This window comes from Natrix helvetica, assembly GCF_964273705.1.
Source record: "Natrix helvetica genome assembly, chromosome: 1".
Lineage (NCBI taxonomy): Eukaryota > Metazoa > Chordata > Lepidosauria > Squamata > Natricidae > Natrix > Natrix helvetica.
The window spans coordinates 10,346,398-10,490,576 of NC_138548.1; the positions used below are offsets into that span (position 1 = coordinate 10,346,398).

At 45.9% G+C, this 144,179-nt stretch overlaps 3 protein-coding genes across 5 annotated transcripts in view; 1 reads left to right on the forward strand and 2 right to left on the reverse strand.

Annotated features, from left to right (window-relative positions):
- Positions 1–4,023: 4,023 nt before the first annotated feature.
- Positions 4,024–69,057, reverse strand: SHC2 (SHC adaptor protein 2; the record flags this gene model as incomplete). Its single annotated transcript, XM_081938134.1, has 11 exons — positions 68,442–69,057; positions 45,842–45,912; positions 43,837–43,897; positions 42,505–42,624; positions 41,305–41,358; positions 32,016–32,067; positions 23,146–23,272; positions 21,622–21,799; positions 16,672–16,738; positions 11,320–11,475; positions 4,024–4,412 (listed from the first exon to the last, which is right to left on the reverse strand). The coding sequence occupies exons 1-11, from the start codon at positions 68,955–68,957 to the stop codon at positions 4,024–4,026; spliced, it is 1,791 nt and encodes a 596-aa protein (XP_081794260.1). The 5' UTR covers positions 68,958–69,057.
- Positions 69,058–81,865: 12,808 nt separating this feature from the next.
- On the reverse strand, positions 81,866–91,999 carry CIMAP1D (CIMAP1 family member D; the record flags this gene model as incomplete). The annotated part of the gene is made up of 5 exons (XM_081938263.1): positions 81,866–82,356; positions 83,387–83,494; positions 85,338–85,448; positions 86,838–86,975; positions 91,924–91,999. The coding sequence occupies 5 exons, from the start codon at positions 91,997–91,999 to the stop codon at positions 81,866–81,868; spliced, it is 924 nt and encodes a 307-aa protein (XP_081794389.1).
- Positions 92,000–126,189: 34,190 nt separating this feature from the next.
- Positions 126,190–144,179, forward strand: part of MADCAM1 (mucosal vascular addressin cell adhesion molecule 1) — a 20,527-nt gene continuing 2,537 nt past the window's right edge. Inside the window, exons 1-5 of one of the 3 annotated variants that reach the window (XM_081938508.1) lie at positions 126,190–126,350; positions 130,659–130,934; positions 132,425–132,751; positions 135,972–136,277; positions 137,179–137,559. In XM_081938508.1, the coding sequence (XP_081794634.1) occupies positions 126,299–126,350; positions 130,659–130,934; positions 132,425–132,751; positions 135,972–136,277; positions 137,179–137,559 (1,342 nt within the window). In that variant the 5' untranslated portion in view covers positions 126,190–126,298. The remainder of the gene's footprint in view (positions 126,351–130,658; positions 130,935–132,424; positions 132,752–135,971; positions 136,278–137,178; positions 137,560–144,179) is intronic. The other 2 variants (XM_081938509.1, XM_081938510.1) reach the window with 2 other exon arrangements.

The following is a 144,179-nucleotide window of genomic DNA, read 5'->3' on the forward strand; positions in this document are numbered from 1 at the left end:
TGTAAGTTTAGCAGGTTTTGAAATAGTTTCTAAAGTTAAATATTTAGGAATACAAATTTCAGAATCAAACACAAAACTTTTCTCAAATAACTATGAAGTGTTGTGGCAAAAGATACAGAAAGATCTTGAAGCGTGGAAAAAGTTACAATTGTCTTTGCTTGGAAGGATCTCAGCAATTAAAATGAACATTCTACCTAGATTTATCTTTCTATTCCAGATGATTCCGGTGCTCAAGTCAGATAAAACCTTGTTAAATTGGCAAACAACATTAAATAAATTTGTTTGGAAGGAGAAAAAACCGAGAGTAAAGATGAAGATTATGCAAGATACACGTGAAAGAGGTGGCCTCAGACTCCCAAACCTTCGATTGTATTATGAAGCTGCGGTATTAACGCATGTAGCAGATTGGTTTGGGAAAACAAAAATGGAATTGCTCAATATAGAAGGCCATGATCTTGTTCTGGGATGGCATGCATATCTTTTTTATGAAGACAGGGTGGATAAAGTGTTCAACAACCATGTTCTCCGTAGTGCCTTGATGAGAATATGGAAGAAGCACCGGCCCAATTGGGATTATAAAATACCGCTTTGGTTGGATCTTGCAGACACCATGGGGATTATGAATATTAAGTCACTCGGGGGTTGTTTATATAAAGATGTGCTTATTGCTGATGGGGGCGAATGGAAGTTAAAAACTTTGGAACAGCTGTTGGAAGAAGGAATTACTTTAAATTGGTTACATTACATACAGCTTCAGAAGAGATGGGAAGAAGATCGCAGGGTCGGCTTTATGGATAAAGAAGTGGAACTGATTAAGCAGATAAAAGAGACTGGTCCAAAACAAGTTAAAAGAATATATAATGTACTGTTAGAAAGAGACTCAGAAAGTGAATTGGTTAAGGATTGTATGATTAAATGGGCTCAGAATTTTGGGGAAGTGGTTATGTTGGAAACGTGGGAAAAAATATGGGTTCAGAATGTTAAATTTACACAGTCACAGAATTTAAGGGAGAATTTTTATAAAATGTTTTACAGATGGTATTTAGATCCTAAAAAATTATCATGCATGTACCCAAATGTTCAACCAAAATGTTGGAGATGCGGGTGTCTAGATGCTACCTTTTTTCATGTATGGTGGACTTGCAACAAGGTTAAAGCTTTTTGGATAAAAATATGGTGGGTTATGCAGAATGTATTTAAGAAAAGAATACAATTCACTCCACAAATGTTTTTATTGGGTATAGTTAAGGATTTTACCAAAGGGGAAACAAAATTGGCCTTGTATATGGTTACAGCAGCTAGGTTGTTGATTGCGCAACATTGGAAAAAAGATTTTTTGCCAACAATTGATCAATGGATTCAGAAGGTGGCGGGGTTCGCTGAAAGGGCAAAAATTTCAGCTTTCTTAAAAGCTCAGAAACAGGAGGATTACACACAGGAATGGGCAAAATGGATTGATTATATACAGAATAAATACCAGACTAGGAGTTATTATCTAGCCTTTAGGTAAGAATGTTTAGACCGATAGATGATCAGAGTAAATAGTATATGGGATGTTTGGAATTATTAGAGTGGTATACAGCGGAAGTCAGGGGGGTGGGTTTGTGCGGGAGGTGGGGGAGGGTTAGGGTGGAGGGTGGGGCAATATATATGTATGAATAAATTAGAAGATGGGACTAATGAAACATTGTTAGGCTAGGAGAAATTTATATTAAGAGTTATAGATGTTAAATTAGCTTAGAAAATGATCAATGTGTTATTATTAATTTAAGACTAATCTCTATAGTTTTTGTTGGGAGGAGAGGGGTTATGAGTAATCTATTTTAAGATGGGGGGTGGGGAGGGGGTAAAGTGTTTGGTATAATATTTGAATGTGAATTTTTGCGGGGGGGTATAGCATTTGTATGAGATTTATATTGTATGGAGGGGGGGGGGTGAAAAGGGGGAAAATTTGTTTGTACAAAACTCTTTTAATAAAAAAAAAACAATTGGATCATTAACTAGACAAGTGCAGTGATTCATTTAATAACCAGGCCATTAACTGAATAACTGCAGTGGTTCATTTAACAACCCTGTCATTAACTGAACAACTGCAGTGATTCATTTAACAACCAGGCCATTAACTGAATAACTGCAATGGTTCATTTAACAACCAGGCCATTAACTGAATAACTGCAATGGTTCATTTAACAACCAGGCCATTAACTGAACAACTGCAGTGATTCACTTAACAACCGTGTCATTAACTGAACAACTGCAGTGATTCACTTAACAACCAGGCCATTAACTGAATAACTGTGGTTCATTTAACAACCATGTCATTAACTGAACAACTGCAGTGATTCACTTAACAACCCTGTCATTAACTGAACAACTGCAGTGATTCACTTAACAACCGTGCCATTAACTGAACAACTGCATTGATACATTTAACAACCGTGGCAAGGAAGGTCATAAAACGAGGCAAAATGGATTTAACAAATCTCTTGCTTAGCGATAGAAATGCTGGGCTCGATTGTGGTCGTAAGTTGAGGACGGCCTGTACTGACGGGGGAAAAAATCTAAAATGGGCAATCTGTTTCCCTCAAACGTACGTAATATCCAGGGCCAAAATGAGTAAAAAGGACCCAGTCTTGGAGAGGCTCATTATAAGCCCTGGGTGATGAATCATGCAGAGAGATACAGGACAACCTCTCTCCATCTATTCATGGTGTCCTTTCAGCTTTTGCCATGCTTCCCAATTATTTTCACACGTTTCTTTCCTCTTTCTCACAGCCCCACTTCCTGTTTGAGGAGTCAGTGCTGGGGGTGGGTTGGTGCCAGAATCAGATCTTATCTCCCCAGGCTTGCTCACAGGCGGCACTCCAGCAACAAGGAGGGAACTCATTACACTTGGCATTAAACTAAGAGCAACATATGAACCGGCCCATCAACCAAGGCTACTATAATCATCCTCCCCACCCCCCACCCCCCGGTTATTCTTCACAAATGTTGCCAGCTCATTCATCACTTCATCTCTCGCAATTGGAGGGAGGGAGGATGGATGGATGGAAGGAAGGAAGGAAGGAAGGAAGGAAGGAAGGAAGGAAGGAAGGAAGGAGAAGAGACAGAAAGCGATGAAGAGAAGAAAAGGAAGAAGGGAAGGGGGAACAGAAATTAAAAGGGAAGGGAAAGGGAATAAAGGGGAGGGGAGGATTGAAAAAGGAAAGGACAGGACAGGAAAGGATAAAAAGGAAGAGAAGGAAAGGAAGGACAGGAAAGGAAAAGGAAAAGGGATGGAAAGGAAAGGAGAAAGGGGAGGGGAGGAGAAAGGGAAGGGAAGGGAAAGAAAGGATAAAAAGGAAGGGGAGGGAAGGAAGGACACGAAAGGAAAAGGAAAAAAGAAAGGAAAAGGAAAGGAAAAGAAAGGATAAAAAGAAGAGAAGGAAAGATAGGAAAGAAAAGGAAAAGGAAAAGGAAAAGGAAAAAAGGAAAAGGAAAAAGAAAAGGAATGGAAAAGGGATGGAAAGGAAAGGAGAAAGGGGAGGGGACGAGGAAGGGAAGGGAAGGGAAAGAAAGGATAAAAAGGAAGGGAAGGAAGGACAGTAAAGGAAAAAGAAAAGGAAAAAGGAAAGGAAAGGAAAAGAAAGAATAAAAAAGAAGGGAAGGAAGGAAGGACAGGAAAGAAAAGGAAAAGGAAAAAGGGGTGGAAAAAGGAATGGAAAGGAGAAAGGGGAGGGGAGGAGAAAGGGAAGGGAAGGGAAAGAAAGGAAGGGGAGTAAATAGAGAAGGAAGGGAAAAGGGAAAAAAAAGGATTAGGGTCTCCTTTTTCCTGCTGGTGGATGCTTCTAGTGCTGCACCCCAGACTTTTTTCGGGGGAATCAACTGACCAGCTGACAGCCTTGAGGGCCATTCATCATCTGACTGAGGTCCCCATCCACCCTTATTGTTGTGGCTTCCCAACCTTCAAGGGAGGCTGGGGCAGGTGAGGCTTCTTTGCAAAGCCCAGGACATCTAGACAGCCTCGCTGCCTCCTTTCCTTTTCTACAGCAAACAGAAGAATCTCCAGGCTGCCCATCTCGGCACCAGCCTCTCTAAATCCTGCTTTGGCTCCCGAGCCCTTACCACTCCTTCAGGATCGACCAGGAGCAAATGTTTCGGCTGCCCGTTGTGCATCCCCGTCAGAACGTATTGCCCGGGGTTAGTGATGCTGTCCCGGACTAAGAAGTCGCCGTCCGTGTGCAGCAATTTCTCCGCATCCCGTCGGCTCATCTTGCCATGGTACCACAGTTCCTGCTTCAGCTGGTCTTCGGTGGGCGCAATGGGAGCCTTGCGACTGGGCGGGCTGGGCCACTGGTCCTCCATTTGGAGCCCGCTCTGCCCCCCGCAAGCTGACATGGACTCGTGGTGCTTCAGAGCGTCTTCGAAAGGCCCTGGGATGGGGAGCGGAGAGGAAACGTCAGCATCCCTACTTCCCTATGCCTAGTTTTTATGTTTTATAGGCGAGAAACTGGGAAGCTGGGAGTTGTAGCCTTGCCTTGGGTCAATTGCTTTCTCTCAGCCCTGGGAAGGAGGCAATGGCAAACCAGTTCTGAAAAATCTTGCCCAGAAAACTTCAGACAGTTTGAATATGGAAGGTTGGTTGGTTGGCAGAGGGAGAGGGAGAGAGAATAGAGATATTAGATAGATGATAGATGATAGATAGATAGATAGATAGATAGATAGATAGATAGATAGATAGATAGATAGATGATAGATGATAGATAGATAGATAGATAGATAGATAGATAGATAGATGATAGATAGATAGATAGATAGATAGATAGATAGATAGATAGATAGATAGATAGATGATAGACAGACAGACAGACAGACAGACGATGATAGATAGATAGATAGATAGATAGATAGATAGATAGATAGATAGATAGATAGATGAGAGAGAGAGAGAGAGAGAGAGAGAGACAGACAGACAGACAGACAGACAGACAGACAGACAGACAGACAGACAGACGAACAGATTTGGAAAGGACCTCAGAGACCTTCTAGTCCAACCCCTTGCTCAAGCAGGAGACAACTTCTGGAGGCAAGTTGTTCCACTGATTAATTGTTCTAACTGTCAAGAAATTTCCCCTTAGTTCCAGGTTTCTTCTCTCTTTGATTCGTTTCCATCTGTTGATCCTTGTCCTGCCCTCAGGTGCTTTGGAGGATAGGTTGACCCCCTATTCATTGTGGCAGCCCCTCAAATATTGGAACACCATCATGTCACCTCTAGTCCTTCTTTTCACTAGACTAGACATACCCAATTCCTGCAACTGTTTTTCATAAGTTTAACCCTCAGCCTCCTTATCATTTTTTTTGCTCTTCTCTACACTCTTTCTGTTGTCTCAGCACATTTTTAATATTGTGTTATGATAGCTATCTAGCTATCTAGATGGATGGACGGACGGGCAGATAGATAAATAGATGGTTGGTTGGATGGTTAGATGAAAGAGATGGATGGCTGGATGGCTGGATGGCTGGATGGCTGGATAGATAGATAGATAGATAGATAGATAGATAGATAGATAGATAGATAGATAGATAGATAGATAGATAGATAGATAGATAGATAGATAGATAGATAGATAGATAGATGATAGATAGAAGATAGATAGATAGATAGATAGATAGATAGATAGATAGATAGATAGATAGATAGATAGATGATAGATAGATAGAGATATGGGTGGGTGGGTGGGTGGATGGATGGATGGATGGGTGGGTGGGTGGGTAGGTAGGTAGGTAGGTAGGTAGGTAGGTAGGTAGAGATGGGTGGGTGGGTGGGTGGATGGATGGATAGATAGGTAGGTAGATAGATATGGATGGATGGACAGATGGATGGAGGATGAAGAGAGAGAGATATCAAAGAGATGGATGGGATGGATGGGTGGATGAATAGATAGATGGATGGATGGGAGATAGATAGATAGATAGATAGATAGATAGATAGATAGATAGATAGATAGATAGATAGATGATAGATAGATCTTTTTAAAAAATCATTAAAGAAATTTTAAGAGAATTCCAACAATACAAATGTTGAAAACAATAAAGAAAAGCAACAAGAAAGGGGGAGAAAAGGATCAAAGAAAGAGAGATAAGAAAAAGGAAGAAAAGTTATAAACAAGCAGCTTCTGCTCTTCTTAACAGCAATTACTAATACAATTTATATTTTACCTTCTCTAGGGTTACATCATAATTTTCTTCTTTCCATATTCTACCCTTTCTAATCATCAAACCCTTAAATCACATTTTTTTTCTTTTTTCAGTAAAAAGCCCATCAGGGGTTTCCATTCAGGCCATATGCTTATTCAGTTTTGAGAGCTTCAGTTGTGCGTTGAAATGACGAGGATTGAAAGTGTGGATGGAACACATTTTCATCTGTACATCTCCCAGAGCACTTTAGTTATTGATAAATGTGCCAATTATCTCACTTGGCTGCAGAATAAACAAATAAAACTGGTAACCAACAGGGGGGGAAGAAAAGGAAAAATTCAGAGATCAAACCAAGACCATAGCAGAAAATTGTGGCAAAACAATAGGAAATAAAAAGGAGCAATTATTTTTAATTGCTGCGAGCCATCCAGAGCAACTAAGATGATTAAGGGGCTGGAGACGAATACGTTTGAAGAACAGTGGCAGGAACTGGGTGCAGCTGGTCAAGGGAAAAGAAGGACTAGGGGTGACATGATAGCAATGTTCCAATATTTGAGGCGCTGCCACAAAGAAGAGGAGGTGGGGGGTCAGCTGATTTTTCAAAGCACCAAAAGGCAAGAGAAGAAACAATGGATGGAAACCTGGAATGAAGAAGAAACTTCCTAACAGTGAGAACAATTAACCATTGGAAGAACTTGCCTTCAGACGTTGTGGGTGCTTCACCACTGGAGGTTTTAAAGAAGAAACTGGACAGTCACTTACAATACAATACAATACAATACAATACAATACAATAGTAGAGTTGGAAGGGACCTTGGAGGTCTTCTAGTCCAACCCCCTGCCTAGGCAGGAAACCCTATACCGTTTCAGACAAATAGATATCCAACATCTTCTTAAAGACTTCCAGTGTCTGAAAGGATATAGGGCCTCCTGCTTGAGCAGGGGGATGGATTCTAGAACAGGGCTGACCAACTTTTTGGATCTCAGAGACCACTAAATTCATAATTTTAAATCCCACGGACCACTAATATGATCTCCCTAATGACCGGCTGGGTGGGCATGGCTAGGTGGTCATGGGACTGGGTGGGTGTCACCAACTTAATGTCACTCACGTTGGGGGGCACCTCACCATCTTCTACTCACCCCTCCCCTCCCAGTCACTCCTCGCCTGCTGGCCCAGGCTCCTTAGGATCCCAACAAGAAGCAGTTGCTGGAGCTAAGCAGCCCCCATGAGAAAGAGTTGGCAAAACAGCTCAGTTCAAATTGGATCTGGCCGAGAAGGAGGCTCAGCAGAAGGACCTCACTGAGGACTACGAGCATAAGCTTTCCAAGCAGAGGGAAGACCTGTGGGAGTGCAAGGCCAAGTACCGGCGCCTGGAGGCTCAGCGGGCTGAGATGGTCAGCCAGTTCCAGGCCATGATGCAGTCCCACTGGAACGAGGCCCTCCAGCTCTTTGCCACCAGCGGTGCTTCCCTCCAGCCTTCGCCCAAAGCCCCCCACCAGGAGGTTGAAGCAGACCCCAAGTCTGAATTCCTGTCCCACTCCGACCTACACAAAAAGACCCCAAAGGGGGAGACACTCTGCAGCAACACAAGCATTCATTGCACATATCCTGCCCAGGGGCCGTAGTTTGAGGACCCCTGATTTAGTGCAATATAAAAAATGCAAATAATTTTTCTGCAGACCACCAAAATTTTCTCATGGCCCACCAGTTAGTGACCGCTCCTCTAGAACACCTCCAAGGTCCCTTCCAGCTCTATTCTGATTGATTGAGAAATTGAACAAGCCTGTCTGAACAGGAATCCAGTATGAATGCTTTTCTCTGTCCTGTTAGCTCTGTCCATGGTCCTGAATCCACATTGGCAGGCTTGGCTCCTGATCACAATTATGCATTCCCATCCATCTTTACCTGAACCTACTTGGGAGGCTAATTCAAATCCTCTGCCTTTCTTCCCAACAAACAGACCTGGAGATCTGGTAGTAACAACACACGATCTTGATTCTATCCTTCTGTTAATGCAGTCCTAGGCTTTTTTTTTTTTTTTTTTGGCAGCTGCAGCACACTGCTCGATCATATTTAAGAGGCTGTCCACCAGATCTCGACTCCGAGATCTCTGTGTCTCTTTGTTGGAGAGAAAGACAGAGGATTTTAATTGGATTGGCAAATGAGTTCAGGTAAAGATGGTGGGACGCGGTGGCTCAGTGGCTAAGATGCTGAGCCTGTCGATCAGAAAGGTCGGCAGTTCAGCGGTTTGAATCCCTAGCGCCACGTAACAGAGTGAGCTCCCGTTACTTGTCCCAGCTTCTGCCAACCTAGCACTTCGAAAGCATGTAAAAATTCAAGTAGAATAATAGGGACCACTTTTGGTGGGAAGGTAACAGCGTTCCGTGATCCTTCGGCATTTAGTCATGCTGGCCACATGACCATGGAGACGTCTTCGGACAGTGCTGGCTCTTCAGCTTTGAAACAGAGATGAGCACCGCCCCCTAGAGTCAGGAACAACTAGCACATATGTGCGGGGAGGGGGAAAACCTTTACCTTTACCTTAAAGATGGTTGGGAATGCATACTTGTGATCAGAAGCGAAGCCTGCCAATGTGGATTCAGGACCATGGACAGAGCTAATAGAATTAGAGTTAGTGACATTTTATAAGCCCTCGATAAGACCACACTTGGAATAACTGCATCCACTTTGGGTCACCACAATATATAAAAAAAGATGTGGAGACTCTAGAAAGAGTGCAGAGAAGAGCAACAAAGATGATCAGGGGACACTGGAGGCTAAAACATATGACGAACGGTTGCAGGAACTGGGTATGTATAGTTTAATGAAAAGAAGGACTAGGGGAGAGACACGATAGCAGTCTTCCAATATCTCAGGGGTTGCCACAAAGAAGAGGGAGTCAAGCTATTCTCCAAGGCACCTGAGGGTAGAACAAGAAGCAATGGGTGGAAACTAATCAAGGAGAGAAGCAACTTAGAACTGAGGAAAAGCAATCTAGAACTAAAGAAAAATTTCCTGACAGTGAGAACAATTAATCAGTGGAAAGATTTGGCTCCAGAAGTTATGGATGCTTCAACACAGGAGCTTTTTAAGAAGAGATCGGACAGCCATTTGTCTGAAACGGTGTATGATCTCCTGCTTGAGCAAGAGGTTGGACTAGACCTCCAAAGGGCCTTCCAACTCCGCTATTCAGTTAAGAAATTCTGCACAATAGGGAAATATATTGAAGTATTTTCAACTACTCGATATGGTTCTTCAAGCTGTAAACTTGGGAAGAGGTTGAGCCAGAATGTGTCAGCCTTGGCTACTTTAAAACAGTGGTCCACGAGAAGATTTTGGTGGTCTGCAGAAAAGTTATTTGCATTTTTATATTGCATTAAATCAGGGACCCTCAAGCTACAGCCCCTGGGCCAGATACGTGCAATGAATGCTTGTGTTGCTGCAGAGAGTCTCCCCCTTCGGTGTCTTTTTGTGTGGGTCAGATGGGGGCAGAAATTCCGACTTGGGGTCTGCTTCAGCCTCCTGGTGGGGGGCTTTGGGTGAAGGCTGGAGGGAAGCACTGCTGGTGGCAAAGAGCCAGAGGGCCTCGTTCCAGTGGGACTGCATCATGGCCTGGAACTGGCTGACCATCTCAGCACGCTGAGTCTCCAGACTCTGGCACCTGGCCTTGCACTCCTGCAGGTCCAACAACTGCTTCCTATTGTAGCCCTAAGGAGCCCAGGTGGGGAGGAAAGGAGTGGCTGGAGGGGCGAGTAGAGGCTGGCAAGGCGCCCCTCAACAAGAGTGACATTGAATTGGCCACACCCTCCCAGTCACATGACTACCTTGCCACACCCACCCAGCCGGTCATTAGGCAGATCGTATTAGTGGTCCGCGGGATTTGAAATTATGAATTTAATGGTCCCTGAGGTCCAAAAGGTTGGGGACCCCTGCTTTAAAATGTCTGGAGTTCAACTCCCAGAATTGGCTGGAGAATTCTGGGAGCTTAAGTCGTGACATCTTAAAGTGGTTGAAAACACTGAGTTGGACATGGGGTTTGAGTATAGAGTCCAACTGTTTCTAATTGCCTCACCCAGTCCGGGTTCCATTCTTCCTTGGAATTGGATCAGGAATTTTGCCCAGTAAAATGAATTTTCCTCCTGCCCTCATCACTCTTACCCAACCTATCCTAATTTCATGATTATTTTCCCCATGCTCCCCTTCAAGCAACGGGAGCCTCATTTTGAAGTACAAGGTATTAACAGCATTATTATTCTGTGTTCCAGAAGGGAGCTGCATTCTCTTGGCATTGGCACTGACAGCATTGGCAAATGTAATTTTAATTAGATTCTTATCCTGCCTTTATTACTTTATAAGTAACTCAAGGTGGCAAATATACCTAATATTCCTTCTTCCTGTTTTCCCGACAACAACAACCCTGGGAAGCGGATTCAGCTGGGAGAGAGGGCCTGGCTCAAAGTCACTCAGCCAACTTCCATGCCTAAAGTGGGACTACACCTCACCATTTACTGGTGATTGGCCAAAATCGTTCAGCTGGTTTTCATGCCTAAGGCGGGACTAGAACTCACAGTCTCCTGGTGATTGGTTCAAATCCTACAGCTGGCTTTCATGCCTAAGGCGGGACTAGAACTCACAGTCTCCTGGTGATTGGTTCAAATCCTACAGCTGGCTTTCATTCCTAAGGCGGGACTAGAACTCACAGTCTGCTGGTGATTGGTTCAAATCCTACAGCTGGCTTTCATGCCTAAGGCGGGACTAGAACTCACAGTCTCCTGGTGATTGGTTCAAATCCTACAGCTGGCTTTCATTCCTAAGGCGGGACTAGAACTCACAGTCTGCTGTTGATTGGTTCAAATCCTACAGCTGGCTTTCATGCCTAAGGCAGGACTAGAACTCACAGTCTCCTGGTGATTGGCCAACTCACCCAGCTGGCTTTCATGCCTAAAGCAGGACTAGAACTCACAGTCTCCTGGTGATTGGCCCAACTCACCCAGCCGGCTTTCATGCCTAAGGCGGGACTAGAACTCACAGTCTCTTGATTTCTAGTTCAGCACCTTCACTGCTAGGCCAAACTGGCTCTAGAACCAGTCCCAGCCGAAATCCTTCCCCAGTTTTCCCCATAAGACTCCTTCTCTTACGCATATCGAAAAGGTCTTTGGGAGGGCTTTCATCAGGTTTCCCAACGTTGGCCTCCCAGCTGTTGAAGTTTTCGGTGTTGACATACATGTGCTGTTCGTAATCTTGAGAGCCCAAAGGGTTGCTGTCTGCCTGAACGTAGCCGTCACAGCACTGACCTGAAAGACAGAACAGCATTGTTATATCTAGAACTAAGGAGAAATTTCTTGACAGTGACAACAATGAATCAGTGGAACAGAAGTTGCCTCCAGAAGTTGTGAATGCCCCAACACGGGAAGTCTTTAAGAAGATGTTAGATAACCATTTGTCTGAAATGGTGTAGGGTTTCCTGCCTAGGCAGGGGGGTGGACTAGAAGACCTCCAAGGTCCCTTCCAACTCTGCTACTCTACTCTACTCTATTATAGAGATGTGGAGACTCTAGAAAGAGTGCAGAGAAGAGCAACAAAGATGATTAGGGGACTGGAGACTAAAACATATGAAGAATGGTTGCAGGAACTGGGTATGTCTAGCTTAAGAGAAAGAAGGACTAGGGGAGACATGATAGCAGTCTTCCAATATCTCAGGGGTTGCCACAAAGAAGAGGGAGTCAAACTATTCTCCAAGGCACCTGAGGGTAGAACAAGAAGCAATGGGTGGAAACTAATCAAGGAGAGAAGCAACTTAGAACTGAGGAGAAATTTTCTGACAGTTAGAACCAGTGGAACAGCTTGCCTCCAGAAGTTGTCCCAACACTGGAAGTCTTTAAGAAGAGGCCACACAACCATTTGTCTGAAATGGTATAGGGATGTGATGGTGAACCTATGGCATGGCACAGGTGCCACGCAGAGCCCCCTCTGTGGGCACATGAGCCGTTGCCCAGCTCAGTTCTATTGCGCATGCATCCGGCCAGTAGCTGATTTTGGGGCATCTGCTATGCATGAGTGGGGAGTGGGGTGAATGTGGGATATGTGTGTGCATGCATGGAGGGTGGGGGTTATGTGCACATGCACGGTGGGGGGGGGGATCCATTTTTTGCTCCCAGGAGGCTGCAGGGAGGCCCAAAATGGGTCGCGGGGTGGGGTAGGGCGCTTGCACATTCCAATTCTGGGTGCAGTCACACACAGGCGCTTTTGGCACACGACAACAAAAAGGTTAGCCATCCCTTGTATAAGGTTTCCTGCCTAAGCAGGGGTTGGACTAGAAGATCTCCAAGGTCCCTTCCAACTCTGTGTTTCTGCTATATCCATCATTTGAGTTCCATTCCGTTTCCCTCATTTACACCCTTCAATTCTGTCCCATTTCCAAAATCAGCCTGCACCTTCCAACGCTTGGGAAAGAAAGAAAAAAATCAGTCCAGTCTTTACATTTGCTACACATGTTGTAGCTTTAGCGTATACGGGTAGTCCTCGACTTACAACAGTTCATTTAGTGACCGTTCAAAGTTACGACAGCACTGGGAGAATACCGACATGGCCGTTTTTTACGCTTGTAACCTTTGTAGCATCCCCATGGTCACATGGTCAAAATTTGGCCACTGATTCATATTTATGACGGTTGCAGTGTCCCAGGGTCACGCGATCCCCTTTTTCCCACCTTCTGACAAGCAAAGTTAGGGCCGGAAGCCAAATTCACTTAACAACGGGGTTACTCGCTTATCAACTGCAGTGATTCAGTTAACAACTGTGGCAAGAAAAGTCGTAAAATGGGGCAAAGCCTACTTAATAATAATTATTTTTTTCTTAAGATAAATTTTGGGCTCCATTGTGGTCGTATGTCCAAGACTACCTGTACATATTTGTGGAAGTTCTTCTCAAATATAATTCTGTTTCCTATCTTTTTTTTTCAAATAATGTATTTTTGAACAGAGGGTGGGAGCATCATAACACCCCCCCCCAAAAAAAAAGTGCCAAATAGGGAAAGTTTCAGTCCTTATCTTGATTTGAGAATTTATTCTGAATTAATTAAGTGTGTAGGAACTAAATTGCATCTCCCTTTTCCTTATTTCCATCTGTTTCAGAAGTTTGGGCTCTACAGACGACTTTTCTATCCAAAGCAACACTACTTGAGAGGAAGCCAGCTTGCAGCAGCTGGCGAAAATACGAAACCAAAACTTAAATATATATATATCTCCGCACATCCATTGCTGCATCCGAAGCTCAGAATATAATTGGCAGTTTTTTAAAAGCCAAAACTATACCACGAATAGGCAACTAAGTGGGAGGGAGGTAAGGAATCAAGAAAAAACTCAACAGTTGGAGAAGTAAACAACGAAAAATGCAGAGGAGGAGACTTAAGCATCTTGAAAAGAATCTGGGTAAACTCGCAAGATTTGTTTTTCTCGCCATGTACACAGGGGTGGGATTGAAAAATTTTAGCAACCGTTTCTCTGCCCGGTTGGTGGGTGGGGTGGGTGTATGGCCTACTTGCCTTTTGCACCATGGCGTGTGTGTGCGTGTGTGTTTCACCCTCCCCAGGCTTCAGAGGCTTTCCTTGAGCCTCCGGGACAGCGAAAACTGCTTCCCCCTGGTCTCCGGAGGCCAGAAACAGGACCCGTTTCCAGATTTCTGGAACTTCTGGGAGGCCTGTTTTTCGCCCTCCCAGAGCCTCCACACAGGCCTCCACTTACCTGGCATCCAAAACGGACCACATGGAAACTCCTGGGAGCAGTGGGGTGGGAGTGGCTAGCCAGTCCTTCCAACTACTGGTTCAGCGAACCAGATGCAAAATTGGCATCTAGTTCGTCCGAACCGGCTGAATCCCACCCCTGCATGTACCACGTTTCCCTGAAAATAAGACAGGGCTTTATTTTCTTTTGACCCTGAAATAAGCGCTCGGCCTTATTTTCGGGGAGGTCTTATTCTTTTTGACGTGTAGGAGATGGCGAGCGTGGTCATCTCATGGCTGCTGCTGTGTTGCAATATTTTCAGGGAGGGCTTATTTTAGAGGGAGGGCTTATTTGAGCACATGTGCTCAAATAAGCCTGAATGGGCTTGTTATCCGGGGAGATTTTACTTTCGGGGAAACAGGGTACATGTACACATCCAAATTAGACTGTATGTCAGCGTTCCAAATAACATCCAGAATTAAATCAGAGTCCAAGGCAGAGCTTTCCTCAAAGTTCCCATTTACTAAGAGAGACATTTGACACTGTATTGTTTCTGGACATCATATAATATATGTGGATACATGCATAATTATTTGTTTGTTTGTTTGTTTGTTTATTCTGTCATGGTTGCATAGTGTATATTGGAGGTGGTGACCCTTTGAGAGTTGTATGCAATGAAATTTCATTTTAATATATGCCAGTTAGTTTACATACAAAGTGAAAATAAAGTTATTCTATCTATCTGCAGCTGAGAAATTCCAAAGGTGTTTTTTTTTCCAAAAGGCATCTGACTTTCTTGTTTTTTTTTTGCTTGAAGACATTTAGCTTCTCATCCAAGAAGCGTCTTCAGTTCTGACTGAATGGGTGGAAAGTAGAAGGATTTATATTCCTTGCAGTCATCTGGTCATTTGCATTCTTGTAGAGTGGTTGAGGCCACTTGAAGGTTTATCTGTGCCCTCAGGGAACTGCGAAAGGAGAGACCTCAGAGAGAGTACTAACGGCCAGATGACTGCAAGGAATATAAGTCCTTCCATTCTCCAGCATTCATTAAGAACTGAGGAAGCTTCTTGGATGAGAAGCAAAATGTCTACAAGGGGGGAAAAAGAAAGTCCAGTTGCCTTTGAAAAAGGACCTTTGGGACAACCACGACACCTGGATGACTGAGAATCCCCACATACATCCAGGTGAGAAAGGAGTAGTAAAGTAAAGGACCAGGCTGATGGAAAACCAAAGAGAAACATATATCGCAGCTTTTCCCAAACTGCTCTTGGCTTTGGGCTGCAACATGCAACATATTGAGATGGGTGACTGTAGAAACTAAATCTATATATGTAAAAGCGTGTGTGTGTGTGTGTGTTTTTCAACATAACACTGGAACACGAGCAATTTTAACAAAACTTAGTACACAGATGACTTACTCTCTGAAAAAAATACTATGGGGATAAGACACCACTAACTCTCCTCAGGGTATGTGTTCTGTTAAGATACAGCCTCTTGTGCCTTAAAATGGCTTCTACTGCACTGCCGTACAATGGCTTCTACTGTGCAGCACAGTGGAGTTGCCCTGGTAACGGCTTCACAGTACTCCACAAGGGGGCTCCCTCCAGTAAGGGGGAAAACCAACATTAGAAATTACATTTGGTCCAGACATTTTCCCCCTATAAATAAATATCCGGACAACGCCAGGTTATCGGCTAGTAAATAAATAAATCTGGAGTTTTCCACAGCCAGTTGTGGCATTAGAGAAGGGAAGAAGAATTGTTAGGGAAGAAGAATTGTTAGGGAAGAAGAATTGTTGAGAATTAAGATTAATCCCTTTCAAATACAGCTTGGTTTTGGCTGATTTTATAGAGGCGTATCCCAAACTTGGCCATTTTAAGATGTGTGGACTTCAACACCCAGAATACCCCAGCCAGACTCTGGGAGTTGAAACTCACACATCTTAAAATGGCTACAGTTGAAAAAACACTGCTCTAGAGACTCCCTTCCTAGATAAGCGCCTTAAAAACAAACAAACCCTGATTTATTTTTTTAAAGATCTTTGCCTAATTCACATTGTGCTAGATATCTCCTAGTACAGTGATGGCAAACCTTTTAGGCACAGAGTGCCCAAAGTGGAAGATGCACAGGTACTAGAAACCCGACAACCAGCTAGCTGGCATCTGTGCACGCCACAGAAAACCAACGACCAGCTGGGGCAACTGTGCGCGTGCCCACAGAGAGGGCTCTGCATGCCACGTGCCAGAGGTTCACCATCACTGTCCCAGTATCACCAAATGCAGACCCAAGTGCAGCCGAGTGGCGGGAGTGAGCTCCCATCATTCACTCCAGTTCCCTGGAATGGAACAGTGGTGGGTTCCAGTTCCCGTCGCAACTGGTACACTGCGCACGGGGCCAGGCATCCGAGTCGGGCACCTGCGCTGTGCACGCATGCGCATGCCACTGCCCTGCGACACCCAGCTGCTCGGCGCTGGTCACGCAGGCGACGCATGGGCAATTGGCCGGTCGCATTATAAACAGCTATGGAATGCGGGCGGGCGGACCAAGCAAGCCACCGAGTATTGATATGGTAGCCACTGCTCCTGACTACTACCGGTATGCCCATACCTGGCCGTACCGGCTGAAACCCTCCACTGTGACAGAGACATAAAAGGAGCCCCCCTAGGTGTCCCTCGAGGAATAGTGATGTCCCAGGCTAATCCTTTCAACCCAGAAGTGGCTTAAACAGTGCCTCTAACATGAACGAGATAGGATAAATATAGTAATTACCAGAAAGATCAGCATCCCAGTTCAGGTTTGAGTGACTGCTGGGCTCCCTTCTGGCTGAAGCCCCGACCTGTGGATTGGAAAGAAATGGAATCATATTGGCTCACAGGAGCAAAGGTGAGAAGTTGCTTTTTCATGCGACAAAGGTGCTTTTTTTTTTTCAAGAGGCGGCTGGGCTTTCTGGTTTTTCTTTGAAGACGTTTCGCTTCTCATCCAAGAAGCTTCTTTGGATCTGACTTGAATGGTGGACCCTGAGATCTTGGAAGACTGCTATCATGTCTCCCCTAGTCCTTCTTTTCATTAAACATTAGACATACCCAGTTCCTGCAACCGTTCTTCATATGTTTTAGTTTCTGTGATTAAGAAACAAAGGAGCTGCTTCTTCTTTTCGTTCTGGTTTTTCTCAGTCTCCGGTATGTCATTTACATCAAACTTTCCTGCACTCTCTATTTCTCAACAAGTCTATCTTTCTCTCCAGATATAATTAACATCTGTTTGCATTCACCAACGCAGCTGGGTTAAGCCTCTACTTGGCATTCAAGCTACGCTATTGGCATTTATCTTTTGGAATTGGTTTGGCGACTGTATTACTCATGTTTCTTTAATGCTCTGCACGTCCTCAGGAGCCCATCCCCTAGCAGAGGCTCCTGCCGAGTTCGGATTTCCACCGAAAAGGATCTTATCACAAGGGCAAAGAATTGGTTTGCCTACAGTTTTAACCCTTACTGTCCTTAGGTGAATCTAGGGCAGAAATCGGTTCATAATCCAGAAGAAAACTGTTCTTGGCCAGCCTCTCCCAATTTGGGTTTACCCTGTAGGGCTGAACTATAACATCCATCACTTCCCTGTTGCCTGGGGATGATGAAAGGTGTAGTTCCCCCTACAAGAATGGCATTCTTTCAAGCCAAGGTTTTCTAATTGGCAATTCCGTGCTGAAGGTTAATCTCCTATCCAGAGGAGGTATTCAGCTGGTTCTGACCGGTTTGGGCAAACCAGTAGCGGAAATTTTAACTGGTCAGAGAACTGGCAAATATCACCTCTGACTGGCCCCGCCCCTTCCAGGAGTCTCCATGCGTCCCTTTTTGGTTGCCAGGTAAGTGCAGGGAGACTTGCTAGGCTGAAAATGGGAGGCTGGGAGCACCCCGTTTTGGCTCCCAGGACAAAAAGGAGAGGAAGGAAGGACCACAAACCCTGGCACTAGAGGCAGCTTCAGAGGATGCATTGAAACAGCACAGCAATCCAGGGCTGGAAAGGACCTCAGAGGTCATCTAGTCCAATCCCCTGCTCCAGTAGGGGACCTTATATACAATAATACAATAATACAATAGCAGAATTGGAAGGGACCTTGGAGGTCTTCTAGTCCAACTCTCTGCCTAGGCAGGAAACCCTATACCGTTCCAGACAAATGGCTATCCAACATCTTCTTAAAGACTTCCAGTGTTGGGGCATTCACAACTTCTGGAGGCAACTTCTGTTCCACTGATTAATTGTTCTAACTGTCAGGAAGTTTCTCCTCAGTTCTAAGTTGCTTCTCTCCTTGATTAGTTTCCACCCATTGCTTCTTGTTCTGTCCTCAGGTGCCTTGGAGAATAGCTTGACTCCCTCTTCTTTGTGGCAACCCCTGAGATACTGGAACAATGCTATCATGTCTCCCCTAGTCCTTCTTTCTCTTAAGCTAGACATACCCAGTTCCTGCAACCGTTCTTCATATGTTTTAGTCATCTTGGTTATTTTGATGCCTCTAACACAGAGGAGAAATTCACAGAAATCCCCAGGCATTGCCAACCTCTCTGCCCCCCTAGTAAAAAAAAAAAACCTAGAGCAAAAAATTCATACAGTATTAAAAAGAAGAATAAAATGGGCAGGCTGCTGTGTATTCTTTAATGGACTGCTAAATTGGCAAAATGGACTGCTGAATTGGCCACGCCCACCCAGTCACATGACAACCTGGCCATGCCCACCAAGCCATGCCCACAGAACCAGTAGTAGAAAAATTTGAATTCCACCACTGCCCCTTTCGTGATAGTTTTATTTTTAAATTAGTCTATTGTCGAAGGATATTTTTTTCTGCGGAAGGAAAAGATTGACCGCATTTTTCAAAGTATAAGACGCACCTCCCCCCCCCAACACAGCATGGAAATGTTATGCATCTTATACACCGAATACAGCCATTTTTGGCCTCCCTGCCCCCGCATCCCATTTTTGTGAAAAATGGAGATGTTTTTGCCTTTCCCCAGCCCCCAACAGCACTCTGCAATCTTCAGCAGGGCTGGGGAAAGACAAAATTGCCCCCATTTTTGCAAAAAATGACACTTTTTTTTCTTACTTACCTCTTTGAAATCTTGGTGCGTCTTATAGTCTGAAAAATATGGTAAATGAAAAAGCACACACATCTAATGTTTGATTAATTGTCTGTGGGGAACACCTTTGGATTGCAGTAAAGGAGGTTTTAAAACAACCAATTCCCTCAATTACAGGTACTCCTTGACTTGCAACCATGCGTTTAGTGACCGAAGTTACAACGGGGACTGTAAAAAGGGACATGACCATTTTTCACACTTATGACTGTCGCAGCATGTGATTGAAATTCAAGCTCTGGGAAATTGGCTCATATTTTTGACGATGGCATGTCCCGGGATCATATTTAAACAATTTTCATTTGTTTTTTAAACAAGGACAAAGAAACATAAAAATTAAAATTAAAAAAAACCCATCTTCCATTACAAATTGTAGAAAGTGTGTCAGTTGGTTACAGTATTTCCATGCATCTCTTCCATAGTCACCACCTGCTTTTCATATCAAATCGCATATTTTAAATTCACCTATATTCATGTATATCACAATTATTATATCTCAACCTTAATTTGACTATAATTGTTTTTACGTCCTTTTGTATATAATATTCAAAAGCTAGAATAGAATTATATGATAACATGCCATTAAATCATCCTAAAATCATCCAATCACAATACATCTTTATAACATATTCTAAATAAAGCTTTTAAACCTCCTCTCATAATCTCCATATATTGTTCATATAAAATTTCATATTATCAAAGTAATATATCTATATGTATTGTTATCATTATTAATCATTATTTAACTATAGCTATTGTCGCTTCATTTTATACATACTACTAATAAATAAATTTAGCTTAATTTTTATTATACATTTTCATTGCATCAAACTGTATCCCTCCAGCAAGAGTACGGTATTATATCTCTTGGCATTTGTAGCATTAATGTTCTAGTTACTTTCTTAATAAATCTTGTATAAACCTCCCTTGGCAACATGCTGTTCCTTTCGTATCTCACAAAAGCTTGAAACCCAACATCTGCTCTTTCCATCAGCTTATCTTTGGTTATCACTAGTGCTTCTATCAAGATTTCTCTCCTTTCTGTCTTTTGATCCCCCAGTTACATGACTATAATAAATAAATGAACCTGTTTGAAGTTTATTAAAATAGCCTTGAACCCCATAGTGGCAGTATCTGCAAAATTAAAAGAATGGCCCAGCAAGGAAAAAGAAACTGTAACATTGCAAATGATTGTGTTTGAAATTCAAAATCTATTAATTGTGACAGAGAGAATTGAAAAGAGATGGGAGAATATGGAATACAAAACAGAAAAATCTGATGGAGAAACTGAGGATGTTTACCAAATGAAGAAAGTGGAGGAGAGAGTTCAAAAGATGGAAGAAAATGAGCAAAGAGATAAGAAAACTGTGGATTCTGACAACAAAGTGAGTGTGATTGGCAATGACAAGAGCAGAATATGGAAAGGAGAGGCATGTTCCCAAGATCATGTCATCCCCTTTTGTGACATTCAGACAAGCGAAGTCAACGGGGAAGCCAGATTCACTTAACAATTGTATGGCTAATTTAACAACTGCAAGGATTCAACAAACCGTTTGTGAAAAGAAAAGTCACAAAATGGGGCAAAACCTCCTTCTTAACAATTGTCTTGCTTAGCAGCAGAAACTGCAGTCATAAGTCAAGGACTACCTGCAGTCCTTTGCCACAGGATATTTTTCTGCAGAATAAAAGGATTTAAATTAAAAAATACACCCCCTCAAAAAATACACATATCCAATATCTGGTTAACAAAGGGAGGTGGCACCTTTGGACTGCAGAAAAAGAGTTTTTTTCTAAAAAATAAACAGCCAATTTCCTAAATTATATGGATCAGCTGCCAAAAAAGCCAATACAGTTCTAGGATGCATAAACAGAGGGATAGAATCAAGATCACGTGAAGTGTTAATGCCGCTCTATAAAGCCCTATTAAGACCACACCTAGAGTACTGCATCCAATTTTGGTCGCCATGATATTAAAGAGATATTAAGATTCTAGAAAGAGTGCAGAGAAGAACAACAAAGATGATTAGGGGACTGGAGGCTAAAACATATAAAGAAAATTTGCTGGAACTGGGCATGGCTAGTCTAGTGAAAAGAAGGACCAGGGGAGACATGATAACAGTCTTCCAATATTCTCAGGGGCTGCCACAAAGACGAGGCAGTCAAACTATTCTCCAAAGCACCTGATGGTAGAACAAGAAGCAATGGGTGGAAACTAATCAAGGAGAAAAGCAACTTAGAACTGAGGAGAAATTTCCTGACAGTTAGAACAATCAGTGGAACAACTTCCCTCCAGAAGTTGTGAATGCCCCAACACTGGAAGTCTTTAAGAAGATGTTGGACAACAATTTGTCTGGAATGGTAGAAGGTCTCCTGCTTGAGCAGTGGGTTGGACTAGAAGACCTCCAAGGTCCCTTCCAACTCTGTTATTCTATTCTATTCTATTATATTATATTCTTCTTCTACCACAGGAAAGGTTTGGTGGGGGTGGGAGTGGGGTGAGAAGAGACTGTGTTTAAGGGACAAATGATGGTGCCCTTTAGTTGAGCTAAACAGGCTTGGATACACCAGCTGGACCTGCCAAGGACTTTGGGGTTACCTGGCTGAAATGGGTGGCGTAGGATCCCAGAGAAATTGTGTGGCTGGAAGCCGATCCAAAATGGAGGCGAGAGTCCACCAGACCGCCAAGGGGGGGCTGCTTCCCGGGGATGCTGTTGTAATAGTTGTGTCCCGAGGAGTCTTCCTCTTCACCCCAAGAATCGTCCACGCCCATTGTCCTGATCAGAAAGACAAGTGGGGACAAGACCAACACTATATATAAATTGAATGAATGAATGAATGAATGAATGAATCAATCAATCAATCAATCAATCAATGCAACAAACAAACAGACACCAGAAACAAGGGAATAATGTCACATATTTCAGAAACATCTATAATGTGTCTGTGTGAGAGTCTCTGTATGTTTGTGAGCCTTTGTGTGAAAGTCATGTGTGTATCTGTGTGAGTAAGTGTGTGTCTCTGTGTTTGTGAGAGTATATGTGTGAAAGTTGTGTGTGTGAGTCTGTATGTGTGTGAAAGTCTGTGTGTATGAGAATGAGTGTATGTGTGTGTATGTGTGGGAGAGACTCTGCATGTGTACATGTGTGAGAGTGTGAGCATAAGCATGTATGTGTGTTTGTGAGGGAGTCTATGTGTGTCTGTGTTTGTGACCATCTGTGGTGTGAGAATCTGGGGGGGGGGGTTGTGACAGATTCTGTGCATGTGTGCTTGTGTGTGAGAGAGTCTATGCTTGTGAGGGAGAATCTGTGTATGAGAGAAACTCTATCCATGTGTATGTGTGAGAAGGGGGAGTGCGTGTGTGTAAGAAATCAAGGTGCATGTCACAATTACATGATCAAAACCCATTTTTACATGGTGTGTGTAAAATTGGGAGGGGGATGCCTTCAAATTGGGAGGGTGTGCCTCCTGCACTACTCCTAATTGGCTCTTGGGTTAGGAGGGAGGGGCTGGCTCAGGGTCAGCCAATGAGCTTAAGTGGCTGAAGGAGGACTAGAACCTGGGTCTCCTCACCCCCTAGTCTACTTTTTCCCCAGCGGATTGGCTGTTGGACTGGACTGGCCCACATTCAGCCAATGAGCTTTCATGACTGAGGAATACTAGATTGAGGGTCCCCCCCCATTCTTAGTCCAGCATCTTCCCCACTACACCCGATTGGGTCTTGGGCTAAGAGGGAGGTACTGGTCCAAAATCAGCCAATGAGCTTCTGTGGCTGAGGAGGACTACAATCTAGGTCTCCCCGTTCCTAGTGCAGCCACTTCCTCGCTATATCTGATTGGCTCTCGAGCTGAAAGGGAGGAACGGACTCACATTCAGCCAATGAGCTTCGGTAGCTGGGTTGGGGACTAGAATCCAAATTTCCCTGTCTTTGGTCCAGGATCTTCTCTATTAGATTATATTTGATTGGTTCTTGGGATAAGAGGGAGGGACTGGCCCAGAGTCAGCCAATCAACTGACTGGGGCAGGAGGGGGAAAGGGCAATCTAGAACCTGCAGGTCCAAATGTACAGATCTCCACAGGGTGCCCAATCTTCAACGCATGGGGAAACTGAGGCTACCCATACCTCTCCTGGGGTGCTACAGTTTGGGGAGGGCTATGCAGGTACTGCTTGAAGCGGAGCTCAAAGGCCTGCCCGACGGTGCTGATGATGCTTTGCGCCAATCCGTCGCAGCATTCCAAGATGTGGCAAGCTGCCAAAGAGAAAGAGAAGATCCGCAAGCAGAAGTCAAACTTATTTCCTCCCCCACAAACAGAGACACAGCAAGACACAAACAGAGACACAACAAGACATAAACAGAGACACAACAAGACACAAACAGAGACACAACAAGACACAAACAGAGACACAACAAGACATAAACAGAGACACAACAAGACACAAACAGAGACACAACAAGACACAAACAGAGACACAACAAGACACAAACAGAGACACAACAAGACACAAACAGAGACACAGCAAGACACAAACAGAGACACAGCAAGACACAAACAGAGACACAACAAGACACAAACAGAGACACAACAAGACACAAACAGAGACACAACAAGACACAAACAGAGACACAACAAGACACAAACAGACACAACAAGACACAAACAGAGACACAACAAGACACAGAGACACAGCAAGACACAAACAGAGACACAGCAAGACACAAACAGAGACACAAGACACAGAGACACAAGACACAAAGATACACAACAAGACACAAACAGAGACACAACAAGACACAGAGACACAAGACATAAAGATACACAAGACACAAACAGAGACACAACAAGACACAGAGACACAAGACACAAAGATACACAACAAGACACAAACAGAGACACAAGACACAGATACACAACAAGACACAGAGATACAAGACACAAACAGAGACACAAGACACAAAGATACACAACAAGACACAGAGACACAAGACACAAAAATACACAAGACACAAACAGAGACACAACAAGACACAGAGACACAAGACACAAAGATACACAACAAGACACAAACAAAGACACAACAAGACACAAACAGAGAAACAAGACACAAAGATACACAACAAGACACAGAGACACAAGACACAAAGATACACAACAAGACACAAACAGAGACACAAGACACAAATAGAAACACAAGACACAAACAGATACAAGACACAAACAGATATACAAGACACAAACAGAGACACAATAAGACACAAACAGAGACACAAAAGACACAAACAGAGACACAACAAGACACAAACAGAGACACAACAGGACACAAATAGGAGCGGGAGATGCAACTGCAGGAACAACCAATGCAATCTTAAAATTGGGTTAACCAAGGCAATAGGGTCGTGTTGCCGAACCCATGTGATGTGTGCTGGAAGTGGCATGCAGAGCCATCCCACCTTGGAAGCGCAGCCACACTGACTCATCTTCCGTGTTCCTGCGCCTGCAAGGATGACGGCCACCTGGTCTTCGCCCACACGGGAGCGCCGAAACCCGGAAGAACAGCAATCCTTCATGCATTCACGTGCCGGCACCCGAACCTTTGGGTTTCCAGCGCACACATGCACAATGGCCATCTCATTGTCGGGCACACTCACACGCCAGAAACCGCAACTTCTGGTGCCAGCGCGTGCATGCACAACGGAAAGCTGCTCTTCTGGGTTTCGCAGTTCCTGTGACGTGAAGGCCAGCATGGCCGTGCATTCCAGGTAGGATGGTTTTGCGTGCCATTTCCAGCATGCAGGTCAGCATGTGGTGACGTACAAGGTTAGCCTTCACTGCAATAGGGGCTGTCAATGGCAGAACATGCCTGGAGAAGTCAAAGTGAAACCGAAAGTGAAGGTGAAATCGAAAGTGAAATCAAAATCGAAAGTGAAAGCAGGGGGAATGAAAGCATAAAACTGAGGTTTTTCACCTGGATAACATTCACATTCTTTTCCCTGGTTACTTCATGGCTACCACTCACTGCCATATCATACAGGTAGTCCTTGTTTAATGGATAGCTTTTTGAGCAAGTGTTCAAAGTTACAATGGACCTTCCGAAAGGTCTGTTAGGAATGTAAGCTAACAGTTGGGTCAGCAATATATAAACCATGATGGTAGTACTGTAGCGTTAAGTACTGCTGTAATGTGATTGGCTGCTGTTACCTCAAGCAGCCATAAGAGGGAGCCAGAATGACTGTTAGCTCTCTGTTTGTTAGATGCTGATCGGTGAATACTGCTTGTCAGATGAATCGTGAGTTACTGTGAGTTTTGCTACTGTTAGCGACTTAATGTGCTGAACTGATTATATGATACTGGACTGTGTTCGATGGATAACTGACTGACTGAACCGTGTGTAAATTGAACTCTGAATACCTCTATTTTCCACGAAAGTAAAAACCTATTTAAACTGCAGTGTCTCTGTATGCTGGTTTGTGTGTTCTTCCACATCACTCTTATTACGCTTCTCTGCAAACTCGCTCTTCTAACAGGGAGCTTACCTAACAAGGTCCTTACAACTCGATTTCAAAGTTCCAATGGCCACACCCTCTGTCACGGGTAATGTGATTGCCACTTGGGCTCTTGGCAACCGGCTCGCGGTTACGGCTGCCTGCAACATCCTGCTGTCGTGTGACTGTGATTTTGGGAAGGTTTTGTTAGTTTCTAATCTTTACTTCTAGTTGCCATCAAAAATGCCCACTGGGTATAATGGGTGTGTTTAATGACTAGTGGAATTGTTTAACAACCACCACAAAAGTTATAATATTAGGCACTGTCGCTGAATGACTGTCCACCACTTACTGTCTACGGAGATTCTCAGTCCTCCAGGTCAAGGTGCTTTTTCGAGAGGCAACTGGACTCCCTTTGTTTTTTTATGAAGTGAACTTCATAAAGTTCATCCCATTAAGTTAATTGGATGAACTTCATAAAGTTCATCCAATTAACCAGTGGAATGAATGTCTTTCCTTCAGAAGTTGTGGGTGCTTCATCACTGGAGATTTTTAAAGAAGAGACTGTCTAGTCACTCGCCTGAAATGGTACAGAGTCTCCTGCTTGAGCAGGGGGCTGGAGTAGAATACGTCCAAAGTCCTTTCCAGCTCTAATTCTGATTAACGCAATGCACAATGCAGGAGAACAAATCCATTAGAACAAGATTCAGCGGTCCACCTGCATTTAAAAGACAAATGCCACTCTTTTGAAGACCCCCAAAGTCCACATTTTGGACAGAGAGGACAGCTGGCTTGAAAGAGGGATCAAGAGAGGCCCTTGTGTCAAAATTGAACAGCCCCCTCTCAACAGAGGGGGAGGGATACGACGTCATCTATCTCCATTCTACAACACGGTCCTTTCAGCAGTTCCAAGAAGGCTCCACACCCATTTGCACCACTCAGGTGATCCCGAGGACACAGACAAACCTCCAAGTGGCCTCAACGACTCTCTAAAAGGATGCAAATGACCAGCTGTCTGCAAGGAATATAAATCCTTCCATTCCCCACTATTCAGTCAATGTGAAGTGAAACATCTTCAAAGAAAAAACAAAGTCCAGTTGCCTCCCGAAAAAGCTCCTTTGGGACAACCACGACCTGGATGACTGTGAATCTCTACAGACTGTTAGCTGTACAATTTGGGATGAACACGCTTGGAACGGTGTGGGAGGAGGAATGGATTTCCAGAGGAAAAATTGCAGACTACAGGAACCATTTGCACTAGGTGCAAATGAGGAGACAGATAACTCCCCAAGTGCTTCAAGGACCCTCTAAAAGGATGCAAATGACCAGCTGTCTGCAAGGAGTTTAAATCCTCCCATTCCCATCCTCCAGTCCAAGAGCTGAAGAAGCTTCTTGGATGTGAAGCGAAATGTCTTCGAAATAAAAACAAGGAAGACCAGTTGCCTCCTGAAATAAAAGCACCTTTGGGACTGCCACCCCTTACAATACCATAATTCTGGGTTCATTTATGATGATACCTTTGGGATTATCTGTACACACTACAAGCAACCCATGTGTTCCTAATACCTTCATACATAGCACGTCCAAGATCTAAAAGTCTTGTCGTGTTTACCATCAACCAAAAAAAGCAACGAACACAATCAACTTTGATCCATCACAATCTTCACTTAATCCCTTTCGGTAAGATTGGAAAGAAAGGTGTAAATTAGAACAAAATTAGCTAAGGGTCAAGAGACAGCGCCGCTCAATTTAAGCACTTTTCATCTAAGATGCCGTAAGCATAACCAACGCTCGGTTTCACCCAGACATCTTCCCACTATTATCCAGGGAGCATCTTGGCATGCCAACATTTTATTTATTTCTTTATCAAATTTAGATACCACCCGTCTCTCGTTGCCCACGTTCCTCCAGCTTGGCATTATTGACGCCCTCGGTTGTCTCTGCAACGCTTAACATCCTACATTTTTTTTAAAAAAAGCCTGCAGAGCAGAGATGGAATTTATTATCTGTTGAGGGGTAAATCTTTCAGCAACGTGATAGCATAGGGAGCAAAGAAGAGCGGGGCTCAGAGGAAGAAGATTGCCTAAGGCAGCTAGCCAAGAGAGAGCAGAGCTGATAGCTGGTCCCAGGGTGCCCCCTTTCAGCCCCTATGTTACAACCCTCGCCCTCCAAGCTAAGGGGCAGGCAGAACGTTAGCTGTCTCTTATTTTGTTGTTGCAGTGCTATTCCTTCAGGTTTTCACATTTCAAACCATGCTGTTCCTTGCAAATCTTAAGAGGCGTAGCATGCATTTAAACAGGTCATTGTCAGGGTTCCAAATAGCATCCAAAAGTAAATCAGAGTCCGAGGCAAAGTATTGCTCAAAATTCCAATTGATTAAGAGAGCCGTGTTGGCACATCTGGGAAAACCCGAATCTGAAAGCTTCCCGGTTTTCCCCACCCAGTTGAAAGTCCAAGATCTCGCCCCATGAATTATTGATGCAAAATGATGTTGTATGTATGGATTCAATATTTAGAATACCTTGTTGAAAATTAAGAAATAATAATTATAGTTGAAAAATTGGCACATAACAATAATGTATCTATGTTTACCAAATGAAGAGTTTGTGACCCGATATATAATTGCAAGTGGGGACCATGGAAAGGACGCACGAAATCTTGTAACCAAACGACACGCTATATGAAATGGAAGAAGGATGTATGTGTTTTACGTTTTTGTTTGTTCTTGTTTGTTTAAAAATTAAAAATTAAAAAAAAAGATCTTGCCCCCACACCCACAAGTCCATCCCATGGTCCAATCTCCCACTGCCATGCTGGCAGCTTCCACCCATCCAGTTCCAGTCAGGTGCGGAGAGTTCAGAGAGAAAGGATGACCTTGGTTTTCTAGAAAGAATTTTGTTCTGGCTACATATCATCTAACTCCGTACAATCCTCCCTCCCATTTTCCCACAATAGAAATTGCATAGTAGAATAATAGAAAGTGTGGCAGGCCAAAGATCCAAAAGAAAAGATGGCTGCAGGCCTGACTTTAAAAAAAAGAAGAAACCACGAAACAGAAATGGTTTACCGTTCTTTTATACACACGCACCCACCCACACAAAATCAGAATAATCAAATTGGAAGGGGCCTTGGAGGTCTTCTAGTCCAACCCCCTGCTCAAGCAGGAGACCTTATACAATTTCCCACAAGTGACTGTCCAGCCTCTTCTTTAAAATCTGCAGTGTTAGAGCATTTGCAACTTCTGGAGACAAGAAGTCCCACGGATTGATTGTCCTCGCTGTCAGGAAATTTCTCCTTAGTTCTCTAGGTTGCTTCACTCCTTGATAGTTTCCATCCATTGTTTCTTGTCCTGCCTTCTGATGCTTTGGAGAATAAGTTGGCCCCCCCTCTTCTTTGTGGCAGCCCCATAGTTATTGGAACACTGCTATCTAGTCCTTTTTTGTCCCCAGTCTAGATATGTGGATGTATGTACAGTATACTTTTATGTGGTGTGTGTGTGTGTATATTGTTAGTCAAGATGTTGTGTCCGACCCATCGCAACCCCATGGACAACGTTCCTCCAGGCCTTCCTGTCCTCTACCATCCTCGGGAGTCCATTTAAGGTCACGCCTGCTGCTTCGGTGACTCCATCCAGCCACCTCTTTCTCTGTCATCCCCTTCTTCTTCTTTTGCCCTCCATCTTTCCCAGCATGAGGCTCTTCTCCAGTGAGTCCTTCCTTCTCATTAGGTGGCCAAAGTCTTTGAGTTTCCTCTTCAGGATTTAGGACCTTCTAAAGAGCCGTCAGGGTTGATCTCCTCTAGGACTGACTGGTTGGATGGCCTTGCAGTCCAAGGGACTCAGTGCAGGAGTCTTCTCCAGCACCAGAGTACAAAGGCCTCCATTCTTTGGCACTCAGCCTTCCTTATGGTCCAACCTTCACAGCCATCCATTGCAACTAATTTTCAATGTAGAGACATTTATCGTGCAGGGGATGGATTTAGGCTGATAATATATATTCAATATATTATCCTATACAAAAGGTAGTCTTAGACTTATGACCATGGTGAAACCAGAGGTTCCTTTGCTAAGCTAGGCAGTTGTTAGAGTGAATTGGGCCACTTTTTTAACCTTTTGTTGTTGTTGTTGTTGTTGTTGTTGTTGTTGTTGTTGTTATCACTTGAGTTGTTCAATGCAGTTCCCCAATCTTTCCGGCTTTGCAGACCAGCAAGCGGGGAGAGGAAGAGGGGATGGCACCACATGAGCATGTGCTCGCCCACTGCTCGTGCAAGCGGGGATGTATATGCCCACCTGTGTGCGCTCGCCCGCCTCTTCCACAGCCCAGTTCCGAATAGATCAAGTGCCCCAGGGGGTTAGGGACGCCTGGTTAAATGTATAGAAATAAGTACATGGAAAGAATAACAGAAATAACTACCGTATTTTTCAGAGTATAAGACACACCTTTTTCCCTCAAAAAAGAGGGTGAAAATCTGGGTGCATCTTATGCACTGAATACATCATTTTTGGCCTCCCAAAGCCCCGCCCCCTTCACCAAAATGGCCGTGCATAGCCTTTAGGAGCCTTGCAGACTGCTCCTGGGGGCTGGGGAGGGCAGAAATGAGTGAAAAACAGGCCATTCTTTTTCCCCCCTCCCAGCCCCCAGGAGTACTCTATAAGCCTCCTAAAGGCTATGCATGCAATTTCCTTGACAAAAAACGGGCCCATTTTCATGAAAAATTGGCCGTTTTTTGCTCGTTTTGAGGGGGGGTCACCCCCCCAGGAGCACTCTGCAAGCCCCCTAAAGGCTATTCGTGCCTTTGGGGGGGGGGGGGGAACGGACCTGTTTTTGTGAAAAACAGGCGGTTTTGGGGAGGTTTCCAGAGTGCAAAAACCATTTGTTAAAAAAATGTGTCTCTTCAAAACCTTGGTGCGTCTTATACTCCGAAAAATACTGTAGTTGTTAAATGAATCCCATTCCCCCCATTACCTGTTGGAAGGCCAGCTGGGAAAGTGTCAGATGGGGATCACATGACCCCAGGAAGCTGCAACCTTGTGCAATTTAGCAGCTGTGATCTGCCGCCGCTTTCCTCTAAGTCCCATCCAGAAGTGCTGCGCGCTTTCCGGATAGGACTTAAAGGGAAGCGGGAGCTCCCAGCTGCTAAATTGCACAAGAGACGCTCTCTCTCCCAGCAATAGCAGCAGTGGAGAGAAGCAGCTGCTGACCCAGAGACCACATGGAGCGTCTCCGCCAGCGAGCGAGCCTCGGCAAGGGACAGCTGAAAGATCTCCGCTGCAGCGCTTTAGGTAAGAACCACAGGTCTGGTAGTTTGAGGCCAGAGGGGGGCAGCGGCATAAGGGTGGAGGCCCGGGGCAAGGCTGAAGCCGGGGAATGGCGCATTCCCCGGCCGAGGCAGGTGGCGAGCAGGTGGTGGCTCCGTGGCAAGGCCAGAGCCGGGGAATGGCGTGTCCCTGGGCTCCAACCCAAGGCGAAGGGCGAGCAGGTGGCAATCTTATGTTTGATGAGGCACAGAAATTAGCTGGACGGTCTGGACCATGTGGCGAAGGGAAGATAATATATAGGGCAGGGCGGGGTGGAGCACCGGTGTTCGGTTTTACCGGTTCTCCAAACTGTGCAAAATCATAGCAACCAGTTCATCCAAACTGGTCCAAACCGGCTGAATCCCACCCCTGAAAGGGATGCTACGATAGTTGTAACTGCAAGGACTGGTTGTAAGCGATTTTTATCAGGGCAGTTGCAACTTCAAAGAGTTGCTAATTGAATGGTTGTAAGTCGAGGAGTATATCACAAAATGCACAGACATGGGTATGTGTTCTGACTCCCCTCTCTCCACGCCTGTGAACAAGCCAAAAACACAGGCTTGGCTGTTTGCCACTGTTTAATTGAAGATAACAAACCTTTTGGCCGAAGGCCCAGATAACTCAAAATACAAGAAAAACAAACCAGATATTCAAACGCGGCTCTAAGACATCGACTCTCTTCACTGCTAATTTCAAATGGTTGTTTCCTGCAAATGTCCCCTCCCAACGCCTCACCTATAAGCTCTCTTGGGAGGGATCTACAACCACCTGTGCTAATTATCATCTATGAGCCTGCCTAGGAAGCTGCTGCTTTCGTTTCTCAGCCCTTCTCACTCTAGCATGAGGGACTGATTGCCTTTGATCCTCCCCACTGCTCCATGCCTCAGGCGCCTCCTGGTGACCAACCAGCCCCTCTGGTCCCTGCTCTGAATCTGCAACCTGCACAAGGTCTTCCACATCATCCAGGGCAAATTGAAATGATCCCTCGCTATCCGAGTCCAACATCAGCTGAACCAGAACCTGCTGGGCCACAATAGGTATGGATATGGATATATCAACCTATGGAAAAAATTGCTGACATCTGGTGTATGCATCAGTCTGTACACGCAGATGAAACATAGCGTAATTTTTAAATAACAAATTTTGCAAGCTTCTATACCACGCCACGGTTCTAGCTTTTAAAAAGCGGGATGCTATTTCTCCAATCACACTCACCTCGCTGGTTGATGGGGTCCTTGGCAACATAAGCGACGTAATCGGTTGTATCCTGGATGGAAATATAATTCAGGAAAAAAAGAGAGTTAAGTTAAGGAAGCTGTTGAGGCTAAAAAGCAGGACTTACAGTTGGGAGGAATTAAGAGGAAGAAAAGTTAAGATAAATGTAGCCTGAATATGTTATGGGATGGGATGGGATTGAAAAATGTTAGCAACCGGTTCTCTGCCTGCTTGCTGGAAGAGCGTAGCCATGGGGGCGTGGCCTACTTGGCTTCCTGCACCACGGTGGGGGCGGGGGCGTTTTCACCCTCTCCAGGCTCTGGAGATTTTTGTTGAGCCTCCGAGAAGGCGAAAACGGCCTCCCTTGGGCTATGGTGGCCAGAAATGGGCCCGTTTCTGGATGCCTAGAAGGTCCGTTTTTCGCCCTCTCAGAGCCTCCACGTGGGCCCTGCATGGATCTAAAATGATGAACAGGCCGCGTGGAGACTCCTGGGAGGAGAGGGGAGGGGTGGGTGGGGCCAGCCAGTCCTTGCAATTATCGGTTCAGCGAACCAGATGTAAAATTAGTATCCAGTTCGCCCGAACCGATCCAAAATGACTGAATCCCACCCTGGTTATGGTCATGTTCATTAGCATTCCACAACCTCCAAATATGCTGCACTACAGCTCCCATAATCCCCTGCCAAGGGTTGAGTGTGATTTTTTTTTAAAAAAAATACCATTAGAATGCAGAGCTGGGCCAAAGATGGGAAAGATATCAGCACTGCACTAGTTTAGCTGACGAAGAGGAAAATTTTATTTGCAGAGGGTGTGTGTGACTTCTGTATTGAGCAGTTTCATTGGCCAGATTTCATCCTGACCACTTTTCTAGGTTTGTTTTTAATCCCCAGTTTTACATTCCGCGGTCAGAATGTTTCCCATGGTGAGAGTTGGTCAGTTGTGAATAAAAGACGGGATGTTTCTTTACAGGAGGGATTTCAAGGAAGTTGGGAAGGCCTCTGAGGGAAGATGTGGTAACCCTGGGTGAGGGGGTTGAACTAGATGACCTCCGCGGACCCCTTCCAACCTTCTCATTCTAGGATTCCATAAAAGAATAAATTAGCCGAGGTTATGGTTATTAACCTTTGCTTAGCATGCTGCGGGAATGCATCTACTAGATCTTTCCTTGACCTGGGTAAAAGCAGACTGGGATAATGTCACTCAATCCTTCCTGACATTGTTTCTCAAGATTGGCAGCTTGAAGACTTGGGGACTTCAGTTCCCAGAATTCCCTAATGAGCTATGCTGGCTGGGGGATTCTGGGAATTGAAGTCCACAGGCCTTAAAGGCCACAAGATTGAGAAATACTAAATGAAGCAATACAGAAAACTGTAACTCTTTAGTGCCATCTACTGGGTGCTTGAATGTTTCCAACCCAAATAGAAGAATGTATACAATGAGGGATGTCCATAGGGCAAAAAAGTCAAGATGGCTGCTCCACCATCTTGGTTTTTTGGCCTATCTCTGCCAGGGTTCTTTCTTGACACATACACCAAACCTTTCTTTTCCTCCTTTATTTAAATCTTTACATATTTTCGCCTTTATTCAGAGTTTCTCTGATAAACCCAGGAGCAAAATCTTAGCTTCAGCCCCATTTCTGTACTTCCTTCAGATTGCACTCTATATCTGAGTCTTTTTTTTTTCCCCTTCATCGACTTTTATCTGTTGAAGCTCAGTAGGCAGGATTGTGTGAGGAACTCCCTAAAAATACTAAATTAACTTTTGGGGTCATGTTTTAACCAAGGATGTCCACAGCATGATTTTTTTTAAAAAAAAGTCAAGAGGCTGACATTAGCTGGGTTTTTAGATTTTTCAGTTTTTAAAATTTGGTGTATTTTATATTCCTTCTAGTTTTTAAAGCATTTTAATGTTTTTTTAAAAAGCAAAAGCTTTAAAATCTTTTTAAGCTTTTACTGTTTTTACTCTATTCTTCCTACGCCGATCTACGGCAATAATAAATATTTTACTTGACTCTATCTATATGATTGAAGCCCCACCCCTTTTAAAGGAGGCGTGGCTTCAATCCCACAGGCAGAGCTGAGTTGCCATTTTGACTTCTTTGACCTCTCTTGGCTTTTGGCCTTGATTTGAACAGATTAGTTTTACTAATTGCAATGAAATGGGCTGATCCCATCTTGACCTTGGTGAGGCCATAACGTGGGGGAAGGGAATATCATATTTAGGATTATTATTTTTTATGGGAAGATGTCAAAATTCAGAGTAATTGGGGAGGGGGGGGTCAAAAATGGTGTCTATGATGATGCAATGAAGTCTTCTGTAGGAAGTTCGCACCCACCCACCCCCTCCTAGAGGAATGAAATATTTTAGGAGATATTAAAAAGGCAGAATATTATGTTTCCCTGGATGAGAAAAGGAGAAACATGTTTTTAAAGAAAAAAGAAGCTCCCTGCCCTACCCCCTTCAGGTCCAGGGTGATGGGATTAAGACATGGCCCTCAGCACATGATAGGATTAGCCCTCTACCCATCTCACCACATGGCACCTGGGAAGATTTCATCACCCAGCAAGGCTCAACCAAGCCTGGGACTCAGGACAGCTTATAGAGTTGCCCCTGCATGACCCCATGGGAGTCTGACAACCAATCAGAGTACAAGCTCAAATTCAAAAGAACAGAGAGGGTATAAAACTCAGGCACTCTTCCCTTTTTTTCTTCACTCAACATCTTCAAGGGATGTGATCCTGTCCACCATCAATAAACCTTCTTTCCAAGCAAGTTCCATGAATCCAGGGTCTTTTTCCCCACTTGGAAATGATCCCAGATGGGCATTTCTCCCAACAATTCCTCCCTCTATTACATCAAGGTTTCCCAATCTTGGCCACTTTTAAGATATGTGGACTTCAATTCCCAGAATTATCAACAGTGGCTTCTCTGGCTGTGGAATTCTGGGATTTGAGATTTACACCACTGGAAGGGAATAGTTAGGAAACCCCACCCTATAGGGACACTCCCTGGAAAGCTCTGACGTCAACACCGCTTGGCATTCTGGGAAAATGAAATGACCAGCCAGCAACAGCTCAGGAATGCCAAAAACAAAACAAAAAAAAACCCAAACTTTAGAGGAAAAGGGAGAAATGGATAAAACGAATGTAATGTAACGACACCGCTTGGCAGGATGGCAATGAATGGGTCCACAAGAAAATGTGGTGAACAATTCTACTCTGTCGTTTTTAAATGTAAAGTAGCACCCCAGTTTGACTCAGGGGGTCAGTCCTTCCTTTCTATAATAATACAATACAATACAATAGCAGAGTTGGAAGGGATCTTGGAGGTCTTCTAGTCCAACCCCCTGCCTAGGCAGGAAACCCTATACCGTTTCAGACAAATAATGATCCAACATCTTCTTAAAGACTTCCAGTGTTGGGGAATTCTTCTTTAACCTTTGCCCATTTTTGCAGATATTTCAGTCTGCAGAGCTCAGATTTCAGGAATCCCTCCACATCACTGAACTTCATCTCCCAGAATGCATTGCAACAGCCTGGCTAGCTGGAAATACCTAGTCCCGTGATGGCGAACCTATAGCATGCCTGCCACAGGTGGCATGCAGAGCCATATTGGCCAGTACGGAAACCTTCATTTTCAGCCTTCCGGAGGGTCGAGGGAGACTGTTTTCATCCTCCCCAAGCTTCAGGAAAGCCTCCGGAGCCTGGGGAGGGCAAAAATCCACCCCCACCCCCACACGGGGGTTGCATGTGCATGCACCGGGGAGTCACTTGCACATGTGCTGGGGGGTTGCTCGCACATGCACAGGTGGGGGTCGTGCGCGCGCGCATTAGTATGCACGCACACAGTTTTGACACACCTTTAGAAAAGAGTTAGCCATCACTGACCTAGTCCATACGTCTTAAAGTGGCCTACTTTGAAAAAACTAGACTCCTGAAATTCAGAGCACTTTGCAAAAGTGGTTTCCCACTGTTTTCTCTCGCCTAAGATTTCCTGGTGGTCTCTTTTCCCATAGTAATCAGGGCCAAACTTCGCCAGCTTGCAACCTCAGAGAGGAACTCCCAGCGATATGAGCCATGTTGGCTGGGAGCCACACTGCAAGTCATACTGGCTGAGAATTCTTGTCTGAGGTTGCAAGTTAGGAAGGGTTGGCCTTCCTTAGTGCTGGAAAAGAGACCACCAGGAAATCTTAAACGAGAGAAAGCGGCAGTAAACCACTTCTGTGAAACTGACAAGAATGGCATTGGATTAGAGGAGTCTAAACCAGTGTTTTTCGAAGTAAGCCATTTAAAAACATATGGTCATCAACTCCTAGAATTTCCCAGCCAGCCATGCTGGCTAGGGAATTCTGGGAGTTGAAGTCCACACATCTGAAAGTGGCTAAGGTTGACAATTCAGTCCTGTGGCCTCTCAGGTTTGAGTCCCACAACTGCTTAGCCTGCAACAGCAAAACTCCACAACCATCTTCCTCACCTGTGTCACAGATCCACAAAGGATCCTGGTTACACTATCTGGCTTATTTTAAAACTGCTCCAGTGGTTAGCATTTTATCAAGAGAAGCAGAGACCGAATCCTGGCCTAATTGCCAATGTTTTCCAGGTTGCAAATGCCACACACCAAATTGGCCGTGCTCTGAGCTCTCCCAATCTACAGATCCATAAACTGAAATGTTACATATCCTACTTGAGCAAGGGGCTGGACTAGAAGACCTCCAAGGTCCCTTCCAACTCTGTTCTTCTGACCCAACGGGTTAGATTTCGCCCTATGTGTTGCCTCAGAAAAACAACCTCACCAAGATCAAAAGCTAATGGTTGTGAGAATGCAGCCACTGGGTTTTTTAACTCATCTCGGCTAAACGGGGCGTGTGAATCTGGCTAGCATTTAGCAGGGCGCAGCAGCTGCTTCCTAGCTTCTACGCAGGGAAGGAAAAAAAAAACCCAGCTCATTAGTTGTTAAATTGCCTTTGTTCATTTCCTGCAAGACAGAATCTCTTGCTCGCTTTTTCTGTGACATTTACACAGGCCAGACAAACACTTTGAAATTTTGACACCTGAGCAAAGGGCAAGCTTTTTTCTCTGGCCTGGAAACGGGGCTTTTGTTGTCTTCTGCATGTGTGTGTGTGTGCACGCAGGTATATCTGTGTGTCTATCACACACACACACACACACACACCTACATCTTTTCTACCTTCACGCCTCTGCCTGAATTTCAGCCCCATCTAAGGGAAATTTTTTAGCACAGACGTCTTTATAAAACACTGTAAAAAAACTGCATCCAGTTTTGGTCACCACCACACTATAAAAAAAGATGTGGAGACTCTAGAAAGAATTCAGAGAAGAGCAAGAAAGAGGATTAGGGGACTGGAGGCTAAAACATAGGAAGAATGGCTGCAGGAACTGGGCATGTTTAGCTTAAGAGAAAGAAGGATCAGGGGAGACATGATAGCAGTCTTCCGATATTTAAGGGGCTGCCACAAAGAAGAGGGAGTCAAACTATTCTCCAAAGCACCTGAAGGCAGGAGAAGAAGCAATGAGTGGAAATTAAACAAAGAGAGATGCAACCTAGAAATAAGGAGATATTTTCTGACGGTGAGAACAATCCACCCATGGAACAGAAGTTGCCTTTGGAAGTTGTGGGAGCTTCATCCCTGTAGGCTTTCAAGAAGAGACTGGACTGCCATCTGTCAGAAATGGTGTAGGGTGTCCTGCTTAGGCGGGTGGGGGTTGGACTAGATGACCTACAAGGTCCCTTCCAACTCTGTTAATCTGTAAACACCATACATTTAATCCTCATCTTACAACAGTTTATTTAGTGGTCATTCAAAATTCCGACGGTACTGAAAAAAGTGACTTATGACCGACTTCACACCAAGGACCATTGCAGTGTCTCCCATGAACACGTGATCAAAATTCACATGCTTGTCAACTGGTTCGTATTTATGACCTTTGCAGTGATCTGGGGTCATGTGATCACATTTTGGGATCTTCCGACTAGCAAAGTCAATGGGGGAAGCCAGAGTCCCTTAACAACCATGTTACTAACTTAAAAAGTGCAGTGATTCACTTAACCACTGTGGCAAGAAAGGTTGTAAAATGGGGCAAAACTCGCTTAACAACTGTCCTGCTTAGCAACTGAAATTGTGGGCTCAATGACGGCCGTAAATTGAGGACTACCTGTCCCAGGTAATACCACATCATTATCATCGTAATTATTATCTTCACCATTATTATTTCAAAAAAACGTTATTGTCATGTTCTCCAGCAGCAGAATTTCAGGGAGTCCTTGACTTACGACCACAATTGGGCCGGGGACTTGTTGCTGAGTGAGTTACACCCTGTTCTTTGTCTTGGTCTTTAAGTGAGCCAAGCAAATCCAGCTTCCCGGATTTGGCTTTGCTTGTCAACAGCCGGCTGGGAAGTCACATATGGCAATCCAGTGATGCTGGCTGCTGTATTTGTCTTAAACAAAGCACCGTTGTAACTTTGAAGGATCGTTAAACTAATAGTTGTAAGCCGAGGATTATCTGTAGTATCATCTTCGTTAATTAAGAGTGCCGATCTTTGATTTTAGACTAAGGCTGCTGTTTCTATGGATTGTGCTAAACATAGCTGGAAAGCAATTGTTGTGTTTAAAATATTGTTGTTGTGGAACGTATTTTCTTAGTTAAATAAGATGAAGAGCCTCTTTACTAGGAGGATTAAGGTTCAAGTAATCGAGTCTTCTTTTTTTCATCCATTTACTTCATGTCCTTTTCTGTTTCTCCTTTCCTTCCCTTTCCTTTCTTTTCTTTTCCTTTCCTTTCCTTCTCTTTTCTTCCTTTCCTTCCTTTTCCTTTCTCTCCCTTCCCTGTCCCTTTTTCTCTTTTCTTTTCCTCCCCTCTCCTCTCCCTTTTGTCTATTTACTTTCTTCCCCTTCCCTTCTTCATCCATCTTCTTCCTTTCCTCTCCTATCCTTTTCCCTTTCGTCTATTCTTTCTTCCTTTTCTCTTTCCCCTTCCCTTCTTTCATCCATTTGCTTCCTTTCCCCTCCTCTCCTCTTCCCTTTCGTCTATTCTTCCTTCCCTTTCTCTTTCCCCTTCCCTTCTTTTATCCATCTACTTCCTTTCCTCTCCTCTCCTCTTCCCTTTCATCTATTCTTCCTTCCCTTTCTCTTTCCCCTTCCCTTCTTTCATCCATCTACTTCCTTTCCTCTCCTCTCCTCTTCCCTTTCGTCTATTCTTCCTTCCTTTTCTCCTTCCCCTTCCCTTCTTCATCCATTTACTTCCTTTCCTTTTCTCTCCTTTCCTCTCCCTTCCATCTATTTACTTTCTTCCCTTTCTCCCTCCCCTTCCCTTCTTCCTGCATTTACTTCTTTTCCTTTCCCCTTTCTTTCCCCCTTCCTTTCTTTTCCTCTCCTTTTTCATCCATTTCCTTCCTCTCCTCTCCTCCCTCCCCTCCCCTGCTTTTTTACCCATTGACTTCCTTTCTTTTTTCCTCCCCTCCCCCATCTATTTCCTTTCCTTTCTTTTTTATCCATTTATTTCTTTTCTCCTTCCCTTCCCCTTCCCCTTCCTTTCCTCCTTGCCTTCATTGTTGCCTTTTAGATATTATTTTTTAATCACCTTTTCTTGCAGCAGTGGAGTTTGAAAATAGAAATTCTCCTGCTTGCCAGGGTCATATTATCTGCTGCTTTGAAAATGTCAACTTTGTTAGATTCTGAGATAAATGACCTGAAGAAGGAGCTTAGCTCAGGAACTCACAGACAATGACTGCCATCTAGGCACCACTACTTCACACAATGTCTCATTCATCTTCATTTAATGACCCTATAATCCCATGCGGGGTGGAGTCTGGGCAACTGAATGGAGCTAGCGGAGTGTTTACTGGCCAGATGCCCTTCCTGTCACCAATGCAGAGTTTAGTTCAGCAGATATATTCTCATCGTGCCCAGAGAGAGAAATATCTGCCTCTACCTAGGATCGAACTTGTCAGGAATGTAAGCTAACAGTTGGGTCGGCAATATATCAACCAGGATGGTAGTACTGTAGCTTTAAGTACTGCTGTAAAATGTGATTGGTTGCTGTTACCTCAAGCAGCCATAAGAGGGAGCCAGAATGACTGTTAGCTCTCTGTTTGTTAGAAGCTGATCAGTGGATGTATCGTGAGTTACTGTATTTTTGCTACTGTTAGCTGCTTTGTGTGCTAAACTGATTATTAGATAGTTCTTCCATACTACTCTCATTACCCTTCTCTGCACACTCGCTCTCCTAATGGGGGGCTTACTTATTTAACACTGGTTATGGACCCAGAGTGTACCAGACTTGGCTAAAAAGAGACTTGGTGTTGATACACAATACCGTATACAGACAGCTGTTTAGTTTGTAAGTGTTACTATTATGGAGAAGATGGCACACGCCCCACCAGCAAGTCTATCACTACTAACCCGTTTGGATGGGACAAACTACGTTTCCTGGTCTATGACCAGGATTGCGAGGCGAGAGCTCCACCTCTAGGCCAGCGCACCACTCTCACACAATGCCTCATTACCCTGTGGAAATCATGGCCCTAAGACCAGGAATGGCCACCAAGTGGGATGGCTTTTAAAGAGGACCAGACAACCAGTTACCTCAGGGGTGAAATCCACTTACCTTTGCTACCGGTTCGGTAGCAATGTGAGCATGCCTCACAATTTTGGACAATAGAACGTGTTTTGTCCTACTTTTCATTGTAAAAAAGTTGGTCACCTTACAATAGGACCACCTGAGCATGCGCAGAGCGTGCCTGCAAAGGTAAGCAAACAGCGAGAGGGGGGGAATCTGTTGTGCCACGCAATTTAAGTTAGCTAGAAAGCAGGAAATCCTGCTTTTTAGCTAATATGAATCACGCGTCACAACTGATCATCGGAAAAAACGGTTTGCCCGAACCGGTAGCATTTTTTTAAACTACCGGTTCGAGTGAACAGGTAGCATTTTTTTTACTACTGGTTCTACTGAAAAGGTAGCATTTTCTACTACCGTTCAAGCGAACCGGTCCGAACCAGTAGCATTTCACCCCTGAGTTGCCTCCTGAAAAAGCACCTTGGGGACATCCTGCTACAATACCTTTAACATTATTAAACAAAAACTACATCTGCCTACCCCACGTGGTTGGGGAAGATTCAACAGGTGGACAAAAATGCCAGATCCAGTCTGAACATCTGGCTGACTATGCACCTGACCATAACAACATATTGATAACAATTCTGCATTTCTTCCCTGTGAATCTAAGCTCCCTCCCATGCACAGAACACAGACGTTCAACGTTCCCCTTACCGTGTCACCCCCCGAAGCGAAGGAGATAGATTGCATGTGGTGATTCGCGATGATCTACAATGGAAACAGATAGATAGAGATGGAAGGGAAGGTATGATCAGCTTTGTGAGGAAGAAGGGAGGGAAGGCCAATAAAAAGGCTTGGACATTGTTCAGCAATTAGCTGAATCATATTGTTCTGGCCTAGGTTTCCCGAGAGCATGAAGCAAACTCCTTGTCATGACAAAAAACCCTTTTAATAAGTTACTGTGAATTCTGCTCTTTCACAGCCAGCAAAGTCTTTCAAGGGAGGATTTACAGTCACAGACCTTATCTGGCTTGGAGAGCTGACAGGCCGAGATCTGCAGAACTTGGCAAGGAGCCTCAGAAAGTCACGAACCAATTAAGTGAACTCATTGTCTCCTGCAAACTCCACTCCCCTTTCGCTGTGGGATGTTGCGACAGGTGTAAATGCAAGGACCAATTGAAGTCAACACTGCCGTAACTTCAAACAGTTGCTAAATGAATTGTTGTATGTTGAGGACACCCTGTAAGTTGATTTTACAGCGAGGCAGTGCTTTCTGATTTTACCCCTTCAAGAAAGGATTCCCTAATGGACTGGGATCACCCATATGGCCAATCCAAGAATCTCACTCTAAATTGGCAACATATGCCTTATGCTTTATGTTTTGTGGATGCAGGAGATTCAGGCAATTCAAATGAGTTTAAAGATTTATTTGCAAGCTTAAGCTCTCTACAAGAATCTGACCAACTAACAGTCAAAGGAAATGAGTGGGAGATAAGAAGTCATTCACGGTGGGCTGGTTTAAGATCTCTTGCAGGCGCGCAGGGACTCGTGACTTATGATGTGTTTGACCCAGAGGTGGGTTACTTCCTGTTCCGCCCAGATTGGGCAGACCGGTAGTAGAGGGGGTGGGAGGCTCCGCCCACCCACCGATACACTTCTGCACAGAACCTTATGCCTATGCACAAAAGCATCACACGAGCGAGCGCATCCAAACAGGTAGTAAAACAATTGGCAACCCACCCCTGGTTTGACCCCTCCCATGGGCTCAGGCTGCTCATCCCCTACGGATTACTAATCTCAGCAAAACCTGTTTTGAAGCGAAGGTTTTCAGATTTGCCTTCTTCCAACACATACCTGAGGGAGGAGTCAGATGGCAGATAGAACGACCCATATGGAGGAGGATGGAGGTCTCACCTGTCTGGTGGTAGGGATCATCAGGTTCAAGCCATCGATGGAAATGTTGACAGCTATGCTAATGCCGGCAAATCGGAGATTGCTCTTGCCAAGAATTGAAAACAGGCTTTTGTTTGGCGCCTGGGAAAACAGAATCAGAGATCAACCAATCTGTGAAAGCGCTTCAACCCTCTGTCAACTCAGCAACCTCAGTGATGGCTAACGTCAGCGTTCTAAATACCATGCATGAAATCAATCAGACCAAGGCAGAATCATCCTTAAAGTTCCAATTTAATTATACAGGCATATTAGCACGTCTGTGGAATTCCAACTCTGATTTTCTTCCTGGAATTCCACCCAGTTGAAAGTTCATGATCTTATCCCCACACCCATAATCCCATCACATGTTCCAATCATCATCTTCCACGCTGGCATCTACACCCCTCTGCTTCCGGTCAGGTGTCGCGGTGCGGAGACAAAAGATGACCTTGAGCTTCTAGAAAAGAATGACAACAATACATTCCACAAATCTACTCCTTTCTATTTCCCCCTCCCAACTACTACACTAATGAAACACATAGGAAATTATAAGAAAGTGTGGCAGGCCAAAGATCCTAAAAAGAACATAACTACAGGCCTGACAGCTAATCTTTTTGGTGTCGAGTGCCCAATCATCCACCTCTGGCCTACTCCCAAATCGAGACCTGTTCCTTAGCTGTTCCCTTCATCTGGCAACTCTGTGCATGTGTACACTGGGAACAGGCTCCAGCTGTTCCTCTGCCTCACTGATGTCTGACTCCAAAGGCAGCTGATAACTGACATATGGCCCTGGCGCCATCTCTGCCTCCGACACAGAGTCCTCATCAGAGCCTTCCCCAGACTCCAGGACTGGCCCATGTTCCTCCCCAACCTCCTCACTCTCCGACTCTGCTGCCAGCTCTCCTGGCCACTGGAGGGTCACAACAGGCCCCTAGAGTTGGCAACTATTAGCACAGTAAAATCAGCAAGGACTCCTTCACTTTTTACACATGTTTACTCATGGGGCTGCAGTGATCCAAACAAACCAGTGGTGGGTTGCAGGCGGTACGCCCCAGTATGGGCGTACAGGAGCCAGCCCAGAGCACCAGATACCATTCCGGTACGGTGCTCCAGAGGGCCCAGCCACCTGCCCGAGCTCCTTACTGGTCTTTTAAGTCTTCTGCACTTCTGCACACAGTGCGTATAGCACCAACACGACGCTGAGCAGCTGGAGCGTCGCGGAGGCTCGCGGAGGCACTAAGGCGCATACGGGTGCTGCACACGTTCATGCGGAAGCCGCCGGGCTTCTGGAAGCCACCACTAAAACAAACTCACCTTTTTCTTCCAGTTCCCTCTGACTCCTGGGACTGTCTCGTACAGTCGGTTGATGGCTTCCCTGCAGCAAAGATAATTTCAGGATGGATATTAACTCCAGAAAACAAAATAAACCTCAGTCAGAAGTTGCTTTAACTAGTTTTAGTCATCCAGCCAAAGCTTGTGTTCATTCACTTGGCGAATGGCCTATTTTGCAAATGACTCAAATTGTAAAATTACCCCCCAAAAGATCACCCTGAGCCACAGAAACATTATCCGCTCCGAAAGCTAACCACGCTTTGGATAGGCTGCAAATAGATCTCTTATTATTTTCACTCCTCTAATTAACTATGTTGTCTTGCATGGCAATGTCAGGATGTCAGTAACTTCCATCTGCTTTTCTCAGGCAAAGATGCTGGAGCTGCCTGGCTGTAATCCCTAACTAAAACACAATGCAACAAATTGCAGGTAGTCCTCAATTTACGACCATTTGTTTAGTGACCGTTCAGAGTTACAAAAATGAGACTTACGAGCAGTTTTTTCACAGTTACGAGTCCCTTCGGGGAGAAGGGGTGGTTTATAAATTTAATAAACTAAACTAATTTAATAATAAACTTTGCAGACTCCCCCAGGATCATATGCTCAGAATTCAGACACTTGGCAACCGACTCACACTTATGACGGTCGCGGCGTCCCAGGGTGGTACAATCAACTTTTGTGACCTTCTGACAAGCAAGGTTAAGGGGGAAGCCAGATTCACTTAACCACTGGGCTATTAAGTTAATGACCGCAGTGATTCACTTAGCAACTGGGATAAGAAAAGTTGTACAATGGGGCAAAACTCATCTAACAAATGTCTTACCTAACCACATAAATTTTGCACTCACTTGTGGTCGTAAGTTGAGGACTCTTGTATCTTCCCATAAAAAAGATATCTTATGAAAAAGACGTTGTCTTCTTAAGGGATATAAGGAAGCTAATGATAAAAAGGAGGCTTTGGGGGGTTTTTTGGTGCTCTTTGAGCTTGTGTCAGCGTTCCAAATATCATGCAGAATTAAATCATTGTCCAAGGCAAAGTAGTCCTTAAAACTCCAATTTAATAAGACAGGCATGTTGGCATTAAGCTGGTGAAATTTCAACTCTAAGGTACATCCGGTGAATTCCCCAAGTTAAAAGTTCATCATCTATCCCCACACCCCATAATTCATCACATGGTCCAATCTTCATCTTCCACTCTGGCATGTACACCCCTCTTCTTCCGGCCAGGTGTCGAGGTGCGGAGACAAAAGACGACCTTGAGCTTCTAAGAAATCCATAACAATACATTCCACAATCCTACTCCTTTCTATTCCCCCCTCCCAAATACTATACCAATGAAACAGCATAATATGTATGTTTTAATTATGTGGCAGGCCAAAGATCCTAAAAGGAACAAAATTACAGGCCTGACAGCTTGCTTGTTTTCTTGCAGACGTTTCATTACCCAACTAGATAACATCATCAATGCTAGTCCTGATGATGTTACCTAGTTTGGGTAATGCAACTTCTGCAAGAAAACAAGCAAGCTCAGAGAGCATCAAGGACCTTTCATTTCAACCCTGAGCTACAAATATTCTCATTATTGGGACATAAGGAAGCTAATTATGAAAAGCTGGCTGTCTTCTTAAGGGGCATAAGGAAGCTGATTTATACAGGACAATCTATTGGCATCCTTTTAAGAGAGCCGCTGAGGCCACTTGGAGGTTTATCTGTGTCCTCAATGATTCTCTAAAAGGATGCAAATGACCAGCTGTCTGCAAGGAACATAAATCCTTCCCTTCCCCGCCAACCAGTCAGAGCTGAAGAAGCTTCTTGGATGAGAAGCGAAACGTCTTCAAAGAAAAAAAAACAGAAAGTCCAATTGCCTCTTGAAAAAAAAGCATCTTTGGGACTAGCCTGCTAGCAAAATATCTGCAGGAAGAGAGCAAGATCAGAGAAGACCAAGAACCTCCGAGGAGAAAGAAGAAGGGAGAAAATAGGTACTTACTTCGTGACTTGTGTCCGGGTGTTAAAATCCAAAGATCTCATTGATCGCAGGATCTCAATGCAACCCATATACTGGGGAAAGAAAGAAAGAAACTACAAAATAAATCCACACGCATTAATTTTGCTGGAACCGCAATCAGATCCCAGTTTTCTCCCTCTGCCTTGTCATGGAGGTGCATGTACCCAAGTGCCTCCATGACCGTTTGAGAGCTATATGCAATGAATTTACATTTTAATGTATGCTGATCAGTGTGTACCGGTGACGTGCGGTGAGGTTTATGGCTGGTGAGGCAAAGACACAGTGGTGGGTTTCAAATGTTTTTAGGCTTGTGGACCTCAACTCCCAGAATTCCACAGCCAGGCATGCTCAGTTCCGATTTAAAACAACAGCATTGTTTTTCTCCTTTGCGAAATAAAAAGGAGCTTTTCATTTTCTTTTTCTTCTCCCTTCCCCTCCTTCCTCCTTTTCTCCCTTCCTCCCCCCCTCTCAAACACATGCGCGTGCACACACATACACAAGTTGGATTGGACTATATCTCCTACCCCCTTCCCTCTCTCACTCACACACTCTCAAACAAACACACACACACACAAAAGTTGGATTGGATATCTTTTCCAGTGGCTTGAAAGCAGCTCCTCTGCCACCACCCCCATTCCCCTGCTGCCTTCCCGAAACATCTCCGCCATTGCAAATGCAGCCTGCTGTCTGGGTGGGAAATGCCTGGAATGCAATAAAGCCCACCCACTCATCTCCTGCTGGCAGGCTGGGGTGAGAGGAGAGGCAGAGAAGCCAGAGGGGAGCCAATCCGAGCCTTCCAAAAGAAAGAGGCTGGGGAAAGTGTGTGTGCTACAGCATGGCTCTTTGCCTGGCTTCCGTGGATGACTCTGCTTAACTGTTAAAAAAAGCCTTTAAAAAAGCACCCTCTACTATGAGGCAGGAGAACTGCGTGCCTCACCTACGTCAGGAATTCTTAGGCTTTTAACCCTTGCTTAACTCTGCTCGAGTGATCATAAACCGCCTATAGTCAGACTAGATGAGGCATGCAGTTCTCCTGCCTCATAGTAGAGGGCGCTTTTTGAGAGGGTTTTTTAAACAGTTAAGCAGAGTCATCCACGGTGAGGCAGCAAATAGCTCAGCTTTTTCCTTTTACATTTTTTTTTCTTTTCATGATGAGAGCGGTGAGGCTGTGCCTCACTTGCCTCACCTGACTGCATGTCACTGGTGTGTACATTCATAGTGACAATAAAGTTAATCTAAGTCTAAATCTAAGTATCTCCTGGGATCTTTGGAGGGTGATCTGCTTAAAAAGTCTCCGTTCTAAACTAAGTGGGTTCTCCAGGGAGCAACGTCTCCTGAAATGTATCCTCTGGTGTTATTGTTGTTGTTGTTGTTGTTGCTTGCAAGTTGTAATTCCAACTAATTCAAGCTTCAGCGACACTGTCTAGCGAATTTTAAGATTTACAATTTGAGACGGTTCTTATGAACAATCCTAATAATTCAGCACTTGTAGTGTTTTGATTCGTTCATTTCTTCATTCATTCATTCATTCATTCACTTTCTATAGCCACCTATCTCAGTCAATGACTGTGGGCAGCTTATACAGTTCTAGGCTGCATCAACAGAGGGATAGAATCAAGATCACGTGAAGGGTTAACACCACTTTATAATGCCTTGGTAAGGCCATACTTGGAATACTGTATTCAGTTTTGGTCACCACGATGTAGAAAAGATGTGGAGACTCTAGAAAGAGTGCAGAGAAGAGCAACAAAGAGGATTAGGGGACTGGAGACTAAAACATATGAGGAACAGTTGCAGGAACTGGGTATGTCTAGTTTAATGAAAAGAAGGACTAGGGGAGACATGATAGCAGTGTTCCAATATCTCAGGGGCTGCCACAAAGAAGAGGGAGTCAAACTATTCTCCAAGGCACCTGAGGGTAGAACAAGAAGCAATGGGTGGAAACTAATCAAGGAGAGAAGCAACTTAGAACTGAGGAGAAACTTCCTGACAGTTAGAACAATTAACCAGTGGAACAACTTGCCTCCAGAAATTGTGAAGGCTCCAACACTGGAAGTCTTTAAGAAGATGTTGGATCGCCATTTGTCTGAAAAAGTATAAGGTTTCCTGCCTAGGCAGGGGGTTGGACTAGAAGACCTCCAAGGTCCCTTCCAACTCTGCTATTGTATTGTATTGTATAATTCATTTTGAGATACAGAGATCCTGTCAGAGCTGGAAAGTATCTTTTGCCTTGGACCTTCAGGCCTGCCACATTTTCTGCTGTGGGAAAATGGGAGGAGGGATTATATGGAGTGTGGGAGATATATAGTCAAAATAACATTCCTTTCTCAGAGAGTCAAGGCCACCTTGCCCTGCAGCTGTGATGGTGTGACTGGGAGGCATCTCCAGTTTTGGGTGGTGCCTGATTGGGCCATGTGATGGACATGGGGGTGTAAGGGCATGGACTTGGACTTTCAGTTGGGTGAGGAAAACCTGGAAACTTTCAGATTCGGGTTTTCCCAGATATGCCAATATGACATCTTCAATAAAATGGAACTTTAAGGAAATGCAAGCCTCATATTTGTTTGTTTGTTTGTTTGACTTTATTATTTTTATAAACAACTCAAGGTGGAACATACACACAATACTCCTTCCTATTTCCCCACAACAACAAACTTGTGAAGAAGTGCTTCACGTCGCGGTGATACGGCAACTTTTCCGGCTTCTCCGGATAGCCGTCGAATTCGGATTGCATGGACGGTCCAATCCGGACCTAAACCGTTCAAAAGAGACGGTGAAAGGTAGGGGGAGATCCTGTGGTCCCAGAGAGACACACAAAGTCTCTGGTGACCTGGAAAAAGCCCCCTTTGCCAGCGATCGCCAGTCAGCTCCCAGGCTGCTGAAACTGCTGACAGATCCTATACGCAAGCGCAGGAGAGAAGCATGCCGTTTTGGTGAGAGTTTTTAAATCTTTTTTTCTATTGGAGAGAAAACACCCTAAATTTGGAAATCTAATTTAAAATAAAGGCTGACTAGAGAGAAAGCGGCGGATTTAAGATGGCCAATTGAAGATTTTCTTTTTTACCTTTTTATTTTTGGAAGCCAGGCTGGACTTCAATTGCAATTCAATGTGGATTGGCTTATTGCGCTTTTCTATACTTTTACTTCTGGACTTTGTGGGGACACTGAATATATTTAAACTCTAATTGTTTTGAAGATTCTTTTTTTCCCTTTTTGGGGGGCCCTCCTTTTTGTATTTTCTATTCTCTGTTTTTTTTTAAGTTAAAAGTAGAGCGGGAAAAAGTAAGCATTGAGAGTTGATACAATTAACACTGCCACCTAGTGGACTTGAAACATTGTTACTAAGTTTTACTATCTGAATTGTTTAGAGAGAAGCTGTTCCCTTGAAGGCTATTTGGTTAAGAAGTGATGGGGCATTTTATACAGCTGTTTCCTATGGAAACTTTCAGTATCTGGAAACCTACTTTGGAACAAATAGAACCTCTAAGGGAAAGCTCAGAGTGACCTTGGAAAGACTTTCATCCTAAAAAAAACCCTTTGAATCTTTTTTTTCCCTAGCTTTGGTGGCAGTGCTTATATTATCTTGCTGGGGAGGTAGTGATATATTTTTTTTGGCTCCTTGACTCCTTTTTTTTTCTTTGAAGCTTTGAAGTATTGATTCCTGTTTTCTTTGCTCTCTTTTCCTTTTGAAGATATTGGAGACATATGGATAGCTTGTTTTAAAAATTTGAGTGAATTGGACTGAAGAATTTTTTTCTTCTCACTTTTTTTTAAAGTAAGAGATCTTTTCTTTTTCCTCTCTCTTCTCTTTTTTTCTCTCTCTTTTCATTTTATCCATAACTCTGTATCTTTATAGCTGATGCTTAAATTTTTGTGATACTCCAGTGGTTATTTGGGACTTTTACATTACTTGATATTAATTGGACTAGAATACAAAAAGAAAAAGATTAGAAGATAAGTATAAAGATAACACCTCTTGGCTCTACAACAACTACCCCTGCCTCCTCACCTGCAGGAGGACAAAGATCAATACAGTCGATGCTTCAACAAGAAAAAGACAAGGGAGTAACCTTGGAGGCAATTATGCAAGCGATACAGAAATTGCAAGCAGGAGCTGAAAGCAATAATGAAAAGTTAGACACCATTGTAAAGAGGACTGAGAGTATAGAAAAAAGAATTGAGACAATAGAGCAACGAACTAATGTGGAAACTAATCAAGGAGAGAAGGAGAAACTAATCAAGGAGAGAAGCAACTTAGAACTGAGGAGAAACTTCCTGACAGTTAGAACAATTAATCAGTGGAACAGAAGTTGCCTCCAGAAGTTGTGAATGCCCCAACCCTGGAAGTCTTTAAGAAGATGTTGGATAGCCATCTGTCTGAAACGGTATAGGGTTTCCTGCCTAGGCAGGGGGTTGGACTAGAAGACCTCCAAGGTCCCTTCCAACTCTACTATTGTATTGTATTGTATTGTATTGTATTGTATTGTATTGTATTGTATTGTATTGAACTGAAAGCATAGAACAAAAAAACAGCTAAAACGGAAGGGAAAATAGAAGATATGCAACAATGGATGATGAAATACGAGGACAGAATCCAAAAAATTGAAGAAAAGTTTCAACAAGAAGAGAAGAAGGCTGAGGAGTTTGACAGCAGATTGAGCGACGTGGAAAGGGAGAGCAGTGGAATATTAGGATGGGAGATGGATAGGTCTGAATTTTTTTAAGATTTCAAAACATAGAAGAAGAAAGAGGCGAGAACCTAGTACAAATAATATCCGAAATTTTGACAAATGTATTAGAGATATCCCAAGAGAGGATGATGGATGGCATAGATGAAGCATTCTGAGTACACACAAGATATGCAATGAGAAATGCCCTTCCAAGGGAAGTCCATGTAAGATTTACTAAGAAAGCAACTAAGCTACAAATATTACAGAAAACGAGAGATAGAAAACTAGAATACAAAGGCAAAGAGATTGTAGTTCTGAAACAAATTCCAAGAAGAGTGAGAGAGAAGAGAATATCAATTTTTGACTAAGATTCTGATTTAAAAGGTGTTAATTATAGATGGCTCATACCAGAAGGTCTATTATTTGCATGGCAAGGACAAAGATTTAGAATAGATACAATCGATAAAGCAGAAGCCTTCTACATAGAACACTTCAGAGGAATGGCTGAGAAAACTGGAAAAGAGGAACTATTGGTACAACTACTGGAGGCACCCATAATTGAGATTGAAAAAATAGAAGGTGCTGTAGGCGGAATTGATAAAGAAGAAGGCGCGGTGGATGGTGTAAATGTCAGAGAACAACGAGAACCTAGATCAACTAGAGCCATAAATCCTGTATATAAAGTATAAACATGGAGGGGGGCAGAATGGTCACAATCAATATAAATGGACTTAACTCAGCAATTAAAAGAAGGAAAATATTTCACAAATTAGAAAAGCTAAAACTTTACATAATCTGCCTACAAGATTCAAAAGAGACATGAATATGTACTAGTAGAACCAAAACTTGGAAAAATGTTTACTACATTGGGGAATTGTAAGAAAAGAGGAGTGAGCTTCCATATTAAAATATTCCAGCAAAACTAATTTATGCAGATGAAGAGGGAAGAATCTTGATGGTGGAAATTATGGATAATATGTAAAAAATACTCTTAATCGCAATTTATGCACCCAATGAAAAACAAGATGAATTCTACAAAATTCTACAGTGTATCTCCCTTGGGGATGGAGCCCGCAACATTCCCTGCCTCCCCACTCTCTTGGGTCGGGTAGATGTGACCGGCAAGAGACGATCCCTCAGAATCAGAGTTCAATAGATCTGGCACATACAAGATTGGGGAAAGTAGCTTTAGCCTTCAGGCATCTAATTTAGTGTTTCTCAACTTCGGCAACTTTAAGACCAGTCGACTTCAACTCCCAGAATTCCCTAGTTAGAGTGTGTTGTCTTCAATTCCCAGCATGTTGGCTAGGGAATTCTGGGAGTCCACCAATCTTATGACCGCCAAGGTTGAGAAACACTAACCTAGCTCAGTTCTGTTGCATAGCCTATAGGTGTTGTGGCCTGCCAGTAGCTGGCAGCAGAGTCAGACAGTGTGGAGGTTGGGGAGGAGCATGGGCCAGTCCTGGAGTCTGGGGAAGGCTCAGACGAGGGCTCTGTGTCGGAGGCAGAGAGGGGGCCAGGGCTGTATGCCACATATCAGTTTCCTTCGAAGTCAGAGATCAGTGAGGCAGAAGAACAGCTGGAGCCTGTTCCCAGTGTGTGCATGCGCAGAGTTGCCAGATGAAGGGAACAGCTAAGGAACAAGGGTCGACTTGGGAGTAAGGCCACAGGAAGACAATGAATGGCCCCTCCCAGAGGAAGTAAAAGAGGAACGAAAGGGGAATGGAGTTTGCAGGAGACGATTAGTTCACTTAATTGCTTCGTGACTCTCTGAGACTCCTTGCCAGGTTCTGCAGATATTGGCCTGGCAGCTTTCTGTGTCAGAGGCAGAGACAAAGTGGAGGCCATCTGGCAGTGATCAGGTGCCTACAGAGCTAATGAGGCAGAGGAACAGCTGGAGCCTGTTCCCAGTGTGCGCATGGGCAGAGCTGCCAGAAGAAAAGAACAACTCAGAAATCAGGGTCGACTTGGGAGTAAAGTCACAGGGGAAGGTGAATGGCCCCTCCCATGGGAAACAAAAGAGGAGCAAAAGGGGAGGGGGCTTTTGCAGGAAATAATTTGTTCAGTCGGTCATTCGATTTGTTTCAGGAGTGTGAAGATCTGTCCATGAATCTCAGAGACTCTGTGCCCAGTCTTTCCTTGCACAGCACCAGAGGTGGTTTGCTCCTGGTTCGGCCTAGTTCAGCCGAACCGGTAGTGGAATTCAGGCCTGGGTCTCAGAACCAGCAGCAACCCAGGCCTGCCATACCCCCGAACTGTTTCCCTCGCTGCCACTGGTCCACTGTCATTTTGGATTTTAGTGACTGCGCATGCGAAGTTCACTGTAAACTGTTCTGCGCAAGCGTGAAAAACAATTTACATTGAAGAGTGACGCGCGCATTGCATGTGGGTTGCAAACCAGTAGTAAAACCGGCAGCAACCCACCCCTGCAGAGCACCTCATTTGGGAAAATATTTACATGGCAGCTTTCCAAGTTAGATAAGGTCTGTGGTCATAAATATTCCTTTGAAAGGCTGTTTGCCAGGCCTTGCTGAATGTGAATGAGAGGAATTCACATTCATTTAATAAAAGGGGTTTTGTCGGGACCAGGACTCTGCCTCGTGCTTTTTGGGGAAGCTTAGGTCAGAACACTAGGATGAAACCCTGGTTTAATGGTGGTCAGCTGATCTTGCCAAGCAATAAAGATAAAAATAAAAGCGCTTTTTTTTTTCAACTGTCGGTCTGCACCCTTTGTCATAATGAGTAAATAGAGGCTGAGCTTCAAGCTGGTCTAACATTTTTGCTGTTAAGGTTTAATCCCCGAGTTCCTCAATCGAATTTCTGAGCTACACAGCACTCCAGTGTGATTGCTGGGAATTAGCAAGGGAGGTTGCGTTCTCCTTTCACAATTCAGCAGCTGTCACACCGCAGCTCTTAAAACAGTTTTGCAATTCACGGCAAACAAAACAAAAAGCGTACAAATCATCGGCTTTTGTTTTCCCAGGGCTGCGATTTGCTTTATTTTGTATTCCATTTATATTCCAATACTTTTTTACAGTATTTATTTATCTGTTCCGCTTGATCCCCGTCAAATGAGCAATGTAAATCAGTGTCAACATCATCGGTAGAATGTTAAGGCTTCCTTGAAAAGCAGGAAAACATCGTAACAAATGGTAAACAAAAACAATAGAGGGCTTTGAAGTTTAGAACAACCATGGTATCAGTGGTGAGATTCAAATTTTTTTTTACTATTGGTTCTGTGGGCGTGGCGTGGCGTGGCTTGGTGGGCGGAGCAGGGGAAGGATACTGTAAAATCTCCATTCCCTCCCTACCCCACTAACCTGCTTTCCAGCTCCGTTCTCCTGTGCAGGGCAACAGAAGAAGTGTAGAAAGTTTTTTTAAAATAAAAACCCTCCTAGAAAAATGAAATATCCTGGGAAATATTGGAAAGGCACAATATTATATTTCCCTGGATCAGAAATGGAGAAACATGTTTTTAGTCAGGAAGCAGACTCACTCTTAATAGTCCTCCCCCCCCCCCCCCCGGTCAATGGGCCATTTAAAAAAGCCTGGGCCAGTCTATTCTGTATAACAAAGATCTCCCCCCTTCAGTCCCAGGGTGATGGGATTACGGCATGATAGTATTAGCCCTTTACCCATCTCAACACAGGGCACCTGGGAAGAAGCAATGCTCAACCAAACCTGGACTCAAGATAACCTACAGAGTTGCCCCTGCATGGCCCCGTGGGAGTCTGACAACCAATCAGAACACAAGCTCAAGATCAAACCTCTCTGGGGCATAAAACCAGGGACTTATAGCATCTCGGTCTCTTTTTTCTTCTTCACCCAACATCTGGAAACATGTGATCCCCCTTTTCTGTTCAGGTACTCAAGCCGTGTGGTCCTGTCCACCATTAAAACCATCTTTCCAAGCAGCCTCTATGTCTCCAGTGTCTTTTTCCCCACTTGGAGCTGAACTCAGAAGGACATTTCTTCCAACAGAAGACCCAGCCGATCAGCTGGGACTCCGATCAGCTGGGACTCGGGAGGCAGATAATAGATGGGGGCGGGGCCAGCCAGAGGTGGCCTTTGCCAATTCTCCAAACTATTCAAAATTTTCGCAACCGGTTCATTAGAACCGGTCAAAACTGGCTGAATATCACATCCAGGGAAACCAGAGGAGGAAGCTTGAAAGATTTAGCATCTTCTTAGAAGACACAAAGAAGGAGCAAGCCGAGAAAATTCCCTAAAGCTGTTGTTGTTGGTTGAAAAGACCCTTCCCCGAGCCATCTCCAAACCAAGTGGGAAAGCCCCTCAAAACATTTATTAGAGATGATCTGAATATGTATAGCAGAAAACCTGCCGTTTTCAGATAGTCCTTGACATACGATCGTCGCTTAGCAATCATTCAAACCTACGATGGCAACCAGCAATTTATGTTGCAACATACTAGATCCCAACCACCCAAAACTACTTACAACCTAGTTTTGAAGTTCCAACGTTGTGTCCACATTTTGGGCTCTCAGCAAGCAGCCTGACTTCATGCCTTCATGCCTAAGGCACAGTGGCGCGTTGCGGATTGAGCGAATCGGTAATAGCGGCGGCGGGAGGCTCCACCCACCTGCCTGGACACTTCTGTGCATGCGCAGAAGCGTAGCGCGCACGCGAACCGGTAGTAAAAAAAAATAGAAACCCAGCACTGCTAAGGCGGGACTAGAACTCACAATCTCCTGGTGATGGGCCCAAAGTCACTCATCTGGCTTTCATGCCTAAAGCGGGACTAGAACTCATCATCTTCTGTTTTTTAGTCTGGTGCCCTAACCACTAGGCAAAACTATTTCTCAATAAATGAAACCTTGCCGATCCCTAAATATGTATGTATGTATCAGGGGTGGGTTCCTGCCAGTTCTAACCTCTTCCATAGAAGAGGTTCCACAAATCTACAGTGCCGTTTAGAACCGGTTCCAGCTCCCTCCCTCCGCCCGTCCACGCATCATCAAGATGAAGAGCGAGAGGAGGAATTCTGGGAGTTGAAGTCCACAATCTTAAAGCTGTCAAGTTTGAACACCCCGGGTTTTTTTTTCCTAAAGGGTAAGGTGTGCGAGGGTCTTGTAACTTGACAGCTTTAAGACTTGCGTGCTCCAAATGCTAGTGTTTCTGAGCCAACATTTTGGTTGTTAAGCAAGAGCGTTGTTAAGTGAGTTTCACCACATTTTACAAGTTGGCCACGCCCACCCAGTCACATGACTGCTAAGCCACTCCCACTCAGTCACATGGCTGGCAAGCTACTCCCACAAAGCAGGCCACACCTACAGAAGAGGTTCAAAAAAAATTTGAAACCCACCACTGGTATGTATGCATGTATGTATGTATGTATGTATGTATGCATGCATGTGTATTTGTGTTTGTGTGTATATATGTATTTGAATTTGTGTGTGTATGAATGCATGTATATATACAGTATATACACACACACTCCACACAAATACTGATATTTCCCACACACCATAACTTCAAAAAGTATATACCATGCCTTTTTTAATGCAATTCATTTTTCCCAAAGTTTTCGAAAGGATTTTAGTGCCGAGGTCTTACGTTGAACTCTTCAAGAGGGAATTGAAGCCCTGCCAATCTGCATTCAGTGCCCTCCATTGTTTTGCACCTAATGACTTTTACCGTAATTTGCAAATCGTTTTTACACAGAAGCCAAGTCCCAACTCTATTAAACCAGAACTGCAATGGACCCCTTTTCACGCATTTTGATTGTTAAGTCATCTCATCTTGCCCCTGTTCATAAGATAAGAATTAATGTTTCGCATCTTAATTTTTTATCCTCTGTACTACAGATCGGGGATCGCCAAACGTGGCAACTTTAAAACTTGAGAACTTCAACTCCCAGAATTCCTCAGTCAACTTGGAGAATTCTGGGAGCTGAAGTCCACAAAGTCACTATGTTTGGAGATCCTCTGCTACAGATACTACTACTACTATGCCAGGGGTGGGTTCCAGCTGGCGCTACTGCGGTCCTGCACTCACTTTGCATGTCCGCTGGACGCACGCTATGTCCGTGCATGCACAGTTCAATAAAAATTGTTCGCAGAACTAAAAGACAAGATGGCAGCGCTGACGGCGCTAACTGGGGAACCAGTTTGGTGGCATGGCAGGCCTGGGTCACTGCCAGTTCCATCGACCCAGGCCGCCATTACCACTATCAGTTCGGCTGAACTGGTACGAACCAGTACGAACCAACCACTGTACTATACCTGCAGTTTTGAGTTCTTTAAATTCAAACCTTATTGTCTGTCTATCTATCTATCTACTCTATCTACTCTATCTACTCTATCTATCTATCTATCTATCTATCATTCTATCATTCTATCATTCTATCGCAGTGATGGCAAACCTATGGCACGTGTGCCACAGGTGGCACGCAGACCCATTTGTCAGGGAGTTCACCCTTTTTTAAAGCCATTTTTTGCCCTCCCCAGGCTCCAGAGGCTTTATAGGAGCCTGGGGAGGGCGAAAAGAGCCTCCCCCGCCGCCACCACCCCAAAAGTCCTCCGGAGGCTTCATGAGCTTCCCTGAAGCCTCCGGAGCGCAAAAAAACAGCCCTATAGGCAAACCGGAAGTTCGGGAACGGACTTCCTGTTTGCTCGGATGGTCGTTTTGACTGCTCCGGAGGCTTCAGGGAAGCCTCCTGAAGGTCCCTCAAGCCTTTGGAGCGCTCAAAACGACCCTCCGAGCAAACCAGAAGTGACTTCCTGTTTGCTTGGAGGGTCGTTTTGAGCGCTCCGAAGGCTCGGAGGTTCGTTTTAAACACTCCGAAGGCTTCAGGGAAGCCTCCTGAAGGTCCCTGAAGACTCCAGAGGGCTTCCAGGGGTGCAGGGGAGGCTGTTTTCGCCCTCCCCATGACCCTATAAAACCTCTGGAGCCTGGGGAGGGCGAAAATAGCATGCAAAAATGGGGGGGGTCATGCCTGTAGTGCGCGTATGTGTACTGGGGGGGTTGCGCATTGCATTATGTGTGCGGCACACCTGCAAATGACCCCCCTGCGCTCCCCCCACTTATGGCACATGAGCCAAAAAAGGTTCGCCATCGCTGTTCTATCGTTCTATCTATCCATCTATCTATCGTTCTTATTGTATTCTTTCCTCCCCGACTTACGACCGGGGAATTCCCCCTGTTGTCAGCCAGCAACAGCCATGCTGCGCCTTAGCCAATCAGGCGCGGCATGGCTGAAGGCGGGCTGACTTGCGCTCCTGATTGGTTCCTTGGCCTGACAGCTCTCGTATAAATAGCTGTCAGGCTAAGGAAAGGGGCTTCTCTCCTGTATTGCTTGCCGTTGTTTAAATCGCAATAAAATAGTGTTGGACGTTCCACAGTTGTCAAGTCTCATCTTTCCCCACACTTCTTCACTGGCGACGAAGGTGGGATCCTGCTGAGGCGACGACCCTGACGGAACCCGACCTCTGTTACTCAGCCGCTTGAGTTTAGCTCCCCGAGCCGCACAACTCCAAGCCGCTATGTCTTCGCTTCCCCCGTTCGCTCCCTTCGGCACCGACGGAGAGGGATGGACGGGGTTTTTGGAGCGTTTTGAATGCTTCCTGCGAGCCAACGGGAAGCGGGGTATTCCGATGGAGGAGAAGTGCAGCTTCTTCCTCAGTAGCTGCGGAACCCCTATGTTCAACGCCGCCCGGGCGTTGGCAGCCCCTGTGCCAGTCCACGACCTAGACTGGGACACGCTGATGGCCAAGCTGAAGGGACATTACGCCCCGACCCCATCGAAGATCACCAGGCGATACGCTTTCCGTCAGTGCGTCCAGAAGCCGCACGAAGACGTCAGCCAGTTCCTCCAGTCCTTGCGGACCACAGCCATTCCCTGCGAGTTCCCTGACTTGGAGGACAATCTGGTTGAACAATTCGTCAGCGGCATCAGGGACCGACGGCTGAGGAGGCGTCTCCTGGCCCGACCAGAAATCACCCTGTCAGAGGCGGTCGCTGATGCACGGGCGGCGGAGTTGTCGGAGCAATCTGTTGCTGAGATGGATCGCCACCCGTTTCAATCTTCCCCAGCGCAAACCTGCCTCATCGATCAGCTGGTGCCCATTCCGAGCCCGGCTGAGGAAGAGGAAGAACTCGTGGCTCGCCTGGCAGAACTGCAAAGGCGCCGCAGTCCGCGACCTCCGCGCCAGACTGTGACAGCCTGCCTTGGCTGCGGTGGCAGCCACGACCGGTCAGCCTGCCCATTCCGGGCATCCATCTGCCGCCGGTGCTCGAAAAAGGGGCACCTGGCCCAAGTTTGCCGTGCTGTGTTACCACCACCACCATCCCAGGGAGCCACAGGCCAGCAGATGACAGCCGGACTGCAGCAGCAGCCCCGCCGCCAGCCGCGCTCGAAGGCCAGCTGTTACACCGTGGAGCCAGGCCCTGCAGCAGCCGCCCCTGCAGAGGCGATCTACCAGGCCTCCGCAGGTGCGGACAGAATCAAGGCGGCAGTCCTCATTGAGGGCACGCCTTGTATAATGGAGGTGGACTCCGGCTCGTCCCGCTCCTTAATCGCCTGGGCGGACTTCCAGAAACTGTGCCCCGGCGTCCTAAAACGCCAGCTGTCTGCTAGCCCCGTGGCCTTAAGGGACTATCAGGGGTCACTTATCCCAACCCTGGGCTGCCATACAGTCAGGGTTGAATACGGGGGGTTTTCGGGGTGCCTGCCAATCCTAGTGGTTGAAAAGCCCCTCCCCGCTCTATTGGGGCTAGATTGGTTCCCCGCCCTTGGTCTCTCCGTGCAGGGGGTGCACTCCATCTCAGACACACCCCCTGACGTAGCTGCTGTCATCTCCGCCTACGCGGACGTCTTTGACGGCCAGCTGGGACTATACAAGGGCACCCCCATCTCTCTTAACTTAGATCCCCAGGTTGCTCCCATTAGGCTGAAGGCCCGCAGGGTGCCTTTTGCCTTAAGGGCCAAAGTTGATGAGGAGATTGACCACTTGTTGGCGCAGGGCGTACTGGAGCCTGTTGACTACTCGCGTTGGGAGACCCCAATAGTGGTCCCTGTGAAGGCCGACGGTTCCATACGCCTCTGCGCCGATTTTAAGTCAACCATCAATTTGGCCCTTCAGGCAAACCCCTATCCAGTCCCTGTCGTACAGCACCTGCTCCACTCCCTGGGGCAGGGCTGTATTTTTGCGAAACTGGATATGGCGCAGGCTTACCAGCAGCTCCCGGTGGATGACGAAGCGGCGGCTGCGCAGACTATCGTCACCCACCGAGGGGCTTTCCGTTGCCGCCGCCTCCAATTTGGCGTTTCCGTGGCCCCGGGGATCTTCCAGAGCCTCATGGAGCGTTTGCTCCATGGGCTCCCTGGCGTTGTACCCTATTTCGACGATGTCCTGATCGCTGCTTCCAGCCGCTCAGGACTCCTCGAAGTACTGGGGAAGGTCCTCGACCGTTTTAGGGGCGCGGGTCTCAAATTAAAGCGCAGCAAATGTTCATTTGCTGTGCCTAAAGTGGATTTCCTCGGCTTCTCCATAGATGCCCACGGAATCCACCCCACCCCTGCAAAAGTCGCAGCCATCAAGAACGCCCCCGCCCCCGCCACTAAGGCGGAGCTGCAGTCGTTCTTGGGGCTTTTAAATTTCTACGCGCCATTTTTGCCACACAAGGCGTCACTAGCCGAGCCGCTGCATCGGTTGCTCGACCGATCGGCAGCCTGGCGCTGGGGCAGCCGCGAAGCGCATGCGTTCGCGGCTGTCAAAGACATGCTGACGTCAGAGGCAGTCCTAGTCCAATATAGTGACAGGATGCCCCTGACTCTAGCGTGTGACGCCTCCCCCGTGGGTTTGGGGGCTGTCCTGAGCCACGTCCTTCCCAACGGCTCAGAAGCCCCCATAGCTTTTTATTCCCGGACACTCTCTCCAGCGGAGAGGAACTACAGCCAGATCGACAAGGAGGCTCTGGCTGCCGTGTCCGGGGTTAAAAAGTTCCACGAATACCTCTACGGACGGCATTTCACGCTCTTCACTGACCACAAGCCGCTCCTTGGGCTTCTGGCCGGTGACCGTCCGACCCCTCCCATTCTGTCACCCCGGATGACACGTTGGGTGGAGTTCCTAGCGGCATACTCGTATGCCCTGGTCTACCGCCCTGGCAAGCAGCTAGGGCATGCTGATGCCCTCAGCCGCTGCCCCTTGCCCGTCTCCAACCCTCAGACAGTGCCTTGCATGTCTGTTTTGGCCATTGCAGACCTCGCCTTGCCGCTCTCTGCGGGCGATGTGGCGGCAGCGTCTCTGGCCGACCCCACCCTCTCCCAGGTGATGACCTGGGTTCTGCGGGGGTGGCCTGAGGGGCCGGTGTCCGACGGCCACCGCCCCTACAAGGCCAGGCAGTTAGAGCTGTCCCTTCACAGTGGGTGCCTCCTGTGGGGAGACAGGGTGATCATTCCACCCACACTGCGTGACCAGGTGCTATCTCGCCTCCATGAGGGCCACCCTGGCATAGCGCGCATGAAGGCATTGGCGCGCAGCTATGTCTGGTGGCCCCGGCTGGACGACGAGATAGCTACCTGGGTTGCCAGGTGCTCGACCTGCCAGGTCTCCCGTCCAGCGCCTCCGGCGGCCCCGCCGCGGGAGTGGGAGATTCCCCGCGGCCCGTGGTCACGCCTCCACCTGGACTTCGCCGGGCCTTTCCGAGGTCAGGTTTTCCTGGTTGTGGTGGACGCTTACTCGCGCTGGGTGGAGCTCATCATCATGACCTCCACCACAGCCGAGGCCACTGTCCGAGCACTGACGCGCCTGTTTGCCACCCACGGCTTGCCAGACGTCGTTGTGTCGGACAATGGTCCTCAGTTTGCGTCCACCGTGTTCCAGGGTTTCCTGGCCACCCAAGGCATCAGGCATGCCCTCGTCGCTCCCTATCATCCGGCCAGCAATGGCCGGGCGGAACGCGCTGTCCGCTCGGCCAAAGACGCCCTTGGCCGAATGGACAAGGGCGACTGGCCCACGAGGGTGGCTGCTTACCTCCTGGTTCAGCATTCCACCCCGTGTCCCTTGTCCGGCAAAACCCCAGCTGAGCTGCTGATGGGCCGGCGCCTGCGGACCACCTTAGATAGGTTGCACCCAACCTATTCTGAGGCACAGCCGAGCAACCTGGGGCCCCCTCCCCGTTCCTTCCGTGAGGGCGATCCAGTATGGGCTAGGGCTTTCTCCGGGGATATTAAGTGGGTGCCTGCCACCGTCACTTTTGTAACCGGCCCCTGCTCTTACAGGGTCCGGACCGCCGACGGTGCAGACTGGCGCCGCCACGTGGATCAATTAAGGCGCCGCGAACCTTTGGATCCACACAACAACCCCGCAGAGTCGGCCTCGCCAATTCCACCCGAGGCCCTGGGGTTGGCGCCGCAACCGTTTCCCCAGCCGTGGCAGTTGCCCAGGCCGCAAGATGTTTCGCCAGAGACTGTTCCAGGCGCCTTCCGCCTTCCACAGCCCTCCATCGTTTCAGCCCCCGTTGGGCTACCAGCTCCGCCATTGCAACCGACTTTGGCCTTCCCTCAATCAGGCCAGCCTGTCCCTCGCAACAATTCAAAGTTCCCTGACTCAAGCCCGCCAACGGCCGCGCCACCCCGGCCCTGCCTACCTGTTCCTGAGTCTCCGCCTCCTCCTCCGGCTGGGGTAGGCCTTCAAGATGGCGCCCGGAGCTCCACTCCCTTCAGGGAGGAGCTCCCACGGACACCACCTCCTCCTCCGACGGTCTGCCCAGTTCTGCGGCGTTCTGGGCGTGTCCGTCGCCGCCCAGCCTATCTTAGCGACTACGCATGCTCTACTGCTACGCATGCGTACTCGCTGGGGGGGAAGGAGTATTGTATTCTTTCCTCCCCGACTTACGACCGGGGAATTCCCCCTGTTGTCAGCCAGCAACAGCCATGCTGCGCCTTAGCCAATCAGGCGCGGCATGGCTGAAGGCGGGCTGACTTGCGCTCCTGATTGGTTCCTTGGCCTGACAGCTCTCGTATAAATAGCTGTCAGGCTAAGGAAAGGGGCTTCTCTCCTGTATTGCTTGCCGTTGTTTAAATCGCAATAAAATAGTGTTGGACGTTCCACAGTTGTCAAGTCTCATCTTTCCCCACACTTCTTCAGTTCTATCATTCTATTGTTCTATCATTCTATTGTTCTATCGTTCTATCCTATCTATCTACCTACCTATCTATCTATCGTATCTATTGTTCTATCTATCCTATCTGTCTATCTACTCTATCTATCGTTCTATCGTTTTATCTATCTCGTTCTATCTATCTATCTATCTATCTATCTATCTATCTATCTATCTATCTATCTATCTACTCTATCGTTCTATCGGTTTATGGTTCTATTGTTCTATCGTTCTATCTACACTATATTGCCAAAAGTATTCGCTCACCCATCCACATAATCAGACTCAGTTGTGAGCGAATACATTTGGCAAGTCTGTCTATCTATCTATCTATCTATCTATCTATCTATCTATCTATCTATCATCTATCTATCTATCTATCATTCTATCTATCGTTCTATCATTCTATCATTCTGTCTATTGTTCTATCTATTGTTCTTTCTATCTATTTATCTATCATTCTATCCCTATCTATCTATCTATCTATCTATCTATCAATCTATCGTTCTATCGTTCTATCATTCTATCTATTGTTCTATCTATCTATCTATCTATCTATCTATCATTCTATCTATCTATCTATCTATCTATCTATCTATATCTATCTATCTATCGTTATATCTATTGTTCTATCTATCTACCTATCTATTTATCTATCTATCTATCTATCTATCTATCTATCTATCTATCTTTCTATCTATCATTCTATCGTTCTATCGTTCTATCTATCTATTGTTCTATCTATATTTATCTATCTGTTCTATCTCTATCTATCTATCTCTCTATCTATCGTTCTATCGTTCTATCATTCTATTTATCTATGTATCGTTCTGTCTATCTATCGTTCTATCTCTATCTATCTATTGCTCTATCGTTCTATCGTTCTATTGTTCTATTGTTCTATTGTTCTATCGTTCTATCGTTCTATCTTTCATTCTATCTATTGTTCTATCTATCTATCTATTTATCTATCTATCATTCTATCTCTATCTATCTATCTATCTATCATTCTATCGTTCTATCGTTCTATCGTTCTATCTATGGGATTTCTATGGTGCCCATCTCACTAATACAGGTAGTCCTCAATTTACAACAGTTTGTTTAGTGACCATTTGAATTTACAACAATGCTGAAAAAGGTGACTTATGAACATTTTTCGCACTTACAATCGTTGTGGCATCCCATCATGGTGACATGATCAAAATACAGACGCTTGGCAACGGATTCATATTTGTGACGGTTGCAGTGTCCTGAGGTCACGTGATCTCTTTTTGCGACCTTCTCATAAGCAAAGCCAATGGGGAAGCCAGATTCCCTTAACAATCCTGTTGCTAACTCAAAAACTTCAGCGATTCACTTAAGAACTGTGGCAAGAAAGGTCATACAACGGAGCAACATTCACTTAATAACGGTCTCACTTAGCAACAGAAATGTTGGGCTCAATTATGGTCATAAGTCAAGGATTATCTATACAGCAGGGGTGTCCAAACTTGGGGACATGCTGGCTGGGGAATTCTGGGAGTTGAAGTCCACAAGTCTTAAAGTTCCCAGGTTTGGACACCCCTGCTATACAGAGACTCTGGGCAGCTTACAATATAATGAAAGTTTAAAAGTGCAAAAAAAAAACCATTAAAATAGAATAAAAACTTAAAAATCAAAATTAAAAACCAAAATGACGGGCAGCTTGGAGGTGAGACTCTTCTCCCATCAGTCACCCTTCAAATAGCAATTTATTTCTCTCTTTCAAAAGGTACATTAACAGTGTGCTCTTAGGTTTTTATTTACCACATTTCTGAATCTCCCGGACAGAGACAGTCTTTTTATATTTCATGTTATTTAAAACAAATTGTATTTTCAAAAACGTGACTGTCCATAAACGAACAGATAAGTACTGCGGTTGTGCCATTATTCCTCCATAGGACATTAATAAAGGATGCCATTTAGGTAGAGCATTTTAAGTTATTCTTGTGTTATTTTTTAAAAAGAAGTATATATTTCTGAGTGCAATGCGGATGTTTTCACTATGTTATTGTTTGCAAATGTTTAAGACAAAGCAGTTTGATTTGTAATATATATTTTTGCAGTCAAACTGTCTATCAGCACTGATCTGCAGTTCACAGGCAAGTAAATTTACAAGCAAGGGACTCATCTAAATCTCTCTGTCTGTACTTTTTTCTGGAAGAAGACTGAAGAACATCTTCTCCAGAGCCTTACACTAAATTAAACTTAAATATTTACTTTGTTGGGATTAAAGCAATTTAGAACTGAGAAGAAACTTCCTGACAGTTAGAACAATTAATCCGTGGAACAGAAGTTGCCTCCAGAAGTTGTGAATGCCCCAACACTGGAAGTCTTTAAGAAGATGTTGGATAGCCTTTTGTCTGAAACGGTATAGGGTTTCCTGCCTAGGCAGGGGGTTGGACTAGAAGACCTCCAAGGTCCCTTCCAACTCTGCTATTGTATTGTATTGTATTGTATTGTATTGTATTGTATTGTATTGTATTGTATTGTACTGTAAACCTGTAGGAAGTTAGCACTCACCCCTCTCCTAGGAAAATGAGATATTTATGGAAATATTAAAAGGGTAGAATATTTCCCCCTAAAAGGGAGGCAAAAACTCAACCCCACCTTTGTCAATGGGACTAAGGCCTGAGCCAGTCTATTCTACATGACAAAGATCTACCTCCTTCAGGCAGAGCCATAATAGGAATCCCAAAGCCCTTTCATTACATCATCACCCGGCAAGGCTCAACCAAGCCTGGGACTTAAAAGACAACCTAGCGTTGCCCCTGCATGGCCCCATCGAAGTCTGACAACCAATTAAAATATTCAAAAGCCCAGAGTGGGCATAAAACTCAGGCTCTCTCAGGATCTCTTCCCTTTTTCTTCAAGATCTTCAAGGTATGCGATCCCCCTTTTCCCCAGGACCTCAAACCATGTGGTCCTGTCCACCATTAAAACCATCTTCCCAAACAGCCTCCATGTTTCCAGTGTCTTTCTCCCCCACTTGGAACTGAATCCAGAAGGACATTTCTTCCAACAGACCCATGTAAATAAAAGGGAGAAGTGAACACTTATTGGATGACCCATTCGACTGCCAACACATGACCCTTAGATCAGGGATGGGTTCCTGCCAGTTCTAACCTCTTCTATAGAAGAGGTTCCACAAATCTACAGTGCCATTTAGAACCGGTTCCAGTTCCCTCCCTCCCCCCGCCCCTCTGCACATCATCAAGATGAAGAGCGAGAGGAGGAATTCTGGGAGTTGAAGTCCACAAGTCTTAAAGCTGTCAAGTTTGAACACCTCTGGGGGTTTTTTTCTAAAGGATTGGGGGTGCAAAGGTCTTGTAACTTGACAGCTTTAAGACTTGCGTGCTTCAATGCCAGAGTTCCTGAGCCAACATGACTGGTGGAGGAATTCTGGGAGCTGAAGTCCACAAGTCTTAAAGCTGTCAAGTTTGAACACCCCTGGGGTTTTTGTTTCTAAAGGATTAGGGGTGCAATGGTCTTGTAACTTGACAGCTTTAAGACTTGCGTGCTTCAAATGCCAGAGTTTCTGAGCCAACATTTTGGTTGCTAAGCAAAAGCGCTGTTAAGTGAGTTTCACCACATTTTACAAGTTGGCCATGCCCACCCGGTCACATGGCCGGCAAGTCACCCCCACAAAGCAGGCCACACCTACAGAAGAGGTTCTAAAAAATTTTGAAACCCACCACTGCCTTAGATCCCAAGCTAGCCCGGGACTAACTCTGACCACAAATTGTTTTGTTTCGCTGTTGTGACGTCAACACAGGTTGTTGTGAAGGAACCAGGAACACTTTATGTGCTTTATTTCTTGAAATCTCATTGAACAAGGAATGATGGATAATCTCTTCCTGAGCTAGGCCAGATGAAGAAGTGAAGAGAACTCTGAGGGTTTAACTAGCCCAATTTAACTGTCAGCGTAAATTACCCTTAAATTAATTAAGAACAAGGGGTTAGCTGTGCAATTCCATCTGCTAATTGATTTAAAGATGTCCTTTCCAAGCGAGGCATGAGGAGGTTGTGTTATTCAAAGACACGATTCTCTTTTATTCGGATTTTAGCCCTGTTTTCTGACCTTGCCTTTATGATTAATCAGCATACAGCTGGAAGGGACATTGGAGGTCTTCTAGTCCAACCGCTTACTCAAGCAGGAGATCCTATACCAGTAATGGCGAACCTTTTTTTCCTTGGGTGCCAAAAGTGCACATGTGCGTGCGACAGTGTGCATGTGTGTGTGTGCCCACACCAGGGGTGGGTTCCTGCCAGTTCTAACCTCTTCTATAGAAGAAGGTTCCACAAATCTACTGTGCCGTTTAGAACCAGTTCCAGCTCCCTCCCCCAGCCCCTCCGCACTTCATCAAGATGGAGAGCGAGAGGAGGAATTCTGGGAGTTGAAGTCCACAAGTCTTAAAGCTGTCAGGTTTGAACACCCCTGGGGTTTTTCCCTAAAGGGTTAGGGGTGCAAGGGTCTTGTAACTTGACAGCTTTAAGGTTTGCACACTTCAATGCCAGAGTTCCTGAGCCAACATGACTGGAGGAGGAATTCTGGGAGTTGAAGTCCACAAGTCTTAAAGCTGTCAAGTTTGAACACCCCTGGGGTTTTTTTTCTAAAGGGTTAGGGGTGCAAGGGTCTTGTAACTTGACAAATGCCAGAGTTTCTGAGTCAACATTTTGGTTGCTAAGCTAGAGCATTGTCAAGTGAGTTTCACCACATTTTACAAGTTGGCCCACCCAGTCACGTGCCTGGCAAGCCGCTCCCAGCCGCACACATGGCTGGAAAGCCACTCCCACACTGTCACATGGCTGGCAAGCCACTCCCACAAAGCAGGCCACACCTACAGAAGAGGTTCTAAAAAAAATTGAAACCCACCATTGGCCCACACCCATAATGCAATGGCCCCTGTGCGCCCAGCCCCCTGCACATGTGCGTGTGATGCCCCTGTGCTCCCCCACGCATGTGTGCAGCTCCCTGCCCTCCCCCTATCCTCCCATGCATGTGTGCGCAACTCCCCGTGACCCATTTTGGGCCTAGTCGTGGGGGGCGGTTTCCAGGAGGCCTCCTAGCCTCAAAACGGGCCGCATGGAGGCGCACTTCCCCCATGTTCCCACCACCACCTGCGCATGCCCATGCAGCACGTCCCCCCACGCATGCACACACGACCCCCTGCCCCCTTGCACATGTGTGCGTGCCTCCCGCATGCACAGCAGATACCCCAAAATCAGCTGGCTGGTGAGAGGCATCAGCACATGCTCAGTGGAACTGAGCTGGGTTGAGGGCTTGTGTGCTCTCAGAGAGGAATATTCTGAATTGGCATATGCTCAGAGTATTCATTCTGTAACCTGCCTATTACCCCTGAGAACATATTGTCCCATTTCAGGGGCACAACAGCGGAGGAGAAACTATATCCCCCCCCCAAGATTGCCTCTGAGCATGTGCAAAGAGCAGTCCACAAAGATCTCTCAGAGAGATGGAGAGGGAATCGCATCAGCAAAAGCCCACCTGAACGGTTAACGAGAAATGTAGAAAGCTGTAAAATGATGGTGCTAAATCAAAGTCCAAACACTTCCTGTTTGGGGATTGGTGGGCAGGGCTAAATTTTGGGGCCATCTACTTGGTAGACCCAAAGGTGGCAAACACACCCCCAAAATCAGCAGAACCCCCCAAACAAACATGGGATAGACCCCATCCAACATCCCCTCTCCAAGCCAAAGAATAGCTCAGTTGCATCGTTGGATAACGGAAAAGACAAAAGGCTACTCACTCTGACGATGTAGGAGACCCCGGGGCCTAAAACCCGGTCGTCGGGATGCAGCCAACCTTGGACCGGTTTGCTGATGAAACTCCCTTTCCGGCTCCACTCCTCCCCAGGGGCTCGAGGGCCCGGAGCCCGAGGTGTCTTCCTGCTCCCGGCCGTCCCTCCTTTCAGCCTGCTGCAGGGTGTGGCACAGACCGGTTCGCAAGCACTAAGGACGGCGGCCAGGCCTGACCCTGAGGCCGATGAAGGCACCGTGACACCTTCGGCCTCTGCCAGGCTGCCGGTTTTGACCGATGAGGAGAGATCTTTGCTGGCACTGGATGGGCTGCGGCTGAGGAAGCCGGACGGGCTGGAGAATTTCCACTGGGGCATCTTTGGGAGGAGGGTGCAAAAAGTGGTGACCACCTCCTGTTCCTCCCCCAGGGGAGCTGGGGGGTTCACGGGGGCAGCAGGGGGGGCTGGGGAAGAGAGCGGGGTGGCCGCGGTGACTTTGCTGCTCATGGCTGGCTTCTCGGAGGGCATCAGCGAGTCCTTCCGAAAAGGATCATACTTGGATTCTGTCCGCTTGCCCTGCTGTGGATGGTCTGGCTAAGTGGTTTTAGAGTGCTTAGATGACTCTTCTCCTCCGGCTCGCCTATCATCCCTGCCACAGCACATCAGTCGTCCCCCCCTCCCCTCCTAGGAACAACCTCCCACCCCCCACCCCCTTGGGAAGATCAGTTCACACCATGATGTCATGGCACTGTGGTTTCTACATTCCCCCCCCTCCCTGACCAACTGCTGCACACTCCGAGGGACGGACGGATGCCGAGATTTTTTTCTCCCCTGGGAAGGCTCTGCCCATCTCCTTTGCAGAGAGGGTGTAGAGAGTGGAGGGCGGGGAGGGGGGGATGTGAGAATATGTAACAGGCAAGAAGGAGAGGGGGGAAACGCTGTTTTGGTTTTGAGGAAACATTACGAGGGAGGGAGGGGAAGAAAGAAAATATAGATGGATGGATGAATAGATGGAAGCAGTGAACAAAGGAAAGAAGGAAAGGAGAGAGGAAGGGAGGGAGGCGGAAGTAGGGAGGGAAGTAGAGAGGGAGGGAAGTAGGGAGGGAGGAAAGTAGGGAGGGAGGGAAGTAGGGAGGGCGGGAGGGAGGAAAGTAGGGAGAGCGGAAAGGAAGGAGGGAGGAAGGGAGGAGGGAGGGAAGTATGGAGGAAGGGAGGGAGGAAAGAGGGAGGGAAGGAGGGAGGAAGGGGGGAGGGCGGGAAGTAGGAAGGGAGGGAAGGAGGGAGGAAGGAAGGAAGGAGGGAGGGAGGAAGGAAGGAAGGAAGGAAGGGAAGGAGGGAGGCAGGGAGGGAAGTGGGGAGGAAGGAAGGGAAGGAGGGAGGAAGGAAGGGAGGAAAGTAGGGAGGCAGGGAGGGAAGTGGGGAGGAAGGAAGGGAAGGATGGAGGAAGGAAGGGAAGGAGGGTGGGGAGGAAGGGACAGTGGTGGGTTCCTACTGGTTCGGACAGGTTCGGCTGAACCAGTAGTAGCTTGGCGGCCTGAATCGCTGGAACCGGCAGCAACCAAGGCCTGCCACGACCCCGAACCGGTTCTCTTAGCGGCCTTTTTTGCTTCTGCGCATGCGCAGAACAATTTTAGTTGCACTGTGCATGCACGCGTAGGGCACATCTAGCGCACGGACGCAGTATGATCCTGAGCAGTACTCCCAGTTCGGCAGTAGCCTCTGCCAGAACCCACCCCTGGGAAGGGAGGGAGGGAGGGAATTCAAATTGATTGAGTGTTAGGCTTTAATTCATTTTTCTTCCCTTTACGCCCTCTTTAACCCAGGTGGCTTCCCAGGAGCTTTACGAGTGGCATTTACAAAACCCCTCTCAGAGAAGGAAACCTAATAAGAAATAAAAGGCTAAAGCCAAATTTAGATGAGAACCAAATTAGCCCACGTTCATCCTAACGATTTCAGGTGTCAAAGCCAGTCGCACACCTGGCAAAATCATTCAGAAAGCAACAAAGCCGGCAGCCTTTGCATCCCCCTGGAGAGCCTCCACTTAGGAAATGCCACAAGCAATCTTTGCAATCTCAGCAGGCCGGCTCTCCATGCCCCCCCCCCCCCATTTCCTTCCCCACGGACCTTTTAAGACATGTGGACTTCAACTCCCAGAATTCCTCAGCCAGCCATGTCCTTCCTTCCTCCCTCCCTCCCTGCCATCTTTTCTCCCTCCCTCCCTCTTAAAGTTTCCTCAAAACCAAAATAAGGGAAATCTAGGAGTTGAATTTCACGTGTCTTGCAGTTGCCAAGTTACATAGAATATAGAATAACAGAGTTGGAAGGGACCTTGGAGGCCTTCTAGTCCAACTCCCTACTTAGGCAGGAAACCCTACACCACTTCAGACAAATGGCTATCCAACATCTTCCTAAAGACTTCCAGTGTTGGGGTATTCACAACTTCTGGAGGCAACTTCTGTTCCACTGATTAATTGTTCTGTCAGGAAGTTTCTCCTCAGTTCTAAGCTGCTTCTCTCCTTGATTAGTTTCCACCCATTGCTTCTTGTTCTACCCTCAGGTGCCTTGGAGAATAGTTTGACTCCCTCTTCTTTGTGGAAACCCCTGAGATATTGGAGCAATGCTATCATGTCTCCCCTAGTCCTTCTTTCTCTTAAGCTAGACATACCCAGTTCCTGCAACCGTTCTTCCTATGTTTTAGTCTCCAGTCCCCTAATCATCTTTGTTGCTCTTCTCTGCACTCTTTCTAGAGTCTCCACATCTTTTCTACATCGTGGCGACCAAAACTGAATGCGGTATTCCAAGTGTGGCCTTACCAAGGCATTATAAAGTGGTATTCACACTTCACGTGATCTTGATTCTCTCCCTCTGTTGATGCAGCCTAGAACTGTGTTGGCTTTTTTGGCAGCTGCTGCACACTGCTGGCTCCTATTTAAATGGTTGTCCACTAGGACTCCAAGATCCCTCTCACAGTTACTACTATTGAGTAAGATACCACATATACTGTACTTGTCAGTGGTGAAATTCAATTTTTTTTTACTACCAGTTATGTGGGCGTGGCCGGGGAAGGATACTGCAAAATCCCCATTCCCACCCTACTCTGGGGCCACGCAGAGGTGGGATTTGCCAGTTCTCCGAACTACTCAAAATTTCCGCTACCGGTTCTTCTGAACCTATCAGAACCTGCTGAATTTCACCCCGGTACCTGTGCATTTTGTTTCTCTTCACTAAATGTAGAACCTTAACTTTTTCACCATTGAATTTCATTTTGTTAGATGAGCCCAGGGGTGGGTTCCTGCCACTTCTAATCTCTTCTATAGAAGATGTTCCACAAATCTACTGTGCCGTTTAGAACCGGTTCCAGTTCCCTCCCCCCGCCCGTCCGAACATCATCAAGATGAAGAGCGAGAGGAGGAATTCTGGGAGTTGAAGTCCACAAGTCTTAAAGCTGTCAAGTTTGAACACCCCTGGGTTTTTTTTTTTCCTAAAGGGTTAGGGGTGTGAGGGTCTTGTAACTTGACAGCTTTAAGACTTGCACGCTTCAATGCCAGAGTTCCTGAGCCAACATGACTGGAGGAGGATTTCTGGGAGTTGAAGTCCACAAGTCTTAAGGCTGTCAAGTTTGAACACCCCGGGGTTTTTTTCCCCTAAATAATCCCTGACCTCCCGTCCTTCCGACGCACCCTAAAAAGATGGCTTTTCCAGCAAGCCGGCCTGGCCTGTTAATTTTATTTAATTTTTAAAATGTGAGTGTTATATAAATTGGGTTTGTTTTTTGGACTGTTTCTAATTTCCTTTTAACTTTTGTACTATGTGTTTTTTAATGCTGTACGCCGCCCTGAGTCCTTGGGAGAAGGGCGGCATATAAATCTAATAAATCCAATCCAATCCAATCTAAAGGTTAGGGGTGCAAGGGTCTTGTAACTTGACAGCTTTAAGACTTGCATGCTTCAAATGCCAGAGTTTCTGAGCCAACATTTTGGTTGCTAAGCAAGAGCGTTGTTAAGTGAGTTTCACCACATTTTACAAGTTGGCCACGCCCACCCAGTCACATGGCCGGCAAGCCACTCCCACCTGGTCACATGGCCAGCAAGCCACTCCCACAAAGCAGGCCACACCTACAGAAGAGGTTCTAAAAAAATTTGAAACCCACCACTGGATAGCGCCCAATTTTCAAGTCTGTCAAGATCCTTCTGTATCTTAAGCCTGATTTCTGGAGTTGTTTGGCAACCACTCTGCAAGCCATATGCTGAGGCCTTGATTCATTAGTGACACCGGGAAACCAACATTTTCGAAGGTTCTTGGAACTCACGAGGCATCTGATCATCATTTGAGTCCCCAGGAATATGCATAGCTGTGGCTGCTTCATTGAAGTTACCGTCAAACTCCTTTTAGTAGCAACTGGGTAGCAAAAAACAAACTGTGTAAAGTAGGCCAACTTGAATAATAATAGGGTCTTCAATTTACATACAGGTAAGTCCCTTGACTTACATTCATGACCATAGCAATGTCACTTATGATCAGAGTTTGTGCCCTTCCCAGCCAGCTTTCGACAAGCAAAGCCAATTGGAGAAGCCACATTTAGTTAACAGTCGCATGATTCACTTAAGGACGCAGTTAAGATGGTCACAAAAATCAGATCTGATCGTATGATGCCTTGCTTTACAACTGCACTGGCTTATGCTGGAAATTCAGGTTCAAACTGTAGTCGTATGTTGAGGACTACCTGTCGAGAGCCAGAAGTCCAGGTGGTTCAAATGACTATAAAGGTTTATTGCAAACTTAAGCTCTCTACAAGAATCTGAACTACTAACAGTCAAAGCAAATTGGTGGTAGATAAGGAATTCAGGGTGGGCTGGACTTTGATCTCTTGTGGGCACAAAGAGAATTGAGACTGATGATGTGCTTGATCCCTTCCTCGGGTTCCGTCTGGTCATCCCCTACAATACCTGTACTACTGGACTCAGCAATATCTAGGTGTTTTAAAACAATTAAAAAAGCAAAAGATAATAGAAAAGAACCCTGCAAAACAGCACAGGAGAGAAGAACAGGGCAGGGGGGAAATAAATCCAGAAGGGAAGAAGAGAGGGAGGGAGGGAAGGTGGGAGGGAGGAAGGAAAGAAGGGAAGAGGAAGGGGGAAGAAAGGAGATAAAAATTAAGAGAGGGAAGGGAGAGAATGAGGAAGAAAGGAAGACTGCCCTGGTGCATTTGGACACAGGCCAGCATGTATGAAAACAGTGTCCTACAAGCCAAGAGCCCACTGCGGATTAATCCGGATTTTGATTTAACTCAGATTTTAATTTTATCCAGATGCAGATTTGATCCAGAAAAGAGGGAGGGAGGGAAGGAGAGAGGGAAGAAGGAAATGAAGGGAAAGAGGGAGATGGAGAGAGAAGGAAGGAAAGTAGAGTGAAGAAACAAAGAGATAAGGAAGGAAGAAGGAAGGAAGGAAAGGAGGGCGGGAGGGACAGAGGAAGGATAGAAAAGAAAGGAGAGAAGAGAGGAGAGAAGAAAGTGAGGGAGGAGGGGGGAAGGAATGGAGGAAGGAAGGAGAAAGAAGAAATTAAGGGAAAAGGAAATGGAGGAAGGAAAGAAGGAAGGAGAGAGAGAAGAAAGGAGAGAAGAAATTAAGGCAGGATGGAGGGAGGAAGTAGAGAGAGAAGAAAGGAAAGAAGAAATTAAGGCAGGAGAGAGAAAGAAATGGAGGAAGGAAAGAAGGAAGGAAAGAACGAGGAGAGAAGAAATTAAGGTGGGAGGGAGGAAGAAATGGAGGAAGGAAAGAAGGAAGGAAGGAAGAAGAGAGAGAAGAAAGGAGAGAAGAAATTGAGGGAGGAGGGGGGAAAATGGAGGAAGGAAGGAAGGAAGGAAGGAAGGAAGGAGAAAGAAGAAATGGAGGGAGGAAGAAATGGAGGAAGGAAAGTAGGAAGGAGAGAGAGAAGAAAGGAGAGAAGAAATTAAGGCAGGAGGGAGGGGAGAAGTAGAGAGAGAAGAAAAGAAAAAAGAAATTAAGGGAGGAGGGAGAAAGAAATGGAGGAAGGAAAGAAGGAAAAACAAAGAAGAAATTAAGGAAGGAGGGAGGAAGAAATGGAGGAAGGAAAGAAGGAAGGGAGGGAGGAAGGAGAGAGAGAGAAGAATGGAGAGAATTAAGGGAGGGGGGAGGAAGGGAGGAAGGGAGGAAGAAGAAAGAAGAAATTAAGGGAGGAAGACATGGAGGAAGGAAAAAAGGAAGGAAGGAGAGAGAGAAGAAATTAAGGCAGGAGAGAGGGAGGGAGGAAGGAGAGAGAGAGAGAAGAAAGGAGATAAGAAATTAAGGGAGGAGGGAGGAAGAAATGGAGGAAGGATAGAAGGAAAAACAGAAGAAATTAAGGGAGGAGGGAGGAAGAAATGGAGGAAGGAAAGAAGGGAGGGAGGGAAGAAGAAATGGAGTAAGGAAAGAAGGGAGGAGGGAGAGAGAGAGAAGAATGGAGAGAATTAAGGGAGGGGGGAAGGAATGGACGAAGGGAGGAAGAAGAAATGAAGGGAGGAAGACATGGAGGAAGGAAAAAAGGAAGGAAGGAGAGAGAGAAGAAATTAAGGCAGGAGGGAGGAAGAAATGGAGGAAGGAAAGAACGAGGAGAGAAGAAATTAAGGCGGGAGGGAAGAAGAAAGGAAGGAGAGAGAGAGAGAAGAAAGGAAAGAAGAAATTAAGGGAGGGAGGGAGGGCCAATCCTCTTCTCCAGGCTTTCTAAAGCAGCCTCACCATCTGTTCCTATCCAGCTCCTGGGGGACAGGAGATATGATACTTGGTAATGAGATCATGTTTCCCCCGTTAAGCGGCAACTGCGAAGCCAGCCTAAGCCCTCCGCATTGGAAGCCTGCTTCTCCTCCAGTCACACCTTGCTTTGTCCACACAAGGATGACACAATTAGCGCGAAGCAGCCTGGCTCCTCTTCGCCCACTAGGACATTTTCCCACTGCAAAAGTGCTCATTAAAAGAGACGGGGACCAAGACTTGGGAAATGCTGCACTAACTCCTCCAATCTCTCCTTCCTAAGAGGCTCTGAATTATCCCCGGGGGAGGGAAGATGCTGCAGCCATTGTGAGAGGCCGCCTGCTCGAAGGTCAAGCCACACACTAAATATCACATTCAGAATAGAGCTGGAAGGAACCGTAGAGGTCTTCTAGTCCAACCCTCTGCTCAAGCAGGAGACCGTAGATCCATGATGGCGGACCTGTGGCACTCAGAGCCCTGTCTGCGGGCACATAAGCCATCGCCCAAGCTCAGCTCCACTGTCCATGCGTGCGCACCGACCGCCAGCCAGCTGGTTTTTGGGTCTGCCATGCGTGCACGGGGGCAAGGTGCAAATGGGGTTCATGCACACACACACACAGGGGCAGGGGAGCATATGCACAGGGGGAGCATGGGGGGGGTCATGCACACATGCATGGGGAGTCAGGGTTCCAAATAGGATCCAAAATTGAATCAGAGTCCAAAGCAAAGGATTCCTCAAAGTTCCAATTGATTAAGAGAGCCGTGTTGGCACATCTGGGGAAACCCGAATCTGAAAGCTTCCCGGTTTTCCCCACCCAGATGAAAGTTCAAGATCTTGCCCCCACCCCCACATGCCCATCCCATGGTCCAATCTCCCACTGCCATGCTGGCAGCTTCCACCCATCCAGTTCCGGTCAGGTGCAGAGAGTTCCGAGACAACAGATGACCCTGGCTTTCTGGAAAGAATTTTGTTATGGCTACATCGCATCTACCTCCGTACAATTCCCCCCTCCCATTTTCCCACCATAGAAAATGCATAGCAGAATAATCGAAAGTGTGGCAGGCCAACAATCCAAAAGAAAAGATGGCTACAGGCCTGACATGGGGGCAATGAAAAGGTTAACCATCCCTGCCCTATTTCCATTTTTATCCAACATCTTTTTAAAAACCTCCAGTGATGAAGCACCCACAACTTCCGGAGGCAAGTTGTTCCACTGGTTAATTGTTTTCACTGTCAGGAAATTTCTCCTTAATTCCAGGTTGCTTCTCTCCTTGGTTAGTTTCCATCCATTGTTCCTTGCCTTGCCTTTGGGTGCTCTGGAAAACATGTTGACCCCACCCCCTCCTCTTTGTGGCAGCCCCACAAATACTGGAATACTGCTATCATGTCACCTTTAGTATTTCTCTCCCCTAGACCAGTGTTCACCATTGGTAGTTCCCAGAAAAATTATTTACATTTTTTTATATTGCACTAAATACTATTTATCTTTTTTTTAAAAAAAAATCATTTTAGTGGTCCGCTGGATTTAAAATTATGAAATCTAGTGGTCCTTGAAGTCCAAAATGTTGGCAACCCCTACTCTAGAATGGCCATACCCAAATCGTGCAACCATTCTTCCTATGTTTTAGTCTCTAGGACTTTAATCATCTTAGTTGCTCTTTGCACTTTTTCCAACATCTTTTCCCAACTCTAGGGGGCGGTGCTCATCTCCGTTTCAAAGCTGCAGAGCCAGTGCTGTCCGAAGATGTTCTCCGTGGTCATGTGGCCGGCATGATTAAACGTCAAAGGCGCACGGGACGCTGTTACCTTCCCACCAAAGGTGGTTCCTATTTTTCTACTTGCATTTTTTACGTGCTTTCAAACGGCTAGGTTGGCAGAAGCTGGGACAAGTCACGGGAGCTCACTCCATTACGCGGCGCTAGGGATTCGAACCGCCGAACTGCCAACCTTTCTGATCGACAATTCGGCGTCTTAGCCACTGAGCCCTTTTACTAAGGCTTTATGAAGAGGTATTAATACTTCACATGATTTTGATTCTACGCCTCTGTGTATACAACCGAGGATTGCATTATAACCCCCGGGCATCACGGTAGCATAGAAAACAGCGGTGGGATTCACGTACCTTATCTACCAATTGGCAATTGTGAGCGCGAGCGCACTTCACTCGCGTGGGCCTCACGTCTGCACATTTGTACTGCCTTCTGAGCATGTGCAGTGCTCGCACATTACGTCAGGATGAGTGGGTGGAGCCTCCTGCAGCCACTGCTGCCAGTTCTGTAAACTGAAAACTGGTCAGAGAGGGCTGTAAATCCCTGTGAAGTGGTAGATAAGTCTAAGTGCTATCGCAATTGCATAAACCAAAAGATCCAGGAACCCAAGAAGACAAAACAGTTTTAGTCATTGAATCAGGGGTGGGTTCCTGCCAGTTGTAACCTCTTCTATAGAAGAGGTTCCACAAATCTCCAGTGCTGTTTAGAACCGGTTCCAGCTCCCTCCTCCCGCCCGTCCGCACGTCATCAAGATGAAGAGCGAGAGGAGGAATTCTGGGAGTTGAAAGTCTTAAAGTTGTCAAGTTTGAACACCCCTGGGGGGGGGGGTTTCTAAAGGGTTGGGGGTGCAATGGTCTTGTAACTTGATAGCTTTAAGACTTGCACACTTCAATGCCAGAGTTCCTGAGCCAACATGACTGGAGGAGGAATTCTGGGAGTTGAAGTCCACAAGTCTTAAAGCTGTCAAGTTTGAACAGCCCTGGGGATTTTTTTTCTAAAGGGTTAGGGGTGCGAGGGTCTTGTAACTTGACAGCTTTAAGTCTTGCGTGCTTCAAATGCCAGACTTTCTGAGCCAACGTTTGGTTGCTAAGCAAAAGCGTTGTTAAGTAAGTTTCACCACATTTTACAAGTTGGCCACGCCCACCCAGTCACATGACTGCCAAGTCACTCCCACTCAGTCACATGGCTGGCAAGCCACTCCCACCCAGTCACATGGCCGGCAAGCCACTCCCACAAAGCAGGCCACACCTACAGAAGAGGTTCTTAAAAAATTTGAAACCCACCACTGCATTGAATGTAAATTATACGGGTTGATCTAAACCTTTATTTTCTATTTTGCCCCTGCTTGGCTTTAGCCCTTCATGCGCTAACTGGAGTTCCCACGAGTGAGAGAGTCAGCTACATTTAAATATTTATATTTAAATAAAGAAGCCCGTGGTCTTTGGTTCACTTCTGTCTCAGCCGTAGCCAGTTAATGCATAAATCATTTTCAAAGCTGCTAAGGCAAATGGGAATACAGAAAGCATAATTGCTTAAAGGGAGGCGCATTTTCTATTCCATAAAACGCACACACAAATACAACCTAACAACAAAGGGAACAAAAACATCAGAGAAACAAGTCGTAGACCTCTAACGTTGCCTGGGTAAACAATTTCCTCATTTTTGCAAAAGGCACAATACAAATCTGACAGCGAAAAACAAACAAATCACGTACCCCGGTGGCATGCTTATCTAAATATGCATAATTGAAAAGAATATTGCCATTATTTACCTTGCAATTAAGCACCGAACAGAAAGGAAAAAACAAAAAGAAATAGTTTAATTTCGCTATACTACAATGTTAAGAAGACGCATTAAAAACCAAGGCAGATGTTACCCAGCCGAAGGGAACTGGGAAACACAGAAAAGGTAAATGTATATACAGCAAAGAGAATACTGTTGATCAGGGGTGTCAAACTCAAGGCTCGGGGGTCAGATCTGGTCCGCAGGGTGCCTAGATCTTGCCCGTGGGGCTGCTGCCTTGGAAACAGCAAAGGAACGGCCCGCAGTGCCTCTGCCAGCGAAAACAGAATTTGAGAGGGCCGCATGCAGCCCCGCTCTACTCTGTTTTCGGTCGTGCCGTTCTCCAGCAGCCCTCGGCCAGTAAAAATGGGTTGCGGTGGGAAGCTCCTTTTTTGCCCACGGTAGGCTATCAAAACAAACTACGAACGAAAGAAAAGGAGAAATGTTTCCCCTTTTGCACTTGAGCGTGCAAGAAGGGACAGGAAAGGAGAAAGGGAAAGAGGAAAGACCAAGGAAAAGAAGGGAAGATGGGAAGAGAGGAAGGAAGGAAAAATAAGGAAAGAGAAGGAAGGAAGAAGAAAGGAGAATGGAGAGGGAAGGAAAAAGAGAAAACTAGGGAAGGGAGGGAGGGAGAAAGGAAGAAGGAAGGAAGGAAGGAAGGAAGGAAGGAAGGAAGGAAGGAAGGAAGGAAGGAAGGAAGGAAGGAAGGAAGGTTATAATGAGAGTGAGAGATGGTCTCAGGGAAGTTGTACCTTAGCACTTAGCCACAAGTGTCCCCAACACAACTGATGTCGAGCTGGCCACGCCCACCCTTGCCCACCCTCAGCCCACCAAGGTCAAACACAACCCTGATGTGTAGGCAGTGGGTTCCGGCCGCCATTACTACCGGTTCGGCACCCAAATTTTTTTGCATGCGTGTGCTCGCTTTGCTCATGCGCATGCCAGACATGCTCTCCACGTGCATATGCGCATTTGCACTTAAACCGAGCTTGCGCATGTGCACAGCATTTAAAAAGGAATAAAAATGACATTTTTTCAAGGAAGATTGTTCTGCACACGTGCAGGACAGAAAATCAAGATGGCGCCGCCGAGGATAGAAGCGGTACGGTCACATGTCCGCCGGAGTTGCTACCTATTCAGCCAAACGGGACCGAATGGGTAGGAACCAGTGACGTGCAGTCAGGTGAGGCAAGTGAGGCACAGCCTCATCACTCTCATCATGGGAAAAAAAAGGAAAAGGAAAAAGCTGAGCTAGTTGCTGCCTCACCGTGGATGACTCTGCTTAACCTCACTGGTGCTCTCCCTCCCCAAGTGTAGTGACTTCCTCCCCAGGCCCCCATTCATTTCTCTCTCACACATACACAGCTGGATAAAACTATATAAAAATCTAGCCCAGCTTCACTGATTACAAGTTTGAAAAGGCAACATGGCTCCACCTGCAATCAAACTACACTTGGGGAGGGAGAGCACAAGCGAGCACTGAGGAGACCACAGGAGGAGGCAGGAAGCCAGGCAAAGAGCCATGCTGTAGTACACACACTTCCCCCCAGCCTCTTTCTTTTGGAAGGCTCGGCTCCCCTCCGGCTTCTCTGCCTCTCCTCTCACCCCAGCCTGCCAGCATTCCAGGCATTTCCCACCCAGACAGCAGGCTGCATTTGCAATGGTGGAGGTGTTTGGGAAAGGCAGCAGGGGAATGGGGGGGGAGGATGGCAGAGGAGCTGCTTTCAAGCCACTGGAAAAGATATCCAATCCAACTTTTGTGTGTGGGGGGTTTGTTTGAGAGTGAGTGAGAGAGGGAAGGGGTAGGAGAGATAGTCCAATCCAACTTCTGTGTGTGTGTGTGTGTGTGTGTGTGTGTGTGTGTTTGAGAGAGGGGGAGGAAGGGAGAGAGGGAGGAAGGAGGGGAAGGAGAAGAAAAAGAAAAAGAAAGAAGGAGCAAAGGAGAAAAACAAATGCTGTTGCTTTAAATTGGAACTGAGCATGCCTGGCTGTGGAATTCTGGGAGTTGAAGTCCACAAGTCTAAAAATATTTGAAACTCAGCACTGTGTCAGTGCCTCACCAGTCATAAACCTCACCGCACGTCACTGGTAGGTACCCACCTCTGCTGATGTGGCCCTCAATGAAATCGAGTTTGCTACCCTTGCTGTAGACCAGGGGTGTCCAAACTTGGGAACTTTAAGACTTGTGGACTTCAACTCCCAGAATTCCCCAGCCAGTCACGTTGGCTCAGGAACTCTGGCATTGAAGTGTGCAAATCTTAAAGCTGTCAAGTTACAAGGTCCTCGCACCCCTAACCCTTTAGGGAAAAAAACCCCAGGGGTGTTCAAACTTGGCAGCTTTAAGACTTGTGGACTTCAACTCCCAGAATTCCTCCTCCAGTCATGTTGGCTGGGGAATTCTGGGAGTTGAAGTCCACAAGTCTTAAAGTTCCCAAGTTTGGACACCCCTGCTGTAGACAAATTAGACTATACAAAAGGTATTATTTTTACAAATAACTCAAGGAAGTGAGCATTGCACACCTTCCTCCTCCTATTTTCCTCACAACAACCCAGTGAGGTGGGTTGGGCTGAGGGAGGGATTGGCTCAGAGGTACCCAACCGGTTTTTGTACATAAGGTGGGACTGGAATTCACCAGCTCCTACTGATTGGCCCATAGCCACCCAACTGGCTTTTGTGTAAAAGGCGGGACTAGAATTCACAGTCACCTGGTAATTGGCCGAAAGTTACCCAGACAGCTTCTGTTCCGTTCCAGTCACCCAGACAGAGTTAACCATTTTAATGTATTTCATTGTATTTCATTTTATTTTTATTTTATTTTCCTAATCGCTTATTTGTACCCTGTGACTATCATGAAGTGTTGTGCTTTGATTCTTGATGAATGTATCGTGTCTTTTTACGCACACTGAGAGCTTATGCACCAAAGACAAATTCCTTGTGTGTCCAATCACACCTGGCTAATAACAAATTCTCTTTTCTCTTTTCTCTTCTTTTTTCTCCTGCTTTTACTCTGTATTAATTTGCATTCGTTTTAATGCTTTTTTGTTTTAAAAAAATGAATTAAAGTAATTAATAATCAAGAATTCATGAGGAATTTTTTTTTTAAGTGCTCCAGAAGGCCACGCCGTTCAGTTGCCCTACCACTCTGGAGCATCCGGGATGAATGGCATGAGATATTCCGAATGTCGAACACCAAAAGAGTATGAAGGAGCCCCTGTCCTGTGGACGGTCACTTTTTCTGGGCTGTGCGCTCCTGGCCCTGGAGTCTGGAAGGCTCTGGGGGGTTTCTGGAGCCTCTGCAGCATGGAGAAAGCTGGGGGTCGGCAGAAGCAGGCGGCAGATGCCTGGGGGTTGTAGCTGGCCGGGCCTGGCGCTTGGCCAGAGTCCTTGGAAGCTCTGCTTTTCATGTTCCTGGCGGGGAGGGCCCGGGTGGGCTTGGAGGGTCTGCTGAGAGTCCGTGCCCTGAGCAGCGAGGGGAGGAGGTAGCTGTTGGGAGATGGAACGAGGTCCACTGGACGGGATTTGGTGCGGGCAGCTATGGAGAAGGAAGGGGCCCTCGGCTGAAGACTGGACCCTCCCGGCTTCTTCTCCGGGCTGTAGGTACCCGGTCCGGGGCTTTGAGGCAGACCTGGGGAGGGGCAGATGAGAGGAATGTGGAGTTTAGAGAGTTTTTGGTAATGGGTGGAAGGAAGAGGAGAGAAGGGGGGGAGAGAGGGAGAGAGAGATGGCCTTAGGAACCAGGGGCCAAGCAATGAATCCCTAGAACAGAGTCCTTCAGCTCATGCCTGCCTGCCTCTCTCTCTCTCTTTCCCGTCCTACTTCCGTCTTTCTTTCCTCCCTTCCTATTTTCTTTCCTCTCTTCCTTCTTTCTTTTCTCCTTTCCTCCTGCTGTCCCTTCCTCCTTCCTTTTTTTCTTTCTTCCTTTCTCTCCCTCCTTTTCCTCCTCCCTCCCTCTGTCCTCCCTTCCTCTCCCTGCTCCTTCTCTCTCTCCCAGCTTCCTTCTTTCCTCCCTCCCTTCTACCTTTCCTTCTTCCTTCCTTTCTTCCTTCCTCCCTCCTTCCTCCCTTCCTTCTACCTTTCTTTCCTTTCTTTCTTCCTTTAATTCTTCCCTCCTTCCTTCCTGCCTATTTCATTTCCTCCTTCTTTCTTTCCTCCTTTCCTCCCGCTATCCCTTCCTCCTTTCTTTCTTTCTTCCTCTCTCTCCCTCCATTTCTTCCTCCCTCCCTCTGTTCTTCCTTCCTCACTCTCTCCCTGCTCCCTTTCTCCCTCCTTCCTTCCTATCCTCTTTCCTCCCTCCCTCCATTCTTCCTTCCTTCCCTCTCTCCATCCTCCCTCCTTCCTCCCCCCTTCCTCCCTGTTTCCCTTCCTCCCTTCCTACTTCTTTATTTCCTCCTTTCCTTCTGCTGTCCCTTCCTTCCTTTCTTTCTTCCTCTCCCTCCCTCCTTCCTTCATCCCTCCCTCTTTTTCTTTCCTTTCCTCCCTCTTTCTCCTCCCTCCTGTTCTTCTTCTCTCCCTCCCTCTTTCTTCCTCCCTCCCTACCTTCTTCCTTCTTTCCTCCCACCTTCCCTGCCTCCCTCTCTCTTCCTCCTTCCCTCTCTCCTTCTTCCTTGTTTCCTCCTTCTCCCCCCCCACCCCCGCCATTACTGCTTGATGCTTACCTGCAGGTTTTGCTCGTCCCAGCATGGAGTAAGAAGGGCCCTTCGCCCTGCCAAAGCGTGTGAGCTCAGGAGACACGTAATAACACGGTCCAGGACTTGCATCGTGGCCTGAGAAGAAAGAAAAAGGAAGGAAGGAAGGAAGGAAGGAAGGAAGGAAGGAAGGAAGGAAGGAAGAAAGATTTGTAAACGGATCTTCTGATTTAGGGTTAATTTATTCTAGCATTTGGCTGGGATATTCTGAGAATTTGGGTGATATTTATATCCCGCCTTTATTATTTTCCCAAATAACTCAGGGAGGCGAACTCATCCAACACACCTGCCTCCTATTTTCCCCACAACAACAGCCCTGCGAGGTGGGTTAGGCTGAGAGAGACTGAAGTCCACATACTGCAAAGGTGCCAAGGATGAGAAAGGGGAGACTACGGAGTCGCCAATTCAACTTCCCACAGGTACTGACACCCTGAATGCAGGGAGTCCTCAACTTACAACAGTTCCTTTAGTGACTGTTCAACGTTATAACGGCAGTGAAAAAAAGTAACTTACGACAATTTTTCACACTTACAACCCGTGGTGGTGAACCTATGGCGTGCGGAGCCCTTTCTGCGGGCACATGAGCCGTCGCCCCAGCTAAGCTCCACCCCGCATGCACGTGCACCTCCCAGTGGCCAGCTGATTTTTGTGTCTCGCACCGCATGCAGGAGACAGTTGCGCATGCGCGGAGGAGTCTCGCACTCATGCATGGGCATGGGGGGAGCACAGGGGTGCACCACTCCCCCCCCCACTGCCCATTTTTGGTCCCAGGAGGCTTCGGGGAGGCCTGCTAGGCCCAAAACGGGACATCGGGGTGCTTCCCCCACAGCCCATTTTTGGTTTCTAGGATTGCCAGGTGTCCACTATTTGAGCGGACAGTCCGCTTTTTTCACATTATGTTCACTATTTTTTTTCACAAAATAGTGGACATTTTTTTTTATTCAAAAGCTTTATGATGAAATGTAATTTTATATTTTACATATTATTATAATATATTTGATGTTTTGATTTTTAAGTAAAGTTTTGAAGTGATTATTTTAATTCGTGTTAAAATGTTTGTAAGAAAATATATAATTTAATTGTAAAAAAATTTTTTTACTATTTAACCCCACACACACACCCCCGCTTGTCCGCTATTTTTTGGAAGCAGCCCTATCAGCCCTATTGGTTTCAGGAGGCTTCAGGGAGGCCTGCTAGGCCCAAAACAGGACACAGCGGGTGCACCCCTCCCCCCGCACCCGTTTTCAGTCCCAGGAGGCTTCAGGGAGGCCTGCTAGGCCCAAAATGGGGTACGGTGTGTGTGTGTGTCATGCGCAAGTGCAGTGAACTGGGGCGAGGGTGGGGGGGTCTCATGCAGGCATGCGCAGGGGGCAGAGTGCATTGCATTCTAGCCGCGGGTACGATTTCAGGACGCAAGGACAAAACGGTTAGCCATCACTGCTTACAACCCTTGCAGCATCCCCATAGTCATGTGAACAAAATTTGGGCTGTTGGCAACTGACTCGTCATTATGACGGTTGCAGCATCCCGGACTCACCTGTTCCCCTTTTGTGAGCATATGACAAGCAAAGCGGAAGTTTTGGGGGAACGATCTCTTGTGACTAACCACCCCCCATCCAGAGGTGGTTTTCTGGTTCGCAAATGTGTGTTTGTTTGCACATGTGCTTCGCTTGCACATGCCCTACCCACACATGTGCCCGGCCTTCCATGCATACACTTTGCTCAAAAAACGTCCCTAAATAAGACGAAGTAGAGCCAGGGTGAGTGGGTAGCCCCACCTGCAATTTCCGCTACTGGTTTGTCAGAATACTACCTCTGCCCCCATCCTACTAGTTGCAATGTTCAACCAATGTTCAACCTACTAGTTGCAATGTTCAACCAATGTTCAACCTACTAGTTGCAATGTTCAACTGTTGCTCACCAAGATTGTTGAGCCTCTGGCGAAAGGAATAAGCAGGACTGGTGAAGCGGGTGTAATCATGATTGACAAATCCAATTGTTGGAGGTAAGCTATAACATCCAGGGCCAGGACCTAAGAAGAGATGGAAACATGTTATTTTTATTTTTCTTGATTCTTCTTCTTCTTAACTTCATGATCATATCACAAAGAGCCCTGGTGAAGCAGTGGTTAGAATGCAGTACTGCAAGCTAACTCATGGCTCACTCTAGGAGTTCGATTCTGACCGGCTCAAGGTTGAGTCAGCCCTCCATGCCAATAGCATTCAGATTTATATACCGCACTCTCTAAGCAGTTTACAGAGTCAGCATCATGCCCTCCCAACAATCTGGGTCCTCATTTTACTAACCTCGGAAGGTCGGTAAAAGGAGGACCCAGATTGTTGGGAGGGCAAGATGCTGACTTTGTAAATCACTTAGACAGGGCTGTAAAGTACTGTGAAGTGGTATATAAGTCTAAGTGCTATATCCTATTTAAATGTGAAACTGGGTAGAGGGTTGCTTTATTTATATTTATATCCCACCATTCCTCAAGGCTTATTGCAAGCAGATCACCATCTTATCGCTAGAACAAGAATATGAAGTATTTTGATTTTAGAGACCAAGGAAGGATGGAATAGATATTTTATAAAAATTATAAAATTATATTTTATTACTTTCGTAAGGAACTCAAGCCAGCAAACACGTGTAATATTCCTTCCTCTTCTTATTTTCCCCACAAAAAAATTCCTATGAGAATAGCTTGAAATAGATCTATACTAGTCTCCCTTCATTTATTTATCAGCAAAAACGCAACACAAAAATGGTTTGTCTGCCTGGAAGGCTTCTAAGGTGGAGCTGAAAGGGAAAAGAGAAGCAGTATGCTCCCTCCCATATTTGGGCATAACAGGTGCTTTGACAAAAGAAAAAAACACTTTTTACTTTTGTGTGTGTGTGTGTGTGTGTGTGTGTTCCAGCATAATTCTGGAAAGCCTCGAGCAATTTCCACCAAACTTGGTACACAAATTACTTACTCTCTGGAGAAAAATACTGTGGGAGTAAGACACCCCTAACACCCCTAGGTCTTCTGTTAAGATGCAGCCTGTTGTGCCTTTAAGTGGCTTCTACTGTACATCCAGTGGAGTTGCCATGGTAACGGCTTCATAGTACTCTACAAGGGGGCTCCCTCAGGTAAGAGGGAAAATCCAAGATTAGAAATTACGTTTAGTCCGGACATTTCCCGCCTATAAATAAATACCGGGGCAACGCCAGGTTATCGGCTAGTTATTTATAATTCGAAGTATCTAACTAACAATGAATCCCTGGTCATGTTTACAGAATATACAAAAACGTGTTTGCTTAACCCACAACTGGTTGGATTCACAAAGACACCAAGCAACAAACCATGGTTTACAAACCACACCAGGCTATTTTCCAACACCCATCACCACCCCACCCTAAAGTATAATCACCGCTTTCCCCCGACCTGTCAAAAGGGCTTCAATCTTTGGGGATTTCTTGGGCTGAGAGTCTTCCATCTTGAACCCGCAAATTTCTTTGATGAAGGAGAACTGGTCGTCTTGTTCCACTTCCCTGGCTGTCCCCTTCTTTCCCACCGAGGCCACTTGCGAAGGAAGGCCAACAATTTTTCGCGTTGGAGGGACAAGCAAGAAAACTAAACCTCACCAAACAAACCAACAACTCCAAAGAGAAAAAGAAAAGAATGAGGCAAAGCAAACTCGGTGGGGAAAACATTGTCCGGGGAACTTTGGAGCAGTGAAATATAACTCCGTGGGGTGTATTCTTGGAGATAAAAAGATGAGCTGTAAGCAGAGACGCAGCAGGTGGCCAAAAAGGGTTTCTCTGTGTCGATTATGCTTTTTTCCATCCGGTCAGAGGATAGCTCATATAAAGCCAGTATACTATTCAGGCGATGGCTAATTTGCTGGGTGGGAATCTTGAGAGAAGGATGCACTAAAAGAGAGCCCTAGATTAACTGTCTCTTGTTTCCTTCGGCCATTCGGAATCTGTGGATTAATATTGCATCCATTTTGCTCACCACAATATTAAAAAAAAAGATGTTGGTTCTCTAGAAAGAGTGCGGTCCTAGATACACAACCTCTTGCTGAGTGCCCAACTTTCATCATGTGACCATGGGGATGCTGCAATGGCTTTGAGGCCAGTCCTGGAGTCTGGGGAAGGCTCTGAGGAGGGCTCTGTGTCAGAGGCAGAGAGGGGGCCCGGACCTTCTGACAGTTATCAGTTCCCTTCAGAGTCAGACATCAGTGAGGCGGAAGAACAGCTGGAGCCTGTTCCCAGTGTGCGCATGTGCAGAGTTGCCAGATGAAGGAAATAGCTAAAGAACAGAAGACAACTTGGGAGTAAAGCCACAGGTGGATGAGGAATGTCTCCTCCCATCGGAAATCAAAGAGGAGCGAAAGGGGAGTGGAGTTTGCAGGAGACAATTAGTTCGCTTATATTGGTTCGTGGCTCTCCGAGACTCCTTGGGAGTAAGTCAACTTTTCCAGTGTCATAACTTCAAATGGTCACTAAACAAATGATTGTAAGACCTACTTGGAGTTGGACAAAGTTCAACAATGAGATCCTCAAAAGGAAAGTTTTGATATAAAAGGCAACTAGGATGCAATGAATGGATGTATTGGAAGCAGTGGCGTAGCGTAGGTTGTCAGCACCCGGGGCAAGGCAAGTAATTTGCGCCCCCTAACCCAAGGGCGGCCCGACTGCAGCTGCCCCTGGGTCGGCATCAGTCAAGTGAGGCTCTCCATGCTGGCCTCCTGCCTTCCTCCCGAAAAGGAACTCGAAGGGCAGCGGGAAAAGGCTCGACTGAAGGGAAGCAGGTGCCGCGGGGGTGGGAGGCGCACCGGGGGCTTCAGGAAGGCGCCGGCTCCCCGGGGCGCTCCAGGCGGAGCGGGAGGACGCGGTGGTGTTGCAGTGGCGGACAGACGGAGCGCAGCGCCGCTCTCCTTCGGCTCCCGCGGGGGCGGCGCGGCGGGTCTTGCCGGCTCCGCTGGGAGGTAGGCGGTGCGCAGGAGGGGCCTGGGCGGGCCGGGGCCGGGGAGCTTAGTTTGCGGGCCGAGCCGGGCGCAGAAAGAGGTGGCCACAGTCCGGCAAAGGGTGGCGCGGGGCGAGTCAGGGCGCCCCCCCAGATGTTGCGCCCGGTGCGGCCGGCCCCCCCTGCACCCCCCACGCTACGCCACTGATTGGAAGTCAAATTGGAATGAGCTGCCCCCGGAGCTTCGTATAATCCCTGACCTCCGGTCCTTCCGACGCGCCCTAAAAAGTTGGCTTTTCCAGCAAGCCGGCCTGGCCTGTTAATTTTAACTCATTTTTTAAATGTATTGTTCCATAAATTCGATTTGTGTTTTTTTTTTTTTTGGATATATATTTAATTTCTTTTTAACTTTTGGGATGTGTGTTTTTTAATGTTGTATGCCGCCCTGAGTCCTTTGGGAGAAGGGCGGCATATAAATCCAATAAAAACAAAACAAACAAAACTGGAAGTCTTTAAGAAGATGTTGGATAGCCATTTGCCTGAAACGGTATAGGGTTTCCTGCCTAGGCAGGGGGTTGGACTAGAAGGCCTCAAAGGTCCCTTCCAACTCTACTATTGTATTGTATTGTATTGTAAAACAAACAAAACAAAATTGATCAGGCCGTGTAGAATCCTTGCTGTACACAATTATTAAACAATTAATGCTATTAAACAATCTTGCCAATTTTACAAGGTGTGGACTTCAGCTCCCAGAACTCCCCAGCCAGCAATTGTAGACTTCACAATTCTGGGACTTGAAGTCTACACATTTAAAAATTTGAGAAGCATGCACTAGATTATTTACATTATTGTCTTTTTTCCCCTTTAATGTCTTTGATTTTACTATTTTTTGTGCTTTCCCTCCAATGCTGCTTTCTCCAAAATGGAAGAACATGAATAAGAATAGAATAGAATAAGGCTGGAAGGGACCTTGGACGTCTTCTAGTCCAACTCTGCTCTAGCAGGAAAACTTATACCATTTTTGGTAAGTGACTTTCTATATTTTTCTTAAAGACTTCCAGTGTTGGGGCATTCACAACTTCTGGAGGCAAGCTGTTCCACTGATTAATTGTTCTAACAGTCAGGAAACTTCTTCTTATTCTAGGTTGCTTCTCTCCTTGATTAGTTTCTAACCGTTATTTCTTGTCCTGCCCTCTGGTGCTTTGGAGAATAGATTGACTCCCTCTTCTTCATGGTAGCCCCTCAAATATTGGAACATTGCTATCATGTCATTGTCACCCATAATTCTTTTTTTTAGACTAGCCAAATCCAAATTCTGCAGCTGTTCTTCATAAATTTTAGTCTCCAGGACTTTGATCATCTTAGTTGCTCTGAACTTTTCCCAAAGCCTCAACATCATTTTTTGGAATATGGTGACCAAAATTGATTGTCAGGTCTGCAGTTATATTCCTTTTTAGGATCTTTGGCCTGCCACACTCTCTCTTATTTCATTATGCTGTTTCATTAGTGTAGTAATTGGGAGGGGGAATAGAAAGGAGTAGAATTGTGGAATGTGTTGTTGTCATTCCTTTCTAGAAGCCCAAGGTCATTTTTTGTCTCTGCACCTCGAAACCTGACCGGAACCAGCTGGGTGGAGATGCCAGCGTGGGCGAAGAAGATTGGACCATGTGATGGATTTATGGGGGTGGGCATAAGATCATGAACTTTCAACTGGGTGGAATCCCAGGAAGCTTTCAGATTCGGGATTCCACAGTTTGTGCCAACATGTCTGTCTTATGAAATTGGAACTTTAAGGATAGCTCTGCCTTGGACTGTGGTTTAATTCTGCATGATATTTGGAACGCTGACATTGGTTGCAGTATTCCAGGTGTGGTCTTACTAGGGGTTTTATAAAGTGGTACTAGCGAGCGCGCACTTACGAAATGGACTTGCGACAAATTTTCATACAACTGTTGCAGTATCTGCATGGCCACGGGATCAGACACCTGGCAACTGATTTATAACAGTTGCAGCCTCCCGGGGGTCATGTGATCACTTTTGGCAGCCTGACAAGCCAAGTCAATGGGGAAGCCAGGTTCACTTAACAATCGTGTTATCACCTTAACAACTGCAGAGATTCATTTAACATCTGTGGCAAGAAAGGTGGTAGAATGGGGCAAAACTCACTTAACAAATGTCTCACTTAGCAACAGAAACGTTGGGCTCAATTGTGGTCATAAGTTGAGGACTACCTCTGCTTCTTCCTGGTTGTGACTGTAACATAGTTGTTGTGGCCCACCAGCAGCCAGCGAAACTGGCAGCAGATTCGGACAGTGAGGAGGTTGGAGAGGAACCTGGGCCAGTCCTGGAGTCTGGGGAAGGCTCAGACGACGGCTCTGCATCAGAGGGAGAGAGGGGGGCAGAGCTATTTGACAGTTCTTAGCTGCCTTTGGAGTCAGCCATCAGTGAGGCAGATGAACAGCTGGAGTCTGTTCCCAGTGGGCGCATGCGCAGAGTTGCCAGACGAAGGGAAGAGCTAAAGAACAGGGGTTGACTTGGGAGTAAGGCCACAGGTGGACGGTGAATGGCCCGTCCCAGAGGAAATAAAAGAGGAGCGAAAGGGGAGGGGAGTTTGCAGGAGACAATTAGTTAACTTAATTGGTTCGTGACTCTCTGAGGCTCCTTGCCAAGTTCTGCAGATATCAGCCTGGCAACTCTCCAAGCCAGAGAAGGTCTGGGACCGTAAATCCTCCCTTGAAAGACTTTGCTGGCTGTGAATGAGCAGAATTCACAGTAAATTAACAAAAGGGTTTTTTGTCTGGACAAGGAGTTGGCTTCATGCTCTTGGGAAGCCTCGGTCAGAACAATAGTAAGAAAAGAACACTTTGTAAATTGGTGAACAAGATTATTTGGTGCAGGACAGTCTGAGCGCAGAAGGATATTTCTTTGTATAAATGTTTTTTTTTTTTAGACAAACAAGGACAAACAAAACATGAAACATAAAACCATCATCAATTACATATACATATAGCATGTCGTTTGGTTACAAGCATTTGTGCATCACCGCTTTCAATTATATATAAAATCACAGATTGTCCATCAAGTATACATAGGTACCGTGTTTCCCCAAAATTACGACATGTCCTGATAATACGACCATGCCATATTTTTCCTGTGGGCAAAAATATACGCCCTCCCCCAATAAAAAGCCCCCTGGGCACAACCACCCCTCCAACCCAGGCAGAGCGCCACTCACCAACCTAGTGATATCCCGAAGGCACAATGCCGCAGGAGCCAGGGAGAGGTGGGCAAAGGCCTTCACATTGCTTGACGCCTTTGGGATACCGCTAGGTTGGTGGGTGGCGCTGTGCCCACCTGGAGCGGGGGCTTGCCGGGCAGGTGCTCTCACGAGCAGTCACCTGGCAATGCCCCTTTCCAGCTGGGCAGAGCGCCACTCACCAACCCAGTAATATCCCAAAGGTGCTAAGCCATGTGACGCTCTGCCTGGCTGGAAAGAGAGGTTGCGTGAGCACTTGTTCTGCCTCCAGCTCACGTGCCTCCCCGCTTCACCGTGCCCAACTCTCCCTGCAGGGCTGGGCCAGGGTGCCGCTGCCGCCCCACTGCCACCACTGCCCCGCTGCCGCCACCACCACCATGCTCCGAGCATAACCGGCTTCCAAACTCCAGAGATCCGCTGCCGAGTCTTCCGTCAGCAGTCACTCTGGGACTACGCTCTATGGTTGGGGGCTCACAGCCAGCCCACAACCATAGAGCATAGAGCAGCGGATCTCCGGAGTTTGGAAGCTGGTTATGCTTGGAGCATGGCAGTGGCAGTAGCGGGGCTGCGGCAGCGGTAGTAGCAGCAGGGCTGTGGCGGCGTCCTGGCCCAGCCCTGCAGGGAGAGTTGGGCATGGTGAGGCAGGGAGGCACGCGATCTGGAGGCAGAACAAGTGCTCGCGCAACCTCTCTTTCCAGCCAGGCAGAGCGCCACTCAGCTTAGCACCTTTGGGATATTACTGGGTCGGTGAGTGGCGCTCTGCCTGGCTGGAAAGGGGCGCTGCCGGGCGACTGCTCATGAGCATGGTCACCTCATGGCGGCTTTGTTGTGCTGCTGCGACAGCACAACACAGCCGTTTGCCCCTGAGGCTGTCCCCGGCTCTTTGGGCCCCCGCTCGCAAGAGAGCAGCCACCCGGCAACCCCAAACCAATAAGCCCCCCCCCCCCGGATAATAAGTCCTAAGCAAAATTTGGGGGCGGGGGTGTCAAAAGAAAATAAGACCCTGTCTTATTTTTGGGGAAACACGGTACATTATTATCATTATAGATCATATGTTCATCTTACAATTGTTATTCCTTCATTTTAAACAAATATTCTAGAGATTAGATTCATGTATATAGCAACATCCCATTGCATCATTATTAATCTATTTAGTAATCATATGTCTTTCTAGTATCACATTTTCCAACATTTTGTACTTGTGCATCACCACTTTCAGTGGTATATAAAGTCACAGATTATCCATCAAATATACATAGATACCTTGTTATCATTGTACATCATATGTTCAGCTACAATGGTTATTTCTATCACCTATCTCATTCTATTATTACAATAGGAAAGACTTCTCCAAGATTTTTCATTCCCATATTTTTTATCTAACCACTGATAGAATAAATCCCATACCTTACAACATTGTTCATCTTCTTGTTCTCTAATTTCAAATGTCAATTTACTCAGTTCAGCACATTCCGTTATTTTTCGAATAACTTCCTCCTGCATTGGTATTTTCTCGTTTTTCTAATTTTTTGCAAATATGATTCTAGCTGCCGTTAAAACATTTACAATCAAATATTTCAGATCTTTATTATATGTTTCTGGTATGATCCCCAATAAAAAAATCTCTGGTTTAAAGTCTATGGGTTTTTGCATCATTTTCTCCCACCACGTGTGGATTTTAATCCAGTATCTTTTAGTTTCTATGCAAGTCCACCACATATGGTAATATGAACCCAGTGTCTGATTACATTTCCAACACTTTTCCGACTTGTTCTTGAACATTCTTGCTATTCTCGTTGGGGGTATGTGCCACCCAGTGGTAGGTTTCAAATTTTTTTACAACCTCTTCTGTAGGTGTGGCCTGCTTTGTGGGAGTATCTTGCCAGCCATGTGACTGGGTGGGCGTGGCCAACGTAAAATGTGGTGAAACTCACTTAACAACGCTCTTGCTTAGCAACCAAAATGTTGGCTCAGAAACTGGCATTTGAAGCATGCAAGTCTTAAAGCTGTCAAGTTACAAGGTCCTCGCACCCCTAACCCTTTAGGGAAAAAAACCCCAGGGGTGTTCAAACTTGACAGCTTTAAGACTTGTGGACTTCAACTCCCAGAATTCCTCCTCCAGTCATGCTGGCTCAGGAACTCTGGCATTGAAGTGTGTAAGTCTTAAAGCTGTCAAGTTACAAGACCCTTGCACCCCTAACCCTTTAGAAAAATTTCCGCTACCAGTTCTCCAGAACCTGTTGAATACCACCTCTGGCCACCACCATCTCCGATGGACTCCTCCTTCCAAACACCCCAAACCTTTTTTCTTTTCAGAAGAGAATTAAATTGAATTGGGATATTGTCTGTTTGTTACTCGTGATTTTAAGACTATGTTTACTTGTGGTTTGTAAGTAACGCATTAAAAATACATGTACTGGCTTAGGATAAAGGATAGGAATTGGTGGTCCCATTATATATAATGCAGTAGTGTTGATTTTTTTTGGGCTTGTGGTTGCTCACCATCAGGATGCTAAAAGAGAATAATTTTGTTCCTGGTCCAACAGAAGTTATAAAAAGTAGTTGGGTGGACAATCTGTATTTGGGGGGGGGGAGTGCCGCAGTATGCACCTTTGAATCAGTCTTGACTCCTGACAATCGACAGCACATCCCTCCAATTTTCTTGGCAAGATTTGAGAAGTGGTTTGTGATTGCTTGTTTCTAGGACTGAGAGAAAGGGACTGGCCCAAAATCATCCATTTCAGCGGTCAACAACTGGTGGTCCACGAGAAAATGTTGGTGGTCCGCAGAAAAATTATTTGCATTTTTTTATATTGCACTAAATCAGGGCTCCTCAAACTACGGCCCCTGGGCAGGATACGTGCAATGAACGCTTGTGTTGCTGCAGAGAGTATCCCCTTTTGGAGTCTTTTTGTGTGCGTCGGAGGGGGGCAACAATTCCAAGTTGGGGTCTGCTTCAGCCCTCTGGTGGGGGGCTTTGGGCGAAGGCTGGAGGGAAGTGCCACTGGGGGCAAAGAGCTGGAGGGCCTCGTTCCAGTGGGACTGCATCATGGCCTGGAACTGGCTGACCATCTCAGCCCACTGAGCCTCCAGGCGCCGGTACCTGTCCTTGCACTCCCGCAGGTCTTCCCTCTGCTTGGAAAGCCAATGCTCGTAGTCCTCAGTGAGGTGCTTCTGCTGAGCCTCCTTCTTGGACAGATCCAATTTGAACTGAATTGTTTTGACAATTCTTTCTCAATGGGGGCTGCTTAGCTCCAGCAACTGCTTCCTGTTGGGGCCCTAAGGAGCCCGGGCGGGCAGGCGAGGAGTGGCTGGGAGGGGAGGGGTGAGTCGAGGTTGGAGAAGCGCTCTTTGACGTGAGTGACATAGTTGGCCACACCCACCCAGTCACATGACCACCCAGCCACTCTCACCCAGCCAGTCATTAGGCAGATCATATTAGCAGTCAGTGGGATTTAAAATTATGAATTTAGTGGTCCCTGAGGTCCGAAGGGTTGGCGATCCCTGATCCATTTGATTTAATGCCTTAAAGCAGGACTAGAATTCACAGGCTCCTAGTTTCCAGCCTGATACCTTTACCCCTGCGCCAAGTCAGCTCTCCTCTTGATGCCTTGGAGTCAATGTTTATTCCTGGAAACTGCTTGGAATAGTCTCTGCAGTTTTCCTGCAAGTTTTTCTTTCACAAGTGGTTTGCCATTGCTTGCTTCCTAGGATTGAGAGAGAGGGACTGGCCTTAGGTCGCCCAGCTTGTATTGTGCCCAAGGCAGGACTAGAATTCGCATTCCCATGTCATGGTACAGGTAACCCTCGACTTACAACCATAACTGAGACCCAAATTTCTGTTGCTAAGGAAGGCAACAGAAGTGAGTTTTGCCTCATTCTACAACCTTTTTCTTGCCACACTCGTTAAGTGAATCACGGCAGCTGTAAAGATAGTAACACAGTTGTTAAGTACATCTGGCTTCTGCATTCAATTTGCTTGTCGGTTGGTTGGAAAAGCGGATCAGGACAGACTGCAACTGTCATAAATATGAGTCAGTGGCAAAGCATCTGAGTTTTGATCCTGTGACCATGGGGATGCTCCAATGGTCATAAATGTGAAAAGTGGCCATTTTCAGTGCCATTGGAACTTCGAATCGTCATTAAACAAAGAGTTGTAAGTCAAGGACTACCTCTTCTTTAACTACTATACCAAACTGGCTCTTAACCAGGGGTGAAATGCTACTGGTTTGGACCTGTTTGCCCAAACTGGTAGTAAAAAATACTACCAAAGCAGAAGTAGAAAAAATGCTACCGGTTCACCCGAAGCAGTAGTATAAAAAAGTAGTATAAAAATGCTACCGGTTCGCCCGAAGCAGTAGTATAAAAAATGCTACCAGTTCGCCCAAAGCAGTAGTATAAAAATGCTACCGGTTCGCCCAAAGCAGTACTATAAAAAATGCTATCGGTTTGCCCGAAGCAGTAGTATAAAAATGCTATCGGTTTGCCTGAAGCAGTAGTATAAAAATGCTACCAGTTCACCCGAAGCAGTAGTATAAAAAATGCTACTGGTTCGCCCGAAGCAGTAGTATAAAAAATGCTACCGGTTCGCCCGAAGCAGTACTATAAAAAATGCTACCGGTTCGCCCGAAGCAGCAGTATAAAAAATGCTACCGGTTTGCCCGAAGCAGTAGTATAAAAAATGCTACCAGTTCACCCGAAGCAGTAGTAGAGAAAATGCTACCGGTTCGCCCGAAGCAGTAGTATAAAAAATGCTACCGGTTCGCCCGAAGCAGTACTATAAAAAATGCTACCGGTTCGCCCGAAGCAGCAGTATAAAAAATGCTACCAGTTTGCCCGAAGCAGTAGTATAAAAAATGCTACCAGTTCACCCAAAGCAGTAGTAGAGAAAATGCTACCGGTTCTCCCGAAGCAGTAGTAGAAAAAATGCTACTGGTTCGCCCGAAGCAGTAGTATAAAAAATGCTACCGGTTCCCCCGAAGCAGTAGTATAAAAAATGCTACCGGTTCGCCCGAAGCAGTAGTATAAAAAATGCAACCAGTTTGCCCGAAGCAGTAGTATAAAAAATGCTACCGGTTCGCCCGAAGCAGTAGTATAAAAAATGCTACCGGTTCGCCCGAAGCAGTAGTAGAGAAAATGCTACCGGTTCTCCCGAAGCAGTAGTAGAGAAAATGCTACTGGTTCGCCCGAAGCAGTAGTATAAAAAATGCTACCGGTTCGCCTGAAACAGTAGTATAAAAAATGCTACCAGTTTGCCTGAAACAGTAGTATAAAAAATGCTACCGGTTCGCCCGAAGCAGTAGTATAAAAAATGCTACCAGTTCACCCGAAGCAGTAGTAGAGAAAATGCTACTGGTTCGCCCGAAGCAGTAGTATAAAAAATGCTACCGGTTCGCCCGAAGCAGTACTATAAAAAATGCTACCGGTTCACCCGAAGCAGCAGTATAAAAAATGCTACCAGTTTGCCCAAAGCAGTAGTATAAAAAATGCTACCAGTTCGCCCAAAGCAGTAGTATAAAAAATGCTACCGGTTCGCCCGAAGCAGTAGTATAAAAAATGCAACCAGTTTGCCCGAAGCAGTAGTATAAAAAATGCAACCAGTTTGCCCGAAGCAGTAGTAGAAAAAATGCTACCAGTTCACCCGAAGCAGTAGTAGAAAAAATGCTACCAGTTCACCCGAAGCAGTAGTAAACGTTGCTACTGGTTCGCCTGAAGCAGTAATAAAAAAATGCTACTGCTTAGCCCGAAGCAATAGTAGCAATAGAATGCGCACTCGGTATCAGGCTCCACCCATCCACCCAGACGTCTTCATGCCCGTTTTTGATACTCTGCGCATGCATGGAAGGTCTTGCGCATGTGTGGAGGCGAGTTCTCACATTTGCGAACAGGTAGTGAAGGTAAGTAGATTTCATCCCTGCTCTTAACTGTGATTTGCAATGTTTAAATGGTTTGTCATGAAAGCAAACTTCTTTGTGGAATTGCTTCCCAAAATAATAATACCCCCTTTATTGGTCCCAAGTAGTTTGTTTTTTCTAGTGCGCGAGATGTCCTCTGTGGCATTTTCTAATGAGAGGAACTCTCGGTGGGTTTTTCATGCTCCAAGACAACTTGACAAATACATCTAGAAGAGTCACTTTGTCAGGGTTCCAAATAGAATCCAAAAATAAATCAGAGTCCCAAAGCAAAGTATTGCTCAAAGTTCCAATTTATTAAGAGAGCCATGTTGGCGCATCTGGGAAAACCCTAATCTTTTCCCCACCCAGCTGAAAGTTCAAGATCTTGCCCCCACACCCACAAGTCCATCCCATGGTCCAATCTCCCACTGCCATTTATTTATTTATTTATTTATTTATTTATTTATTTATTTATTTATTTTTCAGTATTTATAGACCGCCCCCTCTCCCCGAAGGGACCTGGGGGCGGTGTACAGGTGTCTCATTAAAACGAATACAAAAGACGAATATCCTATACCCTTAAAAACGAATTAAACCTCATACAACTGTACAAAAAGTAATAATTAAAAATTAAATTAAAAACAACTAAAAGCATACCCCTAGAAAATTTAAAAAATGCAGGCTTGAGGAACTAAAATTGGAAATTAGGAATTAGGCCAGGCCGGCTAAATTGAACAGGTGGGTCTTTAGTTTCTTACGGAAGGAGCGGAGGTCGGTGGTAGTCCTGATATCTGGGGGGAGGTCATTCCAAAGGGTCGGGCCCATCACAGAGAAGGCCCTACTCCTGGGCGTCGCCCGCTGGCATTGCCTAGTGGACGGCACCCGGAGGAGTCCCTCTCTGTGAGAGCGAATCGGCCGAAGGGATGTATGGGGCAGGATACGATCCCGCAGATAACTAGGTCCTGTGCCATGGAGCGCTTTGAAGATGATGACCAACACCTTGAAACTCACCCGAAAAGCCACAGGTAGCCAGTGCAGCCCGCGCAGCAAAGGTGTTATGTGGGAGTATCTAGTAGCTCCCACAATTGTCCGCGCAGCCGCATTCTGAACCAGCTGCAGCCTTCGGGTGCATCTCAAGGGGAGCCCCATGCTGGCAGGTCCACCCATCCAGTTTTGGTCCGGTGCAAAGACAACAGATGACCTTGGCTTTCTAGAAAGAATTTTGTTATGGCTACATACCATCTAACAATCCCCCCTTTCATTTTCCCACAATAGAAAATGCATAGCAGAATAATAGAAAGTGTGGCATGCCAAAGACCCAAAAGAAAAGATGGCTGCAGGCCTGACACACTGCTTAGCTCTTCGCGCATACGAGAACCAGCGCACCCTGGCGGTGTGTTGAAAACACCAAAACCGCAGAGGACCGATAGCTTAAATGGATTTCTTTTCAATCAAAGTGAACAACTCTTTACTTTTCCAATCATGCTGAACTTGTACCTCTGGATGGTGCCTGTGATGAACCAAATGCGGTGGATAAATTGAAAGTTATCTCCAGGCTTCCCTTTAAAGCAAAGCTTTCCCCAGGTGATGTACAAAAGGCAATTTGCTTCGCGAACAGAGTGGAATAATTTAGCTTGAGATACATCAAGTAATCCATGGCCTGCCAGCTGCCCCCAGAATATCCTGCGGCTTGAGCTGCTGAAATTTGGCAAGGCAGCTTTTATTTCCATTGCTCCCGAGTCAATTAAGAGCGGTCCATATAGTGGAGCGGTTGAGTAATCCTGAATTTTCCCAAGGTCTCGGGGAGGTACAGATCATCTGCTGTCAGAGCCGTATATATAAAGGCAAGCTGTAATCTTCTGCGGTCAAACCAACTGGTTAAGTGCTGTCTCAGGTGGTCAGTCAGGTAGAGCCGTTTACCAAATTTTGGCTGCCTCTGAGATGGTTGCTATGGAAGAACTGACGATGTTTCCACCTGAATTGCTCTTGATGCTGTTAGTTGCGAAGTCGTGTCTGACCCACCGCAACCCCATGGACAATGTTCCTCCAGGCCTTCCTGTCTTCTACTATCCTCTCGAGTCCATTGAAGCTCACGCTGACTGCTTTGGTGACTCCGTCCAGCCCCCTCATTCTCTGCCGTCCCCTTCTTCTTCTTTTGCCCTCCATCTTTCCCAGCATGAGGCTCTTCTCCAGGGAGTCCTTCCTTCTCATTAGATGGCCAAAGTACTTGAGTTTCCTCTTCAGGATCTGGCCTTCTAAAGAGCAGTAGGGTTGATCTCCTCTAGGACTGACCAGTTGGATCGCCTTGCAGTCCAAGGGACTCGCAGGAGTCTTCTTCTCCAGCACCAGAGTTCAAAGGCCTCCATTCTTTGGCGCTCAGCCTTCCTTATGGTCCAACCTTCACAGCCATCCATCGCAAATGGGATTTATTGTTTTATTCAGAGATTCACTGTTTGTTTCTCTGCCACTATTAAGGCCCAAGGAATGCCCTTGAAGCAGAGGCTCTTGGTTTATAAGATAGGTGGATTGGCCCAAAAGGAATTTTTCAAGAGGCAACTGGTAGTCCTCAACTTACAACAGTTTATTTAGTGACCAAAGTTGTAACAGCACTGTGGAGAAAAATGACATTTTTCCACACTTACGAGCCTTGCAGCATCTCCCTGGTCACCTGATCAAAATTTAGACCCTTGGCAACTGACTCAGGATGGTTGCAGTGTCTTGGGATTGTATGATCCCGTTTTGCAGTCAATGAGGAAATGGGATCCACTTAACAATCATGTTACTAACTGCAGTGATCTATTTAACAACTTTTGGAAACCTGTGGTAAGACCAAGAAAAACAAAAGAACTTAACAAATGTTTCATTTAGCAACAGAAATGTTGGGCTCAATCGTGGTCATAAGTCGAGGATTATCTGTATAATGGAGGAAAAGTGAATGAGAAAAAAAAACCTCCAAACCCTGAACTTTAATGTTAATGTCAGACCATGCAAGAAATAAATGGAAACAATAAAAGGACAACGGAAGGGATTTTAAATTAAGAGAAATAGATTTAATCTTTTTTTTTAAAGTATTAAGAAAGAGAGGGGAAATATTGCAAGCATTTTAAGAAATGGACGCAAAGCCTTTAACACAAACCATGAAATCTCAAAAAAGCAACTTGGTTTTCAGCATCCAAAGAGTTGGCTCGGCTATATAGCAAGAGATTTCAGAGACCAGCTTCCAACTCCATGCAGAAACCACAAAAAAGTCAAGTAAAAGCTCTCATTTTTGCCATGGAGGGAAATATTTTCTATATGCCCTTTTATCTATAAATGCAGAAGCCAAAAAAAAGGGAGGGGGCTTTTAATAACCACTTTAGAAAATGTAAAATATTGTGAAAAGCAACATTCAAGCTGAGAAAATGAACAATTGATTCCACTGATTTTTGAAAATGTTTTTTTTAATTTTACATAACTCCCAGCTGGATTAGTAACAACAGGAGTTGATTTTGGAAGTGGAAGAGTCAGTTATAAGTTGGACTGAGCCATTGTGTGATCCTTCCTTTGTCTGCACTGCCTCAGGAATGGTGTTCGGTGAAGCTTGACCTCCTCTTGCTGCCGGCTTATGTACAGGTGGTCCTTGAACAGAACAGAATAGAATAGAATGGAATGGAATGGAATGAAGAATGGAATGGAATGGAATGGAATGGAATGGAATGGAATGGAGTGGAGTGGAGTGGAATGGAATGGAATGAAGAATAGAATGGAATGGAATGGAGAATAGAATGGAATGGAATGGAATGGAGTGGAGTGGAGTGGAGTGGAATGGAATGGAATGGAATGGAATGGAGAATAGAATGGAATGGAGAATAGAATGGAATGGAATGGAATGGAGTGGAGTGGAGTGGAGTGGAATAGAATGAAGAATAGAATGGAATGGAATGGAGAATAGAATGGAATGGAATGGAATGGAATGGAATGGAATGGAGAATAGAATGGAATGGAATGGAGAATAGAATGGAATGGAATGGAGTGGAGTGGAGTGGAGTGGAATGGAATGAAGAATAGAATGGAATGGAATGGAGAATAGAATGGAATGGAATGGAATGGAGAATAGAATAGAATAGAATAGAATAGAATAGAACAGAATAGAACAGAACAGAATATTGGAATGTAGAATAGAATGGAATGGAATGGAAAGAATGGAATAGAATAGAATAGAATTGAGTAGAATATGGAATGGAATGGAATAGAATAGAATAGAATAGAATAGAATAGAATAGAATGGAATGGAATGGAATGGAATGGAATGGAATGGAATAGAATAGAATAGAATAGGATAGGATAGGATAGGATAGAATAGGATAGAATAGGATAGAATAGGATAGAATAGGATAGAATATTGGAATGTAGAGTAGAATAGAATAGAACAGAATAGAACAGAATAGAACAGAATAGAACAGAATAGAACAGAATAGAATTCTTTAGAATTCAGATTGTTGGGGGCAAGAGGCTGACTCTGCAAACCGCTTAGAGAGGACCGTGAAGTGCTGGGGAGAGGTATATAAGTGCGATGGCCATTCCTAAGGAAGATTTGCAGGTAGTCCTCCAGATACAACCATGACTGCCCATCACAGTCGTAAGTCGTTTGACACAAAAACAAGATGCTCGACTTACTACCACTATTGAGCCCAAAGTTTCTGTTGCTAAACAAGACAGTTGTTAAATGAGCCATGCTCCATTTTATAACCTTTTGCCACAGATGTTAAGCGAATTGCTACAGTTGTTAAGTGAATCACATGATCAGTAAGCAAATCCAGCTTCCTCCCCTCCCCCTTTGACTTTGCTTGTTAAATGCCAGCTAGAAAGATCCCAAATAGTGACCACATGACCATGGGGATGCTGCAGCAGTCATAAGTGTGAAGACTGGTCCTAAATCACTTTTTTCAGTGCTACTAACCAATCACTAAACTAATACTTGTAAATTGAGGACTACCTGTATGTTGGGAAATGCATTTAGGATGCTAGTGTTCTGACCTTAGGCTTCCCCAAAAAGCACGAGGCAGAGTCCTGGTCCCGAGAAAACCCCTTTTATTAAACGAATGTGAATTCCTCTCATTCACATTCAGCAAAGCCTGGCAAACAGTCTATGCGAAGAGCTAAGCAAACAGAGATAGTTCAGAAGCAGTTGTTCTTGCTGTAAATCTCTCCAGGCCGCTAACCTTTCCTCTGTTGTCTTTTTTTCCCTCTCTCCCTCCCTGTTTTATAATTTGGCCTTTTCACTGGTGAAAGTTTCCTCCTTTTGGTGTCTGAATCATCCTTTATGTGATTAAGACCTTCCATCAGTATTGGAAGTTGGAAAATACTGTGGGAAGAAATGTCCTTCGGGATTCAGTTCCAAGTGGGGGAGGAAGACACTGGAAACATGGTGGCTGTTTGGAAAGATGGTTTTAATGGTAGACAGGACCACACGGTTTGAGATGCTGGGGGAAAAAGGGAAGAGATGCTGGGAGTGCCCTAGTTTTATGCCCTCTCTGGGTCCCACCTCAGTGGTGGGTTCCAGGTGGTACGGCCCAGTACGGGCGTATCGGGAGTAGCCAGGAGTAGCAGCCACCATACTGGTACACCTGCTATTTATAACTCAAGCCAATTGCGCACAGGCGCACAGCGTGCGATGCCTGCGCGACCACCGCCGAACAGCTGGGTGTCGCAGGACGGTGGCATGCACATGTGTGCGCAGCGCGTGTGCCCGACTAGGATGCCTGACCCCGTGCACAGCGTACCAGTTGTGACGGGATCCGGAACCCACCACTGCCCCACCTTAGAGCTTCCTGTTCCTGTGTAAGAAATGTATTCTGATTGGTGGTCGGACTCCCAGGGGGGCGGAGGTCTTAGTTAACTTTGTAGGCTGTCTGTCTCCCAGGCTTGGTTGAGCCTTGCTGGCTGATGCAATCTCCCCAGGTGCCATGTGGTGAGATGGGTAGAGGGGTAATCCTATCATGCCCTGAGGGCTATGTCTTAATCCCATCACCCTGGAGCTGAAGGGGGTAGTTCTTTGTAATGTAGAATAGACTGGCTCAGGCCGTAATGGCCGATTGAGAAAGGTGTGTTGGGGAGTGACTTTCTGCCTCCCTTTTAGGGGAAATATTCTGCCCTTTTAATATTTCCTAAAATATTTCATTTTTCTAGGAGAGCGGTGGCTGCTGACTTCCTACAGTACAAATTAAAACCCAACTCCGAGAAAACTCCAGCCTATGCAAGTCAATTCTAGATTAGTGTTAATCAACAATTTTCTATTTGGGGAATGCAAAATTAAATTAAAGGGATGAGATCATGCTTTAAAAATCCCACGTTCTTTCATTAACTTCTGTGGTTCCTGCATTCCCGCGATTGCTGATTTCGGAATCTCTGTTTATTTATACAGCCTTGATTCCAATGAAATGTTAATTTTTAGTTTAACATTTTTTGATTCACGTGGAGGGTTGGATAGGATGTGCTGCGTTATTAAACAAAATTACATTCTGATTTAGCATGATCCGTGACCTGAACATCATGTTATTGCAAACATAATTTGATTCCACAATTAACCAGTGGAATGTCTTGCCTCCAGAAGCTGTGTGCGCTCCAGCACTGGAAGTTTTCAAGAAGAGATTAGACAGACATTTATCCGGAGTGCTATAAGGTCTCCTACTTGAGCAGAGGATTGAACTAGAAGACCTAACAGCCTTTACGAGAGACGAACCTAGGCTTTCCTCAAACCACAAAGTAGACTCTTGTCTCAACAAAAACCCCTTTTTATTAAGTTACTGTGAATTCCTCTCCTTCACATCCAGCAAAGTCTTTCAAGGGGGATTTATGGTCACAGACCTTATCTGGCTTGGAGAGCTGCCAGGCCGATATCTGCAGAACTTGGCAAGGAGTCTCAGAGAGTCACGAACCAATTAAGTGAACTAGTTGTCTCCTGCAAACTCCACTCCCCTTTCGCTCCTCTTGTATTTCTTCACTGCCCACTTGTGGCCTTACTCCCAAGTCGACCCCTGTTCTTTAGCTATTCCCTTCGTCTGGAACCTCTGCGCATTCCCACGCTGTGAATAGGCTCCAGCTGTTCTTCTGCCTCACTGATGTCTGACTCTGAAGGCAGCTGATAATTGGCATACGGCCCTGGCCCCCTCTCTGCCTCCGACACAGAGCCCTCATCAGAGCCTTCCCCAGACTCCAGGACTGGCCCAGGTTCCTCCCCAATCTCCTCACTGTCCGAATCTGTTGCCAGCTCTGCTGGCCGCTGGTGGGCAACAACAGAATGGCCCAGCACAGGAGAAGCAACATAACAGGAATAAGCAGATTACCTTCATTTAACAAAAAACCCTGTACCTATTTTTTATGCAGTTCTTGTATCAATTCCCATGAACATCAAGACCACTTCTCAGATTTGCCAGGCAGGCCACACTTAATGACCCACCTAAGGATTTAGGAATATTTACATCCCAATGACTCTCTGCTTTTAAACCTATCCAGAAATAAAACCTCCCCCAAGGACATCCATAGGGTCCACCCAGTGGTGGGATTCAAAAAAATTTTTTACTACCAGTTCTGTGGGTGTGGCTTTGTGGGCGTGGCATGGCTTTGTAGGAGTGGCTTTGTGGGCGTGGCAGTGGAAGTTTACTGCAAAATCCCTATTCCCCGTTCTCCCGTTCAGGGCAACAAAAGAAGATCAGCTGGGCAGCTGGGAGGCAGCAGGGGCGGGGCCAGCCTATTTGCCAATTCTCCGAACGACTCAAAATTTCCACTACCGGTTCTGCAGAACCTGTCAGAACTGGCTGGATACACCATCTCTGGGTCCACCCCAACCAACCTGCTCAGACTGAAGAAGCCACTCGGATAAGCAGCGAAATCTTTCGAACCAACAAGGAATGCAATCCCATCGCCATATCTCAACTTCTAGATCCCAACCCAATTGTTCTGCTTTCTGCAGAATTGCACGGAGTGGAGAGTGCTGCAAAGAAAACCACTTGGAGAAAAGACATTTGACATGCCCGGTTTTTTTTTTCCCCTCAGCCGTCACTGCTTCGGCAAACTACCCCAATTAAAATGGTACCCGGTGCCTTCTCCTGATAATTGCCATGCTTGGATGTTCATGTACCAGCCATAAAAACCTGTGGTGTTATATACTCTTGAGAGTCGCCTGTTAAGGTGAAGGCTTTCTTCCCACATCACCCCTTGGCATGGCCCTTTTAGCTCCGCCGGCTAGCAATGAATCATGGGACTGGCCTTACATTTCATATATGCTGTCCATTATTGACCGAAGGCTGGGGACCTCTTCACAAGCCCATCCAGGCTTGGGAAGGAGCGGGGGAAGCAAAATTATAGTGTGACAAACACTGTCCCCTTCCCAAAAGCTCCACAGCTCTGTGACTCAAACCTCTCCCAATTAGTATTTGTGCTCACGTTAATGGAAGGACCTCCAGCTGGAGGAAGCATTGGATAACGTTCTTGTCAAGGCTTTTTCTCCTCCTCCTAAGCCGTTCATTAAAAGTTATAAAATACCTTGCTGGAGCGAAATGTTTTTCCCTCTTGATTTTGGCTTGAGCCTGGAACTGCTGCCAATTTAGCTAATTGGGAGTCTCAAGGCATGACAGGCATCTTAGATTTCCTAGTGGCATTTTTGGAAACAGCCAGCCTGATGTGGCACCTGAGGCTGTAACTTACTCCTGGTGCTACCGGGGACATTTTGCTTCTCTTTCCCCCATCTAGATAAATAGATATCCTTCTTTAAAAAAAAGATGGCACATATATCACTGATTTTTTTAAAAAATCAGATAGGAGTCCAGATCTGCAAGAGGATACTCTGCACTCACGCATAATTATCTGTCAAAATAATTCCAATTAAAAACTAATGCCACACTATAAAGCCCCAGTAAGACCACACCTAGAGTACTGCATCCAGTTTTGGTCACCACACTATAAAAAAAGATGTTGAGACTCTAGAAAAAAAGTGCAGAGAAGAGCAACCAGGATGATTACGGGACTGAAACATACAATGAACGGTTGAAGGAATTTGACATGGCTAGTCTAGTGAAGAGAAGGACCAGGGGAGACAGGAGAGCAGTCTTCCAATATTTGAGGGGCTGCCACAGAGAGGAGGGGGTCAAGCTATTTTCCAAAGCACTTGAAGGCCAGAGAAGGAATCATGGATGGAAACTGATCCAAGGAGAGATTCAACCTAGAAATAAGGAGGAACTTTCTGACAGTGAGAACAATCAACCCATGGAACAGAAGTTGCCTTTGGAAGTTGTGGGAGCTTCATCATTTGAGACTTTAAAGAGGAGACTGGACTGCCATCTGTCAGAAATGGTGTACGGTCTCCTGCTTGAGTGGGGGGTTGGACTAGATGACCTATAAGATCCCTTCCAACTCTGTTAATGTGTTAAAAGGAATATTGAGTGTCCAATTTATCTGATCCATTTCCGTCTTCAAAATCTATACACTATTAAAACTCTCATTTCTGAAACCTTTAACTGGGCAAAACAATGCATAATAAGGTTTTGGGATCAAGTGACTCACACAGGCTCACTTACAGAAGGTCTCCAAAGTCCAGGACCCATGACTCCCAAGGGAATGACATTTGGGGAAATTGTAGTTGCTTTAGCACTGCCAGGTGCTGCTGTAGTCACGCGATGCTCATTTTCAACCTTCCATGACAGTTTCCCAGCCACTCTCACAATCCCTCACTCCATCCCTCATCTTGCAGCAGCCATTCACTTGCTTACTGGGAAGGGAAGCAAAGCGAAACAAAGGGAAAGGAGGAATAGGAAAGGAGGAAGGGATGGAGCGACAGGAAGGAAGGAATTCCCACACATCTTCCTTGGTCCACACTGTCGTCGTCCCCCCCACATTTTCCCTGACCCAGAGATCACATCTTCTACATTCACACACACCCTTCCCAACCCACACCACCCAGTGTGCTTCCCTGATCTGTGCAGCATTTCTTGTACACCCTCATCAGGGGTGGGTTCCTGCCAGCTCTAACCTCTTCTATAGAAGAGGTTCCACAAACCTACAGTGCCATTTAGAACTGGTTCCAGCTCCCTCCCCCCGCCCATCCGCACATCATCAAGATGAAGAGCGAGAGGAGGAATTCTGGGAGTTGAAGTCCACAAGTCTTAAAGCTGTCAAGTTTGAACACCCCTGGGTATTTTTTCTAAAGGGTTAGGGGTGCCAGGGTCTTCTAACTTGACAGCTTTAAGACTTGCGTGCTTCAAATGCCAGAGTTTCTGAGCCAACATTTTAATTGCTAAGCAATAGCGTTGTTAAGTGAGTTTCACCACATTTTACAAGTTGGCCATGCCCACCCAGTCACATGACTGCCAAGCCACTCCCACTCGGTCACATGGCTGGCAAGCCACTCCCACCTGGTCACATGGCCAGCAAGCCACTCCCATAAAGCAGGACACACCTACAGAAGAGGTTCTAAAAAAATTTGAAACCTACCACTGACCCTCTTGCACCCCATACACCAGCCCTGGCCCACACAGCACTTCTCGCATATTGCAGACACTCCGTTGCACCCTTCCTGCTACATGCTGCCCATCTGCGCACTCTCCCCCACCCACATGCCATCTCTCATTCACCCTTTCATACCCTTCCCACACTCACCCCCCATGTAGCCTGCCACTCATTTCCCTACGCAGTTCCCTGGATTTTTCACTGACTTTCTCCCAGCAAGCTTCCCATAAGCAAAATAAATGGGGGAGATGGATGGATGGATGGATGGATGGATGGATGGATGGATGGATGGAAGGACGGATGGAAGGGAGGAGAGAGGGAGGGATGAAAGGAAGGAAGGAAGGGAGTGATTCACTTAACAACTGTGGCAAGAAAGATCGTAAAATGGGACAAAACTCACTGCACGAGTCAAAAAGAGGGCTGTGAAAATATCTACATACCCCTCACATCCTAGACATAAATTGTTTCAACTCCTACTCTCAAAACGATTCTGTAAAGCACTGCACACCAAGACAACTAGATAGAAGAACAGTTGTTTACCGAATGCCATCACTCTGCTAAACAAATAATTCCCTCACCACTGTCAAACTTTTTACTAAGTTTGCATTACTATTACTATTAATCTTCTCATCGTTCTTACCACCGATCTCCTCCCACTTATGACTGTATATCTGTAACTTTGTTGCTTGTATCCTTACGATTTATATTGATTTTCCTACTATGATTTGATTGCTTATTGGTACCCTATGACTATCATTAAGTGTTGTATCTTATGATTCGTGACAAATAAATCTTTTCTTTTATATACATTGAGAGCTTATGCACCAAAGGCAAATTCCTTGTGTCTCCAATCACACTTGGCCAATAAATAATTCTATTCTATTCTATTCTATTCTATTCTATTCTATTCCATTCCATTCCTTTCCATTTCATTCCATTCCATTCTATTCCATTCTATTATATTCTGTAACTCTATTCTATTTATTCCATTCCATTCCATTCTATTCTGTAATTCTATTCTATCCTATTCTACTCCATTCCATTCTATTTTGTAATTCTATTCTATTCTATTCCATTCCATTCTGTAATTCTATTCTGTATTCTATTCTATCCTATTCCATTCCATTCCATTTTATTCTGTAATTCTATTCTATTCTACTCACAGCTGTCTCACTTAGCAATGGAAATTTCGGTCAATTGTGGTCATAAATCGAATACAACCTGTATTTCCTCCCCCATCATCCAGTCACTACGGTCAATCAAAGGTAGAATAAACACAACTTTAAATGACACTCTTTACTATATCTTCACTCCAACGCATGCTTGCTGGCTGTCTACGCATTTCAGGAACCATACTCCATTACGCCTTCCTTCATTGACATCAAAGTTTGGAAATTTAGGGGTTGAACCATGGGCAAATACTGGGAATCGAGTCGTTTCTCGGAAGAAAGCAAAACCCCTTATTCTGAAAAGGGAAAGTTTTCTGTTGTAGATGCCAAATAATACGGGAAATCGAATGGCAAATTCACCGTCTTAACCTAATAGATTAGCAACAAGACCGGAATGGTGTCATTTTTATGTTGGCTAAGACACACAAGGAACAGGAAAGTGAAAATATTAACCTAAATGGGGAAAAAAGAAAAATTCCCTGGAGCCATCTAAGAATTTAAATTGTTTCGGCCCACCTCTACCCTCCGTGTGCATGGCTCAAGGCCTAATTGTATGCACAGAGCTTCCTGTTCCCATTAGGGAAGGATTCCATAGCTAAATGATCCATAAATCAACTTGGCATTCCCAAAAGGAAAAAATAAGATATCGTGGCCCCTGTATCCTCCTCCATGGGAAATTTTATTTCTACCCTGTTCCTTCTGAAGAGGAAGTGAGGAAACCAACGTTGTATTTCGCTTCATTCATTCAAACTCTTGAATTGGAAAAACATCCTTTTTGCTACATTCTGAAGAAACTGGAGAATAGAAGGCTTTTTTTATAGCCCCCACAGAAAGCACCAAAAATAAAGAGACATGCTGTGTAATGGCTTTGTCGATGTCGAGTATCTGGTCATTCCGGCTGATGATACCTTGATGGACTTAGAACACAGAATAACAGGGTTGGAAGTCAGAACTAGAAAAAATCATGAAATATCGCGACCTGGCCATCGAAACTACACGGCTATGGATGAAGTGTGTAACAGTGGTACCCATTGTCATCGGGGCACTTGGCACCATGTCCAAGAATTTTGCAAGATACATCCACAAATTGCAGCTTCCTGCAATAACACCAGCGGAACTGCAAAAAACTGCGCTACTCGGAACATCTTATATTTTAAGAAGGTACTTGGTTGATACCTAGGACGCTGGCAGCAAACCGTATCAACCATTAGCACCAGTCACTGGTACTTGTGATGCATTTTTGAATGTTCAGTTGGCTGAGTTTGAAGTTTAATGAATAAAGTAAATAATAATAATAATAATAATAATAATAATAATAATAATAATAATAATAACAACAACAACAACAAAAACAACAACAACAACAACCTCTACAAAAAAACCACCCTACCTGGAACAGTTTATATCCTCCGACGTTACCTTAACAGTTCCTAGGTCCTTGGTTAGGACTCGAGTTGTTGAGCTACCAACCAGCCCCAAAGGCTGTGAATCTCACCAAAGATTAACCACATAACAACAACAACAACAACAACAACAACAACAACAACAACAACAATAATAATAATAATAATAATCAGCAGCAGTAGTAGTAGTAGTAGTAGTAGTTTGGTTCATCAACATTGTGATGCGTGAATTGAAGATAAGCAGCAAGAAAAAATCACAAAGTACCGAGACTTGCAAATTAAAGTTGAGCGACTGTGGAAAAAGAAATCATTGCCCCGATTGTAATTGGAGCCCTTGGAGCACATCGCTATTTGGAAATTCTAAATTTACCGGACTTGAACATTCTGATTCTACAAAAAACCACCCTACTTGGAACAGCTTATATCCTCCGACGTTACCTTAACAGTTCCTAGGTCCTTGGTTAGGACTCGAGCTGTTGAGCTACCAACCAGCCCCAAATCTCACCAAAGATTAACCACATAATAATAATAATAATAATAATAATAATAATAATAATAATAATAATAATAATAATAATAATAATAATAATAATAATATCAGAGTAGAGCTAGGCAACAGAATAACAGAGTTGGAGGGGACCTTGGAGGTCTTCTAGTCCAATCCCATGCTCAAGCAGGAGACCCTACATCAATTCAGATAGATCGCTGTCCAGTCTTTTCTTAAAACCTCCAGTGATGGAGCTCTCACAATGTCTTAAGGCAGGTCATTCCACTGGTTAATTGTCCTGGCTGTCAGGAAATTTCCCCTAAATTCCAGGTTCATTCTCTCCTTGGTTAAAAGGCAACGGTAATGGATCCCCTCGCACATATGTGCTAGTCGCTCCCACCTCTAGGGGGCAGTGCTCATCTCCATTTCAAAGGCGAAGAGCCAGAGCTGTCTGAAGACATCTCCGTGGTCATGTGGCTGACATGGCTAAACGCTGAAGGCGCATGGAATGCTGTTACCTTCCCACCAGAGGTGGTCCCTATTTTTTCTACTCGCACTTTTACATGCTTTCATACTGCTAAGTCGGCAGAAGCTGGACAAGTATTGGGAGCTCACTCCGTTACACGGCGATAGGGATTCGAACCGCCGAACTGCCGACCTTTCTGATCAACAAGCTCAGGGTCTTAGACACTGAGCCACTGCATCCCCTTGACTAGTTTCCATCCCTTGTTTCTTATCCTGCGTTCAGATGGTTTGCAGAATAAGTTGAACTCCGATTCCATGTGGCAGCCCCTCAAGTCCTGGAATACTGCCTTCATGTCATCCCTAGTCCTTATTTTCTGTAGACTGGCCATACCCAAGTCCTGCAACCAACATAAAGTTCTTAAGGTTGCTAAGGCTGGACATACCAGCCCTATACCATTACACACAAATAGCTATACAATACAATACAATAGTAGAGTTGGAAGGGACCTTGGAGGTCTTCTAGTCCAACCCCTTGCCTAGGCAGGAAACCCTATACCGTTTCAGACAAATGGCTATCCAACATCTTCTTAAAGACTTCCAGTGTTGGGGCATTCACAACTTCTGGAGGCAACTTCTGTTCCACTGATTAATTGTTCTAACTGTCAGGAAATTTCTCCTCAGTTCTAAGTTGCTTCTCTCCTTGATTAGTTTCCACCCATTGCTTCTTGTTCTACCCTCGGGTGCCTTGGAGAATAGTTCGACTCCCTCTTCTTTGTGGCAACCCCTGAGATATTGGAACAATGCTATCATGTAATGATGTAGCCCCCACTTAATTTTTGGAGGAAATCCATTCCACTTAGTAGCCAGTCCAGTTGGCCAATCATGTAGAACAGCATCTCCCAAAATATTATCATTTTTAGGTTACAGTTTTGTTTCCACAGAAGTAAGCATTTTTTGTCTCTTCTTTGCAAAAGTGGGGAAACACACTTGGCTCTCAGTTACAGTATTCCTTTTATTGGGAGGCAGTGGCTTAGCGGCTAAGGCACTGAGCTTGTCGACAGAAAGGGCGGCAAGTTGGCGGTTTGAATCCCTAGCACCTCGTAACAGAGTGAGCTCCCGTGACTTGTCCCAGCTTCTGCCAACCTAGCAGTTCGAAAGCATGTAAAAAATTCAAGTGTCAGGCCTGCAGCCATCTTTTCTTTTGGATCTTTGGCCTGCCACACTTTCTATTATTCTACTATGCCGTTTCTATGGTGGGAAAATGGGAGGGGGGGGATGGTACGGAGTTAGATGCTATGTAGCCATAATAACATTCCTTTCTAGAAAGCCAAGGTCATCCTTTATCTTTGCACCTCTGCACCTGACCGGAATTGGATGGGAGGAATCTGTCTTCGTGGCAGTGGGAGATTGGAACCCATGGGATGGGCTTGTGGGTGTGGGGGCAAGATCTTGAACTTTCAACTGGGTGAGGAAAACTGGGAAGTTTTCAGATTTGGGTTTTCCCAGATGTGCCAACACGGCTCTTTTAATCAATTGGAACTTTGAGCAATACTTTGCCTTGGACTCTAATTTAATTTTGGGTGCTATTTGGTACCCTGACATTAACCCGAATCTGACAGCAAGTAGAAAAATAGGAATTACCTTTGGTGGGAAGGTAACAGCATTGCTTGTGCCTTTGACATTTAGTCATGCTGGCCACATGGCCACCAAGACGTCTTTGGACAGCGCTGGCTTTTCGGCTTTGAAATGGAGATGAGCACTGCCCCCTAGAGTCGGGAACGACTAGCACATACGTTCAAGGGGAAACTTTACCTTTGCCTTTATTTCTTTTATTAGAAATTCTCCAACTTTCTCCTTCAGACCAGTATTTGGTAGTAAACATCTATTTCACTGTTTCTCAGCCAGGGTTACTTTATAGGGGAGATGGGCAGCATATACATTTAATAAAAACAATAAAACTTGGCAACTTTTAAGATTGAGGAATTCTGGGAGTTGAAGGTCAGACATCTTAAAAGTTTCCCAGATTGAGAAACACTGATAAAGGAAGTCCTTGACTTGCTACCATTGGTTAAGTGGTTATTCAAAGTTACAATGGCATTGGAACAAATGACTTACTTAACAACAATCACAGCATCCCCATGGCCACACGATCAGAATTCAGAGGCGCTTGGCAACTGACGCATGTGTTGACCACCGCTGAAGTATCGGAGGGTGATGTGATCACCATTTGCGTCCTTCCCAGCCAGCTTCTAAAAAGCGAAATCAATGGGAGAAGTCAGTTTTGCTCCTTTGTTCCAATTGTCTCAAAGGTGCTTTTTTCAGGAGGCAGCTGTACTTTCTGGTTTTTTCTTTTGAAGACGTTTCACTTCTCATCCAAGAAGCTTCTTCAGCTCTGACCGGATAAGGGGGGAATGGAAAGATTTATACTCCTTGCAGGGCAGCTGATCATTTTCATCCTTTTACTCCAAGTGCTTCAAGGACCCTCAGTGGGTCTCAACCTTCCTAATGCCGCGACCCTTTAATACAGTTCCTCATGTGGTGACCCCCAACCATAAAATTATTTTATATTTTCTGTATTTTTTCAAAAAATATGTTTTTCCCGATGGTCTTAGGAGACCCCGGTGAAAGGGTCGTTCGACCCCCAAAGGGGTCCCAGCCCACAGGTTGAGAACCACTGCTCTAAAAGGATGCAAATGACCAGCTGTCTGCAAGGAATATAAATCCCTCCATTCCCTACCATCCAGTCAGAGCTGAAGAAGCTTCTTGGATGAGAAGTGAAACGTCTTCAAAGAAAAAACAAGGAAGTCCACTTGCCTCCTGAAAAAAGAACCTTTGGGACCACCCTGTCCCAGAAAACCCTAAACCACCTCAGACAAATGGTTATTCAACATCTTCTTAAAGACTTCCAGTGTTGGGGCATTCACAACTTCTGGAGGCAAGTTGTTCCATGGATTAATTGTTCTAACTGTCAGGAAATTTCTCCTTCTCTCCTTGATTAGTTTCCACCCATTGCTTCTTGTTCTATCCTCAGGTGCCTTGGAGAATAGTTTGACTCCCTCTTCTTTGTGGCAACCCCTGAGATATTGGAAGACTGCTATCATGTCTCCCCTATTCCTTCTTTTCATCAAACTAGATGTGCCCAGTTCCTGCAACTGTTCTTTCTATGCTTTACTTAAATGGCCATCCACTAGGATACCTGGGTCCTTCTCACAGTTACTACTATCAAGAGAAGTACCACCTATTCCAGTGATGGAGAACCTTTTCGACACCGAGTGCCCAAACTGGAATGCATGTGTGTGTGCCACACCCCCAGAAACCCAAAGACCAGATTGCTGGTGTGTGCGTGCCTGTTTTTGGGGGGGCATTTTGGGGGCCATTTTCAGGCTGTTTTTGAACCATTTGGAGGCTATTTTTCGGATTGTTTTCAGGCCGTTTGAGGCCATTTTGGGGGCACACTGGTGCTCACAAAGACCAGGACGTTGGAAACCAGAAGAGCAGCTGACAATGGTCTGTGCCAACAGAGAGGGCTCTGCGTGCCACCTCTGGCACGCATGCCATAGGTTTGCCATCACGGCCCTATTCTATAGCTGCGTGCTTTGTTTTTCTTGCCTAACTGCAAAACCCACGCTACATTCAACTGCCAACAAAAGAACTACATTCCTTTGTGCATTCTACAGCTTTTCTCACTGCTTGGAAGCATTTTCTTCCAGCGCAGTGGCTCAGCTCTTGGTGAAAAGTCAGCTTTTCCGGGGGAATCTCTCCCTCTGACATATTGATACAAATGGTCCATCGGCACCGCACCGAAGGATGTGAGTCATAATGAGATTTTTGTTCCTTGTTTATTTAGCGTGCCCTCGATGGTGCCTCTTTTCTGATTCTGAAGAAGTCGAGGTCAGGGGTTTCCTCTCCTTTCCTTTCCTTTCCTTTCCAGAGAACAGCAAGGGCCGGAGCCGAATGTCGGCGATCCTCTTAATGATGCTGTTTTTGGCATTCTGCAACCCTCATCTCCGGGCTCTGAAATAGTTCATCCTTCTCACTCTTGCCAGATGTTCTATTGTTTGCACAAGTGGTTCTCAGATGCTCTTCTTTGGGACAGAGGTTGCCTTCCCTTCCTGTGGGGTGAGGAGAGGGTGCCACATAAGCATTTTCTCAAAAAAAGAGCTTAATCCAGACATATAGGCCGTCCTCGACTTAATGGCCACAACCGAGCACAGTTATTTATTTATTTATTTATTTATTTTTATTTATTTATTACATTTATAAACCGCACCCTCTCCCCGAAGGGACTCGGGGCGGTGTACAAAACACAGCTAAAAACCACATATAAAATACAATATTGGATACCCATAAAACAAAACAATATAAAACGGTTCTAAAACAAAAATTAAAAGCAATCTAAAAAAATCTATCCCCAAGGATTTTAAATACCGGCCAGAAGTGTTGGAAATTAAAACTACGGTTAGGCCAGGCCGGCTAGATGGAACAGGTGGGTCTTTAATTTCTTGCGGAAGGAGCGGAGATCGGTAGTTGTTCTAATATCGGGGGGGAGGTCATTCCATAGGGTCGGGCCCATCTCAGAGAAGGACCTACTCCTGGGCGCCGCCCGCTGGCATTGTCTGGTGGACGGCACCCGGAGGAGCCCCTCTCTGTGAGAGCGAATTGGTCGCAGGGATGTATGGGGTAGGATGCGCTCCCGCAAATAACTAGGTCCTGTGCCATGGAGCGCTTTGAAGATGATAGTCAGCACCTTGAAACGCACCCGAAAAACCACAGGTAGCCAGTGCAGCCCACGCAGGAGAGGTGTTACATGGGAGTACCTAGTACCTTCCATAATTGCCCGCGCGGCCGCATTCTGGACCAGCTGCAGTCTTCGGGTGCATCTCAAGGGAAGTCCCATGTAGAGAGCAGTCTCCGCTTCCTCCACCTCTCTAGATTAATAAATCTGTCATCAAGGTTAACCCTAAGTGAGACAGTTGTTAAGTGAGTTTTGCCCCATTTTACAACCTTGACCACAAATTGAGCCCAAAATCTCCATGGCTAAGCGAGACAGTTGTTAAATCTCTTTCCCATTTTACAACCTTTCATGGCCCAGTTGCTAAGTGAATCACTGCAGTTGCTAAGACAGTAACACGGTTTTTAGGTGACTCTGGCTTCCTCGTTGACTTTTGCTTGTCGGGAGGTTGTAAAAGATGATCGCCTGACACCGGGACACTGCGACCGTCATAAATACGAGTCAGTTGCCAAGTGTCTGAATTTTGATCACATGGCCCTGGAGCTGCCGCATTGGTCATAAGTGTGAAATATGGTCATAAGTCCCTTTTTTGAGTGCAGTTGTGACTCTGAACGGTCACTAAAGGAACTGTTGTAAGTCGAGGACTTAACTGCATTCTGTTTTTACCTTTTCTGAGATAAGTTGTCTCGGAGCAGTGATGGTGAACCTATGGCCATGATGGCGAACCTATGGCATGCGTGCCAAAGGTGGCATGCAGAGCCACATTTCCTGGCACATGAGCTGTCAGCTCCAGCATGCATGTGCACGCCAGCCAGCAGATTTTTCCCGGGTCTCCCGAAGGTTCGTTCCCCAACATCCGGTTGGCCCGTTGGATCCGTTTTTCAATCTCCCCAGGCATCAGGAAAGCCTCTGGAGACGGGGGAGGGCGAAAAAGTACCTTGCATGGGAGGGATGTCTCAGGCGCATGCGCAGGTGTCTTGCGCACATGCACGGGGTCTAATGTGCATGTGTGGGGGTCTGGTGCGCGGGGTCTCGCAAATAGGATCCAACCAGAACGCAGCAGAATAGCACAATGACTTCCCACGTTCTGGATTCTGCGTACCTGTTAACGCATTCCAAGGTACACCACAAGCTGCGTGTTCAAATGAAAGAAAGATGTGCCTGTCTATTTCGATAGGAAGGGACACTTCGAGAAGTTGTAATTACTTCATTATCAATTTCCTCTTTTCCGCTGCCAGGACGGGAGGTCACACGGCATCCCCACTTTCTGAATGTCCATTCCATTATCCAGCCACTCTTCCTCTTCTGTTTAGGAATTGTTTTCCTAATATTCATATTCCTGTAACTTACCTCTATTCTGCATCCTGCAATCTGGAACGAGCGAAATAGGGTCAGCTCTTCACTCATCGTGGAGAAGGCAGTCTTTATCTCCACCCTCCTCGCCCTAATCTTCCCATCTCAAGTTTCCTTCACAGGGCTTAGTTTACAGGGCCTCCTTCATCCACATTGTTCTTCACTTCACATATCCCTAAGGTTTTTTTTTTAATGTAATGTGTGGTTTCGAGTCAGTTTTTTTTTTTTTTACTCCTGGTGGCTATCTGGAAAAGTCCCTAAAGTTTTTTTGGAAAGATTTCAGAAGTCGTTTGCCATTTCCTTCTTCCTAGGGCTGAGTGACCAGTGACCAGTTTTGATGTCTAAGGCAGGACTAGAACTCACTGTCTCCTGGTGATTGGCCCAAAGTCACCCAACCAGTTTTGATGCCTAAGGCAGGACTAAAACTCACTGTCTCCTGGTGACTGGCCCAAAGTCACCCAACCAGTTTTGATGTCTAACATGCGACTAAAACTCACTGTCTCCTGGTGATTGGCCCAAAGTCACCCAACCAGTTTTCATGTCTAAGGCAGGACTAGAGCTCACTGTCTCCTGGTGACTGGCCCAAAGTCACCCAACCAGTTTTGATGTCTAACACGGGACTAGAACTCAGGGTCTCCTGGGGATTGGCCCAAAGTCACTCATCTGGTTTCATTTGTATGGTGGGATTTGAAACAATCTCCTGGTTTCTCAGCTAAGGACCTTAATCATTGCACCAAACTAGCTCTCTTTTCGTCTTAAGGGGAGAAGAGACAAAAGGGAGAATGGCATTTGCAGCAGCACCAGTGAGGACAGGGTTAAGCATAGATGCTGGTTGTTCCCCGAGAACTGTGATAAGCTTAGCCTATTGATTAGTCAGTTAATTTGAATACAGGTAATCCTCAATCTACAACCATTCATTTAGCGACTATGCAAAGTTACAATGACATTGAACAAGGCACTGATGACCAGTCTGCACCCTTAAGATGTCACAGTATGTACACCTGTTTCCAACCTTTCCGGCTTTGCGGACCCGCGGGGGCGGAGAGGGGAGAACGAATGTTTCTGCATGAGCAGAAGACGAGCGTGCAGGTGTGCAGTTCCCTTTGTGCAAAAGGCGGGTACACATGCCCACCAGTGGTGGGATTCAAAATGTTTTAGTACAGGTTCTGTGGGTGTAGCTTTGTGGGCGTGGCTTTGTGACAATGGTGGAATTCAAATTTTTTTTACTGCCGGTTCTGTGGGTGTGGCAGGGGAAGGATACTGCAAAAACCCCATTCCCACCCCATTCTGGGTGGCCAGGCAGTAGTGGCATTTGCTGGTTCTCCGGACTACTCAAAAGTTCCGCTACCGATTTTCCAGAACCTGTCAGAACTGGCTGAATTTCACCCCTGCTTTGTGGGCGTGGCAGGGGAAGGTTACTGCAAAATCCCCATTCCCTCCCCACCCCACTAACCTGCTTTCCAGCTCCGTTCTCCTGTGCAGGGCAACAAAAGAAGATCAGCTGGGAGGCTGGGAGGCAGCAGGGGGCGGGGCCAGCCTATTTGCCGGTTCTCCGAACTACTCAAAATTTCTGCTACCAGTTCTCCAGAACCTGTCAGAACCGGCTGAATAACACCTCTGGTGCCCACCACTCACACAAATGGAACTGTGTGTGTGTGTGTGTGCGCGCGCACCTGACATTTCCACTACCCAGAGGTTGGGAACCCCTAATCTACACAACATCTACACTTCCTTTACGATCACAAGAACCAAATACAGGTACTTGGCAACTGATTTGATAGCTTATTACTAACCTTGACTTCACTAACTGTTGCATCTTTTTATTCTTATGGATTTTATTCTCCTTATGTACACTGAGAACACATGCACCAAAGATATATTCCTTGCATGTCCAATCACACTTGGCCAATAAAAAATTCTATTCTAAATTCTATTCTATATGAAAATCATATTTGTAACCTGCCATAACCTTCCAGGTAGAGCCAATTCAGTGTGACATTCTTGGAACATGTTGCCGCTTGAGGAAATCGTACTATTAATTGTGCTATTAATAGTACAATTATTGTACTATCCTAATTGTACTATTAACCATACCTGGATGAAATGGATCCTTCTTATTAGCATCATCTTTTTTCCCCTCTTCCAATGTGCTGCCTGATTAAAGAGTGAGCAAATGGATAAAATCCATTTTTAAGCATTCCGACAGGAATCAGCATATTGCAGTTCTGGATTCAGACAGCTGAGAAAGGCTAAAGATCTGGGTGTAAAAACCTTTCCGCCAGCAAATAAGCGCTGCCAGCCAAATTAGGGGATTTCCCCCCTCACTATTGAAAAATGTAACTGCTGGGAGCCTAGACAATAGCCGGGAATTTTGTGGCATGTCTCTAATTCTATTTGTGGTAAGCTATTTATTAAACCTCTTCGCTTGAAATGGGCATGGAGTCTTTTCGGAATCAAAATGGATCATCCGGGAATTTGAAGTAAGGAATACTTTCAAATAATGCTTCTAAGGAAACCCCCCGCAAAAGAGAAATTCAAATATTTAGCCTGGGGAAACTTTCATAGCTAATATCTGTGAATCGGTGTGCCCCCTGCTGGTGAGCTTTGGGCACGGCACTCGAGAGTTCAAGATGGGACAATTTTAGCCAGCGTCGGTGGAGATTCTCAGTCATCCAGGTCAGCGGTCACCAACGGGTGGTCTATAGACCACTGGTGGTGTGTGAGAAAATGTTGGTGACCCGCAGAAAAATCTTTGCATTTTTTTATATTGCACTAAAATCAGAGATCCTCAAACTACGTCCCCTGGATTGGATATGCCCTCCGAAGCAATTAATCCCGCTCGCTGATGGGATGGGGTCCTTCAGGCACTTAGCTTGGCTGCTTGTTTAGTAGTTTCAGCCCCTCCCTCCCTCGGAGTCCAGGCGCTTCAGTGAGCGGAGTGGGAAACTTTGGCCGGGCTCCTCAAAAGGCATCGTTTGCAGGTGGCCAATCTGGCTACAAGACAAACATTCATTCTTGGCCATATTTGAGATTCCTAGCTGTAGTGGACAACTGCAATGGTTGATCCCGGGTGCTTCTCTCCGCTAACAGGCAGCCAAGCTAAGTGCCTGAAGGACCCCATCCCGTCACTAATTCATATTAATGGTCCACGGGATTTTAAATTATGAATTTAGTGGTCCCTGAGGTCTGAAAGTTTGGTGACCCCAATCCAGGTCATACTTATCTCCAAAATATTTTTTTCAAAAGTCAACTGGACTGTTTTTTTTTCCTTGAGGAAGAAAAGAATAGAATCAAGATCACGTGAAGTGTTAATACCACTTTATAAGGCCTTGGTAAGGCCACACTTGGAATACGGCATCCAGTTTTGGTCACCACGATGTAAAAAAGATGTGGAGACTCTAGAACTAGAGTGCAGAGAAGAGCAATAAAGATGATTAGGGGACTGGAGACTAAAATATATGAAGAACGGTTGCAGGAACTGGGTGTGTCTAGTTTAATAGAAAGAAGGACTAGGGGAGACATGATAGCAGTGTTCCAATATCTCAGAGGTTGCCACAAAGAAGAGGGAGTCAAACTATTTTCCAACGCACCTGAGGGCAGAACAAGAAGCAATGGGTGGAAACTAATCAAGGAGAGAAGCAACTTAGAACTGAGGAGAAATTTCCTGACAGTTAGAACAATTAATCAGTGGAACAGAAGTTGCCTTCGGAAGTTGTGAATGCCCCAACACTGGAAGTCTTTAAGAAGATGTTGGATAGCCATTTGTCTGAAATGGTATAGGGTTTCCTGCCTAGGCAGGGGGTTGGACTAGAAGACCTCCAAGGTCCCTTCCAACTCTGCTATTGTATTGTATTGTATTGTAAAATAAGTTTTTTTTCCTGAAGGGAGGGGGAAAAAACAGTCCAGTTGTCTTTTGATAAAACACCTTTGAGGATTTTAGCCAGTGTTTCTCATCCTTGGCCTCTTGAAGATGGACGGACATCAGCCAGCATGGGGAATTCTGGGAATTGACATCCACCCATCTTCAAATTGAGAAATGCTGAGTTATATCTTATACACCCCTGCTGTGTCTGCACAGATGATTCTTCCAGCCTCTTAAGGAAATTGAAGATACTACAATGCAAGATTCGTGTTAAGTCTCCATATCCTTGAATAAAACTAATCAAGAGACCTCCAGAATTCCAAAATGGTTCTATTTTGTGCCTGCCATTTTTCCAAGGGGGCAGAAGGCAATGCAGACTAAAAGAGATCTTTCCTTAATCTTTCCCACCCTCTTCCTTCCCCTATCTCATTTTTTATCTGCATATCAACCTTGTGAGAAAGCTTGGGATGAGGGAGGGAACCAGATCAAGGAGAAGGAATTGAAATGTCCTCATTTTAGCTGCTATACATATCAATGGAAAACATTTTTTAAAATTTTCAGCGTATAGCTTCCACCAAGTCCAATCAATTGTCCTGAGCCCCCAAAAGTTACACCAGGCTAAAATGGAATTGGTAGCTTGGGATTCAGCATGTTGTGGGAATTTATACATAATTTTAACCTTAAACTGTCTGCTGTTAACCTCGCCCCATTCCTAAGAGGTCAGTAGGGGCGTGCATAATTGCACCAACATTCTTACCGTCCCTGTTCTACTGTCCCCATTTATCTATCCCCATATCCTGTGTTCTTATTCATGTTTGTTCCTGTTCCTGTAACCTTGTACATGAGAGACAAACTAAATAAGTAAATCTGGCTATGTATTAAGCTGTGTAGGTAGTCCTTGACTTATGACAGGTCGTTTAGCTTAGAAAGTGTGCAGAGAAGAGCAACAAAGATGATTAAAGGGTCTGGAGGCTAACATCGTGTGACGAACGGTTGAAGGAGCTAGGTGTATCTGGCCTTTCAAAGAGAAGAATTAGGGGGTGACATGATGACTGTCTTCCAATACTTGAGGGGCTTCCACAGGGAAGAGGGGATTGGCTTGTTCTCCAAAGCAACAGGTAGCAGGACAAGAAGTACTGGTAACGGGTGGAAGCTTCTTAAGGAGACGTCCAATCTAGAACTAAGGAGAAATTTCGTGACAGTGAGAACAGTGAATCGATGGAACAGCTTGCCTCTCGGAAGTGCTCCATCATTGGAGGTTTTCAAAAATAGACTGGACTACCACTTGACCAGGATGGTGAAAGGTCTTGAGCAAAGAGTTGGAAAAGAAGACCTCTGAACTAACAAGAAGACCTCTGACCTTTGTTCAGGGGTGAAATCCAGCAGGTTCTGACAGGTTCTGGAGAACAGGTAGCAGGATTTTTGAGTAGTTCGGAAAACCGGCAAATGCCACCTCTGGCTGGCCCCAGGAATGGGGAGGGAATGGAGATTTTGCAATATCCTTCCCCTGCCACGCCCACCAAGCCACACCGCGCCCACTAAGCCACGCCCACAGAACCAGTAGGAAAAAAATTGACTTTCACCACTGGTTTTGTTGCCGAAAACCAAAAGGAAAGAACAGTATTTGGCAAATCTATCACGCCATAATGCCTTGGTAAGGCCACACTTGGAATACGACATCCAGATTTGGTCACCACGGTGTAAAAAAGACATTGAGATTCTAGAAAGAGTGGAGAGAAGAGCAAGAAAGATGATTAAGGGACTGGAGGTTAAAACATAGGAAGAACGGTTGCAGGAACTGGGTATGTCTAGCTTAAGAGAAAGAAGGACTAGGGGAGACATGATAGCAGCCTTCCAATATCTCAGGGGTTGCCACAAAGAAGAGGGAGTCAAACTATTCTCCAAGGCACCTGAGGGTAGAACAAGAAGCAATGGGTGGAAACTAATCAAGGAGAGAAGCGACTTAGAACTGAGGAGAAATTTCCGGCAGTTAGAACAATTAATCAGTGGAAGAGAAGTTGCCTCCAGAAGTTGTGAATGCTCCAACACTAAAAGTTTTAAAGAAGATGTTGGATAGCCATTTGTCTGAAGTGGTGTAGGGTTCCTGCCTAAGCAGGGGGTTGGACTAGAAGACCTTCAAGGTCCCTTCCAACTTCTGTTCTGTTCTGTTCCTATCCCATTCCATCATAAAGCACATTCTCGTGACTGCAAGACACTGCAAATGGCATGAATGCAGGTTGATTGCTGAGCACCTCCTGAGCATGTGTGAAAGGCGGGACCTGTATGTGCGTAAAAAGGTAAAGGTTCCCCTTGCACATATGTGCTAGTCGTTCCCGGCCCTAGGGGGCGATGCTCCTCTCCGTTTCAAAGCCGAAGAGCCAGCGCTGTCCAAAGACGTCTCCGTGGTCATATGGCCGGCATGACTAAACGCTGAAGGCGCACGGAACGCTGTTACCTTCCCACCAAAGGTGGTTCCTATTTTTCTACTTGCATTTTTTTACGTGCTTTCAAACTGCTAAGTTGGCAGAAGCTGGGACAAGTCACGGGAGCTCACTCCATTACGCAGCACTAGGGATAATCGAACTGCCGACCTTTCTGATTGACAAGCTCAGCGTCTTAGCCACTGAGCCACCCTGTCCTCTATACGTACTTATTTATTTAACTGTTGGCGCTGCCAGCAACCTACGGGGCATGTTATTACTTCGGCAGTATGTTTTCACATCAGGTTAATCGACAGAAAAAGAAAAAGAAGAAAAATGTGTCGGATGGCAGAACGAGCAACAGAATGCAGTCACAAAATTAACGACGAGAGTAATTAGGGAGAAAAGTAATAAATGGAACAAAACAAAGGGGGGGGGGGAAACCTGGAAAGTGTTGTTAAACAGCTCCAAAAAAAAATGTAACCGTGTGTTGCCTGAAAGTCGATTTCCTCGCCTTTTGTCAAAATAAGAATGTTTTTCTTCAACGGTTGACAAGCAACACACATATTGCCGCAGATCAAATGTAGATTTTTTTTGTTCCCTTCCAAAATTGGATAAGAATTAGTTTAACCTGCACTCCTTCATCCACCCTAAGGCTGAATGCGTGTTATTGCCACATCGGAAGCTGAAATGAGCAGCATCAGCAGTGCGAGTTTGCAGTCTGTTCCTGCGGGGGAATGAGGCTTACGTTCTTGGCTAAATCCCTCGTACAGGCAGTCCTCGACTTACAACAGTTCGTTTAGTGACCATTCAAATTACAACGGCACTGAAAAAAGTGTCTTATGACTGTTTTTCACACTTAAGACCGTTGCGGCATCCTCATGGTCACATGGTCAAAATCCAGACACTGGGCCACCCCGCCACCCCGCGCTCCCCACCCCCACCCCCCACGCATGCACACGACACACACACACACCCGCACCATGTTTTGTTTTGGGCCTAGCAGGTGTGGAAAGTTAAAACCCATCCCTCTCCCAGAAAAATGAAATATCCTAGGAAATATTGAAAAGGCAGAATATTTCCCTGGATGTGAAAAGGGAGAAACATGTTTTATAAACAGAGAATAGCTCCCTGCAGCTTCCTGCCCCTCCATCCCCCTTTGTCAATGGGCCATTAAGGTGGCCAAGCCAGTCCCTTTACATCAGTGGTGGGTTTCAAAATGTTTTAGAACCTCTTCTGTAGGTGTGGCCTGCTTTGTGGGAGTGGCTTGCTGGCCATGTGACTGGGTGGGAGTGGCTTGCCAGCCATGTGACCTGATTGGCCCTTTACCCATCTCCCCACATGGCATCTGAGAACTCAACCAAACCTGGATTCAAAACGCAGCCTAGAGAGTTGCCCCTGCTTGGCCCCATGGGAGTCTGACAACCCATCAGAAGACAAGCTCAAGATCAAAGGCCAGAGAGGGCATAAAACCAGGGACTTTCAGCATCTCAGTCCTTCCTTCTCTTCTTCTCCACCAACATTGAAGCATGTGATCACCTTTTCTGTTCAGGACTCAAGCCGTGTGGTCCTGCCCACCATTAAAACCATCTTTCCAGGCAGCCTCCATGTCTCCAGTGTCTTTTTCCCCACTTGGAGCCGAACCCAGAAGGATATTTCTTTCAACACAGGCCTCCCTGAAGTACCCCTTGCATGCGTGCATGATAACCGCCCCCGCCCACCACGCATGCATGTGTAACTCCCACATGTGCAACAGGGACCCGCAAATGAATGGCTGGCATGCGTGTTGGAACTGAGCTGGGCGATGGCTCGCAAACTGGCAGAAAGGGCTACAGGTTTGCCATCACGGTTATATATGATTATTAAGACGACCATACTCAATATAATATTATGTTTTCAATAGAAGATACATTCAGAGGGAGAAATGCATAGAGTTATAATGCTGATTATTAATATTGTGAGGTTAGGAAATTATCATGAATGCAACGAATGATGTAAACCTTGATTGTAATTGTACCCAGGCGACACACTGTTTAATGGAAGACGATATGTTCAAGTTTAAAAATAAAAAAAATAATTAAAAATTTTAAAAAAATGACTCTTGGGGGCATGGGAGAGGGTTACCTTTAACACACCCACCCTTCAGTTTGAAAACGAAACAAAATACCTAAGAAAATACTATACCGTGTGGTTTTAAGTTTTATCATAAGGGAGGAGACTAAAGGACGAGAAGGAAATTGCTTCCCCTAAGAGCAGGGCGGGCAGGTCACATCCCTTTTAGATTTAAGCGTTGTTGGTGTGAGTTTTGGAACAGATGAAGAATTAGCCTCTCACAGCTGGAAGGAAGGAGGAAAGAATTAACTCAGAGCAGGATTGGCTTCTGTGAATAGAGCTATCCAGGAGTGAAAGAAATGGCTGTGATTTCTTTGGTATTCCTCTTCAGTTTGATCTCCTACAGCTGCAGTAAGTCAGTGTGTGTGTGTGTGTGTGTGTGTGTGTGTGTGTGTGTGTGTTTATAGCCACCTATAATGTTTATAAATCTCTTCCAAAAATTCAATTCGTAAATGCATCCATGCCTAGGTGCCTATATAGCTAATCTGAGCTTAGTTATGGGGAGATGCATCAATAGAGGGATAGAATCAAGATCACGTGAAGTGTTAATACCACTTTATAATGCCTTGGTAAGGCCACACTTGGAATACTGCATTCAGTTCTGGTCGCCACGATGTAAAAAAGATGTGGAGACTCTAGAAAGAGTGCAGAGAAGAGCAACAAAGATGATTAGGGGACTGGAGACTAAAACGTATGAAGAACGGTTGCAGGAACTGGGTATGTCTAGCTTAAGAGAAAGAAGGACCAGGGGAGACATGATAGCATTGTTCCAATATCTCAGGGGTTGCCACAAAGAAGAGGGAGTCAAACTATTCTCCAAGGCACCTGAGGGTAGAACAAGAAGCAATGGGTGGAAACTAATCAAGGAGAGAAGCAACCTAGAACTGAGGAGAAACTTCCTGACAGTTAGAACAATTAATCAGTGGAACAGAAGTTGCCTCCAGAAGTTGTGAATGCCCCAACACTGGAAGTCTTTAAGAAGATGATGGATAGCTATTTGTCTGAAACGGTATAGGGTTTCCTACCTAGGCAGGGGGTTGGACTAGAAGACCTCCAAGGTCCCTTCCAACTCTACTATTGTATTGTATTATTATAGATGTGGGGAGGAGACTTTTTTTAAAAAAAAAAAAAACCAGAATTGCACAGATAGGGAACTGCGGGGGATCGATTGCCGTTGGATATGCAAGCTTTTTTTTTTTTTAATCCTAGATACATTTTGAAAACTGGAGCGAAAAAGTGATAAGGGGTGGTTCTTGCTGCCTTGATTGACCGTGCCGTTTTATTCTCTACATCCTTTTTTTTTTTTCCTTCAAGTTCGGAAACAGAATCAGAAAGTTTTAGATTGGCTTTGCACAATATACTTAACTTGATCATGTCTGGGGAGATTCTCGGTCAACCAAGTCATGGTTGACCCAAAGGTGCTTTTTCAAGACCCAAATGGACTTTCTTTCTTCTTCTTTTTTTCTTTGAAGCGAAATGTCTTCAAAGAAATACCAGAGAGTCCAATTGCCTGTTGAAAAAGCGCCTTTGGGTTAACTTGATTATAGAATAACTCCATCTTCTGTGTCTGCGTATTTCGTTAAAGTATTGATTCATTCTTCCCAGGATCTATTTCGCTGTGATTTCATCCCCAGGTCTGTCCTTGGGAACAATGGAGAATCGGTCTTTATTTTTATTTTATTTAGTTGGTTAGTTTGTCAAGCATGTCCAAGATAACAGGTATAAGTATAAACATGAAGAAGAACAAAGGAAATGAGTGCAAATAAATGGGGACAGTAGGACAGAGACGGTAGGCACGCTGGTAGGCTTATGCACGCCCCCCTTTACAGACCTCTTAGGAATGGGGGTCAGGTCCACAGTGGACAGTTTGAGGTTGAAGCTTGTGGGGGTTTAAGGATGTAACAACAGAGTCAGGTAGAGCATTCCAGGCGTTGACCACTCTATTACTGAAGTCGTATTTTCTGCAATCAAGTTTGGAGCGGTTTACCTTGAATTTGCATCGATTGTTGGCCCTTGTATTATTGTGGTTGAAGATTTGGCATAGCAGATAACAGAGTTGGAGGAGACCTTGGAGGTCTTCTAGTCCAACCCAAGCAGGAGACCGTATACCATTTCGGACAAACGGTTGTCTGATCTCTTCTTGAAAACCAAAAATGCAAGTAGAAAAATAGGGACCACCTTCGGTGGGAAAGTCACAGCGTTCCGTGCGCCGGCCACATGACCACAGAGATGTCTTCAGACAGCACTGGCTCTTCAGCTTTGAAACGGAGATGAGCACTGCCTCCTAGAGTCGGGAACGACTAGCACATATGTGCGAGGGGAACATTTACCTTTACTAGTCCATGTTTTGATTAGACTAAAGTACCCCAATAATTGCAACAGTTCTTTATATATCTTCATGGAACGCCTTGACTCCAGAAGTTGTGAATGCATCCAACACTGGAAATTTTTAAGAAGAGATTGGACAGCTATTTCTCTGAAGTGGTGTAGGGTTTCCAGCCCGAGCAGGGATTGGACTAGAAGACCTCCAAGGTCCCTTCCAACTCTGTTATTCTGTGCGCATATTTCAAGGCAGAAAGGCAGGATGTAAGGAAAAAAGAACAAGGAAATGCTGATAGGTTCACCCAGGATCTCTCCTGTACTGTAAAGCAGGGGTCTCCAACCCTGGCAACTTTAAGCCTGGAGGACTTCAACTCCCAGAATTCTGCTGGCCGCTGGCTGTGGAATTCTGGGAGTTGAAGTCCTCCAGGCTTAAAGTTGCCAAGGTTGGATACCCCTGCTGTAAAGGATCCCTCTTGTAATAGAAGGCAGATTGGAGGTACAGCTGCTCCTCGATTTACGATCGCAATTGGGACCAGAATTTCTGTGGCTAAGCAAGGCGGTTGTTAAGGGAGTCACAGCCCATTTTACGACCTTTCTGACCACAGATGTGAAGCAAATTGCTGCAGTTGTTAAGTGAATTCTGCTGCTGTTAAGCAAATCCAACTTCCCCCGTCGACTTCACTTGCTGGAAGCTGGCGATCACATGATCCCAGGATGCCGCAACTGTGATTAAAACCCTACTGGTTGCCAAGCACTCAGATTTTAATCGTGTAACTGTGGGGATGCTGCAATGGTTGTAAGTGCGAGGAGCAGTCCTAAGCGACTTTTACCAGTCCTCTTGTAACCTCAAATGGTCACTAAATGAAGGGTTGTAAATCAAAGACTATCTGTAGTTTGGGGGGGGGGGAGAGAGAGAGAAGTCAGGAAGAATCTGTGTTGAAAACTTGTAATAGACTTAAAAATCTGAGCACCTTTTACATCGGTAAAACGGTATAGGGTTTCCTGCCTAGGCAGGGGGTTGGACTAGAAGACCTCCAAGGTCCCTTCCAACTCTACTATTGTATTATCACATCTTTTACACTGAACTGGATGGAAGATGATGGAATGGAATGAAATGGAATAGAATAAGGAATAGGCAATAAGACTAGAATAGAATAGCAATAGGAATAGGAATAGGAATAAGAACAGAATAGAATAAGAACAGAACAGAACAGAATAAGAATAAGAATAGAATGGAATGGAATAGAATGGAATAGAATAAGGAATAAAGAATAAGACTAGAATAGAACAGAAATAGGAATAGGAATAAGAACAGAATAGAATTAGAGTAGAATAAGTGGAATGGAATAGAATAGAATAAGGAATAAGATGAATAGAACAGAAATAGAAATAGGAATAAGAATAGAATGGAATGGAATGGAATAGAATAGAATAAGGAATAAGACTAGAATAGAACAGAAATAAGAACAGAATAGAATTAGAATAGAATGGAATGGAATGGAATAAGGAATAAGACTAGAATAGGAATAGGAATAGAATGGAGTGGAGTGGAATGGAATGGAATGGAATGGAATAAGGAATAAGACCAGGACAGGTTAGGATAGGATAGGATAGGATAGGATATGGAATAAGGAATAAGGAATAAGACTAAAATAGAATAGGAATAGGAATAGGAAGAGAACAGAACAGAACAGAACTGAATTGAATTGAATCGAATTGAATTCTTTATTGGCCAAGTGTAATTGGACACACAAGAAATTTGCCTTCGGTGCATAAGCTCTCAGTGTACATAAAAGATATTTTAAGTTATAAATCATGATCATATGTCATCACAAATACATTCATCATGAAGATACAACGCTTAGTGATAGTCATAGGGCACTAAATAAGCAATCAACAAAAGTAATACTAGGAAACTAAATAAAACAATATAAATCATGAGGATACTAGCAACCAAGTTATAGTCACAAGTAGAAAAGGAGGTAGGTAATAGGAAGGATGAGAAAAGAATACCGTAGTAAGACGGCGTTTGACAGTGTTGTGGGAATTATTTGTTTAGCAGAGTGATGGCATTCAGGGAAAATCTGTCCTTGTGTCTAGTTGTTCTGGTGTGCAGTGCCCTATAGCGTCGTTTGGAAGGTATACGTTGAAACAATTTATGTCCAGGTTGTGAGGGGTGTGTAGATATTTTCCCAGCCCTCTTTCTGACTCGTGCAGTATACAGGAAGGCAGGTTGGTAGCAATTGTGTTTTCTGCAGTTGGAGTCCCGTTGCAGCACAGCCAGGGAAGATGCCTTGGTGCCTAGAGCTGAGGAAGTTGTCCATTTGCCCCAAACAGGTGCTCCAACTGCTAAGCCTGTCATCCATCCTCTGAAGCCACTGGTGGAACTTGGAGGCACTATTCAGCTGATCTGTTCCATGGATTGCCCTGATGCTGAAGTGCAGTGGGAAGGCCTGGACACCGACTTGGGGAACATCATTTCAAACCACACTCACAGCATCCTAACGCTGAGCAATGCAACCGTTAACACGGAAGGGACGAAGATGTGCTCAGGACGTTGCCAAGGGAAGTCCTCTCAGGCCACGATGGCCATGGTGAAGCTGAATGTGTACTGTAAGTTCTAAAAGCATCTGCTCAGTTGGTTCTCTTCAATCTATTCCCCGGGGGAGGAAGGGAGAGAGGGAAGGGAAGGGAGTAATTTAAGACAGAAAAGAGAGTTAGAAGAAGGGAAGAGAAGAGAGGGGAAGGGGAGAGGGAAGGGAGGAGAGGAGAGGAAAGGAAAGGAAGAGGGAAAGGGGAAAGGAAGAAGAGGAAGAGAAGAGGAGGAAGAGAAGGAAGAGGAAAAGGAAAAGGAAAAGGAAAAGAAGGAAAGGAAGAGGGAAAGGAAGAAGGGGAAGGAAAGGGAAAGGAAAGGAAAGGGAGGAGAAAGGGAAAGGGAAAGAGAGGGAGGGGAGGGAAGAGAGGGAGGGAGGGAGGGAAAAAAGGCAAAAAGGAGGGAGGAAAAGAGAAAGAAGAAACAAAGGAAGGAAATCCCTTTTGTATACTTGTGTTTGTAGTCACAAAAACTCAACCTTGTCTGAAGGGCATCTCTAACATTTTGGGGAGAGACAGTGATCGAGGGAATCTCTGTGGGAGGCTGTTGCTATTGTTCTTCATAACGGGAGCTATAATTACGTGTCTAATCCAATCATGCCAGTCCTCTGGGTAGATTCCAATATTTCCTGAAACAATCAGAAGAATGAATGGCCCGAGAATATCATTACAGTTAACACAACGCAACTGCAATTAATCAATGGCCGAGAAAGGGACCTTCTCCCCTCCCCCCACCCCCCACTCCAGGGTGAAGCTGGCACATAACCACCAAAAGCAAAGCTAACCTGTTTCCTTGAAAATAAGCCCACCCCGGATAATAAGCTCAATCGGGCTTTTGAGTGCATGTGCTAAAATAAGCCCTCCCCCAAAAATAAGCCCTCCCAGAAAATATTGCAACAGAGCAGCATCCAGGAGGTGACCACACTCTCTGCCTCCTGCACCTCAAAAATAATAAGACCTCCCAAAAAATATAAGGCCAAGCGCTTATTTCGGGGGGGGGGTCAAAAGAAAATAAGACCCTGTCTTATGTCAGGCCCGCAGCCATCTTTTCTTTTGGATCTTTGGCCTGCCACGCTTTCTATTATTCTACTATGCATTTTCTATTGTGGGAAAGTGGGAGGGGGGGAATTGTATGGAGTTAGATGATATGTAGCCATAACAACATTCTTTCTAAAAAGCCAAGGTCATCCGTTATCTTTGTGCACCTGGCCAGAACTGGATAGGTGGAACTGCCAGCATGGCAGTGGGAGATTGGATCATGTGATGGACTGGTGGGTGTGGGGGCAAGATCTTGAACTTTCAACTGGGTGGGGAAAACCGGGAAGCTTTCAGATTCAGGTTTTCCCAGATGTGCCAACAAGGCTCTCTTAATCAATTGGAACTTTGGCAATACTTTGCCTCGGACTCTGATTTACTTTCAGATGCTATTTGGAACCCCGACATCTTATTTTCAGGGAAACACGGTACAAATATTCACAGCAGGTCTTACACCTGCATATCCTTTTTCTCAGCTTTTCCAGATACTTTGCAGCTGGGCTCCCAGCCCGAGATGCTGACCGTTGGGCAGCCGGCTCGCTTGCTATGTTCCATGGATCACATCTATCCTCACAGTGCCCTTACATTGAGCTGGTTCCAGGGAGATGAGCAGCTGGAGGCTTCCAAGGAGACAGAAGAGGAAGAAATGGAAGGCTCAGAAGACCAGATGTTTGTCTACCACTCTGAACTGGAGCTCCCCAGGGTGGCAGAAGACGTAACATACAAATGCAAAGCAACTTTGGAGGTGGAAGGAGAGATCTTTGCCAAGGAGGGGACTGCTATCGCCATCACCGGACCCACAAGTAAGTTTCACAGGGATTCAGCGGTGGGATTCAAATTTGTTTACTACTGGTCCTGTGGGTGTGGTGTAGCTTGGTGGGCGTGGTTTGATGGACAGGGCTTGGTGGGCATGACAGGGGAAGTGCATACTGCAAAATATCCACTCCAGGGCAAGGATACTGTAAAATCCCCATTCCCTCCATGGGAAGAATACTACAAAATCTCCATTCCCTCTCCACTCCAGGGGAAGGATACTGTAAAATCCCCATTCCCTCCAGGGCAAGGATATTGTAAAATCTCCATTCCCACCCTACTCTAGGGGAAGGATACTGTAAAATCCCCATTCTCATCCCACTCCAGGGCAAGGATACTGTAAAATCCCCATTCCCAGCCCACTCCAGGGGAAGGATACTGTAAAATCCCCATTCCCACCCCACTCCAGGGGAAGGATACTGCAAAATCTCCATTCCCACCGCACTCCAGGGAAAGGATACTGCAAAATCCCCATTCCCACCCCACTCCAGGGGAAGGATACTGTAATATCTCCATTCCCACCGCACTCCAGGGAAAGGATACTGCAAAATCCCCATTCCCACCCCACTCCAGGGGAAGGATACTGTAATATCTCCATTCCCACCGCACTCCAGGGAAAGGATACTGCAAAATCCCCATTCCCACCCCACTCCAGGGGAAGGATACTGTAATATCTCCATTCCCTCCCCACTCCAGGGAAAGGATACTGCAAAATCCCCATTCCCACCCCACTCCAGGGGAAGGATACTGTAATATCTCCATTCCCTCCCCACTCCAGGGAAAGGATACTGCAAAATCCCCATTCCCACCCCACTCCAGGGGAAGGATACTGTAATATCTCCATTCCCACCGCACTCCAGGGAAAGGATACTGCAAAATCCCCATTCCCACCCCACTCCAGGGGAAGGATACTGTAATATCTCCATTCCCACCGCACTCCAGGGAAAGGATACTGCAAAATCCCCATTCCCACCCCACTCCAGGGGAAGGATACTGTAATATCTCCATTCCCTCCCCACTCCAGGGAAAGGATACTGCAAAATCCCCATTCCCACCCCACTCCAGGGGAAGGATACTGTAATATCTCCATTCCCTCCCCACTCCAGGGAAAGGATACTGCAAAATCCCCATTCCCACCCCACTCCAGGGGAAGGATACTGTAATATCTCCATTCCCACCGCACTCCAGGGAAAGGATACTGCAAAATCCCCATTCCCACCCCACTCCAGGGGAAGGATACTGTAATATCTCCATTCCCACCGCACTCCAGGGAAAGGATACTGCAAAATCCCCATTCCCACCCCACTCCAGGGGAAGGATACTGTAATATCTCCATTCCCACCGCACTCCAGGGAAAGGATACTGCAAAATCCCCATTCCCACCCCACTCCAGGGGAAGGATACTGTAATATCTCCATTCCCACCGCACTCCAGGGAAAGGATACTGCAAAATCCCCATTCCCACCCCACTCCAGGGGAAGGATACTGTAATATCTCCATTCCCACCACACTCCAGGGCAAGGATACTGCAAAATCTCCATTCCCTCCCAATTAGCTGGAACTTGGGAGGCAGAGAATAAATGGGGGCGGAGCCAACCATAGGTGGTATTTGCCGGTTCTCTGAACTTCTCAAAAATTCTGCTACCGGTTCACTAGAACCGGTCAAAACCTGTTGAATACTCCCCCTGCAGTCAACCCAGACTTTGAAATTGGGCCTGTGCCATATTAGGATTACGGGTGAATCTTTTCTTTGATAATCATTTTTTAAAAATTCATTTTCATTTAAAAATAAAAATAAAGAAAAAAAAACTAAGAAAAAAGGCAAAGAGGAGAGGAAAGGGAAGATTTTTAAACTTTTTTTTTCAGTGCAGTAAAATACAAAAAAGGACGCACAACCTTAATCTTTAGATTTCTAAATATTTCTGGACTACCCCATACATCCCTGTGACCAATCCGCTCTCACAGAGAGGGTCTCCTCCGGGTACCTTCCACTAAACAGTGCGGGCGGGCGGTGCCTAGGAGTAGGACCTTCTCTGTGATGGGGCCAACCCTCTGGAACGACCTCCCCCCCGATATTAGAACCACCTCTGATCTCCGCGCCTTCCGCAAGAAACTCAAGACCCACCTGTTTCGAGCAGCTGGTCTGGCCTAATTATAATTATAATCGTAATTGCATTTAACATCTATTACTAACTTTCCTGGATGGCTTTTTAAATTTTATATTGGGGTTTTAAATGGGTTTTAAAATTGTTTTTAATTATTTAAATTGGTTTTGGGGTTTTATATACAGACAGTATGTGTGTGTTGTTTTTGTTCTATGTCTTATGTTATGTTCTGTTGTTTTGATCATGAACGGTCTGTACACCGCCCAGAGTCCCTACGGGGAGAGGGGGCGGTCTATAAATTAAATAAACCTTAAACCTTAAAATCCTTCCAATGATCAAAGTTTCATTTTTTTTCACTTGCGAGCAAAAAGCAGTTTCCAAAGGGAACCAAAGCTAGATAAATACTTAACTCTAATTAAAACAGTTTGGCTATCTCCATAATTACAGACAAATCTTATACTTGGAGAATTTTATTTTAAATGTTTTCGTTTGCATCCCAATTTCATTAGTCAGTAACTTTGAAAGTAAAATATTATTCATGTACAATTTTGGTTTTTTCCTTTAAAAAAAAAGGAGAGCCAAAAATGAACTATATAAATCTAGATCAGTTCTAGTTTTGAAGAGCTGGCAATATCTTTGGCCTTCAGCCCCATTTTGGGGGCCTTGGCTTGGGCGCAGGGAGTGAAACAGGACCCATGATGTTTTGATTTCGTTGGTAAGGGGTGAGGCCAATTTTTCAGGTCTGTTTTGTGCCTAGAGCAGAGGTCTCCAAACTTGGCAACTTTTAAGATTTGTGGACTTCAACTCCCAGAATTCCTCAAACATCCATGCTGGTAGGCAAGTTCTGGGAGTTGAAGTCCACAAGTCTTAAAGTTGCCAAGTCTAAAGTTGATAAGTCAGGTGGGGAAAAACAAAACTGTCTCAGGTTTTACTGGTTTGTGGATGCCTTAATTTTAGGGAGATCATTTTGCCAATTAAAAATTCCCTTTCCTGTCATTCTGGAGATTTTTGGAGGTTGCCGATTGACTCCCGCCCCTCATCTAACAAAGGAGACCTAAAGTCTTGAAACAGTTTCTCTTAACAATTCTAAATACTTGGTTTACAGCTACACAGGAGCTTCGCGGTGCTACTGCTACTGACGCCCTTACTCCCACGTCTACTGCTACTGACGCCCTTACTCCCACATCTGGAAGGATAAGTCAAACACCTGCTTTGGAGCTACTCACCACAGCTGATTGGAAGTCCTCAGTTGGGACAACCACTAGCCTTCTCCGTCTTGTTTCCACCAAGCATACCAGCTCTGGGACATCTGTGGTTACACCAACAGCTGCCCCCACACTGGAATCCCTAATTAAGGATCACAACTCCATCACAGTGGTCAAGAACTCCACTGAAACTTCTTATCCAACAGGTAACCCTCTAGCAGAGCTGGAGACAACCTCTCCAAAATTTTATTCTTAAAACTTTTTAAATAAGTTTTACAATTATTACCCCCCTTACCCTTCCCTCTTCCCCATCCCTACCCCTCTTCCCTCCCTCCCTCCCCCAGAGCAAAATACAGGGTATAAACATTTAACAACCATACGCTAACATCAGCTAACTAATTTTAGCATGTTACTATTCTTGTGCTTTAACTCCCCCTTTATTAAACTAGCTTTGAATAAATTGTAGCATTCCTTATGCCTTCATTCATAAGCTAACTGAAATTTTTTAGTCCGATATTTGTTTTGAATATAGTCAATCCATCTTCTCCAGTCCAGCTTATACTTCTCATCTGAGTGGTCCTTCAGATACGCTGAGATTTTGGCCATCTCTGCTAAGTTTACTACTTTTAACGTCCATTCTTGGATAGTGGGCAACTCTTCCTTCTTCCAATACTGCGCCACCAACAATCTTGCTGCCGTCGTTAGGTTCAAAATCAAATTAGTCTCTATAACAGTACAAAACCTCTCCAAAATTTGAGACAAGGTCCATCACCATGCACAATTCCATCTTGAGATGTCACTAGGTTTAGGTCAGGGGTCAGCAACCTGCAGCTCCGGAGCTGCATGTGGCTCTTTCATCCCTCTGCTGCGGCTCCCTCTCGCTGGTTGGCTCCACAATTGATAGGGCTGTCGGTTAGGACAGGTAGAGGAAAAAGGATGCCCTGCTAGGAGGAGACTCTATGGTGGGGGAACCGGACTTCCGGTCGGCTCCAGAATTGAACAGGGCTTCCATTTAGGACTTTTGTGGCTCTTTGAGTGTTTAAGGTTGCCGACCCCAGTTTAGGTCTTTCAGCCAAACTCAGGTTTTGCTTGTCCCTTTCTTAACAGGCCAAGAATTAACTGCAAAGCCTCTTTCCACGACAGAAGGATCAACTACCAAGCCGGTTTCCACGACTGACGGTTTCTCGACAGAAGGGACCACAGAAAAACCGAAGGACCACTGCCGACCCACGATCGTGCCTATGCCCACCCAAGGGATCTTGGGAGGCGTCCTTCGCATCACCTGCCAGGCTGCCAAGTGCAGCAGAGATGTCGGAATACAGTGGGTGGAAACCCCAGTGGCCCAATCGCGGTACCGTCTGGAGGAAGCTGAGGGTCGGTCGACCCTGATGGTTGAGAATGTCAGCTTGGAGCACCAGGGGGTCTATCGATGCGTTGCGATCGCCAGCCCACCCCGAATAGCAAGCTTGCGCGTCGTGGTGTCTAGTGGTGAGTGAGGTGAAGTGGCGTGTTCAAAATGAAGGTAGTCCTCAACTTACGAGTTTGTTTAGCGACTATTCAAAGTTACAACGGCACTGGGAAAAAGTCTTATGATCTTTTTTCACACTTACGACCACCACAGCGTCCCTATGGTCATGTGATCAAAATTTGGACGCCTGGCAACTGACTCGTATTGATGACAGTTGCAGTGTCCTGGGGTCATGGGATCCCCTTTTGCGACCTTCGGTCAACAAAGTTAAGGGGGAAACCAGATTCACTTACCGTATTTTTCGGAGTATAAGACGCACCTTTCCACCACCACCCTAAAAGAGCGTGGAAATGTTGGTGCATCTTATACACCGAATACAACCATTTTTGCCTTCCCGAAGCCCTGTCCCCGCATCCCATTTTTGCGAAAAACAAGCTGGTTTTTTTCTTACTTACCTCTTCGAAATCTTGATGCGTCTTGATACACTGGTCAATGTTCCCTCTAATTTTTTTTCGATATGAGCAGAAAAGTATAGTGTTTGAGTGGCACATTTTCATGCCTGAGCACCCAAATTTTTTTCACAGATGTCACCTAAGACAACAACGAAATCAGTATTATTTGAAACTCAAAGTTATGTTTCTTCAAGGTACCCGCTTAATTCAAAGTGTTATATAATATCAGTATCATTTAACAACGCTCCTGCTTAGCAACCAAAATGTTGGCTCAGAAACTCTGGCATTTGAAGCACGCAACTCTTAAAGCTGTCAAGTTACAAGACCCTTGCACCCCTAACCCTTTAGGGAAAAAAACCCCCAGGGGTCTTCAAACCTGAAAGCTTTAAGATTTGTGGACTTCAACTCTGGTCCTTTATTGAGACCCTAGCCCTGCCGGCTATGACCTATCAACTTTGTTTTATCAGTACCTTACCCTATTGGGACTTTTAATAACGTATTCGAGGTTAGACTTGCTCCGCCTGCGGGAGGCCCCTCTCTCGCAGGCTTGGCCCTTGGCTCTTTCAAGGGCCCGCCTCAAGGACGGGTTCGTGGACCCCGAGAGGTGCAGGAATCGGAAGCTAAGGGGATTTTTAGTAAAATGTTTTTTATCTTTTTTAGGGGGTCCCAGGGTGGGGGGGAGGGTTAATCAGACCGGGAGGAGGACCAGAGCCGGACAGACAGGTGAGTCCAGGAAGGACGGGGATGCGGTGGAGGGGGGGAATATAAAGGTCACGAAAGCAGAGGGTTGTCCTATTACAACGGTCGCGGGGAGGAGGGGATGCGAGGACAGGATAAGATCCCAAGGTCGGTTGGGAGACCGCGGCTGCTGGTTACGCCCGGTCGCTTGTACCAACCCCTGCAGTCTAGGTGGACAGGTGCTACAGAGCCAGGGCCTGCGGCTGATGCTTTGCAATGCAAGGTCTGTCACCAACAAGGCCCCCCTCATTAATGAGTTGATCTCAGAGGGGGAGCTAGACCTTGCAGGGATAACGGAGACCTGGTTGGGCCACGAGGGTGGTTTACCCCTCGTGGAAATGTGCCCACCGGGTTTTTGAGCATTCCATCAGCCTCGGGCCCTGGGTAAGGGTGGTGGGGTGGCGGTGGTTATGCGGGAATGTTTAGAGCCGAGGGAGTTCACTGTTCCTCAGATACCCGGGTGTGAGTCCCTTGGTGTGAGCTGGGGCCCAGGGAGGCAGTGGGGCTTGCTGATTGTATACTTGGCTCCTCGCTATGCATCAGCAGCCCTGCCCGAGCTCCTCGAGCTAATCTCAGCGACGGCAGTTGAGACTCCCAGACTTTTGGTCATGGGGGACTTCAACTTGCCGTCAACGGGAGCGGCTTCCGAGGTGGCTCGGGAGTTCATGGCTTCCATGACGGCCATGGACCTGACCCAATCAGTGCAGGGCCCCACTCACGAAGGGGGCCACACACTGGACCTCATTTTTGTATCTGAACAGTGGACGAGTGATCTGGGAATAGGGGATTTAGTTATCACGCCCCTGTCATGGTCAGACCACTCATCCCTCCGGCTGGACTTCCCTGGCGCTATCCCCCACCGCGAGGAGGCGGAACCAGACTCTATAAACTGGTACCGCCCCAGGCACCTGATGGAATCTGATAGATTCCAGACGGAGCTTGGGCCAATACCTGTAGCCTTGTCCCGCTCCCGTTCCGAGGACCTAGTGACTGCCTGGAATAGGGCGATGACTGGGGCCTTGGACCGGGTTGCGCCTTTGCGACCTCTCCTGCGGCATTGACCCACCCGGGCTCCTTGGTTTACTGAGGAGCTCAGGGTGATGAAGCGCCACAGGAGACGTCTAGAGAGCAGGTGGAGATCCTCGCGCTCCGAATCTGACCGAACACAGGTAAGAGCCTATTTGCGGACTTACCTTGTGGCAATAAGAGCGGCCAAACGTAGACATTGTGCTGCTCTTATTGCGTCCGCGGATAACCGCCCTGCCGCCCTGTTTAGGGTGACTCGCTCCCTTTTATCGCAGGGGGCGCGGGAGACACCCTTACAGGGTAGAGCAGAGGAGTTTGGGGAATATCTTCAGGACAAAATCGATCAGATCCGGAGCGGGTGGACCTCCGTCAGTGGACCAGACGAGCCGCCAACAGCGAGTCTTGAGAGACCATTCTGGGAGGAGTTTGACTCTGTTGCCCCCGAGGATTTGGACAGGCTGCGTGGACGGCTGCGACCCACCACTTGTTTAACGGACCCGTGCCCCTCCTGGCTGGTACTGGCAGCCTGGGAAGTGACACGAGGCTGGCTCCTGGGCCTGGTGAGCACCTCACTGAGTGAGGGATACTTACCAACCGCCTTGAAAGAGGCGGTGGTGAGACCCTTGCTCAAGAGGCCTGCGCTCGACCCAATGGAGCTAGCTAACTATCGTCCAGTCTCCAACCTCCCCTTCTTGGCGAAGGTTGTCGAGAATGTGGTGGCGCAGCAGCTCCCACGACACCTAGACGAATCCGACTATCTAGACCCACGCCAGTCCGGCTTCCGACCCGGGCACAGCACTGAGACAGCCTTGGTCGCGTTGGTTGATGATCTCTGGAGGGCCAGAGATAGGGGTTGCTCCTCTATCCTGGTTCTATTAGACCTCTCGGCGGCTTTTGATACCATCGACCATGGTATCCTATTGCGCCGGTTGGAGGGGATGGGAGTCGGAGGCACCGTTTTGCGGTGGTTCGGCTCCTACCTCTCCGACCGGAAGCAATGTGTGTTGACAGGGGGGCAGAGATCATCCCTGAGGCCACTCACTTGTGGGGTGCCACAGGGGTCGGTCCTCTCGCCTCTCCTGTTCAACGCATATGTGAAGCCGCTGGGTGAGATCATCCGTGGTTTTGAGGTTGAGTACCATCTTTACGCTGATGATACTCAGCTGTATATTTCAACCCCAAACCACCCCAACGAGGCTGTCGAAGTGATGTCCCGGTGTTTGGAAGCCGTCGGGGTCTGGATGGGGGACAACAGACTCAAACTCAACCCCTCCAAGACCGAGTGGCTGTGGTTACCGGCACCTCGGTTCAGCCAGCTGACTCCATCGCTGGCCATAGGGGGCGAACAATTGTCCCCTGTGGAGCGGGCGCGCAATTTGGGCGTCCTCCTTGATGCCCGGCTGTCAATGGAAGACCATGTGGCAGCCGTGGCAAGGGGGGCGTTCCACCAGGTTCGCCTGGTGCGCCAATTGCGCCCCCTACTGGACCGGAGTGCCCTGCGCACGGTCACTCATGCGCTGGTGACGTCTCGCCTGGACTACTGCAATGCCCTCTACATGGGGCTTCCCTTGGGACGCATCCGGAGACTGCAGCTAGTTCAGAACGCAGCCGCGCGGGTTATTATGGGAAGTACACGTTACTCCCACGTAACACCTCTCCTGCGCGAGCTGCACTGGCTACCTGTGGCCTTTCGGGTGCGTTTCAAGGTATTGATCACCATCTTTAAAGCGCTCCATGGCAGAGGACCTAGTTACCTGCAGGATCGCATCCTACCACACACGTCCCTGCGACCTATCCGCTCACACAGAGAGGGGCTCCTCCTGGTGCCGTCTGCTAGTCAATGCCAGCGGGCGACACCTAGGAGTAGATCCTTCTCTGTGATGGGCCCAACCCTCTGGAATGACCTCCCCCCAGACATTCGAACTACCACCGACCTCCGTTCCTTCCGGCAAAAGTTAAAGACTCACCTGTTTCAATCAGCTGGCCTGGCACTTTCTTAGTTTTACCTCCCAGGGATTTATTTTATTTTAGGGTTTGGGGTTTTAATTGTGATGTTTTAAGATTAGAATTATTTATTTCTTAGTACAGCCTATTTCCCCCTCCAAATGTATCTTAAATGTAGTTTAAATGTATTTAATTATTATGAATGATTTTATTATATTGACTGTACACCGCCCCGAGTCCCTTTTTGGGAGAGGGGCGGTCTAAAAATCTAAGAAATAAATAAAATAAATAAACTCCCAGAATTTCTCCTCCAGTCCTGTTGGCTCAGGAACTCTGGCATTTGAAGCATGGAAGTCTTAAAGCTGTCAAGTTACAAGACCCTTCCACCCCTAGAAAAAAAATGCAGAGCTCTTCAAACCTGACAGCTTTAACACTTGTGGACTTCAACTCCCAGAATTCCTCCTCCAGTCATGTTGCAGCGACGTCATCTGCGTGGATCTGCTCCATCTCTGCTTTCTTCATTGTGGGCAGGGCTGCTGCTGAAGTTGCCGACGAGTTGCCACCAGAATAACTGCTGCTACCTCCTCCTCCTCCAACAGCACCACCAGATTTGCTCCTGAGCTCAGCGCTGGGTAACCCGTGCCTGCTCCTTCTCCTCCGTGCTTTTGAAGAACCATGAGGCTTTTTTTCCCCCTGCTCCCTCCCCGCCTTCCTACTGTCTCCCGCAGCCTCATGGCTCTTCAAAAGCACGGCGGAGGAGGAGGAGGGGGCAGGCAGGGGTAACCCAGCGCTGAGCTCAGGTGCTCCGAGCAGAGGGGAGGCACCGCTGCCACGCGCGGAGATGCCGGCTGGGGCTTTGCCGGCTTCATCTCAGCCGCAGCGCCGGGCGGCAAATCCGGCAGTGCTGCCTGTTAGAGGAGGAGGAGGAGGAGGTGGCAGCAGTTCTTCCGGTGGCGGTGGGGGCTTTGGGGCTTCACAACTAGCCTCAGTCGCCCCGTGCTCCTCAAAGCAAGTCTGGGGAAGTCCTTTGCAGGCGGCCCGTTCTAGCTGCCCGCAAAGGACCTCCCCAGCTTCCAAAGCCTGTGGCAATAGAAATCACTGCGCGGCAGTTGAAAACTGCTGCGTGGTGTTTTCTTGCCACCTGCGCGCTAGCGCAGCCGCGCACCTTAGAGGGAACGTAGACACTGGTGCGTCTTATAGTCTGAAAAAATTGGTTGGGCTCAATTGTGATATAAGTCGAGGACTACCTGTATTGGATTTGGGTCATATTGAGAGCACCAGGGTAAAATCGGGTTGGGTGACTTTGGGTTAATCACCAGGAGACTGTGAGTTCTAGTCCTGTCTTAAGGATGAAAACCAGCTGGGTTACTCTCTCACTGCCCAACCCACCTCACAGGCTTGTTGTTGTGTGGAAAATAGGAGGAGGAGGAGGAGGAGGAGGAGGAGGAGGAGGAGGAGGAGGAGGAGGAGGAGGAAGTATTGTATGTTTTCTGCCTTAGGTTATTCACAAAACTAATAAAGGTGAGATTTTTTAAAAATCCTAAAATAAATAATGTATTTTAGAAAACATTTTTGAAAATGCATTAAAATGGTTAAGTGTAAAGTTCTAATGTTAAAAGAACCTTTACAAACAATACTATTTACATTTTAAAAAGAATGAACTTATATGAATAACAAGAAATCAAATTACTACAAATGGTGGAGAAATGTAATATACAGGCAGAGGTATTTAAATATTTGTAACAGGGGTGAAATGCTACCGGTTCACTCGAACCGGTAGTTGAAAAAAAAATTTTTTTTACTAATGTTTTGGTTCCAACGATTAGCAAACCGGTAGCAGACTTCAGAGCATTTCACCCCTGATTTGTAATCCTAATATTTCTACACCTGGGAGGTGGGTTATCTTAGTATCTTTCTCACCGACAGATAGAGAAAGGGTGGAAAATACTAACAATAACAATAGCACTTAGACCTATACACCGCTTAATAGTGCTTTACACCCCTCTAAGCAGTTTACAGAGTCAGCCTATCACCCACAACAGTCCAGGTCCTCATTTTACCGACGTCAGAAGGGTGGAAGGCTGAGTCAACCTTCAGCCTGTCAGGATCGGATTCCTGGCAGTGGGCAGAGTTTGCCTGTAATACTTCATTCTTACCCCTGCGCCACCAGGGCTCTGTGAGGTGGGTTAATAGAAGATGGCTGGAAGATATATTTACACAACCGACAGAATTAAAACCGGAATTATTTTTATTAGGGATAATTGCAGGGAAGTATGAGACGAAAATCAAATACTTAATATCACATGTAATAACTGCAGCAAGAATCATGTACGCACAGAATTGGAAAAACGAAAATACACCAACAGAAGAAAACATGATAAAAAAATATGTTAGAATGCGCTGAAATGGACAGACCCACAAAAGAAATAAAAGATAAAGAAGAATCTGAGTATTACTCAGTAGGGAATTTATGGTACAAA